This window comes from Epinephelus lanceolatus, chromosome 10 (genome assembly GCF_041903045.1).
Source record: "Epinephelus lanceolatus isolate andai-2023 chromosome 10, ASM4190304v1, whole genome shotgun sequence".
In the NCBI taxonomy this organism is placed as follows: domain Eukaryota; kingdom Metazoa; phylum Chordata; class Actinopteri; order Perciformes; family Serranidae; genus Epinephelus; species Epinephelus lanceolatus.
The window spans coordinates 31298709-31427472 of NC_135743.1; the positions used below are offsets into that span (position 1 = coordinate 31298709).

Sequence of the window (128764 nt, forward strand, 5' to 3'; positions counted from 1 at the left end):
TATTTTTATAGTCTATGCTATCCACCAACCTTGGTTTTCCATGGATGTTGTTAAAAGAATAGTCTGACTTTTTCCGACATAATCTTTTTCTTGCAGAGAGGTGGAAGAGATAGTGATACCACTCTCATGGTTGTGTATTAAATGTTGAGCTAGCACCAGGAATTAGTGTAGCTAATGAGAGGAAACAGATAGTCTGGCTAGTTCCCGAGAGTCTTGTCGTCACCATGAAGTTGCCAGGTAGAGGGGCACAATCAGGAGAGGTGAACCAGGTAAATGTTTGCCCTCACCTCCCCTAAAGAATGGGAAAAAAGGGCCCCCGATGGCCACTCATATTGGCACAAATTCCAATGACAACTATAAAACCTCCCATAAAGCCACTACACAGTGCACCTCTTCTGCCCCAAAAACCCCTATGTGGGCCCAGAGAGTGAGAGAGAGCGCAAGAGAGAGTGTGTGTGTATGTGTGTGTTGGTGACGTGACAGTGAGGTTGCGGTGAGTATGAAGTTAAATGTAGAAGTGCAATGTAAGAACAGTTTAGACTATTTGTCAGTGAACGCCAACCCTCAATTGTTCTATGAATAGGACTGGTTGCACGTCCGTGTGACCACAGTTGTCCGCTGGCGTTCAATGCAGACAGGACTTGATGGACTTCTTTGCCTGGCGCCCCCCAGGGTCTATGATCGCCACTGCAGGTGCAGAAGTTTTGGGCACATAGATAGTTACACAACATAATTCCTTCTAAAGGAAATAGCTGTAATTCCTAAAATGTTGAACTATGACTTTAAAGCCAGCTGTTTTCATTAGTTACCAGAATACCAAACCAAACTGATTTAAAGATTGTTTTATTTTCTTTTGGTTAGCCATGATACTTTTACTCTTTGAAAAGTGTCTGACTGTTTTTACATAGTATAACTGTCAACAACTGAACTGAACACCAGAGACTTTTCTGCTGACTCAATGTCCCTGCTCCATGTTCCAGCATTTAATGTTTAACAGTCCAACATAAGATAAGTTTAACAGTCCAACAAAAGAGATTACTTGAATGGGAATCAGTCGGATCTTTTTATAAAATGCCTAAGAAGTCAGATGATCTATGTTTTAATTCCTCTAAGAAACAAAACAGAAATTGTAGAGCCAAGAATCTACTTCACTCCCTTATGTTGTTGTCATAGATTTTCTGAGGCAAGATCAGATCAAATGAAGGCTTATCTAGGAGTATAAGGTGTATTAAATGTCTCTACATTGAACATGTTTGTCACAGGGAAGAAATAGAACATTCTGTAATGCACTGTGAAACATCTAATTTATGCTGATCAAAATATTATCATTTGTTCCTCTAGCAAAAAGAAAGAGGCTTCTGAACTGATTGATGGCTCACAGCGGAGCGGAGATCTTATTCTTTCTTTCATTCGAAAGCTCCCACATTTTTGCAGAGTGCTCCATCTCCTCCATCTTTATTTCTGTTGGCAGGCTGGTCTCATTCTCCCTGAACATCTTTCCTCTCTCACAAGGAGGCTCATTGTCCGTAGAGGAGAAGGTTGGTTTATGGTCCATACAGAGACAAGTGGCAGAAGCACATTCCATAACTTATTGGGACCCCGAAATCCCATCACTCCACAACTGCCATGGTGTGTTTGCACTATTTGACTGCTGGGGTCAATTCACTTTAAATCCAGTCTGTACGAAGTGTAAACAGAAGCCGTTCTTTATGTTCTTGAGATGTTTTCACTTTAATCTCAAATTTCCAAACATAATCATATTCTTGTAAAACCAACATAATAATTGCAACCATGGCACCCATTTCTATTGTGCCAAAGCCAAATACTGAAGAAAAAACACTTCCAAAATTAAATGGAGGTAAATAGACATCCTTGTCACTTCTGTCATTGTGTCTTACTGAAGCATCCTCCATTCATTATGTCTGTGTGGTTCTGGCGTTACTTTCTCTCCATCTGGCTTCCCTTAGTTTCTCCTCTTGTCCTGTCTGTTTTGTCATTTGAGTCTGTGCAGGAGTCTGTAGTTCTTCTGAGTCAGGCCTTCTGGGAAATAGAGTCCTGAAGGCTCTAATCCTTTCAAATTAAACTGCAGCTTTATTTTGTATGTGCCTGTGTGTATTTGTGTGTTTGAGCAGTGACTAGATGACAGTGTTTCATGGCCTGCTATGATAAAAACAGAAAAGTAATAAAGCCTTGTAAAATAAATGAGTGATCATATGTCAAGTAAATGCACACAATGTGCCGCTAGCTTCTGGCCAAACTCATCCATCCTTTGTTGGGGTGATGTTGACGCAGTGTTGAAATATACAGGAGCAACATTATTATATCAGAAGCAGGCTACCCTGCACAATGTCAGAAACAGTGGTACGCATCCACCAAGGGGTGCTTCAGTGATACACTGAACAATGTTTGGTACGGTTTGTAATATGATAATTTACAAATGCAATAAAAGCTAAGCCAAAATGTCAAAATAAGTAGTTTGACTTTCTAGGGTGACTGGGGGTCTTTTATTTTTTCCCAGTTGTTTTTTGTCAGCCTTCCTTTTCCAATGTATTTAATGGCTGCATAGATAGTTATGTCAGAAAGGTGGAGTTTCCCATATGCAGAGGACAACTCACTGTCTCTGTATCAAGATTTTATTAATGTATACATTGGTTGCTCACATCAGAAGTTCTGCTAAGGTTTAAATGGAGGTACTATACTGTATGTAGGCTATTATTTTCACATGTTGTGGGAAGACTGTTGCATTTTTCAAGAGGAGGGTTTAAAGAAAACATTAATAGCCCTGAGGAGGGTGAAGCATAAGGTTCTGCAATAATTTTGGCAGAAAAACTAAAGGCAAGCAGTAATACAAGAGATTGTACCTTCAGGTATAGAATCACTGTCAGACTTTACACAATAAGACTAGTCTTTCACTTTTCATGAAGGAAGGCAGACTGCAGCGTCATCTCACTTCTCGGCCAAAACATTGCACTTGAATGTGAGAGGAAATGTTTCTCCACAGCAGTCTGTATTCGTCATTTGAAAAGAGAAATCAGAAGACTGACAGGACAGATTCAAGACGCTAGTTAGCCAGTTTGCACATTGAAAGAACAAAGGATATTTAACGTGTGCTGGTGAACAATAAGACAAACAATTATGAAATATATCTGCTAAAAAGCTCAGTGACTAATAAGATAATCTTAATATAACAAGTTTGTTTCATTTTCACTCCCTCTTAACTTTTTTTTATTTTTTGCTTGCTTTCCACACTTCTGTTTCCCGTTTTGTATTCACCAAAGGGCTCTGCTGACCCCAACACTGATTCAACATTCTGAATAGGCCAAAAAACAGTCAACAAGGGCCGACTAGTGCCAATGGTGCGGAACGCTCACTGACGGCTCAACATTGATTAACAGTTGACCATTGGCTGGGTGTGTCAGGGTCCTTAGGTCAAGGAGCCGAGGATCAAACAGCCAAACTTGAGATTAAACACAATATCCCCTCCATCAACGAGAACTCATTTAACATGAATACAATGTAAGCATGAATCACTGAAGTGAGACAAAGTGGCAATTCAGTCTGATTGCCAGGAACAAATGCATTACATGACCAGTACGTTACAATCTTAGCTGTTTTTTTGAAAGTATGTGAAACAAATATACAGCGGAGGCAGAGAATCTACCATCTTTCCTCTCATTGTCATTGCTATTCAGATGATTTGTAAGATCACATTTTGTATAGCCTATGGGGGTTGTTGTCTCCTTTTTTCAGCCAGAGTTGTTCCTCTATAGGAAAGCCCAGTGTGCTCTGACCTCCGCCCTGACCACAAAACCCTGCAGTAGCTGCCTGGGTAAACTGCTCGTGGAAGTGGCAACAAATCCGTGGCACCCAAATTCCACAGGGCGTATCCTGTGCTTCCAGCTCACTGCTGCTAGTTTGGTATAGATCCTTCCTCTCACATACAGTATGCATCATCTACTGCATCTCCCCAGAGCAAAGTGAGCTTTGCAAAGTAAACAGACTGAACCGACAAGAACACCAGGTCAAATCTTTGGCAGCTGCCAACTTTCTCAGGATTATAAAATGCTGATCGTCTTGAATTTCCCAATCTTGCACGACCTTGACTTGTGCAAAGACATCTTGCATTTTGCACCATGTCTGCTTTGGTGGGCTACTGTAGCATGAATCTGACCCTCTGGCTCTTTGAATTATGAGTTGACTGGAGTAACTCCAGGTACAAATGTATTTCCTTGTCTGTGTGTATCTTCTCAACTTTTTTTGTTTCTGTCAGACAACTGCGCATTACATTGCTGATGCAGCAGTTTGACATTTCAAATAAATCTTGGTCTTTAGCTCCTTTATGATGTCATTGCCTTTCATGTTGACTGATAATTTATGTGAGACCCTTTAAGTGTATCTTTGCCAGCTTTCGTATTGCCTTTTTGATGCTAGAGGAAAAATATATGAATGTAGACGGAGGGACGTTTAAAGCAATTCACCAGTGCATGAGTACCTGAACTTTCTGACATTTGTCTTTTTGCCTGTAACTTAATATTTTTTTGGAAGATTAATGTTGTGTAATCACAACCTGGCTGCAACCTTGTGATATACTACGGTGCACTTGTAGAAGGTTCTCAGAGCATTTGGTGATATAGTGATACAACTTAGAGCCTGCAGAGCCACAACACTCCCAGCTGCACATTCCCACCAATTTTATATTAAATCACCAACTCTGAAATCAGATACTGCACTAACCTGAACCTTTCTTACCTGCTGGCACAGTATCTTGACCAAACAAATCCCTTCAGTCTGTGTCCATGACAAATCTATCTCATACACACAGGAATCTGGACTGGCTAAAGAGCAAAAGGCTTGAAGCCAGGTTAACAGTCTGATACTGAAGAAATGTAACCTCTCCACAGGGACAAAGACAATTGATCCACAACTAAACTTCGAGTGTTATTGGTCCTGTAAAATGACCAATAAAGCAGAGTGAGGAACGCTCAAAATTCCTAAGTCACTCAGAATGTGCAGACTGTCCTGTATGTTAAATTTCCAACCACACTCCTGTGACTGATGCCCCTTTTCCATTTGAGCCACTGCCAGCTAACAATCCTGCGCACATTATAAAAAAAACAAAACATTAGGCTGAGATGCCCATGGCAATTCTGTTCTATACTTGAAAACGAGAGATTCTGATTTGCTCCCCTGGCCACAAGCTTTTAGCACAAATAAACTCTGGGAGAAACTGGGACACAGGCCTTACACTTTTAAGCTAAACAATATGGTCAGATCTTCAGGAGATTTCACTCACAATTTGGCTTGTTTAAACACCTCTTCTGTAGTCAGGGTTCATAAAAACACTTATTTCAGGTTCACATCCTGTAGTTTAGTAACCGTGCTATTTTTAGGATGATTCAGAATAGGTAAATAATGCGCATTTCTCATGCTAGGAGGCAATGAATACAAGAGTTTGCTGTTGTTATGCTTAGAATATGTAAAGTAGTTGACGCTGAGGCACAAGAGTGCAAGGTTTAAAAACAAAATGACTGCAGAACTCTTGAAGGGAATTGTGGAGTAAAACCTGCTGCAGAGTATCAATCTTCCAACAGGGCACTGACCCCAAAACACGCAGCCAAGGTCGAGGCAGAGCCCAAACCTCAGCTGAACTGAGAATGTAGACAAGGCCTTGACAATTTCATTTTGCTCATTTTTCCCATTCGGTGAGATGGAGCTGGAGCAATTTAGTGCAGCAAGAAAAGATTGGGCAGAAATTACTGTGTCCAGATGTGCAAAGCTGAGATTATTCAACACAGGCTCACAGCTGTAATTGCTACCAAAGGGCCCTACCAATTTTCTCATCATATTCAGATAGAAGAATATTTTGGCTGAAGTGTTTATGCTACTGCTTTACTCTGCATCACATTGTCTATGACAGCTCATCACAAACCTTCTGCTGTCAAAGAACAACTATAACTGTCACACTTTGTACTTCATGCTCACAAAATGTAAGTCCTAAATTTTTTATGTTAAAAATGGATCAAATTACTGTGTGTGCTAGCAACAGCACTGCTTTAAGTGATAAACCTAAAATATTCAGCAGTTTCCCTCAGTTCCTCTGACCCTTTGACTGTCTTTTAGCTCATTGTTTTGGTTTTTCAGACCACAAATCTATTCTCATCAACCTTGTATGCAGCAGCAGGTAGCAAAGCCACAGTCACACAAACTTAGATGGTAGCTAGGAAAATGTTGTGCCAAGCACATTATGTTTTCTATGAACACAACGAGGAAATGTTGCCAATGAATGTATTGTAACACTTGACCATAGAAATTAAAGGCTGAGTCCCAATTAAATGGCCAGTCTCTTTCACTAGCCTGGTGTGGCTACACATTTTGACAAATAAAGGCATGTGTCAGTTAGACACCTGTTTGGTTGCCAGGCAGTTCATTTTTATACAAGTTCTTTGGATATATGCAACTGGATTGTTGACTACCCACCCACACTAGTTAGCTGTTTAGACTGCACATACAAATATAAATGTTAAAACTGTCATCAATTTTGAGATGCTACACATCGTTAGCTCGGTTCATTTTATTTTACTAAAACAATGAGCACCAGAGAAGACTGTAATTCATTCAGATTTACCGTCTTGAGGAAAAGTCAAGCAGTGCCTCCCTCCCTCTGTAGTTGTCATAAAGTTACATATTGCAAGGGTCCACTGACCAAAAGAATCAAAAGTGTTTTTCATAAAAATTAATCCAAGTTATGAATATTGTTTTCACAGGATAAAGTGGTGTTTAAAGCCTAATTTTTACACGTTATTTTCATAGTGGTTCAAATAAAGATCATATTTCTCATCTGTGCTGAGCATCAGTTTTATGAAACAGGAATTAAAGGCCTGTCCCATAAAGACACCTGTCCCAAATATAAGCCTGTTGAGTTAATTGATTTAGGCAAATAATAGCCCAGGCTACTAAATGAAGTTTTTCGGTACCTGTAAATACTGTACATATTAGCAAAATGTTCAGTGACAAAGTATTTCAGTTGTATTCAGCCAAAATAAGTAATTTTACAGTACAGTATCCATGTACATATTATAACTCTAACTGTATAAATATTAATTGTTTGATGTTTGATTTGTCTTTTTTTTAATTCAACATTTAACTGAACCCCTAACCTTAACCAAAGTCTTTGTGATTATGTTTTAAAGATATAACCAAAATCATGAGCTATCCCTGACCTTTGTTGAAATTCTGATGTCAAGGTCCTGCACTTTGTACACCCAAACCATCTTCTTCCAAAACCTGTGTAGTACATTAATGTGGTGCTTTGTTACCTGAAATCGTCTCCGAACATAATCCAGGCAGCAATTATGTTGCCACAATGAAGACAGTAGTTTAGTAACATACAAACAGAATTTCGAGAAGACAGTGTTGCAGGAACTGGTGGAGACCAAAACATAACTACAAGGAGAATGAATACTGGAATTACATTTATAATTACATTTATTTGTATGTGTTCCCACTGTTGGTCTAAAATGTATGAGGACTGGTTGGTTAAGGATTGCAAAGCTGGATCGTTTTAGGAGACTTAATAATTCTCTTCATTGACATACAGGACAGTTTATCACTAGCACCAAACCATGGCTTACATCTGAGCAATGAGTTCAGTTGCTGTACTACCTTTTATTGTCTTCTGGAAGACGGCTTCTCTCAGTGTTGCTATATTGAACAGTGAGTTACTTTGACATTGTTGATTGCGCCTTGTCCTTTTTATATTGGCTCCAGACCAGTACCAGTCAAAGGATATATATTTTACAGGTCTGTGCGAGCAGGGTTGCATTGTAGCCGAAAGCTGACAGTATTGAAGAGTGAGATTCATACGGAACATATTGTTGTTGTTATGAGTGGTGGAGGCTGTCCAGCTGCCTACAGAGCAAGAAATGTACAGGATCATATGGTCAAAAACCACAGCGTTGTTACTCCTAACAGTTAAAACCAACATCTCTCTCCCTCTTTTCCTCTCTCCCTCTCTCTCTTACTCACACAAGACAAATCTAGCACATAAACAAATGGATGCACACAAGGACACCCAGCAGGCACACTCACAAATCAACCCCACTCGCTCACATGCACGCACAATTAATGCTGGTATAAATCAACTGCCCAATTTTTTGTTGGAGCGCGGAACAATTTTTTCCGAAATTCCACAAAATGATCTGCAGTAATTTATGGTGTGTTTTCCACCGAGGGGAGTGATACCGGGTTCTGGGCTGTAAACGTTGCTCTGCCATGTTTATTTTCATTTCATTTTGTTCTGCCTCTACTAACACTTTACCTTGGTGATTTAAGGAGGCTAAGAGTGGTTTTGGAATACAACCAGCTGGCGGTCTTTGCCTGTGTGTGTGTGTGTGTGTGTGTGTGTGTGTGTGTGTGCGTGCGTGCGTGTGTGTTTGTGAGAGAGAGAGAGAGAGAGAGCGCTTGTGTGAGTCTGCATGTGCACGTCTTCTAAAGTATTAAGCTATCGAATCCTCTACTGCTCCACTCCTTCACTCTATTCTGCAGTGTGTTAAGAAGGAGGGATGGAGCAGCTTCACCTGTTGCACACTGTGCACCTGTCACCTCAACATGTGCTGTTTAAAGGAGCTGTATATGACATTCAGAGCATTTCTGTGATTCAGAGTTTGAGGGAGGATTGTCTGCACACAGCTCTCAACATGGAGGTGGCTGAGCCAGTGGCTAGCAGCTAACGGTGCTAACAGTGTGAACAGTGCTAACAATGGCAGCAGTGCTGACATAGGTAAGGGTGTCAACAATGGGGGGAACCTGATGGTGGGTGGTACAGTTCTATGGTGATGCCATGGGCCAGTGGGATACACACACACAGGTACTCACATGCATTAATAACCACGCACAGCTGAAAAGTCTACCACAATAAAGAACAGAGAAGCTCGGATTTTAACACACACAGAGGTAACATGTCTTCACTGTCTGCTCAGGACGCTATTACTCCACCATAGTTTTATATAGCAAGTAGATGTTTGCTGCTACATTAATGTTCTGAATATCATATGCAGTTCCTTTCATTTAAATAAAATCATTGAAATTTTCTTAAATTTTCTTGATAACATTTATCCAACATATTCATATTTTTCCATGAAGAGTAAATCCACTGTTATGATGTCACTCACAGACCATTTCTTGTGGTTGCTGCTAGATGAATTGTTTCTCTACTGAAAGTAATAGAATATGCTGCATAAGCTGCATGTGCTATGCAGTGCTGTATATTTTTATCAGATACAAGAAGCTCTGCTAATGCGATTTTGCCACTTTTTATTGCTGCTTTTTGTTATTAAAACTTGTCATGTATTATTTTCTTTTTTAAAAGTTGCATACATGCAACCATTGCCATTGGTTGCATGTATGCCTGTTCATGTGTGTGTACTGTATGTCTACAATTATACCAAATAATGCATCTAATATAATGTCTAAGTGTGAAAATATAAGAAAATATATGCAAGGAGCGTTCTCCATTCTTTGCTTTTATTATCATAATAATGACTTGGTGTGACAAGGTGTAAGTCTGTCTCTCAAGACTTCCTGACTCCCTTACTCTGTTGATGGCATTCAACCCCAAGCCCAATGGCTCCTACTAAAGATGTTATACCTTAAAAGTTCTCACAAATGTATACCTTAATCTTTTATAAGGGCTCAGTAATTTCACTAAACAGGGGGGCACTGCAGTTTTTAGCAAACATTACTTAAATAGGAGGAAATAGTAGTTTTGTTGGGGACTATTTAGAGTGGCGGATTAATACACATTTGGTGCTCTAATGATTATATATGGCAGCAGGATGGTGTATGGGGGATTGACACGAAAATAACAATGCCCATATTCATCCTAAGATACCATACCAACACTGTCTCCTAGAAATTACAATTGTATATTACTACATTGCTAAAATGTTGAAGACAAAGTTTCATTGAGTTAATAAAAGACTTGATTTTGTATTGTGCTAGAATCGCAGTGAGATGGTGAGGTTAGATAACGGGCATAGTAAGTGCAGGACTGTGACACCAGAATCCTAGATTCCCATCCAGTCTCCTGTCTGTGGTTAGGTTTTAGGCATGTTAATGTTATGTTATCCTAATAAAAAATGTAAATCATTCGGCACTACTTTTTCCACAAAAACGTATTTGCAGTTTTAAATAAGTTGCATATATATATATGTGTAATTTTTAGGGGACAGGGCTGTTCTTTAGTGCAACAATGTGGCTCATCAATGTGTTTTTAATCATTTTTGAACAATGGAGCTCCACGGCAAAGAGACGTTTTGTTCGCAGACAATATTTGTTGTCTAGGTCTACGTATTGTCGCATTCATTTCATTCAGTATGAAAAATATAGGTTGTCACACTTATCCTTTAATTAAAAAGACAAACTTATGTGGGTAACTTATGATTAATGACTGAAATGTTAAGCTTCATATTCTGTAATAAGCTGTGCTGTAAATATAAAGATGACATGGCTGACTTAAAGTCCACTCAGAGCCAAAACACATAATTTGAAAGACTTTTTCTTGGTTCAACAGGTAGAAGAAAGAGTTCATTAATCTCACACACACTGTGCGCCGCCAGCTGCCACTCAGTCAGTCAGTAATAGTCGCTCATCAGTCAGCCAGTCAATCCTTCATTCTGTCAGCCATTTTAGGCCACTTGTCAGCACCCAACTAGCCCATCAGCTAGCCAGTTGACCAAACAATCGAGAAAAACAAAAAAACAGCCAACTGGCTGGTCATTCAAATCAGATCCCATCATGCCGTTTAAGACTAGTTTTCCTCAAGGAAATCTGATTAAGCACGAAATAAAATGCGAGAGAAACAGGAGGCCGCATGAACCATGTGTGGAGCATACACGCACGTAAAAATGAATGAAGGAAGATATGTATCTGTGTATGACTGTGTGTGTGTGCAGGCAGATCCTGGAGTTATTTTCTGTAATACCCCCAGTTTCATTTCAGGTTTGGTTTGGGTCCAGGTGGTTGGCTTTAATGTAGTCCAGATGGGAGACGCAGAGTGGAGAGTGGCCAGATTTTTTCCAGAGTTTCGGTCGAACCAGGGCTTTGCTAATAAAAGCAGAGGAGATTTTCACAGTTCCGCAGACAAAACCTCGCATTCTAATTCTCGAGGGGGAACGGAGAGGGAGCGAGACCGCAATGTTATACTTTGTTTTTATTAAAGGGGGTGATTGACAGCTTGGAGGGAATTTTCCAGCATTAAACTAGGGGTCTTATTGGAGAGGACAGAGCAGAGAGCACAGGGACCTGGCGAAGCAAAGCAACGCTCTGGCAAGCTGCTACTGACTGAAGGCTTGGCTGCTCCTCTTATTCTCTTTCTAACCATCTACTTTTTCTCTCTAGTCTATCTATTACTGAGGAAGATTGCTGCATTCTGTACCTGCTCCTCCTCCTCTTCCCACCCTCCTCTTGACTTCCTCTGTTTTCTTGTTTTAGTTATTTCACATTTTCCTGTTTTCATCTTTTTGCCTTTTGGATTTCTTTTCTTGTGCCTAATAAGTGTGTCAAGGGTGTTTTCACTCTGGGAAGGGCAGCACGTGTTCATTGTTGGATGTGTATATGCCTGCTTAGAGGCTAATAAAACCTAAAGTGCCTCCTGATTCACAGAGCCTGTAAAAGGATGAAACACTTGCAGCACTCGCAGCCCTGTGTGTGCGTGTGCCTTCATACATGCACCACAGGCACCTCAGGGTGTGTCTCAACCTCCATCTATCTCAATATCCGTCTATCACCAGCCCAGATCAAGACGAAAAGTCTACGCAGGTCACCCAGTGTTTCTCAGAGCTGACAATTTAATGCAGGAAAGGAGAAAGAGCTCCACATCACCTGCAGTTACCAGATATATTCTGGTTTCTTTTGGTTGCTAATATTTCATGCGTCTCCATTGATTGTCAGCTGGCGGTCACTGAGCCTGTACTTGGTTAAAGTCTGGCTCTGTTTTTCATCCCTGACAGCACAGAGCTGTTATGTCAAATGTAAATCTCTTTAGCACTGTATGATATTCCAGCTATTCTCAAAATAGCTTTGGTGCCTTCCACTTTTCAGCAGATGAGTTTGATTAGTGATTAGAAATTTGTGTTTTTCAAGGTTTGCGTCCCTAAATCCAGTTTTAGAAAACTGCACAATTATTCAGCTGTATCTGGACTGGGCCTGGCTCTGGTTTGGTTCAGGATCAAAATTGGTGCCCTCTAGTTTCCCCTTTCAAATCTGAACATATGGGACCCCTGTCCAGATTGCACATGTGAAGCCATGGCAATAGCACAGCAGCCAGTGTCAACATCACCGGCCTAAGAATGAAAGTTTATGCAATTAATCATTGGCCCATAATGTGAATTAGTGCTTATTTTTCTTCCATTTCCTGTTTCTTCAGCGTTTTCCTGCCAATTTCCTTATGCTACCATTGTCCCCCTTTTCTGACTCTCCACTTTGGCCAGACTGTACATCCAAAAAAGGACATTGAAGTAATTATTGCCCTTGTGTAAAAGCCTAGAGCCAGAAAACTACATACAAAAAGCTAAAAACACCAACAGTATCTAAAGCATTCAATTTTGAGTATGGTGATGACTTAAGCTGTCTGTGCTCTGCTCAGTCTTTAGCTGTCAAGCTGGCTGCCACATGCCACATATCTAGTTTACCATATTATCATGCTAATGTTTGCTTATTAGCACTAAACAAAACCATTTTTAAAAAACATTTAAGGCAAATTTAATTATTGATCTGATAACAGCACTGAAGGAATTACCAAATTAAGTGGCAATCCATCCAAAACTTGTTGAGATATGTAGTCCAGACAAAGTGGTGGACTGACTGCAGGACCAACCTTTCCATCCTCAGAGCTACGCTGCTAGTGTGGTTAAAGCACCCAACCTCCACCCCAGCTTCCACCTGTAGGCTCTGAGTTTACTTTCCCATAGATGGAAAGTTAGTATCGTCACACTCCACTCCCTGCTGTGGTGTTTATGTGGGGAGCGACAAAGTCAGAGCCGAGTCAGTATATCAGTGCTGTTTATATTCTGTTGTATATCTGTATAGTCCGCTGTCTATAATTCACATAATAATCATAAGAGTTTTCAGCTGCTCCAACAATAGTGGCAAACTTCAACTCTGGGAAAAAAACACTGATTGTAAAAGTGACGTCAGCTAAAATAACACTGCCTACCTAACAAAAGTAGGCTAACGTTACACTGTCTCGGGGCTGTGGTGGTCCCACAGAATAAATACTCCATTCAACTAACTTTGGCGTTATTGTGAAATATAACATCAGCTGCTCTAACTATGGCAGTGACTACAAAGCAAACATCTATTTTACTATAATCAATTTTTAAAATATCATCTGAGTTTATTATCTGTGTCAACTATTCATGTAAGTTACTACGAGCAATCACGCCTGCATTCAGCTGAAAGTCACCAGTTAATGCTTATATTTTTTTGTGAAAATTTGTCATCAGTTAGCTGAGGTCATTCAGAAAATCAACAACCTTTGCTGTCGTCACTGTCAGCAGGTAGCAGCAGACACTGTGATTTTCCACCGCAGTAGTGACGGCACTGCAAGATGGTGGAACACACAAAGCAGTTGCTATATTTATGTTTAGAATAAATAGTAAATCAATAATCTAAGAATCAACAGATTAATTAATAATGAACATTTGTTGCAGCCCTAAAAGGTTTAATTAATCATGCATTTATAAAATAAAAAGTACAGGACACCTATTGTCCTTTGAATCCTTGCAGTTTTGGTCTCTTGTTCATTGTCTCCTGTTCATAAGGGCATATTTTTCAGACAGACATTAATACTGAGTCCAGACAGTCACTGTAAACTACTAGTAAGAATACTTCTTAATAAAAGGGGAAAACCAGAGGAATAACAATGGAGGAGCACAATGGGAAAACAATCATTGGCTCTCGAAAGAACATCAGCTTTCGATACCTGGCCAGATCACACTTAACCACAAGCTTCAGTGCACTCAAAGCTGCCTGCCAAGTGGAGCTGAAGACAAACAACTTGCCTTTTATATTCAGGATATGTTCAGGGGACCAAACATTATGCAAGGCTTACAACATTTCAGATGATGAGAAACTGGAGATGTTTCTCTGAGCCACAAAGGTGTTTGTCCTTATTACGCTCTGCTGCTTTTAGTGATTTCCAGTCCAGTGTCCTGCTGTCATTGTCAAGTGTTTTTGTGATCATGTGTGATCGGGTGGCTGAATATAATTGATGATCACACAAGTGGTGTGCACAATACAGGAATAAACACATGCATGGTTGCATGTTTGGAGTCAACCATATGTACTAGTCGGGGAAAGATACACACGTACGCACACAGTCATAGGCAATCATAGGGGCTTCCATGGTGGTATCCTCATGAGCAGGAAATGTCTTTTTAACAACCAATTAAAGGTGAGCCAGGCTACTAGCTTACAAGAGGAATGTTTACACAGAGGAGCTCTCTGAAGGAGAGAAAGGGGGAGAAAGATTCATCGTGGGGGAGAGAAGGGAGAGATAGGAAGAGAGAGGAGGTAGGAAGAATACTGAGCTGAACGAGGTATGGTCCAGGATCTGGCACTTTCACAGGTGTGCACAACAGGGGGTTTGAGGAGGAAGGAGTTTGTGTACATGTGCATAAGTGTGTATGTGTGTGTAGGAGTGTGTGCAGGAGTGTGTGGAGCTGCCAAACTGGCCACCTGTCTTTCCCTCGTTGTAGTTTTAGTGTTTCCTTTCATCCGGCCCTCAGCAGCACAGCTCCCACTTGGAGCAGTTAGTCTCCTGCCGTGTGCGACTGTGTGTGTGAGCGTGTGTGTGTGTGTGTTTGCGTAGCTCAGGTCCCAGTTGGGTTAGAAAGACTAATGTTCCTAAAGGTGCATTTCGCTCTTTCCTCCACGTTTTTTATATCTTTGTTCTTTATGTTTTATTGAGACAGTTCGAGTGGAGGCAGGAAGTTGGCCAACAGGCCTACGGAGCAGGAGAGGACACCAGAGGAAACTTCTGCTCCAATGTCAACAGGAGGTCACGCTTCAGGAAAAGCACTGCTACCTATCCATCTTTAATTAATAGACCTTATTCAGCTGGGTGCCATCTGAGCACAAAAACATGGATGAGTTGGAAAAAAAACAGGAAGTGCTCCTGTCTCCTCCACTGATTCTCATGTTATGACAGTTGAAAAATGTACACTGACTCTTTTATGCTTTTGAGAGTAAGTCCAAGAACCTGTCTTCTTTGAAAAAAAAAAGATGTTTAATACTTATTTATAAAAACTGTGGTGGTTACTAAAAACAAGTTTTTTTGAGCCAAGAAATACACAAGCTTTCCAATTAGTTTCCTACTCACAAGTTAGTGAATTTAAATTGGATGATGGGGTTAAAACCAGTTTCCTATAAAGCCAGTTAGTTAGCAGGAGTTAACATTTTCCGAATTGATTGTATTGGCATTACAAGTCATAAAACATGGTGCTACAGTGGTTAGCACTGCCCCTTCATAGCAAGAGGGTTCCAGATTCAAACTGGCCGTTTGACTGGGGCCCTTCTGTGTGGAGTTTGCATGTTCCCCTGCCCCCCAGCTCTCTCCATCTTTTTGCCACAGTATAAAGACATGCAGGGTAGGTTAATTGGTGACTTTATTAGGTGTGAATATGACTGTGAATGGTTGTCTGTCTCTATGTGTATACCCTGTGATCATCTGGCGACCTGTCCAGGGTGTACACCCCCTCTTGCCCAATGTCAGCTGGGATATGCACATGGCTAATAATTATGCACAATGGTGTCATCGGACCTTCCTACAATGGCAAAGCCATGACCCACCCTACAGTGCTTTTGATTGCGGATTGCCTTTGCCATCTTGGGCTAGCGTAACTATAACCCCTTACCCTAGGCTGTCGAATCTTGCTGGCATCATGTCACTTTCCATGCAGCAGTGATGTTACGATGGTAGTGGGGTATTTATCCCTTGAGATAAAAAAAGAAGTTATTAGTGTTTCTTCATGGACTTACATGAGCAATTGTCAGATCAGAGGTCTGATGTTTGGAGCAGTCGAGTGGTGTAGCTGGTAGGTTACTGGATGTCGAAAGCGACAGCCATATATATATACACACAGATGCTCCCAATCAACCGGGGAAAGACGGTGTGAGACATAAGGAGGCAGGGCCGACAGATTGCAGGCCATCTTTGTAATTGCTGCGAGAGTGTGCATTTTCAGAGTATCAGGTCTTTGGAGTGATGGGGGTTTGTTTTCAAGATAGCAGGCTGTTGGAAAAATGTGAATTTTTGTCCAGTGGTACATTTCGCAATGATGGGCTTGAGAACAATAGCATGGCACTCAGTCAATGCTATCCAGCAAAGAATAAACAAGAGGTGTTGAAACAACATCTAATATAGCATCAAAATGATAAAGAGGGTGCTGAATCTACAAGGACAAGAGGATGAATGTTACACTGTAATGCTATCACTTTGGGGAAATCAATTCAGCAGTTTGTGGGCACCTCGACACCAAACAGCAGCTGCTAGCTGAACCTCTAACTGACCACTAGCCACAACAACAGCTTGTAACTTCAGTTTCTACAGCTTTATTTACTTGATGCCCTTCATTGAAGGAAGTAATCGAGATACACCACTTTTAATATACTGTGCTTAGTGTACCTTCTTTTAATTCAATTCATATGTATTTAGAAATGTTATCCCAGATGCCTGCCTGGCTCCATATTATCCATTCGCATTGACTGGACAGTTTCTGAGGAGGCTCAATATGCAGAGTGACGGATAGAGTAAAGATGGGAAACAGAGAACATGACCTGCATTTATTTATAAAGGTACAGTGAAAAATCAAGTTACCTTTAGAGATGTATGGTCATAATCCTACTAAGGTTCACATGTGCAACAGGAAAATTATTGTTATTGTTGAGCTCACCAGAGATGTGTATCTTTTTTTTTCATGAGTGATTAAAATGGGTCACAAGTTTGTGTTTTCCATTTTTAGGCCTCCACTACTTACTGCCAGTTTTCCTTTATACTCTAAATATGTTTAATTTCTCCAACACGTCTTCAGGCTACATCCGACAGCCCCTCTGGCACTCGTACCACCTAAGACTCAACAGGCAGCTTTTTATTACTTCAGCTATCAGTATTCACATGCCAGATTTCCATGGGGGCATCTTCGTCAGAGACCATTATATTGATAATTTGAGCCAGTTGATCGTCCAACCTCCGGTTCACCTTGGTCCAAAACCGCCCACTTAAATACACCACAGCAGTCTGCCCTCTCAGCTGATCTGTTTTCATCAATGTAAAATACAGAGATCATTAGACAGTTAAGCTATATCACAGATCCTTCTGCTTAGTGCAAGCATGTGCACGCATGTGAGTGTGTGACTGCACACGCATGCATACGTCCATCTATTTGTGCATATGTAAGTTCATTGGCGTATGAGTGTGCAAATGGTCATCTGCGTGTGTGCTAAATTGTGAGTGTGTAGGCGTAGGGGGAACCTGATCTGGTCTGTGTGGGAGGAACCAGTTCCTTTTTCCCCCCACTCTGCTGCTCAGACAGACGGCCTGCTAGAGAGATCAGACTCTCAGACTAACTGGACCAGAAGTCATTAGGACACACTAGACACACACCGCTTTTTTCAAAGCTATTGCTTCCTTTTAAAAAACCTTCCGCAGTAAGATTATCTACGTCTCATCGGCTCATAATAGTACTAAGATCTTTTAAACAAGACACACTGCGCTTTTCAAACCTTTGTCTCAGGAACCAGCGAGCAGCAGGGACCACTTACACTCAAACTGTGCCCTGAGATTTAGTCTTTTGTTTCCCTGTGTTACGTGCAGGGAGGAAAAAACCTGCTCTGGCACTTGAATTTAAAGGGCATTTCAAGCATAATATGCCAGAACTGCATTTTGTCTTTGGTATAAGCGATTCTCCAGGAAGGATTTTGCAACAATCTTTAGTTCATTATTTGGCTGCCATTCTTCTTCTTCTTCTTGCGAGACTTCATAAAGCACGCTATCAACTATGAAACTATATTTTTTCAGTCTTTCTTTGGTCCCAAATTTAAATCTACACCTTATCCCCTTCGTCACCTTTTTGAGTCATTTCATTAAAGTGAGTGTCCTTTACATGACATCACTCTTTGGAAAAGCCAGACACATTAACTCTAAAACCAACTGTGCAAGTGTCGGGTGCTGTTTATAGTTTTGAGGGTGTTTGTGAGATTACACACGCTATAAATCAGCTTTGTTTTTCAGGGCAGCTTCCACTAAAAACTGTGTTTTGGCAGTACGATCAAGTGACATTTGAATTTTTGTTGGTTGTTTTTCTTCACCGGGCACTTGTCACTTTGTAGGAAAAAGCTCCATAACTGGCACCTTGGTCGCAGAAACAGCTTGTTAGCATTGTTAAAAAATAATTTGGAAACACCAAACCGGTGCAGTACAGGGGTTAGCCTCCATTAAAAGAACGGCTCATTTACATTTCACTTAATGGTGGAAAATGGCATGAGAAACACGGCTGTTATGTGGTTTTAAAATGCTGAACTAGGACATTGTAGACTGGGTACAGACGACATTAATATATTCCAACTCTTTTAAGGCATTTTGGTAATAAAACCTATTATAACTAGTAGAGGAATCCTAGAAACGTACCAGCATGTCTTTCACATGATGCAACATTTTCAGGTAACCACAACTTTGGTTTCCCTGGAACTGGATTTTGCAAGTTTTGCAGCAGAACCAATGAGGCATAGACACACTGCATCTACTATTTTGCTGTCGTTAAACAGGTGATCATGACCCATAAAAAAACAGAGCACATGGCCCTTGCAGAATATCACACCTCACGGTCTCGGAAAAGTGTATGGCACAGGGAGAGAGAAGCTATAATGAAAAAAGTGACAATTTAAAAAAAGGAAGGGTAACATTCCACATTGCTAATGCCCTGATCATTTTCCATAAAGGCAAAGGAAAGAGTGCGACAGAGGAGCGAAGGATGGAAATTGTGAAAAAGGTAGTGAGAAAAGGGAAGAGGACAAGAAAAAGGAAGGAAGATTAGATAGATACATAGATAAAAAGAAAAAACGAGGTAAGGAGAGGCTAAGTGGTGCGTGGCTAAACACGCTGGAAAGCCATCACCAGCCAGACTCTGGCCAGTGGCACTCCAGGGAAAAGAGAGGAAGAGCAGAGGAGGAGAGGAGGAGAAAAGAGCATGTGGAAAGGTAAAGAAGAGGACAGCGAGGGGACACGGGCAGATGTCCAGGCAGCCATACCTGCAGATTCAATTCTGCTCCCCCCCTTTTTTTCTCTTCCACTCTCTTCTCCTCGCCTTTCGTCCGCTCCTCAAACCCCTCTTGTCCGCCTCATCTTCTAACCCTGTCTCTCTCTGTCTGCTCTGATCTTGGTGCCCCAGAAGAGAAGAAAGACAGCAAGAAAGAGGGAGTGTGTGAGAGAAGAGACAGCGAGACAGCCAAAAGTAAAATTAGGAATTAGGCTGATGTGAGCTACAGGTGTAGTCGCTATGGAACTTCCACTTATGCTCGCTGTGCTGCTTCTTTAGTGAAGGAATTTATTTCAAAATTATCTCTCCCTGAGCTGCCTGAATGAGCCAAAGTACCACCATTTGAATAGTTTCACAGTGGAAACTTTTATCATGTTTATTGGTTGGAACTGAGAAGGAAGAAGGATCTGAGAGGACGACTCGCTCAAAATACCACCAACATATGAATGAAATTTACCCCCAGATATACAAACAATTTATTGGTCATCTTGAGTTATTTTCCAGCATTAGGACATTTTCAGAGATGATTATTAGAAATAACCAATACAACTTAAGTTCCAGCATGTTTTTTGTGGGGTATTTTTTTTCCGTAATACCATAAATTGTGTCAATAGCCAATGTTTTGTACTTTTATACATTATTTGTCATCAATGTCAATGCCGGTTAAATAACATAGTTTCATTATATAATGCTATGTCACATAAATATACATTTATATTTCAGTTTACACATTAATAACACACAGCTTTCGATGAGTACAAATTTGTCTTTCATAGGTTCTGTGTGTTTTTCGATCATGTGCCAGAAGTTCCTTAGACTCAAAGAGTCACTGAGTCTTTGAACAATACAGTAAAAAGTCTCATATTAATGTTGTTGAAAGGTTCATCATGGTCTTGATAAGCGTCTGAAAGCCCTTTAAAAGTACTGTTAAACTTCTCAGAAGTGTTTCAAACATATTTGAAAACACCCTAAAAAGAACAAAAAGTTCTTGTAAAGTGATATAAAAGGTAAGAAAAAAAAGAAATGCTTGGTTAAGTTCCTTGAAAAGTCCTGGAAGTGCTAAAGAAGTCCTTCAAAAGTCTTTGAAATGCATCACAAGTCTGGCAAGTCTTCACGTTGCAGTAACTGTGAGATCACTGACAGCACTGTCAGAGTGACGAGCATTTCATCCATGTGGTTGTGTCCTCATTGTTAACTTCTGATGGCCGTCTTCCTGTCTCTGTCTTTGTTCTGCAAGAGAGAGAAACAACATCTCACATTATCAAGGATTCAACACTGAAATCAATCTAAAGGAACAGAACAGCTTAGCATAGCTTAGCACAGCATAGACAGCGGAACAGGGTTCCTCACATCTACCATTTCAAAGTTTCAGACTTTTTAAGACTCCTTGGTAGGTTTTTCAGACCATATTTAACATCTGAGTATAAATAGTAATATGTTCATCATGTAAATCGCTTTAAAAATTAACTGTTAACATGTATGTGACACCCTGACCATGTTAATTGCCATGAGATCGTAGCTACAGGTACTGTAGCTCACACAAATCAATTGACACTAAACTCAGACCAGTTCATCACTGCCTAAAGAGGACACAAACTAACCTGTGCTACCTATACTTAAATGATTCTCTCTTAATATATTGAATAAATAATATCATACTATTCTTTCTCCCATAATTATTTGTCTCTTTAATAAATAAGGACCATAAATTAGTTGAAAAAGGTTAAATGATTTCATTTTCATGGCGTCTGCACAGCTTTTTTTTCTCTTTCCAGTGGTGTAGTACTGTAGAATGTAGACATTCGGGGTATGTCCAGCCATAAAGGTTTCCTTACGCAGAAAAGATAGTCCCTGTACTTTTCTGATAACTACATCACTGCATAGATCATTATTTGGTCAAAGACATTTTCTTTTGAACTAATTGGGTCACGATGTCTGAACATGGTACAGTTGTAAGGTACTTTGAGCAGAGCTGTTTTACAGGCTCTGAAATACAGGTGTTGAAGCTGGTCTGTGTAGGAGTATGCGTTCAGTCACACGCCATAGTTTTTGCCTTGCATTCGACGACATCAAGCTCGCTCTGGCCCACATGCTCCCACACAGTGGTTCACACTTTGGCTGCACTGCTTGGATAATTAATTTACTTTTTAGAAATTCAGAAATTTCATATTTTGCAAAACAGAATTGTGACAGCAGTCTGGACACACAACTAATTTTCCATATTTCAACTTTTTCCGTATTTATCCAGACCTGGAAATTACTACAATTAAATTTCATACTTTCCAAAACTTCTATGGGAACCCTGCAATAGACAGAGGGGAACAGCTAGCTGCACATAAAGAGAAGGTCAGTTTCATTTTGACCTGCCAATATTGAGACATTTCCATCATCTGTTAGTTTGTGTTATTGTGAAACTTTGGTGTTTTAAAGTTTTACTTCAGATTCACTAGAGTCACATAATAACAAGTCCAAAGGAAGACTAGAGACTCATTCATGTGCTTCAACACACAACAAAAACAGCACGAGCAAACTAACTGATTGAGGCAGCGGTAGACCAGAAGTTCCTGTGTTCTGTGAGGTAAAATGACTGTTTTTGTGGCTTTAAAGAGAATGGTACAGCAGCTTCAGTTCCTCATTGGAAAGGGCTGTCTTAAGGCTCTTTTCTTGGTGGCTATAATAAGTTTTGCTTCTGCCCCCGTCTACAGCAGTACATTGCTTAGCTTCCTGCCTGCTACTCCAAACTGGGGGCGCTCTGACTGCCATCTACTGTAAGTAATACACTATGGATAAGTACCTCATACAACCCCATTTAAAATAAAATCTTAACTATTGCTTTAACATGTGTAGGACTGCTGTTTGATATCTTCATAGTGTCATGAAATGGCAATCCAGGAAAAAGTGTTGCATATTGTGGAAATAGATACTGTTTTACTGCAATCACTGGCATAGAGCTGTACTGTATGTACTTTACCAGCGTTCATAAAGTAAATCAAGCCTGACTGCATGCAGTAAACTCACACAAACACATTCTGTACAGTAGCATACATGCTGTACATTAATTGTGGTAGTAGCTGATTTTATTGCAGACTGAAGAGTGACATCATGAGCTGATGCATGACAGCCCTGCACGATGATATGTTTCTCATTTATCTGTGGTATCAGAACAGAGAGGCCTTGATTTCCTGGCTGGTGAGGAGACTTTCTCTATCTGGCCAGGAAAATAACATCACATTTTCCCTCCTCCACCTAACCTCTGCTCCACTCACTTCTCAGGCTCAAGCTGCAGTCAAGGGATTTAATCGAACACACCGCTGAGTGATATGCAACACACGTCACTCCCGTCTCACTAATTACTTTCAGGGCTGATGCTTGATTAACTCGTGGCTGGAAAACTATCTGAGGCTGTTATACCTTAATTTGGGGTCAACTTTCATATGTAAAAGAAATCCTCTCTATGTTCTTTTTGTAAGTGAAAACTTAATTTCATACGGTGGTTCTGGGGGAAAATTTTCACAGCAGCTTTTCTGCACTCCTGTCCTCTCCTGACTTTTATTTCCCCTTCTCATATCGTTTCGACTAACCCTCTCGGCCACCCCCTCTCGCCTTCCTCCCATCAGCCGAACACCTGTTACAAATTTCCTCTCAGACCGTGCACAAGGTGTAGGTGTTTGGAAAAATCTGCTTGACTGACATCAACAAAGGTGGGTAGGTGTTTGGAAGGATATCAGGCGGTAATGAGAGTGAGATCATAGGATTTGGACAGGAATTGGTCCTCCCACTGATTGAGGTGAGTGTGAGGAGACACAGGAACTATTATTGTCAATTCTTCCTCCAGCTGGAGCAGGAGGTCATTAATAGATTGCCATCATCATAGATGTGAACTATTACCATTTGTTTTTCATGTATGCAGGTACACTTCTTTTGGATGCATTTATAACCAGCTGCTTGTTATGAAGATTTCATTTTGTGTCTCATTTTGTTGTTTGGTGGTGTTTTATTGTTTATTTTCGGGGCTGTTCCTGGGTGCTGTGGCCCTCTGTTGAGAAATACTTCTGAAACAACAGTCCCGAAGATAGTATATTAGATATTAATAGTAGTCTTAAATCATTAAAGGGTCATTGGAGGTTTACCTACACCCTCTTTTGCACCAGTGGTCAATCATTATTCACCAAGGAATCTATCATCATAGCTGACCCAGAGAACCAGAATTTATTGCAGCCACAAGACTTGTTACCAATTAGGTTGTGTGTAAACTTAGAATTTATTATCAATATATCAAAAGTTTCATACTGAGCGTACCTTCAAAATAATTCAATCATAATGTATTTTATTTGTTCATAGCAACTGAAGCATTATTACACAGTTTTATAGTTATGAATATGCACTCACATGACATGACTTAAGGTAGAGAAAGATGGTAATCTTGGTTAAATTCAGGCACAAAAACACGTTTACTTTAGCAACATTTGACTGAAATCACATTCTTTTCCTAAACTTAAAAATTCTTTGTTGCCTGATACTGCATGACAAATACATAGTAAATAACTGTCATTTCTAGGGGACAGGACTGTATATAATGTACTCAAATTATCCCACCATGCATTACAAGAAGAAGGGAACACTCAGTGGTCACTAACGAAGACATTAAACCATCCTTCACAGACCAGGGAAAAAAAGGTGCACTTGGATGGATGGAATTGTCTCTACGACTTTTGAAAATGTTTCACATGCAGCCTGGAAATGTGGCTTTGCTGTTTTTGTGCTTTCTACTAACAAAAACTATAAAACCAACAGCTGGATGAGACAAGTGCAGCCGTGCTCTCTGGTGTTTGCTGGAAGGCGCTGTGGAAAATTGGAGGCATTTATCGGTGGAAATTAAAGTACTCAAGGCAGGTTGGAGAAAGCGGGTGCGTGAAATAATCTCACTCAAAAACTGCGCATGACAACTGGATGATTCACCAAATTACATCAATTACTGTGGAATCAGCAAGAGTCAGCTCACTGAGCGCTAGGCAATACAGCTTAGGAATCCCAGCTGGAATTGGTGGAGGCGGTTCAGCTGCAGTCGAACTGGTTCAGTCAAAACAGGAGGAGGGGGGCTTTGAGACTGGCCTGGTAGTCAAAACAATCTCCTGAAGACTAATAGGGCATGGTCGGATGACATCTCTGCTCTCTCTCTCTCTCATACACACACACACACACACAGACATACCACTGACATCCCAGGGGGGTGATTTGTCCAACACTAATATGATTACCTGATGATGTTTACTTTAGATACGATATGATGGTATTAACACACTGGAACAATATTGTTGTTAAATCAAGGTGAAAGGAGTCTGTCTTAACTTTAATATGAAGACAGTGAACACTCTCTTCACGGCATCTTATCAACTTAAATTCAAACTTTAACAATGTTTTTCCGAAACTCAATCCGGGCTGTTCCTTTACCTATAACTGCAGATTTTCCATGCACTCTCTCACTCTTTTTTTCCTGTGTTAAGCCATTCTGTCAAATACAAACATCTAATTTAGTTTCTGGCTGCATGAAGAGAGGGATGACTGGTTGGAAAAAATAATTCCACTTGGGTACAGGCCCGACAATCGTATAAGAAGATTGGTATTCAACCATGAAATGAAAACTGGTAATATCCCTTTAGTTTATCGAGTGAAAGTATGTGAATATGTGTCAGTTCCCTGGAGTGTCCAGTAGAAGCTGTAATTAAATGATCATCGATTAGAGGGTCAGAGCCATGCATTAAAAAAGTGCAATAAATAGCACATCAGACTTTTAAATTAAGCTAACTAACACACCAAATAAGCCGCAGTCTGCCATTATGTGGCTTGGATGCATCAGACACGTACTTCATACTGACTGTGGTTTGCTAATAAGCATCCTGATGGCTTCTGAAAAACACTAGGTTTATCTTAGAGCGCCTAATCAGATGTAATTCGCACCAGCCGGCCACACATGCATTTAATTGTTCCCACATTTTAATAATCTGTTGTAATGGCTCCAGAACAAGCCCAACTTCATTTTCACCACTCTCAGATGACTTCATTCTGCTACATTATGCATCAACTAGCACTTTATCATCTGTGCTACGATGGGCACCCTGCAACAGCCAATATGTCATTAGCTTCAGTAGATATTGTTTTAAGAAACTGCACAATTCACACTGCCAATTTCTGCTTTTCTCTGTGTTCTAGATTTATTTTAGATTTGCTCCCTGCCTGTCTCAGATTTCTGTAGTTTTGCTTTAATTTGCTCTGTGAGCAGCCCTTCCCCTGAAGACCAAATGACAACAGAATGATAGTTTTGCTAATAGATTTTGTTAGTTATCTGACACGACTTCTTCTGTTGGTGTTAAATTAGGGTTTAACTGCTTCCATCTGGGCTGAAAATACAGACAGGTCCATGCATGACAGCACAATCATGCACAAAGCTCACACACACACACACACCGAACGTGGGCAAGAATATATTTGAAAATTGCCTGCAGTATATTAGCTACCTTCGATGCACCTCATTAGCATAGCTTTAAATGAGAGGCAAGCAGGCAGAGCTCCCGCTCATGAGGCGCAAAGCATTAACTCCAAGTCAACACCAGCATTATCAGTAAATGAGGGTAATTTAGTTTTCATCTATGACCTCGAAACGTCGACTTCATGCACACAAGTGACGTAATGCCTTTTTCCAGTGAAAACAGACTAATAACCAAATGACTGTAAAAACCGCAGTCATTAGCTTGCTTCTGCACATGTCCTATTCATGCGTTTAAGCTCTCTTAAGGTGCACGGTTCATTTGATCTCTATAAAGAAGCAAAGTGTAGTTTCGGTGCAGTCGAAAACCAACTGTCCAAACTGGAGGATAAATAGCTAAGTTGATTATCCCGCTGAGTCGTTGGCTATTTCTCTGCCTCTCTTTCTCCTTCTCCATCTCTGTTTCCACAACTTCCTGCACACCATTAGTTTAGAAAGTGTTGAAAGCACAGTCGTGATCCAGCCCTCCTTAAGTGAGTAATCATATATGAGTTTTTTTTGGGGGTGTCTAGAAAGAAGCAATGAACTGCCGTCTGGCTGAAAAGAAACTGAAGAGGTCGAATGAAATGCTTTTGATAAAAGTCTCTGAGTGTGGTGCACTGTACGCACGTGTGTCAGTGTGTCTATGGCCGTGCATGTATGGAAGTGTGTATTTGTGTCATATGTGTGGGTGTGAGTGTGTGTGTAGGCAGCGAGGGCGTTTCACAGAGCGCGGTTTCCAGGCTTCTTTAACATCACCATCAAAGCCCAACGTCAATGTGTTTCTAATAGCAGCAGCTGAATTAAACACTGGCTGTACAGGCCTCAGCAGAGGATAAATCATTTACAGAACAATTAGCTCATTTGTTGCTCCGCTCTGCACTGCCAATGACTTCCAGACACAGAGAGCCAGCCAGTGTGTGTGTGTGTGTGTGTGTGTGTCTAATGTATTTGTACATGGACGTAAAAATCTCACTCTATGTCACTCACATCTCTCTCAAAGTAACAAACTCAGATAAATACAGACTAACTTCTTCTCTCTCTCAACCACTCACACACACACACACACACACACACACACACACACACACACACACACACTTTCATTTCATTTACCCTCTCACACACATTCTCACACGTACACACACTAACACACAAGTACAGATAAGTCAGTTTCCAGTTGCATGGTGCAGTTTTAGTGCCACTGTCTCTCCATACGCCCAGCTTTCCAGCCACTCACAGAAATCATCACATATAAAAGTTTTACTGCGGCCCAGATGTAAATTAGAGCTGTTCGTGATATTAGGAGCTGTATTCATCATTTGTTATGTTTGCCGTTTTACTAAATTTACACATTTCTTTTTAATTTCCAAAGAATTTCCAAATAAATAAGATTTCTTCAAGCTGGAATTAAACCAGGGTTGTGCCTTAAAATGCTTGTAAACTCCACTAAGTGTGACCATCTCAAAGGAACAATGGTCTATTTACAGCAACCACACTATAAGTATCATAGTAGTTATATTTTTGCCGGGTTTTTATTTTGTTTCCAAACCTATAAAGTCTCTTTTAATTCGTCAAACGAGCTTCTTTAAATTTTTAAATATTGGAAAATGTTTGGACTTGACATATCCAGCTTAGAAGGAAAAAGTTCAGCATGATTGCTGTTACTGGCAGATGGATCGCCATTTCTGTTTACATTTGCTATTGAATTGAATTGACCCTCTCACTGTTTCGGGCCAAAAGAAATAAGCTACAGTTGCGGAGGAAGCTGTAAAAATGCTTCAAGCGTCACAGCCTAAAGACAACAAAGCAGACAGATTAACATGTTTGAATAAAGCTTTCTGTTTTTGTTTTGTATGAAAGTATGGCTGAATAAACACTGTCTCAGTATAATTCAGTAGCCTTATACTGATACTCGTGTGCTGCCTTCACCTATAGCACAAATAAATGTGCATTTAAGTAGCACTGCAGATGCTCAACTGGATTTTAAGGACATTAAATGTGACATCAAGCAGATATACTGCAGATAGTAACGCCACGATGATTAAAAAAGCTGTAATCGTGCAGGTTTCCTGCTGGAGGTTGAGTCCAGGCACCTGACAGTTGCACTGATCAGCAGAAGCAGAGAGGCCTAGCACAGGATATCTGCATCAATCAACCAGACAGCGCAGGGATTTGAGCTGCCCTTTGCTCACCTCAATCCTCCATCCTCAGCTCTGTACATCTCATTTACAGATGTAGCCATCAGGAGCGTCCCATGTCTTTTGCTGCATCTATCAAAGGCACCAGTATGTGAAGGCTGCACTCCGGTTTGTCCCTAACCCTGACCTACCCCAGAACAGGCTTTTGATTTTTTTTTTTTTTTTATTAATCAAAATTTGTCAGGATGTACGTACACACCCATGGAATAATTTGGGATCTGATCAAAAGAAAGTGAGTGGAAATGTCCCACAGAGTTTGGCTCTTTACCTGTGTTTAGCTTTATAGATTTGCACTATTATTCACCACACTGAGCAACAACATATTCAAAGGGTCACACTAAAAAAAGAAATACAACAACTAGTCGTGCTTTAGGTTGACACTAAGGAGGATTTCACAGTACTCCAACTGCCTCTAAACATCTCAACTGTCCAAAGAAAACCATGAATCTCAAAATTTGGTGATTTCTAAACTGTTCAAATAAACTTAAGGATGAGGTGTTTACTTGTTTGTGGGTTGAAAAAAAATCTCCAACTTCTTGAGCTTAATAAACCATGAAAAAGCCTTTAGATTAGCTAGAAAAAATAGGGCTTTAACTAATCATCTAGTTTATAAAATAAAATTTAAAAAGGTAAAAATGATGCTCACAATGTCCCAGATTCCAAAGTGATGTCCACAAATTGCTTCATTTGTCCAACCAACAGTCCAAAACCTGAGGACTCTTCATTTACTATTATACATGACAAAGAAAAGCAACAACTTCTCAGATTTAAGAAGCTGGAACCAGAAAATGTGACTGCTTGCTTGAAAAATGAGTGATAATCATTTATCAGAATAGTTGGCGATTAATTTTCTAATTAACTTATCGTTGCAGCTCTCGTCACAAAGCTGATAACAGATACATGGTTTCCACAGGGCAGCATCAGTGAGGAGTTTTAATAATTTTCAATCTCAGCATCTCTATTTCTTTCTGTAAAATCTATAAAGAATGAATCATATATCCTTCACCTGTATTCAATTAAATCTCTCTGGATCATGTGCTCAAAGTCACACAGATAATTAAATCACATTAGTATTCCACTGAATATGTAACGTGCAGTATTTAGCCCTCTCAGTGCAGTAGTCATTACTAACAAGACTGTTTGTTTTGAAACCGTTATACTGTATACACACATAATAAGAGGAAATGAGCGTATACTTTTCTCACTCTCACCCTCTCCCACATTGGAAATAAGCATAATTGAAGCAGCTGGTCTAAGCAGACCTGACAGCTGTGATGAACCTCAATGACCATAAAAACATACAAAGAGAGCACTCAGGACACAAAGTCTCATTTTACCTTCACAATCGTTTCCTCTCTGTAATCACCAGCACTGACTCTGCCCTTTAGCCCACTTAAACACACTGTATAGCCACTTTTCCAAGGAAAATGAAATTCTCTCAGGTTCTGCCAATCAGAGTTAACCATTCATTTGCCAGGTGAGCCTGTTGTGCTCGTCCTGAAAAGGATAAATCTGGTGATATTCTGGATTTTTCTATTATTTATAACAAATCCTGTGAAAAGAATCAAAGTTTTGTGTGTGTACTGAAAACCTGATTTAAAGTAATTATTTCTGGCTGTCCAAAAATGATAAAACAGTCACACCGCTGCCCTAGGTGACATGTTCCTTCATTATAATAAATATAGTCACTGTAGTTTATTTTAAGTCAGTCCCATGGTTGCCGTTCTGCTGCTGCAAACGCTAACTACCAAACCAAATATGTATTAATCCGCTGCCAAAAACAGTCCCCAACCAGCCAAAGAGCTACAGTACTCGGCTGTTTAATTAATTTACAAAACCATTTTCAAAATTAAAGGTGGAGTCTACAAAAAAAAGAGTTGATATTAAAACTCACCGCCCAACAAATACACCCCTCCCATCAGTGCTCCGTCAGAAACTCCAGCAATATCTCAGATGCTGTTTACTTTTCATTACTGTCATGGTGTGTCTCTGTTACTCGTGGGTGAAGACGCGAAAGAGGGAGAGTAATCAGCTTAGCGGTGTGTGACTCGGTGAGAGACACTTATTTGTTTCCTATTGACAGTGCCAGGACTGTGTGTGAACACTGTGTGCACACAAAACGGAGAGCTAGTGGACCGTGAGGAGATGTTCGTTGAAAAATAGTGTATTGGATTAGAATTGCAGACTGTACCTTTAAACTACGTATTTGTCATCTGAATCCAGCCGGGTGAATTATTTCATGTGATACAGTTTATGACAGTGACATCTTTTCACTCTTTTTGCACAATCCATATCTAATGTAAGTTAAAACTAAAAGTCCTTCCCTAACTCGTCATGTCTTTCCTTATTTGTGATTGGTGTAGACTACGTCAGGATTATCAGTCTAGAGATTATCAAGAGATATTGACTCTCACCTGGGTTCACCCTCTCAGTGGACTACATGAAAACAGTAAACGTGTGTGTGGCATACACAGAGTAGTGAACTGCTACTGAGCTAATGTGAAACAGCATAATGTGACTGACATCAAGTAATATAGACTGTGTCAAAGTGTCTACAGTTGAAGGTTTTGACATGTGAAAGTTTCCAAATTGTTTTCTACACAGCATGCATTTACAGGTCAGTCATGCATCTGCAGCAGTGAGTTGACAGCAGCAGATAGTATTACACAGCTCCTACTGACAGCTCTGACCTCCACCAGGCTGATCGATATGCAGGGAGCTGAGGGAGAGGAGGGGGAACGAGAGAAGTCGAAGAGGAATAAGTGAAACAGAATGAGAAGGACAAAAGGAATAAAAATGGAAAACTCAGGGAGGACAAACAGAGCAAAAAGAAAAAAGGAGACAGAGAGCAAGACTGATTTCAGGCTAGTTATCTCGCAGCCGAGGGTGTCTGGGTTTCAGACACTGAGGACGTCTAGGCTTTCACTCACAAAGGTTCAGAGGGGAGGCAGCAGGGAGGGGGAGACGCACACTGCTGAGACTCAGGTTATCCCCCAGCGAAAGGGTCTCTGGGTTTAGACACTGAGGAGGGTATTAGCTTTCACACACTGCTGGGGTAACGGGGGAGTCTGCCAGATGTCAGCTCCTTACCCATAAATCCTCCTAAATGGGCAGCGGCTAGGTTAGAGGGGGAAAGCTGAGTGGACGTCACCTCTCTATCATCTTCTGCACAGACCGGTGGTGTTTGATGAAGTCGGAGCTGCGGTCATGTACAATTGATTACAGTCAGCTGATAGAAAATTCTTCATTCCCTGTTATTTGTCACCAGACTGACGACTGTGTTATGCTGAGAGTGTTCTTCATTATTTCTATTTCCTGTGTTGAATCAATCAAATGTGAGTTGAACTTGAAGTTCTTCTGCATCTCTATTAAGGTGTAGACTGAGGTGGGAGGAAGTGTGGTAGAAACTCTAATCTGAAATGCTATTTGTGACACTGAAATAAGGAATCTGACTGAGTGTAGCTTTTATATAAATAATTGTGATATTCTTGTTAATTTGTTTTGTGCTGTCTCCCTGAATTAAATATATTCCTGAATTATTAAGCTGTGTGTAAACATATGACCAAGTACAATAAAGAGCTAGTTAAACATACTTGTGACAGTTTTTCATCCTGTGATATCCATACTCGGTGGAACAAAGTCATTTCCAGTTATGAGTCTTTGTATATCAGGTCAGTTCCTCAGTAGTTATGATTAAAACTGAGGCTGACGTCAATACATTCTTGAAATTATACACATGGTTTTGGATGGATTTCATGGGCTCCTGGTCATAAATCTTACTTGCTGCATGAATACCCTTGTAAACTTTCAAATTCGTATTTAAAAAAAAAAAGAAAAAAAACACCTCAGCTGGGATTTTATGCAACGGTCATGCACATCTTGTCAGTTAAGCTTAAAAAGGCTGCGTGCTCTCAGCCCTATTTTACCCCATTTGAGAGAAAAACAATAACTTCCATCACTAACTGTAGCATCTCGCAAGTTTCAGAAAGGACCTTCAACTTTCAAGCCACCTGCTCAAGTTAAATGAACCCCCAACAGAACAATAATACACAGTCCTTCACCCCAAAAGAGGACTTTAAAGAGGTTCGGCTTTAAATGTCCCTCAGGGCCAATCGGGTTTACAGGCACAGTCACTGATCTCAGGTCAGCTTTAAACACCAAACTGACCCTAAAGCACTGCACAGTTTCCCAAAACAAGCCACACTTTACAGTATCATCAGCTTTCTCTCATCTCAGCTAAATCTGAGCTTTTTCTATTTTTAATTTTGGAAAAAAAGCATTTTTGTTTGTAGCATTTGGAAAGTGGCTTGAAATGTTGTATATTATTTTTGTATTATTTATTGTAGATGTTTAGGTCACACAGAGATAATCAGAAGCTGCACAGATTTTCTTTCATATCAGTCAGTATTAAGTGGCGTTTTAAAATAGCCAATAACAAATTTCTTACTGTATACAGCATTTTTGTTTTATTTGATTTTGCTTTTTTATTTCCTGTTGATTTATCATTTTCGTCTGCTTACCATTTTCCTCTGGTTACTGAGGCAGAAAGTACAGATGTGCTTTGGCTGAGCTGATTGGTCGGATCCTCGGTTGGGGGAGGAGTTGACGTGGAAGAACGGTGGTGAGGGAGCGTGGCACGGCTGTCCGTCATGAAGCCCCTCGCCCAGGAGCAAGACGTTCCCCAGGTGACTGATGTAGCTGCTGGCCAAACGTAGCGTCTCGATCTTTGACAGCTTTCTAATCATCAAATCAGAGAGAGATTTCAGGTATTAACTAAAGCATGTTATTTAAAATGCACAATAATCCTAAAAAGAAGGATCATGCACTGTCACAACATTGTTGCACTTTTATTGTATTTCAAAATAAGGTGCAACATATTTATAGAACATACAGACAGTATTGCCAGATGTTGAATATGTGAGTGGACACTTCCCGGGCTCTGACTCTGTGACACATCTTTTACAGGAAATATCCACTCATAATACACAATCCACAGTGTTGCCTCAGTTAGATTACAGGCCTGTCACAAAATCAATTTAATTGTGATTAAATGTGCATGTTATCCAGAGCTACATCAGGAACGACTCACTTTGGTTCCCAGACGGAAAAAATGTAGTCCTAACATATTTTGGAAGATATTTGTACATCATGAAAATGTCCTGACACAGTGTGACTCATGTTGCTCAGTACCTGTCTGCAGGCTCGGTGGGGATGAGCGTGCGCAGCGCTGTGAACGCTGTGTTGACAGAATTGGTGCGATCTCTCTCCCGCGCGTTGGCTGCGGTCCTCTGGCGACCCTCCCCAGGGATAGGGGACCCCTGGGGGACGAGCCTCCCCATCATGCCCCCTACATCTACCCCTCCACCCCCTCCTGTCCCACACAGCTTCCTCTTCCTGTTCACCTTGATGTGAAAGGCAGATGGCGAAGAGGAGGACAGGCGGAAGTTAGAGGAGTTGGTGTTACGCTCCTCAGAGCCTGACCCCTCGCTCCCGTTCTCATCATCATCTTCAGAAAGGAGGGCGATATCGCCGTACAAGAAGCGGCCTGCTGGAGGCGCAGTGCGCAGCATAGCAAATGTCATCTTCACTGTAACAACGCTTTGTCAGCTGCTGGTCAATCCACGTGAGGCTTCCACTTGTTGAGGTTCAACTTTTGCAAGTTTGTTGAAGCTAATTTTCTGTTGATGTTGGTGCCCACCCCTTAGATTGTTACTTGGCCCCCAACTGCTGCTCTTTGCAAAACCTGTTCAACCAGGTGAGTCAGATGTCGCCCTTATGATGCAGGGTTAGTCCTTTGTCAGTGGTCAAGAGCAGCTTGACCTCAGAGCTGCAGTGATTTCTCTCTTCGTCTATACAAAAGCACTTAACATCCCAAAGGTCACTTCTTCTTTCTGTTAGTCCTTTGTAAAAAGCCAAATTTAAAATGACATGCTGAAGTCAAATAGTTGTTGATTCTGTCCTCTTTTCCTTCTCTAAACCTCTTTCTAGGTCCTTTGTTTCTACATTTGTCTGTTTCAATCCCCACAGCAGAAACTACTCCCAGTCTGTGGCAGCAGTTTGACTCTCTCTTGCTCTCTGTTGGTCTCTCACTCTCTTAGCCTCTCTCCACGTCCTTCTCTCTCCCTGCCTCTTTGCTCCACGTGTGCCTGCTGTCTGAGTGTTTCCGTCTGCCCCTGGTCTTATAGCCTGTGGGAGGGCCGGAGGACTCCTCCGCTCCTCCCTCTGAGCGGTGAAGGTCCCTTGGCTGCTGTCTAGAAGCAGGCCAGAGAGACCGGAGGCAAGAGGCAAACCATCAGCAGGAGTTTGTTTTGGCTGCACGCTGGTTTGTTTCAAGGGAAATCCACCCTAAAACAGAACTCGCATCACCCTCATGTGCTGGGTGACTTTGGTGACCTTAGTGACCATGGAGGCATCTCAAACACATATTTCTTCCAATATGAATATTATATTTTCAATATCTTGGATGGTGATTTAAAATGTAAAAGAAACAGGTAAAATGTTGCCATCTGAGAGGAGTAACAGAGCCATGACATGGGACAGAGTGATCGAATATCAGTTGTCTCAGACTGATTCTAAATCTGTATAAAAGTATTTTTTTATACAGTTGCTGCAAAGACCTTCCCAAACTCTGTTGGAGGCCGATTCTTCACATAACTGAGAACTCTTTCTTCCACGCTGGGTGACTCGTTCATTTTCTGGACTTTCCTCTGACAGAGTGTGGAAATTCTTTGACAATGAAGTTTTGACAGAGCACAAAACAAATTCTGAACGCTACTCAGTCTGCAATTGCAGCGTGTAATCGCGATCATGTGCCCGCTCGTTTCTAGGTTTGCTCTCTCAATTTTCTCCAGCTGTTTTTGCAGCTTCGGAGCATTTCAGATCGCAAGAGGTCACTTGCTAACCATTTTTGACTAGTAAAGCTGCAGCAGGACACACCCACATCTGGATGGCAGGGTCGTGTTTTTTCAGAGTTAAAGTCTGCATAATCCAAATGATCCCCTTACTGCCTCCCTAAATTATTCATACCGGTATGTTGAGGTGCCTATTCTGAAAATTCTGTTAATTTGAATGTAGCCACAGCCTATTATATTTCATCATCATTATAAATAATAATAATTGAATTAATCACATTGCTTGAAAATTATATCATTTGCCAACTGAATGTGATTTTAATCGTTTAGTAGCAACATATTTTGATTTTCAAAGCTCAAATTGAGAAGGTGACAGGTGACTATTTTTAGTCTGTGTTCTTGAGCGCTTGAGGAGTCAGACTGTATAAAGTCAGTATAATCAGCTTTGATCATTACAAGTGTGAGAATCTCTACTGCTGGATCAAATGCAGCAACACAATTCCTCCTGCATACTCAAATCATTCGTTCAGATTCTGTCCTCCCTCGCGTACACATCTAATTCTGCTCCTACGCTCAAAGGTTGACCTACAGACTGAGAAGCACTTAAATTTGTTTTGTGCTCTCTCCATTCTTTTGTTGTAAATATACTTCCAGAACAAAGCAGGCTACCAGCAACAGCAAGAGGTAAGTCTGGGACTTGGGTTTGCACAAACGGATGTTTTGTTAAGCCACTTTCTTGACAGCAAGAAGCTGAGAAGCTTGAGTGGTGAAGTAAGAGTTTGCCTTTCTCCCTGGGTCTTCTTTTCTTCCCTCAGCTTCCCCGTCTGTGCCGTGTTTGTCCCTGGACAGCAGGCTGGGAGGCAGGCAGCCGCAGCGCTGGACAGCTCAGGCTGGGCTCGTGGTTGAAGCCGGGAAATGGGTTTATTCAGCCATGGCCAAAGCCTTTCATCTGTTCAAGCTGCGACGCTGGAGGGTCTGTTAGGAGTTTGCTCTCAAGGGATTCAGATTTTTGGGTGGAGTGTTTTTGTGATGAAGGGGAGGCTCAGGGGGTTATAGTAGGGGAGCTGCTACTTTACTCACTTACACTCCCTTTAACAATCTGTCTTCCTCTGGAAGAGGAGAAAAAATGAGAATAGACAGCAAAGGGAGCAAACAGAGGGGGGAATAAAGACACCAGTGGGAGAAAACAAAGACAGAACAAAATGAAAGAGATTCATCTCCTTAGCTACAGATACAAATTAATCAATGTGTATGCAGGCGTAGAGGTGTAGTTTGGAAAATCAAGTTCACACATAGAATTTACTGAAGCTTTTACACAGCCTTCATCAAACTCTAATCTGCTTTTCCTACTTAAAATCTTTGGGGTTTTATTAGCCATGATCATGCAACTTAACTCTTATTTCCAAGGAACTGGCTGACCTTTAAATTTTGTTTCCTGCTTCAACTGTGCAGCGGTTAAAGGTTGACAACCTATGTAAAACTCAACTATGAAGTCTATAATCCTCAGTAGTGCATTATTGAAAACTCTAAACCCAACTGCCATTGCTGGTATGCCTCTTTTGTGTAGATTGGCAACCGTAAGCCGCTGCTGAAAACTAATAGCACAATGAATAATCTGTCAGAGTTACACAATGTTAAAGTCAGCACTCATCACTCTCTCTTTTTCTTCTCTTCTGTCCATACTTTCTCTCCTTCCCTCTTCTCTGTATCTATCTCTACCCTTCAATCACAGTCATAGTGTTTATCCTGTGGTATTGACTGTATGAAGTGGGGCCAGTGCTGGTTGCAGTGGTGGATTACAGTACATACAGGAAGTGCTCTGAGCAGTCAGGATGGAAGAACACTGAATTTACCCCAGAATATAACAAGAAAAACCAGAGAGCATTAAGAGTTGTCAATCAGTTACCCCTCTAAAGGTGCAATCAAGCAACACAATGGCCAGAAAAAATGTTGGTACTGTACGTTTCTGCAAACCATGGATATGTTACAATTGTATCTATTATATGTAGTGAAAATGTTTAAACATTACATTTCTTTTTGCATCCATTTTCAGTTTTTGATGTTGTGACAACACTGTGGTGAAAGTATGGTTAGGTTAAGTCACAAAAAACATTTGGGAAAAGATCCCGTCTTGGCTTAAAGTACTTGATATTGTCAAAGCAAACACTGCTTAAAATGTGGCCCAATGTGTTGCCTTCAAAGTACCCAGTTGTTGTTGCTAAAATAGAAATGTCACGATGCATGGTAAAAAAAAAAAAAACACAGCAGGTCTTGAACGGTGGTCTTGCCTAGGTGTCACGCCATCCACCATCCCCTTCTTGTGATTAGAAACTCATCTCACACACTTGTAATTAGAACTACGTCACTTTGAAAACGTTGATATGATACGTACAAAATGTACAAATGAAGCTCAGGAAGACTTTCTTTTTGCTATATCCATTAACGATTCTCTTTCTATCCCACTCCCACTGCTTACTCCAATCAGCTGACTATGGGTGTTCCCTCTCCTAGTTAGCCAATCAAACTTTGCCATGATCTCCTTCAGCCATTCATGTTGCTACTGCCAAACTTTAAATCTGTTCTCCTCTCTGCTCCAGTCTGCTGTCATTTTAGGTTGAATCACCATGCCTTCCTCCACCCCATTCACCTCCAGTCACTTTATCCAGAGCTCAGGACGAGCTCATCAAAGTTCACTCCTCTTCACATCCAGATCCTCAGCTCCCTCTTCATCTCATCTCATCACCACCATCGCCATTGGGTCTAATCACCAAAGACTTTTCCCATTTCTCATACTTATTTACACATGTAAATAGATATTCTTTTCTCTCAGAGAAAGTCTCTCCTGATTGAAATGTAATGTTTTGCAGAAATGTATATTGCCAACACTTTCTTCTGGCGACTGAATCAAACAAGGCAACATTTGCAGGGTCAGCACTTCTGCTTGCATTATAGATCACTGTGTGGGCTAAGGTCTTGGAGTCGCTGTCTAGTTTTTGCACCGTCATGCTGGACATACAAATTTACAATAAATTTCCTCCACATAAAAACAGCAACTGTTGCAAAACTCATATGGACCAAAAATGCAATGGAAACAAAAGTCTTAAGTTTTATAGTTTGTTTTATAGTTTTCCTTTCTCCCCGAGTTCTCACTGGATACATCCGGTCACTGGATATCAAATGTGTTTGAAAACAGTTGCTTGGCTGTCAACTCTGAACATCTGAGATGCAGACTGGATCTACATTACATCATGTCACTCATGAAAGAGCTCTGCCTTCATGCAACCAGTGTCCCAGGTCCTGTGCAGTGACCTTTACTGTAGATCAAATTCCCGCACCTGCATGAGCTTCACCTCAGCGAGTGACCCAGATTCAACAGCCGATATAATTGCTGTTAGAGTTTTGTTGGTTTTGGAAATAACAAGATTCTAAATGACCGAAAAGATCAAAATCACCCAAAGAAAACAAACTTTGCTTTTCGAGAGCCAATGCAATCCAACAGCTCATTGCTCTTGCAAGGGAGAAAATCATGACAACATGTGGTAAACAATGGGGTTTGGTTCTGATTCCCTTTTGGATCTGCATCTTAGCATAATAGTCAGGATACTTAAGTTCTGAGCATGACTTTAATTTGTTATTTCTTACTGACAAAATCAGTGCAGTTCTTGAAATTATTCAAATTCAGTAAGAAAACATGAGACATCATCTAATGATATTCAGCTTTTAAGAGTAGAGAGTTAAAATACTGAATTGATTTGTTTTGTGCCACTTTTTATTTAGATCTCAGAAAAGTATTGAGACGATAAAACATGATTTATTATATTAAGATTCGTAAGATACTGGCTCCCAGTAGCAAAAATGGTAACAGTGTGTTCAACCCTGATTCCAAAAAAGTTGGGACTTTGTGTAAAACGTAAATAAAAACTGAATGCAATGATTTGTAAATCCTTTTTTAGCCATGTTCAACTGAATAAAGGCCAAAGACAAGATATCTAATGTTCAATGTCAAATCGGTGTTGTAGATCAATCCATCCGTTATCTGTAACCAAGTATCTTTAGAAGGACAGGTCAAGTCACCAGTGAGTCATGGGGCTGACACATGGAGAAAGACAATCATTCACTCTCACATTCACACCTGTGGTTAATATAGGGTCACCAATTGACCTAATTAACCCAACCTGCGTGTCGTTGGACTGTTTGGACCCTGAGAAAACCCACAATAACACAGGAAGAACATGCAATCTCCGCACAGCAGGGCCCAAGCCCCCAACTGCACATATGCTTATATTTTTGTGACTGCCCACCACACTCTGGAGGTGCATTTCCAAACCAGCTTCACTCACTGTGGTCCATCATTACATGCATTAGCATGATCTTCCTCTGATTTGCATGTCCCAGGAGTGCGTGGCTGGTCTAACACAGTATCCATTTCTCTCTGAATTGTTGCCCTCAGGCCAGAAAACATTTGACTGGGTATAATGTAGACTTTAAGTCTTTTCATATCACACATGGCTACATTTGCCAGAAGAATGTTGTATGAAAAAGGAAATAGCTACATTACAGCACAGTAATGGTGACATTTACATAAAACTACATAAAGTGTTGACCTATGTCCACAACACTGACTCTTATATAATCATGTTGAATGTGCCTCACTGGTTGTCAGTTACAGGTTATTGGACAAATTATAATGAAGCTTGTAGTTAAAATTATATTAGATATATATATTTGATTAACAATGTAGCTTCAGTTTTTACAGTGCATACCATGAGAAAAAAGCTCTATAGACAGATGCTATTATTTTGCTTGGAAGAGGCTTGTGATGATGATGAGGACACTGTCAGCTTTTACATTAAAGCCTTTCAACTGAACTTCTGCTCCAGGTGTAAATATTTCTTTAGGTTCCATGAATAACCACTTTTTCCATTACACATGCATTCACATTTCAAATTGATTTACTGAATATCTAATTAGGGTGGCACGGTAAGCACATCTCTCCACTATTAGCAAATTAAGGCAACATAAAAGGTTGCAAGAGTGGCATGGTGGTGTAGTGGTTGGCACTGTCGCCTCACAGCAAGAGGGCTTCTGGTTCGATTCCAGGAGGGAGCCCTTCTGTGCGGAGTTTGCATGTTCTCCCCGTGTCAGTGTGGGTTTTCTCTGGGTACTCCGGCTTCCTCCCACAGTCCAAAGACATGCAGATTGGGGATGTTAATTGATAACTCTAAATTGTCCGTAGGTGTGAATGTGAGCGTGAATGGTTGTCTGTCTCTATGTGTCAGCCCTGTGATAGTCTGGCAACCTGTCCAGGGTGTACCCTGCCTCTCGCTCAATGTCAGCTGGTATAGGCTCCAGCCCCCCGCAACCCCCCAACAGGATAGGTGGTTACGAAAATGGATGGATGGATGGAATATTTAATTATTTCCTACATTTATTGTGAAAATCTATTATATCTAATTTTTTCAATAATTTTAATTTCTGATATTTATTAATGCAGTTACATGTAAAATATCTGTTTAAAATCAGAGAAAAATTTGAGTTCTCCTTTAGGAAAGGTACATGAATAAATTGTATTTAAAATGTTGGTGTGGTCTTGCTTACTGTCTTACCTGGAGCTGAGTTAGATGGGAAACTGACTTCAGCTTCCAAGCAGTGCGCTCTGAGTACTTGCAGAGAGACCAGTTTCTGCCATGAGAGGAGAAATTCACCTTCCGGTTTCTCCAAAGTTGTCTGTTTTACGCATTGTCTTCATAGCTAGATTGCTAATATCTGCCTCTGGTAAGCTTACTTAGATTCAACTTGTTTTGTTCAGAGTTAAAGGTTGGGTAAAATGTGAAGATGATTAGACTCACAAGTCAGTCTTTACACGCTTTGCTTAACTAAAGACTGATGACTTTCTCCCTGATTTTGTGTTTAGATGGACGGATACAATTTCAGAGTTTAAAAAAACTCCCTACGTTGCAAAACCAATAGTAAATCCGCAGGGCGGTCCTTCAGTGGCTCGCTGAACTCTTGTGCTTGTAAACATAGTCCGACTAGAAACACGTGTAGCGGTACAAAATGGCTCAAGTCGCTGTAAGCCACAATCTTGTGGACTGAGCTCACGTTTGATAAAACGGAGTTAAATCTCTCGGCATCCATTTTCAAGCTCTCTGTGTGTTTGTTTCCTTGCGGACGAGAAAAGGGGGAGTGCACATTTCCGGGAGGGCGTGTCCTTTTCAAAAATGCAAGAGGCGTTGCTTTGTTGCCGGCCGTTTTCGCCGGTGTGTTAAACACACTTTAGAAAGTAGTGTCCCCAGACTATCAGAAGGCGGAGATCTCTGATTGTCTGGTGGCGAGACTAGAAGATGATAGGACCTCTGTAGTGTGCAGTCACGGAGGCTAATGTTAAGCTGACTGTGGATGGTCAGTAAATATTCTCAAAGTGTCAGCTGCTGCTTGTTCATAATGTCTAAAGGCTCATTTATACACCCTTTATGAAAATGGACACCTTTATTTCAAACACTGTAAATGTCACTGCCCTCATACTTCCATGTGCTTTATGATGGCATAGATACACCTGATAGATGGCACCAGAGGGCGGGGTAAAAAGCTTCTGACAACAAACGAGGCAACAGTGAAGGAGATCGTAATATTGTACCTGTAAAGGGCAGGTACAGTTTACAGTTGGTTTCCAGAGCTTTTTCACTGAAAACAGCTGCCTGCTGCAGCCAAAAACATCACTGTAAGACTGGACCAAACAGTAATGCATGCTGGAGAGCTAAGCAATGAACTGAGCTCCATAAAGCCTAGAGGAGTTGCAGATTCAGATAATAATTTGCTGTAGGTTCATCACCATGAGCCACCCCTTTCATATTTACATATTTGTTTCAAGTTGTCATTGTCATAAAATATTGTTTATAGCCGCTGTAAAGTAAATTGGGGGTTAGACCAAAGAGTAAATCATACCATGGGAATTTACACATTCATTCTGTTGGTCTGCTGTCATGTGTTCCAGGTTTTAAAGGTCTATTACTCAGTAGACACTCAGATCTCTTTCTATTTTGTACCTTTTCATGATGATGATCGCACAGTTTCATAGAATAACAATCACATTTGTGAATTCTTCAACTGAGTGGTGTTCTCCTTTAAGGACACAGCAGCAGCAGTGGCGGCAGCAGCACAGTAGTAGAGCACCATCTGATAGTCATTACCCCTCCCCTCTCCTCCCTCCCTCCTTTCTCCTCCTCTTCTCCTCCCGCTTGATACTCTTCTCTCAGCTCAGACGTATTATTCATTAGTCTGATGAAAAACACCCACCAACTTAGCCGGGCCCAACCTTGCTCACACACACACTAACGCAAAAACACATATACACCTACACACACACAGTCCCAACCCAGCTGAACCGCTCTGGCGCGGGTCAGGGACCTGTCAAAACTCGGAAGCAGGTCTGGACCTGATATGGTACCACAGAGCAGGCGTCTAGAGGGGGAGAGGGACTCCAAGGACCTGGGCTATTTATCGTAGTCCTTGGACGGTCGTTCTTAGCCTACGCTGAAAGTGATAGAAGGAGGGGAGAGGGGAAGAGCTTCTAGACTTGTTATGGTGCCACTAAGCAGACATCTGGAAGGGGTCATTACCAAAAGTAATTGTCTGAAAGAAGGACAGCAGGAAGAAGAGTAGGAAAAGGAAGAAAAGAAGGTGGGATGGTGGAAAACAGGAGGGAAAAGGAGATGGAGGCAGTGGCAGTGAGACAGAGGAAGAAAAGTAGGATGGAAAGGAAGGAAATGAAGGAGGGAGGGAAAGAAGACGAAGGGGAGAGAGTTGGCGGCGGCCTGCCAACGCTCCAGACTGCATGGTGTATTGCATGGGGAAAATGGTCGGAAGTGCTCGCCCCCCCGACTTGCACCCCCGCCAGCACCACCACCACCACCAGCCCCAATTTCAGCCTCATTCAGCCTCAGCTCCAGCCACACTCTACTGTGTTTCCCAAGAGAGCCAGACTCTACAGCTGGCCCTATTAAACCGAGAGAGGCAGAGAGACAGAAAAAAGACGGAGAAGGAAAGAGAGGTCACACAACTGGAAGACATCAGTTGAAACCGTGCTCGCTCTCTTAGTTTTTTCCGTTCATATCCCGTTTTATGATAGAGTTTCTCACAAACACGCTCACGGTGCACCGGGTTCAAACACATAGTAAAAAGCTATTGTTTGATTCGACATCCCTCAGAACGCTGTAAAACAATGAAACAAATGCTGGGAAATTAAAGTCTGTGTGACTTTTATCTCATTTGTCTGAGTGCGTCTGAAGGCTGTCGTCATACTTCTGAGCCCTGCTGCAGGAGGGTGTCTCTTCTAGTTTGTTTGAATCCTGCAGTATTTGTGAACACACTGGGGCAATAAAAGAAACTTTGAGGGATGGAGGTCTGGTTCCAATCCATTATCTGGTGTTCATTTGTAATTTGCTTCTTTTCTGCTGCAGCTTGTCTGAGTTTAACCTTGAAGGTTTTTTTTGTTGTTTTTTTTGCCACAGATGCTCTGTGCTCTAGAGTAACGCAATTACACGCATTCACACCTACACTGAATATTTCTACAAACAGCTGCTGGCCACTGATCTGCTCCACTGGGGCAGCTGAGGATGAAGTGCGTCACTCAAGGCCATCTCAACCTCCACATCAGGATAGTCAGGGAGACATTACAGTCACTTTTTGTCTGGGAATTTAAATCAGCAGCACACTTACAGCTAACACATGGTCGATCAGCAGTCTGTTTATCTGTTTTGTTTGGATGTGCTACAATATGCTAAGCATTTTGCCACTTTGTGTAGTAGTTTTCCCACTGTATGAGTAAGCCGTCTGCGAGGTAAAGCCAAAGCTCACAATTTATGTGCTCACACCGTGCAGTCCAATCGTTAAGCCACAACCTGACTGCTCACAATGTACATGTAAAATAGATAATAAAAGGGTCCGTCTACCTCTGTGGACTGTTCTGACTGCTGACAATTGTCAATAAAGATTGTTTGAAAGCTCCGGGGCTGCAAGCAGGTAGAAGTTTGCTTGCTAGCAGAGTTACTGTTTACAATAGAGCTTAAAAGTCCCTTCTGCTAAAACAGGTCACTCCAAGTTTATATTCCCTCTCTCAGTCTCTCTCACATATACACACTTTAACTGTGCACAAGCCTGATGATGGCTCACCAAAACATCAGTCATCAGAAATTCATCCAAATATCTAATGGCTGCTCCGGAGCAGTTGAGCAGACCATGATCAGTCCTCTTTCCCCCCTGTACACTGCACGACAAACAACTCCCGATGAAGCTAAAATTCAGTTGGACTCTAAAATGAGTCATATGACTCAAAAAATGGGTCTGAAACGTGGTCAAATCGTACTGTATATGCTCAGCTTAACTGTAAGCTGGGACAGTCTGGTTTAGGTGCAAATGCTGTGGAAAATTCTGACCAGGAATTTCACTTTAGCTATGGTCAGGCTGTACTGAGGATGTGATCACATGACCTATTAGACTGACTCCTTTACTTCTTCCAGATTGGAAGAAGTAAAGGAGGAAGTGAGGTGACACAGTATAAAGAGCAATCAAGCATCTGCATAGGAATGCGGTGGGTGGTAGACGAACACAGGACTTTTGCCCAGGAGACTGGGGTTTGTGTCCTGTGTGAAACCAAGTTCAGCACTTTCTCATCCCTAGTCATCACATATTGTCAGTGGCCTTTCACATCTACATCTTATGTAGTAGGTATCCTTCTGTATCTGCTCTAAATGTTCCAGGAAGTTGCTACCAACACCATGACGTCAACAAAAGCACATGGCTAGGTTTACAAAAAAGCATCATTGTTTGGCTCTACATTCATATGTGGCACAAACACCAGGCTCCCGGGTGAAAGTTTGCTGGACTCATCTACCTCCCCTCCCACACTCCCACAGGGACTTTCCAGCTTCTTATTCAATGTCGCAACTGGTAGCGATAGGTGCCATCCAGCTGCTTTAAGACCACCGTCTGACGACATGTTACGTCCAGCCACGTTACCTACTTACACCACCTAGCCGTGTATCATACAACCACAAAAGGTTGCTTTTGGCATCAGCTGTCTGATGCCTAAAACACTGACAAAGCGGTGGTATTTGACAACTTTGGAATGAGAATGAGCTGCAAAGTCAACATTCAGTTGTTTTGTACGTACCTAACATTACGTCACATTAAATACGTAACATGACAACACCCAACCATGTTTCTTTTCCTATACCTAACCAGTAGAGGCGCTAATTTAAAGTATCGTTCAAACCATGTGCATAACTTTTTGTAAAATATGATGTGAACTGTTGTATGAGCATGTGTTGTTGTGGTGTAGCTGAACATGTGTAGGCTTGAAGCTAAACCATAATGCACAAATATAAATCTTCCTTTATATTTCCTTATATATCCAAGCCCCATGATAATTTCTCATGTTGTATCTCGTGTATATCTCATTGTAAATTATGTTAACTTAATTATGTGCTAAGTGTACTCAAACCAGACTACACTCTGCTACCCTCGACATTTTTATTCCAGTGTAGGTGAAAGGTCTGGTTCATGTCAATGGATATAAAAAGAAAAAAAAATCAAGACACTGTTCACTTTTTTTGCAGCCAATCAGACTTCGAGCATGCTTAAACCTCTCTTCTCATGACTATTAGGCCTCTGTTTCCTGTTATATGAATGTTGGACGCAGTAAATGAATGGAGAGATTCTTAAAAAAGGGACTGGCTGGAGTTGACTGAGTGCCAGTCTGGAAGCACTGCTCGTCACCTGTAAGATATTTGCTTTGTTGCAGTATAAACAATTCTGAAAGCTCTGTGTAGCTTTAACATGAGCCATATCCTTGAGGGAAAAGGCTTTGTTACATCTAAATCAGTTCAGTACAGAACGTTGCAGCTGGCCTACAGTCCGTTCATGATGGAGACTAACTGATATTAAAAAATCTGAGCTCAAAAAAGGCCTCTCCAATCAGAGCAGCCTCCTTTTCAGCCACTCTGAGTTATTGACAACATAAAAGCAGCTCCCCAGACTCTGCCGTTAAAGACTGTGGCCGGTAGCAGCTCTACCTCTCTGTAACAGAGGAGTGGAGGAGCGGTAGTAGCAGACTAAAAGAAAAATCAGCTGTGATGTCATTGCCACAAATGAGGTGGCAGAACAATTTGACCACCTGACTCAGTCACCAGCTCACCTCTCTCTCTCTCTCTCTGTATTTTTAACTTTCTCTTTAACTCTCCCAGTCACTTTCTCACTCATTCCTTCTTCCCTCCAGCTGCCACCATCCCTGCCTACTGCTCGAGTATTTTTTTTCCCGGGCTATGTGTTTTTCCTGACTGGTTATATGAGCTTAGCCAGGCTGGCCTGCTCTGTTGTATCCTGGCTGCTTGACTGCAATCACTTCCAGAGCCACACTGTTTGCACTCACTCAGACAAACATGGAACTAAAAATAAAAGTTACTCAAATGCAATTCACCTCTGGTCTGTTTGAGAACCAAATAACTTATGTTAACAGGACTGACCATAAAACATCATTTAAAAGGTAACGATAAATAAAATTGTCCACACTATGGTTTTCCAAACTCTTAAGGCTCTGGTTGGCTCCACCACGTTCCATGGTGTAATGACTGGCTGCTTCAAATGCCAGGGAGCTCACATCACCAAAAGCAAGAGGGGGAAGGGGGGGACAAAAAGGGGGAGCAGAGAGAGTGACGGACAGATATGGTTAGGAGGTGGTATAGAGTCCACTGGCTAAAACTAAAAAGTCTGAAAACTACTAAACATTAATATATCATTACATAGAAATGTAACAAGTAAGCATCAGTTAAAGTGGGAGACCGGAAGAGTCTAAGGAAAATTAAAAATACTAAAACATCTGCTTGCTTGATGCTGTATTTGTTTTTGACCTATGGGCAAGAGGGCACCAGTGGCAAAGAACATCCTACTGACAAACTGATTCACTCGATCATAATGCTGTAAATAGTTACATTCCTAGCCGCAAAGGAGATGAACTGAAGTGTGAGGACCGTGTGCTGGACTATTTCTTTGCCCATAGCTGTGACTCCCTCAAGTCTTGTTGTTGCAGTGAGGAAGTGAAGCAACCGAGACTACCCTTGTAAGATTAGAAAAAGAAAAGATGACTTCATTGTCCTGAAAGAAACTTGTCTTTGACATATACAGTATCTACTTTTTAAAAACTAGAAAATAACAAAGTGTATACATACAGTGCATATACAGACTTTCACCAGTCCATATGCACAGGCGTCCACCAACCAACAAACAGTACACTACCCACTGTGTGACACACGCTAATAGTCAGAATAGTAAGAGTAAAGTAGCCTCATCAACCTGGACTCATCATAAAATGTACGTGTGTACAGTTAAGATAAAAAGCGGCATCATCAGGGCTTAGGGTCTGGCTAGCTTGCCCTTTGGTGCGCTGATGGACAGGGGGGCAAAGGCATCCTTAAAGCTGTTGAGCCTCCACTGAGGGACTCTGAAGCTTCTGCCTGAGGGATGAAGCTGGTAGTCAGGGTGGAAGACATGGCATGAAAGGGGTTTTGAGACGTATACTCGAAACCCCTTTCATGCCAAACTATTCCTTTAAAGGATAATTTTGCTATTTTTTCAACATACTTCATCTATCCAAATTTGGGGTAGTATGACCTAACACATGTTTTCTTATGGTGCTCTCTGTGTGTCTGGGGGCTGCTTCAAAATCAGCTGGTCTTTCGCAAACCAGTGACGTCAGTGGTGCTCAGAAGAACTACAAGCTATTTCAGCTTGCAATTCTAGTCTCCACCTCTGGGTACCCAGGGGGTGTTCTCGAGATGCGTCTAAAAACAAATCTTCCTTCTTGTCACGCATCGCAAACTACTGTAGCTCTGTGTCCACCAAAATGGCATCATCTATGAGTGCAGTGGCTGACTCAGGTATTCAGGTTGGGTATTTATTTGTGTGCTGGAGACTACAGTTGGACTATTGGACAAATATTTTGACAATTAGCTGAGATCATTGCCTTTTTTTTTTTTCGATGAATGACTGGGAGCTGCTGCTCCACGGTCAGCTGAGAGACAGTGGGGGAAATACAGCATGTAGAGCATTTCACATCTTATTCACATCTGAATTAAGGAATTATTTCAACTAAACCAGAGCTAGTCATTTTTGGGACAGTGGACTAACCAACCATGATGGTTTTCATGAGTTTTATTTGAGTTGAGTTTGAATGAAGTGTAGTGCTCAACATTCTGTTTCACTCTGGATTCGGTGCCACCCTAAACACTCTTAGTGTGCGGGAGTCCTCAGCATGACAGACAAACTCTTTCAGCCAATTAGTCTAACTAAACGTCTTCATCACCAATGGAGCTAGTTGATAAATCAAGCTTTTGCCAAATCCAGTCAGAAGAACAGTGAATGTCTTTTCATTCAAGAAACTGCAAACTCTTGTTCTTGTTTAATTGTCATTATTGACTTTATTTCTGAAATTACTGTGTTTACTCTACTAACATTAGAGTAAGTGCTTGTTGCTTCGGGGGCGCCATTACTGCTCTGCAAGCTGTGGCCTGCATTTTACTTTATCAGTTACAATGCAATCCCTGATTGGCTGCCTAAGTTGTCAACTATGGTGTGGGTCTCTGATTGGCCTTGATTGGATTTTAATTTCTAGAAAGTATTTAGAGCGGCAGCGAGTCCAGACTGATACAGAGAGCAAAACAGAATGTTGAGCTCACGCCATCAGGATGGTAAACAGGGCCAAGAGGGCAGATAATCATCAAGTGAGTGTTTTTGTCATCTAATGCTATGTTTTGGCAAACAAAGTAAATGTTTGTTGCTGATAAACTTTAGGGTTATAAAATTTGTCACTGAAAACACTATTGTTATTATATTTATGTGGGGGATTTTTTTCTATGTTTTAGTCAAACAGTGAAGTTATTTCAGATGCCTTTACTTTTTGTAGACAGAGCCATGTTCGTGATGCCCACCTCCACATGCTGGGCAGGTTTTGGCAGTATTTTGGAGCTGAGCATTAGGAGCTCGGGCGCAATGCATCCTTGTACATGTAGGCACTGAAATAACAGCTTTGCAAGAAGGAACTTAGAAAAACTCAGCTTTTTGGTCAATACAGCTCTCATTAGAGAAATTTATCGCTTCAACTAACTGCATTTACCATCAACACTAATAGTATATACACTTAAATTTGTGGTAAATTTCTCTTTAGGAGTAAAACATATTTGTCTCCCAGGGCAGTGGAGGATCTTTTGCCTGTTGTTTTTATGGGCAATGTTAGGGCCGAATACATGCCTGATTTCTGCGGCCTGAAATTAACTGTTGTCAGCGAAGGCATGCAGAAGGAACGCTCAAAAGAGAGAGGGATGTTGGCACACAGATTTTCCCAAGCATCTGTTTTTCAGGGCGTTATGGCTGTGCCCTAAGATAAACTAAGTTCAACTTTTGGAGCACAGCAATGCGTAACATATGCCAAGTGACAAGAAACAACCAATCACAGTCAGCATATATTGTAATGCAGGGCTACAGAGAGCTTTAGATCAGTCCCAAGGACAATATTTTAATTCACACTTAAAAAACAGCACCTGGAAGATCAGCTCTGAATTTGGGATTCTCTTAAGCCCCTTTTACCCATATATAGTCTATCCCTGAAATGTTCAGGAACATATCCTGTATGGGGTCATGTGTGAATGGGAACAGGGGTCTTTTGTCAGGGAAATCCGTACCACTAATTTGCCACTACAAGGCTTAGTAACATTTCAGGAAAAATGCTGGTTCAGCTGTGTTGTGAATGAAAGCAGTAACATTGCAGGGATAAGCATGTTAAAAGTTACGTTCGTCTGACAAAAGACGCTTTCATATGGAGTGAGCAAACCAGTCACAAGACTTTGCTGATGATATATTTGAATCATTCTTTTATTGTCCTTTTAAATGTACTGAATGCATGTTTCTGTTTCAAGCAGATCGTGAAAAAACATTGCTTGTCTCACAAACATTTTCCACCGCGTACATGTTCTGCGGCTTGCCGATGGGCCCAAGAGACAGGAGGAGAAAGAGAGTGCAGATGATTAATAGAGGCAGGCACTAAGTCCAGCCCTGCATTCCAATACCCATACTACCATACTATTTAGTATGCCAGAAAAAGAATTAGTGTGTCCCAATACATAGTATGTCAGATGCAGTATGCCAAAAGTACCAGGATGTTCTACTACATCCAGTCATATTTTGCAGTATGCATGTCAGCATGCTTCTTTGGCCATTCTGACCCACAATCCTTTGCGCAGCAGAAGTTACGTCGCACTGACTGAGCTGCGTGTACAACCAATGCCCACACTTCCTTTCATACATGGTTTATTTAATTTGAGATACTAAGACACTACATATTAGGACTGCAATGATCTGATTATATACTGTCACATATCATACAGTTTTGCAAGAACACAGTTACAACATTCAGCTTTATTGAGATTATAGTATAATCAATGTGACTACAATATAGAAGATTCTGGTGGTGTAAGTGTGGTATAAATAATGAATGAATATGACTAAATATGAATACACTATGGGCCAGGTATGAGCAGTATAGACTAGTAAATATATACGTAAATAGTAAAAGTCAAATACATATTAAGTAATGTAGTAAGAATGTGCAAGTGTGTTACACTACAAATAAAAGTAATGTGAATGTAAGGCTGCTTCACGTGCAGACAGAATATAGTGCCAGCAGCTGCATAGCTGTAAATATATTTAACAACAAACATCTGCCAGCAACAGAGAGCTGTGTGTGAAGGGGGTTAATATGCCTACTGGTGACTAGTTCAATAGACAGGTCACTAATAATAGGCTTGGAACTGTTTACATGAACACGTCAGTTTATTAGAAACAACAACTTACATTACCACATAACAGCAACAGAGCTCTCTGGCACCTCCGACGGTATGCACGACTCTGGCGAGCTCGACGAGAGGAGATTTGCTGCATCTCCGAAGTACAACAAAACAAAATATTCAAATGAGGTGCTATGGACAGCGGCGTAAGTGAGCAAGAGGGTCGGAGTTCAGGGAGCGATGTGATGGCGGATGTAGTGTGTCCCAATAGTATGCATACTGCATGCATACTGCATAGGCTACTACACTACATACTTTTTAAGGGCAGCTGCAGTACATACTAAAAGTATATAGTAGAAGTATGCGATTTGGAACGCAGGGCAGCTTTGGCCCATCTTCTTCTTCTTCTGTTGAGATTTATGGCAGTTGGCATTCTTGAGTTTTGCATTACTGCCATCTGCTGGACTGTCTTTTGCCCCATCTGCTCCAGCAATTCAATAGCATGTGTGAAAAGGCACAAGACAGAAATGTTCCTGAATGCAGGGCATGTGTAAATTGTGAAAATCACAAGTGATGCCTAAAATGTTATCCCCAGTAATTTACTGGGAACTATGTGTAAAAGAGGCTTCTGTCAACACTGAAAGCTTTCCAGTGCACTGGTTTTCAGACTTGTTTCTAAGTATCTCTGTTTTTCCCCAAAAGTTTCACCTTGGGAAAGATAAAGTGGAGCTAAAGTGGACAAAGAAATATTAAAGTACAAAAGCTGTTTTATTGTCAGGTCAAGTCCAAACATTTCATACTTCATTTTATGACTGCACTACTGTGGTGCAGCAGGAAAGCAGACGAGACCTTGAAGAGTGAAAAACAATCCGTCTTAAAAAGTATCACTTAAATTTTTTGCTGTCCTTCTCCAGTAGGTCAAAGGTCAGGGTAACCTACAGATTTACACCTGTTGAGCTGATACTGACTTTTTTGTCTCGCTTATTCCACCACATACACTGGAATACTGCACTATACATACACTGTATATTGAACAGCCATTTAATGAACCGTTCTTGTGTTGTATGTACATTTTATAGTATCTAAAAAGAAAGGAGAGAGACCACAGGAGGTGTGAGGGTAAAGATCAGTGGTATGTGGAGAATGGAAGAAGTGAGAAGAGTTCATTTGTTGAACTTGTTAAGGGAGGCTGAGGGTTGAAGTGAAAGCTGTGTGAAGTCAAACTTTTGTGTTAAGTGTGTGTGCGTGTGTGAGTGTGTATGTGTATGTGTATGTGTGTGTTTGATGTTACAGTCTTGTAAAGCAGCAGCTGGAGAGGGCTGTCCCCTGAGAACCACCACAGTCGGCTAGTAAACCACACGCGCGCGCACACACACACACGTGTGCACACACACACACACACACACAGATGCAGCCTTTAATAAAGCTATTGCTGGGGAAACAGACCAGACCCGGCCAATCTGAGGCTCTTTTAAGGCGAGAGTGACACGGTCACGCTTGCATTCATATAGATTCACGTCCCCCCAGCCAAAAAAAAATGACACAAGAACCTCATTACTCTGACTTTCAAACCAGCAGTTTCCTAATCAGACGATAGAAAAAATATGGCCGATAAGTGACGGATATATTGAAATGAAAGTCTCTTTACTTTTGTAGGCAATCATAAGTATTTTGTCTGCATATGGTTCTACTGTAAAACTGTAAATGTACTGTAAAACTGCCCCGTCCAGATGTGGAGTTAGTAATAAGCCACAGCAGGGGGGGACACCTAGTGAGTGCTATGAAGTCAGTAGCTCAGTGAAACTCATTAGAAAAGTAGAACACCTGGAAGACCCTGTGAAAAACCAGACTGAGGTACATTTTTATACGTATATATTATATATTTTGTACTTTGTGGCTCTGTCCATGTATCAAAGTTAAGTTAACCCAGGGAAACAGACTGATAATAGCATATTAAAAAGAGAGCTTTTTTTTAAGCTGTTCATTCACTTGAGAAAATAAGAGACAGGTGCAAGGGCTCAGGCAACAAGTTTTTTTCTGTTTATGGCAAGTCTCTGTTTAGACAAACATTAGCTGCAGACAGAGCCCTGAATTAGTCTGCACCGCAAGAATCTCCATATTTAAGGAAACCACTGTTCTTTGCACATTCACATGTCATCAAATGTCTTTTTTTCCTTGATTGTAGGAATTATATTGGATGACATCATGCTGCAGCTGACTGGGAGCAAACACTCCTATTTTAGAGCTGTGGATCATTTCCAGGGAGATGATATAACACAGTCCAGATGAGCCCCTCCAAGGATTGTCTCATTATCACACACGCCGCAGCTGCACGACCACTGTGGATATGAGTGAGTGTGTTTATGTGTGTGTGTGTGTGTGTGTGTGCGTGCGTGCGTGTGTGCGTGCGTGCGTGCATGTGTGTCTGCATGCAGGCAGACTGTGCATACGCATGTGTGTGTGTCTTTGTGACCATTTAAACTCAGCTTGCAGTCAATTACCAGAAAATGACTTGTGTGGACCATTTTCCCTTGAAAAAAAAAAACTAATTACAGGGTTTGGTTTAAGGTTAGGATTGGGGTTGGGATTGCAGGAAAGTCCTGGACTGAGCTTGTTCCATGTGGACGACGTGAAACCAGGGGCGTAGCCAGAGGGCGGCCAGGGTGGGACTCAACACCATCCAAATCTGATTGCTCCCCCTTTTGTACCACCCTAAAGTTTGTAGTATATCTTTGGATATTTTGGGCTTCCAAATTAAAAGATTGCTTAGTTGTAGGTCACTAGGGTAACCTCTCTAACAGTAAGGGTGCTCTCAGGCCTAGAGTTGTCTTGCTTTGGTCCCTGTCAGGGACTAACTTTGTTACAAAGTTGCATAATTGCCTAGAGTTGGTTTGTGTTCTCTCCACAAACAAACCGCACCAGAGTTTTGTTTGTAACCAGACCGAGAGCACCACTTCAAGAAGGTCTTGGTCCAGTTGTTTTGGTGTGCACCTGAGTGTGATTGCTGTTTTCACACATGCCCAAACGAATTACAATTAGGGGGCAAATGAACTTGAGTTTGATTGAACCGAACCGAACAGGGCAGGTTTTTTTTTTAAATATTTAACAGCCTAGTCCATAGTAAATATTCCCGGCTCAGTCACCAGAGGAAAATGTTGCAAATGTTGCAAACCATGAATATATTAAATTTGCACATTTCATATGTATCTTATCAACCTTTCCAAATTGATACAAGCTAACTTTGTCATCTGGGGTTGAGGGGAGAGTGGATATTATGACACCTACACCTGCCCAGCTTCAGACCACTGTGCGAGACCAACAAACAACAAAGCAGGTTTTGATTCAGCAAGTCAGTGCTGTGTTTCCAATGGCTATTTAGGAACCAAAGTTGAGCCAAACTGAGACATTGCTGCTTTCCTGCTGAGATAAGTGGCAGCGAAAGCAGTTATTTTTTTTTTATCGAGATGTTGCTTTTCTTGCTCAGATAGAGTCTATGAAAAATGGTTGTTTTTTGTCGAGACATCACGGCTTATCCTTCTGGGATAGTGGCATAACAAGCAATTGTTTTTTACTGTTACATGTCTAATTTTTCTGTTGGGATAGTGGAACAAAAGGCATTTTTTTGTTTTGTGTTTTTTATTGAGACATTGCTGCTTTTCCTGCTGGAATTTTGCCCCCCCCCCCCAAAAAAAAAAAAAAACTGGTATTTTGAGCCAAAACATGATCTTTTTCCAACCTTGCCAAGTGGTTTTGGTGCCTAAACCTAACCACACATTAACCACAGTGTTGTTGAAATAAAACATTTCAACAATGAGCTCTCAAGTCAAACAGTTAATTTGCTCTCTCACACTGAAAATCAGTTTGTTTTGTAGCTTTGTGGACAAATGAGCATGTAACACTCAGGCAGTGGTAAAAACCTGTGAGGCCCTTAAGAGGCTTTTGATCACAGGTGTATTCACTGTTATGTGAGAATCACACCTTTGTGACGTTAATGTCACACCTTCATGAAGCTTATACCCATGGTTTGCAAAAAAACATACAATGCCAACATTTTCTCATGCGATTGAGTTGATGTTTTGGCACCAACAACTAAAGTCTGGAAACTTTCCAGAGTTACATCTACTCTTCTTTGACCAAATCCCACAAAAATGGAACAACATAAGCTTCACAAAGGTGTGATTCTTTACATTACACTGAATACAACTGTGATCAAAAGCCTCTTAAGGGCCTCACAGGGTTTAAACATTGTCTGCGTGTTACATAGTCATTTGTCCCCAAAGCTACAAAACAAACAATGATTTTCAATGTGAGACAGCCAATTAACTGTTTGTCTTGAGAGTTCATTTTGTGGTGGTGATAATGTTTTTAATGCCTAACATAGACAGTATTTCCCAGAAAATAAACTTGGCACCAAATAAAACCCAGAGCAATTGTTACTGAAGCATTTAGTGGGTGTTTTGGCCGTTTTGGTTCAAATGAAGAATGTAAATAGCAAAAAGCCATTTGGTAATTCAACAAAAATGCTGTTCATAACATTTCACTCACTATAGTTACATTGTTGAGTGAGCTGCTGATGTTCAGTGACAAGGCTGAGCAACAAAGCAAGTGAACACTAATAACAGGAAGACTAACTCTGTGAACAATTTGTGTCTTTCTTTTTACCCGTACGATAGCAAACTTATTCAAGATTGGTTTATTTTATTCTATTTGCTGCATTTCTTTCTGTCTCCCAGAGATTACAGCATTGTAAATCATTTCCTTCATGTTTTTATCTTTCAGCTGCATCTGCCAAACTGGATGTGTCTGTAATTCAAAACGTAAGTCATCACTTTTTAACATCCTAGATTCTGCAGTTTAAGGACACACTTGCTCTCAGGTTTATAATAACTTTATTTACTTACAGAGTTCATTGAGGGTTGTTGTCTCTGTAGTTCCTGACACCCTAAAGCCTTACTATTACACTGTTAACCGTCTGTCTTTGCAGAGATTTTATTTTATTATAAACAGCAGTATGACATTTTTTGAATTGGCAGTGGAAGACAAAACTGCAGTTTCAAGACATTTGTTTTCAACATTTGCCAAATGATACATTATAACTTTAAAATTATATATAACATACTAACCTAACGACAATAAATAAAACCTGGACATCCTCAGATGTAAAAAGTGGGATGAAGAGGAGGAGGAGGAGGAGGAGGAGAAGGAGGAGGTAATAGAGGGAGGGTTTCCGACAGTAGCCCAGACCTGACAGGTTCCCTCATATCCGACTTCATTCAGTCCCATACAGGGACTCTACACATGGTAAAACCATCAAAGGCACACACACACACACACACACACACACACACACACACACACACACACAGACTCCCACACACCGTCTCTCTCATACACATACAGAAAACACACATGTTCTCTCTCAGTCTCATTCAGGAAATGACTTTTACTCATATTTGAGAACACAAGAAATAAAGACAGACAGACAGATTGAGAGTCATTTGGCTCTCAGCAGAAAGTCCGTGCCACTGAATGAAATGTGGACAGTAGAGATGAACAAGGTGTGCTCTTCTTTTCCTCACATTTATAATCTGTGAACCCCAAAGCAGTGATTCTGCACGGCTCCACAAGAGCTACTCTGTGACATATTTCTGTGTGTAGCTGCTGCTTGTAGGCGATTAGCACTTTCCAATGAAGCACCTGGTTTGTAAATTAATTTTTTTACATTCTCCTAAAACAGTTCTCCTAAAACAGTTCAACATACTCAACAAACAAAATGTTGATATTATTGACTCATCTTTCCGAATAATCAACATAATTACAACCTTTTTGAATGTTTTCTGCTAACATTATGACATCTGGTTATGGTTAAACAAATGAAACATGGTTAATAGTGAGGGAGAATTAATTAATTAATTAATTAATTAATTAGTTTGGGAAAGTTAGAGAGTTAGATGGAAAGATCTACTCTCATATCTGTGCAGTAAATGTGAAGCTAGCACCAGCAGCTGGTTAGCTTAGCTTAGCATAAAGACTGCAATGAGGAAACAACTAGCCTGGCTCTTTGCAACAGTAACAAAATCCATGTCCCAGCACATGTAAAGTTCACTTATTTACATGTTATGACTTGTTTGTTTAATTCATACTTGAACTAACATGTAAACACATCACATTGTGGTTTTCCATGGGATTATGTGCCAGATTAGTTCTTGGTTTCCTGGTTCTGCATGAGTTTTGTTAACCTAGTCTTTTTACACTGAGTAGTTCTTGTTAAATTAAATGCGTCTTTTCTCAGCAATCAGTCAGCAATCTGGCCAAATAGATCCTTAATACTTTATGGTCCTATACTGATTACCATAACACTTCGTGAGCAAGTCAGTAAGTCCACTAAATATCAATGAATCATTATCCAACTAGCTCAGGAAAAAGGTTCTGTTCATATGTTTGGTAAAAGAGGAACCAATCTTCAGAATTTAAATTAGCACGTTAAATAACACACATCCTACAACTCTTAACCCCACCACCAAGGTAACTGAATCAGAATCACCTTTATTGGCCAAGTATGAGTTCACATACTTGACTCCGGATTTTTGCGATGCTCTCAATGTACTTACACAGAAACAGACACAACAGCTAGAAACAAAAACAAAAAAGCTGGACAGATAGAGGTAAGGATAGAAAAGACTTATGTACACAAATAGAGAAAACAGCTGTAGATGTATAAATATTATATAAATATACATCAAAAGCACCCAAATAAAATAAAAACTAAATGTCTATATCAAGTCAAGTGTTCTGAAAGTTGTAAACTACAGTATACAAATAGCGCAAAGACATAGAGACTAATGGACTGACATGGATCAAAACATGTGCATGTGTGTCTATAAACTGTACACAGTGCATGTAGGATTTAAAGTGACAGTGACAGATGACTTGTACTTATTTAAAAAAAAAAATGATACATAAAAACGGTATTGTATTCTATACTGGGAGCAATGGATGTTTTTGGTATTACAAGGTAACTGGCTGAGTGATTACTGACATACAGTGTAGTCACACACCACAAAAAACCTTAATTATGATTGATTAACAGCTTTAAATGCAGATTAGATGTAGAATTCTCCTGATTTTCAGAGTAAAAGTTTCACTGCTTTCTTTTGTTTTAGCCCCAGTGTTAGCTTCAAATCCTCAAACTGCCTCTCAGCACACATCTGATGTTTTGGTATCCACACAAGAGCTGTAGCTTTAAAACCAGGTGTATTCATCATCATTCACATCAGCTTTAATTCTAAAACAAAAAACCTGGCATTAATCAACCTAACAAAAAGTTAAAACATCTATGTATTCTTACATCACTAACCAAAAATGTTTCCTTAACTCATCTAGCCTGGTTAACTGAGAACTTGATCCTAGTCAGCTCAGCTGGACGAGGCTCAAAAAAAGATGTAATTTTGTCTGCTGCCACTAGACGGGGTGAGAGACGGGGGGAGCCAAACGCCTGCCCATAATAACCACCAGACATGACTCATTCAGCGTGGAATACCACAGCAGCCACAGACAGGTCTCTGGCAGACAAGGAGCAGAAATCCGACCCTGCAGAAGAGTTTGTGAATGGGACAGGAATGAGCAAAACCAGGGTAAATTTAATAGAGCTCCAATAGGTTTCAAAGATTTAAGAGTTTTAGAAATTCATCAAGTGTTTGGTTTGGCTCATTTATAAAAGTCAAGTGTCTAAATGGCTAAATACTGTGTGTTTTATTGATAAGGTGTATCAGTTTAACAAAGAAGAAACCCCTTCTTTCTCTCTCTCAGTTTCTTGTTATTGCTTTTATTTAATTCCCCATCGGTTCAATGATTCTCTTGGCAACAATCCCTCTCATCAAGTCATCATGTGGAGCTACTAAAAGACAGCACAGGAACAACATATCACCTTGTCAGATATGATTGTAGCTCTGATCATCGTCATTCTTGCCCAGACTTCCCCCGCAGAGAGCACCACTCAATTTGAAGACTAACACATGTTGGACAGTCGGATCATTATTTGCTTTTATGGAGTCTGTCCAAGGCTGGAGGGCCTGGAGAGCCATGAGTCTAATCTGTGGGCATAAGGAATAACATAGAAATAACATATTGTACAACTTAAAGTATGGCGGGGGAGCAAACTGTGAGCGGTCACATTACATGAAAACAGCAGGCAGGAAGTGTTTTGCAACAGCGGAAAATCTTCAGGTCCAGTCTGACCACCAGACGGTCACACTTCATCTGGCCTGGAGGCTGCGGTCAGTGGATGGATACCTTCCCTACCGTAAGGGTTGGATACGCTGTCATACATTTGTCTGTTGCTCCCTCTCACACTTTTTTCCATCTCTCTTACACTTTCTCCTGCGACAAACCCATCCCCCTCTTTATAGACTTTCTTCCTTTCGTTTCCTCTCAACTTCCTGTGCTTCACTTGCTTCATCTCCCGTCTCTCCTTTCTTTCTTTCCAACCTTAGCAACCTTACCTCATCGTGTTTTTGTCTCTTTTTTCCCCCCTCATCTAGCTTCCCCTTCAAACTTTCTCATTCCTCCTTCTCTCACCCTCTTTCTCTCTCTGTTTGTGGTCAGTCACACTTAATCTAGCTCCATCCATCTGTTTCTCTTCATTCGTTTAGTCCGCTCTGCTTTCGATTACGATTACATCAGGCTTTGACCTATTAGTGTGCTGTGATCCTTTTGAAGTCATTCTGTGGTTACAGGTTAAGCTCAAAGCCCACCACTCTTCTTACTCAACATAATACAGACAGTATTTGGAGGGGGAAGGTTCTTAAAACTTTTCAGCCAGGGACCAAAATGACTTTTTTTTTTCCTGGGATCCAGGGTCATTAAATCATGCAAACTTTTCCTGTCATGTCGAGACCCACTGGAGGAGGGCCTGCGACCCATTTTAGGTCCCAACCCATAATCCAACCTAGCAATCTGTGAACTGGAATATATTGATCATTTAACTTCACATCCTGAGGATTTTGATTATATTTTGAAGGTAACTCTCCCAACCAGAGAATTTCTGTTCCTTATTAGGGTTGCTGTTCAAAGTCGACTTCAAATTCCCCACTAAACATGATGCAGACCTCTTGAACAAAATTATATTTTCTTAGAGGGCGTCCTGATTGCCTTATGGTTAAGAGGCATGCCACATTACCACAACATCTATGGTTTTGATTCCTGCAGAGGACCTGTGTAACATTTCATACCACCCTCTCTTTTCCCTTTATCCTCACTGTAAAATCTGACAAGTTGATCCAGACCATTTTCACTCCCAAGTCATCAAATACAGCAGCTTTGTCAGTGGACACTTATGCACAGAGACACCATTTGTGGTGATATGATATGCATCGTGCAGCTGCTGTTTCTGATGCCACAGGCAACTACCACTGTATTAAGAGTGAAAAAGTTTACATGAACAAACTCCGGACTTTCACCCAGACACCTGCTGTTCATTTTCCTGTGAAACCAAAACTCACTTTCTCTGTTTTTTGTTTGTTTTTGTTTTTTTCATAACATACATGTAGTGTGCTAGGATGTGAAACATACTACGTTAGTGACGCATTACGCTAGTGACATTACATGACGTTAGTACCAACCGTAGTTATTTTAAGCCAAACCATTTTTTTTTCTGAATCTATCCACATGCTTTTCTTGCCCAAACCAAAGGCAGTAAAGCTAACATTTAAGTGTTTTACTTACGTTGTAAGTTTACTTTGAAAAAGACTGTATGCATTTAATGAGCAGTAACTGGAGCATGCTTCATTTCTTCTGGACTATTATTGTAAGGCAGCAATACTGGTGTAGCTCCTGAGTCCAAGAAAAATTTCCCTACGGGCACGATAAAGTATATTGTATTGTATTATACTGTATCATATTATATGGTACAATTCTTGTGAAAAAAGAAACGTATTTTGAAAAGATACAATGCATGTAACAAGTGTAAATTGACACACTGTCACTGAACATTCAAAACAGACGCAGGAGGGTACCTGGTGTGTCACATCTTGACACATAGGTCCACTGAAAAAGTGGCAGTAATTGTAAGTAGGGATGACAACGTGTTACAGCGTACCTTTAAATTTTTTTTTACAAAAATCTAGAAAAGCAATTGCCTTGAAAAGGTAAGTTAATATAACTATCAGTCTTGATTTATGTTTGCTTTATATCTGTATGAAGTAAACATAACTTAAAACTAATAGTTATATTTACTTTTTTTACTTTTACCTTTTAGATAAGATACCTTTAGAAGATAAATTGTTATTGTTATTATGAAAAAAAAAAACTCAACTGAGTTTTAGTTTCACATGGGAAACAAACAACAGACTTCCAGGTGAAAGTCCAGAGTTTGTTTATACAGACTTTTTTACTCTTCAGAAATGTGGTAGTTGCCCGCGGCGCCAGAAACAGTCGCTGCCCGATGCATATCATACCAGTTCAAAGCGTGCCTCACAAGATCAACTTGTAATATTTTACAGTTTACTGGTCTGACTAGTGAATAAAAGCAGAAATGTCCAAAAGCGTAATCCTAAATTTTAAAAATCTTTCTTAAGGGTCTGCATAAGGAACTTATTGAGCATTAACCCAATACTCTTAATACTCCTGTAGTCCAAAGGCCTGCGGATCCTCAGTTCTAGCCGGATATAAATCGGATGTATTTCCATGCTTCCTAACAGCAGCACTGATCCCTTATACTGCCCCCCTCCATCATCTTTGATCAGTTGGCTAATAAGTGAAACGTCAACGTTCATTTCCAGATGTATATCAAGATATCGTCTTTGAAACCTTAAAGTTGACTCTCCCTTCCTTCCCTGACTTGGATGACTGTGAATAGAGATTGACTGAAAAGTTAAACTGTACATCATCATTACTCCTGGGTCAAAGCTGGGCTAAGTAGCCAATTGGCCGAGTCGTGACGCTAAACTGACATCTATTGGCCAAGTTGTGGCAGGGTGGGATGTTAAAGTCATTTAGACTCATCAGGCTAAGTGGACACAGTTGACTGAGAGGTCTCGAACCTCCCCGCGTCTGGTTGTGGGTAGTTCTCTGTGCCAGCAATTCTCAATTAGAGCAGTGGATGAGAGGACATCTGGGCCGCTGAGTCTCTGCTTGACTTATGTATATTAGTGTACGCCAACAGGCCTGAATTCATTTTACAAATGAACCATACATGTTTGTCTTTTCAACAATCAATCAATCACGATGGTCAGAGTCAGCTCCAACATTGTGACAGTGTCAGAGAGTGAAGACTGACTTTTACAGTGCAATAAAATTTGATCAAAGAATATTCTCTATGTCTATTAATCAGGATGAATATTTAGTTAATCCTGCACTCATGGATACTTTTCTATGAACAATGGGTCTAATGGTGGTGTTTAAATCAAAAGGTGTTGCCCACAGAGAAGTAAAACATGTCTCTGCAGTTCCCCTCAGCCCTGTGGAGCATTTCAGCATCTTTAAGCGCGTCCCTGTTTTGATTCACTGTCACCGTCCCATCAGTGTCTTTTCCAACCACAGCAGGCAGCTGCTCTCAGCAAAAAACCTCTGATACGCACTTCGTATTGGTAGATTTGAAAGGTGCTACATTAATAAAGTTATTATTGTTATAAACCAACTGTATACTACAGACTTTTTTGGAGCAAACAGTTCTACATTATATGCTGAAGTGATGTTAGCCAGCTGGCGGTTGGTATAGCTTCATCACTGACAAGTCAAAATTACGCTGTCTTTCCTCTGTCTCTGTAGACTTCACTGTTGGTCCGTTTGTTTTCCTCCCTTGTTTTTGTTACAGACTTGTGTTTCATCAGCGTCACTCCAGGTTCCTCTTGTGCTGAGATGGTACGCTGAAATAGGAGCTGCAAAAGTCCCTCAAAATGGCGTCCTAAGACCTACGCTCATTCCCAGTCCTTGTGGTGCGGACACAGTGAAAGGGGGAGGTTGTTAGAACGATGAAAATGTTCCTCTGGTCCAAAAACGTCTTTCAGTTTGTGCCCAGCACGAAACAATAAGGCAACTAACTAGCATTTAAAGACCCAGATATTTTTTCTCTTACGTTGGTGGACACAAGAATAATACTGTTTGTAGTACATGTTTACAGCTTTTTTTGTTTTGAACATTGCTTTTAAGCATTTATTTCAGGAAATACACTTGCTGAGAGCTGGATAAGAACACACATTGACCTCCTGGAGTTTCATTGGTGCCACAAGGTTACTAGGAAACCTGCAAAAACTCCTCAAAGTCAAGTTACAAAATAGTCCCTTAATGACATTCAGTTAAAAGAGACAATTGTGAAAGTGACATGATCACATGGATGTCACATTTTAACACAAAATAGGAAACCAGACTCATCACATCACTGACCTTAAAAAACTGTTTTAGAAGGAGAAGTGGAAAAATTGAAAATAGAAAGAGTTGAAAGTTTCAACGATGTAATAAAGGACAATAGCTAAAGTAACTTCCTCTTCCTCATCCTTCTTCGTCTGCCCCTTCCACTCCTCCCATCTCCTACCACCCGATTCTGATCACCATGCAACTCTCATCATCGCTCTAAAACCTCACCTCCATCGCGCATCCCTCAGACCCTGTTTTGTCTGACTGCCTGAGGTGAATGAAGATAGTTTAAGAGGTGAGTGCTTCACATTTAATCAGCCGGATGGTGTTTTTATCATGATAAATGTTTACTTCACCTCTTTGTCTCCCCGTGCTTTTCTCCTTCTCCGGTGACATTTTAGAGCTCGTGTCAGCGGAGATGTTGGCAGGTGTGTTAGTTCTGGGCACCATCCTTACAGCTTTACCAGGTAAGAACAAAAAAACACAAATACATCAGAAATCACCTTTGCTGTCATCATATGTTGTAAGTCCTGAGGTGAAAAACTGAGCAAGGTTTTAAATAATATTCTCATTACCTAGAAGGACAAGAGATGAACTGGCTCCTTAATTGTCAGATATTTGTATTGTATTCCAGATATATCATAAATATGTTACACATGCTTTCAAACAAGCGACAACAGTTGAAAAATGAATGAATGGCTCATAGGATCCATTATGCACCTAATGTCCCGCAGCCAGGTGCCCTTGCCTTTACGCTCAAGTTATTTATAAGTATTGATTGCCTTTTGTGCAAGGTAGTCAGCCAGGCAGGCAGTTAGCAGCACAGGATGACACCATGGCTGCACATCATGGCTCATTTTCACTGCTCCAGTTTTATGTGTCACTCTGTGAGCTGATCAGAGCTGTGGTTTAACAAGTCTCTCTCTGAGGAGCCACATTGAAGGAAAACTTTTACTTGTTGGCAGGTGAAATTTACAGCTCTTTTAGTCTACAAGTATGTATTCCCCAAACCTTTGGTAGCTTATTTTATATGGCAAGAATTTTTTGGTGGATGTGACAGCCAGTAGGTGCTTATTTATTTGGAACCCTGAACTGGTGCTTTAAAAAGTAGGACGATGAAAAGTGTAGAGACGTAGAGACGCTCCTCATCTATCAGTTTAATGTGCTTTGCATAAGTCTTTAGGTATGCATGCAATGTGTATGTTTTAGTTTGCCTCCTTTAAATTGTGCATTGGTGTATGTGTAGTTGTTATATTTGCATATCTTGCTGTTCATGATTTTGTATTTTTCCTGCAGGTATCCAAAGCAGGTGGAGTGTGTCTTTTTCTCGGAGGGAGATCTGTGTGTGGGCAGGAACAACTGTCACTCTGCCCTGCCGTTATGACTACCCATCAGGTATCAAATCCATGTGCAAACTGTCTCTATTCAATGTTGTCTTTTTCAATTTTTGCATTTCAAAAATATAGTTTTTACCTTCACCCCACCATTTTTCCTATTTGTAACTATAGATCTTTTATTTATCTATTCAGTTAGATTACTTATGTTTTTCCTTTTCCTATCTTAGTTAAGTTCACTTTGGAGAGTCTGTGGTTTCCAGGGCTGATATTATCAGTTATCAGCACTGTAACAATAAGTTTGATGTAATGTAAAGGATATCTGCTGTTCTACATGCAGTTTTATAATATTTTCAAATATCTATAATGATTAAAAAAGCCATAAAATGTCCAGGTTTCACACAATTAAGCTGAGCTCAAAAGCCTTATTATGCTACATTTCTCCTTTGTGATCTTTTTGTGGTTTCTTTAACTCCACAGGTCACACTGTGAGGCGGGTCATGTGGTTCCGTGTGTCTGCAGAGGGTCGCAGGGAGTTCACTTACCACACTGACCCAAATGAGATCAGCCTGTCGTACCGTGGACGCGCTCGGTATGAGATACATACAGTAACTTCTGAAAGCTGACATGCTGTCAATGTGAAATAACGCGTAAATGAAATGACAAATGAATCGTGGGTTCTAGCTACATCGGGGGCAGCTACTCCAGCTGTTCAGTCCAGATTCGAGCTGTTAAGCTGAGTGATGCGGGCCAGTACCACTTCAGGTTTGAGACAGACCAACCGCTGGGGAGATGGACTTCCCCCAACACCATCACTCTGGATGTAACAGGTAGGTTCATACAAACGAAAGTTGCTGTTACATCTCAGCTGTGACAAAGATGTTTTGAGTCCTGCACTGGACTCATCCAGCTTGTGTTTTTGTGCATGTGTGAATGTCTGTGTGTGTTTCAGACCTCCAGGTCCAGGTGCATCCAGCAAGGCCCGCCAACATGTTTGGCCTAGGAGAGACTGTGTTTGTAGGCTGCCAGGCCAGAGGATGTGCTGCTCCAGGAAGGAGCCTTGCTCTGTACAGGTGTGTTATTGTACATGTGAGTGTATTGTTGATCACCCAGTCAGTGGTTCAGAGCTATGTTGTAGTTAATATTTAACACTGCAGATATACAATGCCCTGCACACAGGAACGGACTTAACCTCGGGTCCTATGAGAAATGGATGATTATCAACCGCTTTGACCAACAGCATACTGGAGCGTACACCTGTCGACCAATCCCACCACAGAATGTACAGTCACCGTCCCTCTCGCTGGCTCTCGGATGTGAGTAAACAAGCCTCCCATCCCTGGTCATGTCTAAACATGCTTTCAGGGGGAGCATCTGAAACTAGCTGCATACAAGTGTTGCTCTGATTGTCTGTTTTATTTCTGGGACACAACCAAGATGTAACTCTGGGGCTGAAAAATGTAGCAAACACCTTAGTACTAAAAACTGCAGTTCCACTAAATGCCACTTGAGGCAGGCTGAGTCAACCCCCAGAGACAACCATGTTGAAATGCCCAACTTTACAGCAGAGATAAACATGTTTATAGCTTGGTACAAAAACAGTTTTGTTATCTATAGCTAATTTCCACCTTCATGTCAACTGACGGGGTTTGAATTTTAATATAACTCATCTGTTTAAATGTTTTTAAGGCTTAAATTTGTGCATTATTTGCAGCATGGCCGCCTTGAGTGACAGGTGGGTGCTGTCCATAGACAACTTGCTGCCATGGGGACAACATTGGTTTAGTAGTGTAACCATGGCGTAAACTCAGATTCACAGAGAATAGGCGTAGCCGTAGCTGTTGCTATTTCAGTGTGTTTTCACTTCATGAAAATTAACTCTAACGTTTTGGACACCTAAAAAAAGTCTTGTTTTGTGTTTAGTTGAGCTTTAAGACCCTCTGGAGTTGGATGTTAAGTTTTTTTGTTAAGTATATTTTGTTTTAATAGGTTACAGTTTTTGCTAGCAAAAAAATAGCATAGCATTGTCACAGTGATTCATAGCTGTAAATGCACCATAACACCCTCTCATCCAAATATGGTCACTTCTGGCTTCTCAAAAATCCAAGATGGCACTAGCTAAAATGCCAGACTCAAGGCTTTAAAACGGGAGTCTACAAACCAATGGGTGACTTCATGGTGGCTACGTCTGTTATTTAATACAGCCTATGGACACAACACATAAACACAAGGAAAACTCTGTCATGGCAAAATTTATCATGGACTGTATGCACCTGCTATTGGCCTTGATAAATGTTATATTACTGAAACAAATTACATATAGTGCAAACTGTATTTACATTTTGCATTACTTCATCTTCACTCTCCTTTTTTCTGTCTTCTTTATCCCCATTTCCATCTTATGTACTGTATCCTCCTTCTCCTCCAGATGGTCCCCGCTCCACCTCCATCACAGTCTTCCCAGTTGGAGAGGTGTCAGAGGGGGCGTCGGTCACTCTCACCTGCAGTAGTGATGCAGCTCCACCTGTAGAGAGCTTTGCATGGTTCAAAGGTACAGGACAGGATGCTGCTGTTGTGTATTCGACAATATACAAAATATGATGTCAGTACATTCACTGGCTGTGTCGTGGGTATGAACTCACTGGTTGATGCTGTAATGTGAATTGTGTCCCGCAGTTGGACAAGTAAAGGCCCTTTCATGATTTGTTGTAGCAGAGTAGGATCAAGTTTTCTGTGGACACTTATGAACTGCCGATATCCTGGAAGTTTTAAGGAAAACGTTGTATTTCATACTCTTCAGATGATGCTCCTCATGTGAATTCATGTGTGCACAAATCTGATTGTCTTTATCTGCTCTCCAGACATGGAGAGTGGCAGCATCCCAGACAGTTTTAGGCCTCAGCTCCGCCTGTCCCAACTCAAATACACAGACAGAGGAGAGTACTTCTGTGTAGCACGTAACTCACTGGGAACAGATCGCTCCAAACCACTTCTACTCAATGTCACCTGTAAGTTTGTTGAATGTTTGCATTGTCACCAAAGGCAGGGCTGAGTGTCTTTGCCCCTCTGCAAACACTTTAATTTTGACCCTTTGTAAACCAGTATGAAGTCTGCGTTAATGTTTCTATTTTAGGTTCTGTTGTGAAAATTTGTCAGAGGTTAGTCTTGGTTAAACTGATGAGGCAACAACTCTATTTTAAACTATAGTCATAATGGTAATCTTCTGTCATATGGACTCAGTAGGAAGTGATACTAACTCAAACTGCTGATTCTACTTTCACTTTGTTTTTAAGGATATGCATCAAAATGCAGTGCAGTCATGGATTAATCGATTAGTCACTTGACAGAAAATTAATCTGCAACTATTTTTCAAGCAGAAATGTCAAACATTCAGTGGCTCCACCTACACTGATTTGAGGATTGGCTTCTGTTCTTTGTTAAATATGATAATAAACTTTTAACTGTAGCTTGATAATATTATACTGTGTCTGCACCCGTTTACATGGCTACTTTCCTTCATAGCTGAAACTAAAAGGTCCACAGGTTGTGTCTGTATGTGATATCTCCTAGTTTTGTTCACCTAAAGGCAATAATGGTGGCTTGGACTTAATTCAAATAAAACATGAACATGACAGTAACGATGCTCCTGTTTTTCACTCTGCCCACGTAGACTCTCCAAAGAACACACGGGTGCTAGTGAGTCCTCCAGCCGACATCAGAGAAGGCTCATCTGTAAACCTGAGCTGTGTCAGCCACGCCAACCCTCCTGCCAGCAGGTACAGTATGACAATTATTTATCCTCCAGATTCATCAGTTTCCTCAAACTAATACATGATAACGATGTTCTTCTTCTTATCATGGTCCTTAATGGCGTTTTTTTGTCATTTATCGTTCTTCAGTCACTGAAATGTCTTTTTCTATCTGATTTCTTAACTTTTGTTATTTAGACTTTAGAAATAAGGACTGGGCAATATGGACAAAACCATTTCAATATTGATTAATATTCACCTAACTCCAGTATTATATGATCTAATAATCAAGGACCAAAGATTATACCATTGCAAAATGCCCAGTCCTATAATCATTTTCATCATCATCGTCATCATCTTCACCATCCTTTCTCCTGCAGGTATGCTTGGTATCGTATCATAGGTGAGCAGGTGTTGGCTAAAGGAACCTTCCAGAACATGACGTTCCCCTCAGTGCGCGCTCACCTTGCTGGTCAGTACTACTGCACAGCGTGGAACCAGTTAGGATACCAAACCTCCCCTGTTGCTACACTCACTATACTCTGTAAGTAATGAGTGAGTTGTTTGTATGTGTGTGACATGTTTGGGAGTCTTCTGGATTAAGATCATTTTTTGTCAGGGCTCAGTTTGTCTGTTTGTTATAAATACTGATATTTATCTGAGGACTTCCTGCTCAGTGACAGTGTTGAAAAGGTGCTATGATATGCCCACTCTTCTCGATACATCGATATCTCTGCGTTTTCTTTTTATCTATAAAGTTTCTCTCGGTCTTTCCAGTCACGTCCTTTAAGTCTCCACTTGCTATTCCTTTTGTAGAACATAACAAGGCAGAAACATTTCTTAACCTTCTGCATCTATATTTCTGTTCCTCTCTCCAGATCCTCCCAAGAACACCTCAGTCCTGGCTCGTCCCTCCAGTGTGGTGGATGCTGGCCGACCTTTGACCTTGACCTGCAGCAGTCAGGCCAATCCGGCAGTGGACAACTTCACATGGCACCGCTTAACTCTGGACGGGGGCTCTGTACAATGTTAGCATCGTAAAAATGTGGTTCCACTCAAGGTTAACATTACAAAATCATCATTACCTAACCATAACCTGTGGTAAATGCCTGTAATCAGTAAGCTGTCATGCTGTGTGTGTGCCTCTGGACTGTCTGTCGCTTTGTATCCTCTGAACAGTAAGTGGATCTTCTCCCTGTCTGTGCTCCGTACAGCGTGGGGCAGTAAGTCTGGTCCTGTCTTCACCTTCTCAGAGGTTGGCCCCAGAGAGAGCGGCCAATACTATTGTGAGGCCAGGAATAGAATCGGAGCCCACAGCTCTCCTGTCCTCACTGTGCGAGTTAGAGGTAAATAATCATTCAGGCATGGACACTTCTTTATCTTTGGCTTGTCTGTCTGTGTGTTTCAGCAGAACAAAAAGACATCAATTTGTGTTTGTTAGTGCAGTTCTGAAGTGAAATATCAGATGGATTGCCTTGACATTTTGTGCACACATCTCCAGAGGAGATCTGTGTGTGGGCAGGGACCTTCAAATGACTTTCACTCCAGTGCCACTGTTATGTTCACATTTATGGTTTTGAGCGAAATGTGTATATAGTGCATAGTGATGACTAATGTGACGGGCACCACACTGATAAAATGAAGAAAATAAAATGAAATTTAGATAACAGTTAATGATTTCCACAATGGTACATACAACACAGTCATTTTGTTGCTTTATCTGCATGACAGACGATTTATTCGTTCATCTTCATGAGCAAAAATAATTAATCTTAGTGTTGAGTTTTGAGTTTAATGTTATACTGCTACTGTTTATTGACATTGAATATACTGGAGGCCATGCCCACCATGGCCACATGACTACCCACACTCCCAACTCCTTTGTCCTGAATTCCACCCAGTCTCATCCAGTCACCCTTAGGGCTGAGCAATATATTGATATTATATTGATATCATGATATGAGTCTAGATATTGTCTTAGATTTTGGACATTGTAATATTATGTGTTGTCTTTTCTTGGTTTTAAAGGCTGCAAAACAGTAAAGTGATGTAATTTTTAGATGTTATCAGACTGTTCTAGCTGCCCTATTAAAGCACCAATAATAAACCCTGCAATATTGTCACAATATCAATATGAAGGTAATATCATGATATTTAATTTTCTCCATATTGCCCAGCCCTAGTCAGCCTTTATTGGAAGGATCGCTATGATATTTAGTACAAACATTTCACCCTCTGTATGAATTGAAATAATTTTGGTGATCCTTTAACTTTAACATCAAGTCACACTTTTAATTTGTCCAGTACTTGTGGTCGTATATACATGGTACACATTACACTTGCTAAACATCAGCATGTTGGCATTGTCATTGTGTTGGCATGCTGATGTGAGCATTTAGCTCAAACTGTGCCTAAATACATCCTAAATACAGCCTCACAGAGCCACTGCCAAGGCTGGACTGTTGTAAAGTATATACTCCCTGTACACTAGATTTTTTTCTCTGAAAAAATCTTCCATATATTTAGTACACCAGCAAGAAATGCTTCGCACTGTGTGCTTCATGCTGTGAGCTCTTTAATATCATAGCAACCTTTGAGACAAAAAAAATTTACACTGGGATTTTTTTTAATGTGGAGATTTACTTGAGTTGATAAGGTGTCAGAGTTACATTCACACTCAGTCTAAAGGCCTTTAGTGGTTCATCTCTCAACTGTCCCCTGACATTCCCCTGCGTGTACTATAGTGTGCACTGTAGTGGCTGTGTATGTTCTGAGTCATCGTACTTGTTGTCACTTCAAGGAGTGAAATGGAAAAGATGAGGTGTCTCTGATAAGCTTAGTGAAACACCCCTGGCACATTATTACATCTATGTTTCTGATTATCTCAGACAATGACCCAGAAAAAGACAGTGTCTCTGAGATTATAGCAGAAGGGATGTTGGAAAGGTTTGTGTGTTTGACATTATGAGCGATAAAACCTCCCTGTCACTATCGCAGCATGAGGTCTGGGCTCTAGTCGTCTTTGTGTACGGTTTCATGGTTTCTGACTGTTTTTCTATGAGTCACGGTGAGTCATGTAAAGCCCTCTCACTATGAGCGGAGAGGAAGGAGTGATGAGGTGTTGTGGAAAACTACTATTTGAGTCTAGACAGCTGAAGAAGTGGAGTTGGGTTTGGAAATCTGAACTGGAAACACAAGTCTCAAGTCTAGACGCCTGCAAGATGATGCACGGCTCTTTCCTCTGTTCCCCACTTTCACTGTTTCTATTTTTATATCTGCTGAGCTTCTATTTTTATTCATTGCATGTTAGCCCTCATTTCTTCTCCTTTCTTCTTGTATCTAGTCATGTTGATAACCTCTATTATCCTCCTGCTGGCAGGTCGTCTTAAGGTCATTGCCTTGGCGTCAGCGGTGGGGGTGTCTGCTGGACTCATCACTCTCACAGTGGCCATTATGATCAGGTGACAGGAAGTACACTGCTATTTACTCACTGATAGATGAGCTATTTCTGTACTCTTCGACGTGATTTAAAAAAATCACTTGCAGTTTTTATTTTGTTTTTAGGATGACTGGACAATAATTATTTGTCCGCTGTAGCTTTTTTGTTTGTTTTTTTGAGTTCATCAGTTTATCACGAGGTTGATCTTCAAACAGCCAGTCTCATGGTTTATTTGCATTACTTCTGTGGTAGAAGTCATCACTTGCTTATAGTTTGATGATACTGTCCCCGTGTTTTCACAGTAAGAACATGCACAGAGTGGACATGGAGTCAGTAGAAGTAGCAAACAAGGTACAGAACTTATTCTTTTATTTTCAATTTGTCTTAAATTGATTCAAGATTTTTGTTTTTTTTTTACCCTGTGGCTGACAGTTTAAAGACATGCTCAGATACTCAGAAAATCCAAAAGTCAGTCAGGATATGTTTCTGTGTTAAAGACTGTTAAAGAAATGCTTCAGCCACAAAACCGAGCATAGCGTTAGTTCAGACAGGACCAAATGTCAAGCTTAGCTCACATCCCAGCTACATCAGCTGTTCTCAAACAGCCCAGTCAACTGATAGAGCAGCTGATTGATGAAAGGTAGTCAGCTGATAGATCACATGATTCCTTTCTATGCAACCAATTGGCGAATCACAGGGCACCCTATTTAAACTGCTCTGGCCTGCCTACTGTTGCTGCTTCCTCTGCAAGCTGCTTTGCTTTGCTTTGCTGCTCCACCCTAGCTCCTCCTTTTCATGCTGTGTGGCTTATCAGTGTCATTTCTGTTTGTCATTGATGCTTGCTCTGTTCTGTTTTCGGGGGAGTCTTTGCATGCGTTGGCCCGAGGAGAGGCTGAGAGGCCCCAGAACAGAGCCATACCGCAAGACATAATACTGCAAAAGGAAATAAAGTTTTCTTTGACTAAAGTGGTCATGACTGATATCAATTACTCGCCCTGTGTTACAGTGGATTTGTGAAGAAAACTTTGTTTTTCTCACATGCCACCATGGAGAACAAAGAATCTAAAAGTAGAGAAAAATCGTGATGAGCTGAAGTACTTGGGGGCCACATTTAGCAACAGCAAAACTGTATCAAAACATGTGTTTACAGACTTTCGCATGACTCCTGCAGTATAATCCAAGTCTCATTTATCCAGTTGTATGCTCTGTACTTCCCAAACACATGCATTTTCACTAAAACCTTACAATTTCAAACACGTCTGCATAAACAATCTCACGCATGGACGGTAAACATGGCTGGGTAAGCACATGCGTTAGAACTCTGCTCCATGAAATGCACAAGCTCAGTTTAAAGACACATGCTTGCCCAGTTACTCCTATGTAGAAGTGTTTTACATGAGGACATGTCTGGATAAATGAGACTTGGATTATACTGCACAAGTTGTGTGAGAGTTTGTAAATGGATGTTTTGTTATAGTTGCTGTTAAATGCAGACCCCCTTTATTCCAATTCATAAAGAATTTTCTCCCTTTTTCTCCATTCCGTCATTCATCGTTGAGGCATGGGAGAAAAACAAAGTTGCCTTCACAAATTTAACAAAAAAGTAGTTGATAGACTAAAGATTTTTTGTGGATGAGGTATTTCGTTAATTAAAAACGACCCTCAGTTTTATTCTTCGTCTTGTTCTGTGTGTGTGTGTGTGTGTGTGTGTGTGTGTGTGTGCGTGCGTGTGTGTGTCCAGCGTCCGTCAGTGACAGCTGACACCATGTTCTATGAGTCAGCCCAACAGATCTTTCCAGTGAGAAAGGGCAAGATGTCTGACATACCGGTACGCAGCTCAGTGCACAATTTAAGAGTCTCATATAACTCCAGAAAAGAAATACAGAATGTAACAATCTGAATTTTGTCTGTATGTGCATGCGCAGGAGGAGCCAGAGGACTTGAGTGACGGCGCCCATCCTGCCATTGTTCCCCTGAAAGATGCCCCACCAATCACAGAAGTTGAAACTCACAGCCCCGCCCCCAACTACATCACTGTCCACTACTCCAAGAGGTGCAGGTACACACCGTCTTGCTCTGTCTCTGTCACTTCTCTTGTCCTTTAAAGATATCCCTCTCTCTCTCTCTCTCTCTCTCTGTCTCTTTGACTTACCCTCTGTCTCCTTCTTTCCTCCTTCACTATGTCATTTACACCATCTGTCTGCCTGCGGAGCTGTTGACCACAGCAGCAATCTACTGTTTCATGTCTTGCATTTTATTTTACAACCACACTGGCCCCTCTTGCCTTTCTTCTTTATCTTCCTGTCATCGCCTTCTCTCTAGTCTCCTTACTCCTTCGGCTCCTTGTTTTTTCCTCTGTTTCCTCTCTCTGCCTTCTGTGATATCCAACACCTTCCTCGAGTTTATGAGAGGACAATAAATTTCTCATCCCAGTTTTGGACATTAAAAACATTTTAATGCTTCTGGAGCAAAATGAAGACCTGCTTTTATGGTTTGATCTGAGGCAGATGTCCACATGAACTCACATGGTTGCTGTTTGTTGTTGCTTCAGTGTGGACCAGGTGCAGGTCCACAACATGCCACTGGGTGGTGACAAAAAGCCGAAGGATTCCACCAAAGTTGTTTACACTTTACTGCAGCAGTCTCACCACTGACCCAGAGAAAAAGACCAACTGGGTATGACACCTTACAACTCTCAGTGCTGTCATTGACAAACCTCAGAGGCACACTTTTGCCAAGTTAAGTTTTGCTGTTTTGTGTATTTTTTTTTACTTGAAATAGTCCCTACATTAGATAATACACATGGGAAAATATGAGTACTATGATCAACACACATACAGTGGGGCGCTCAGAATATAGAATATATAGAACTGATTATAACTTAGCAAAGTTGTGCCCCTGAAAGAAAAAAAAGCCACACAAAGGATAAAAAAAGTTGAATGTAAACAGCTAAAAGAAATGTATTTTGTCCTGTTCAAAGTTTACTCATGTTTCTGCTCGTTTTTGTCCTTTCTTATCATCTTCCTCAGCTGAACGACACATCAGCTTCCTGCACACTTTCCATCCATTCACATTGTAGGTCAGGAAACAACTCGAAGTAAACTCTGACGATGCCTTACGCTGTTCTGGGTCAGACATGTCGTCATAGATCCTCCATCATTCACCAGACCACAACACGTGCTGACTGGGAGTTCAGCTCCTGACCTCTGTTGCATGTCCTCCCCTTTTTTTTCTATGCATCTTTCCACTGTATGCTACCTGATGAAGCAGAAATGTTTCAAAACACTAACAAAAAAGTAACGTTCACACTGTTTGTTGCTTGTATTCATATCCACATACAGGCTCTATCTACTGTTGCTCTTTTGTTGATGGCTCACACTGAGATACAAGTAAATGTAGATGACACAGTGTGACTGGTTGATACAGCATCATTGGCATCCATTTAAAATGAGATAGTCATATGTATTCAATGGTCTCCAATAAAAATGACGCTCAAAGACATATCAGTCAAAGAAGCCCGTAAAAAAGTATTTGACATCCACACAGAATATACACTATTTGACACATTAATTTCTACACTGTATTCATCTATGTCCTCAATCCAACAGGCTTATTGTGATTGCTGATGCTGCCATATTTATTGAGTTGATACAGCTGCTTGTTTCCATCTTTTTTATGTGGTGTAAGTAAAGCCAGCAATAATGCAGCATTACATGTTGTAGTTTGTTACAATGAAAAAAAATAAAACAAACAAATTCTCGTAGCCTAAATGTATGTTGCGAATTTTGCAGCTCACAAATAATTAACAGCACTGAATAAGAAAATTGTTGAGAGTAAGAAAAGTGTAATCAACATTTCAATTAGAAGGATACAATGTATGACTTTGGATGAATTTCATGAAAACCTTTTTTTTTTGTCACAGAAGTGACAGATGTTTCATGACTAGCATCACACAATCATTCAAATCAACCAGACCTATGCCAAGTTAACACAAGAGCTTCTTTCCTTTCAGTAAAAGTGACTTACAGTACCTGTTATCTGTTTTGGTATGTTGAAAAATAAGACTTGAGTCATGACAGTGAGCCATGTTTGGTGATTTAACATATATTGCTAAGAAAAATAAATACAGTTGCAATAAAGACGTGTTATCAAATACATCAGCATGCAACTTCTTTTTATTCTGTTAAATCCACAGCACAATACTAACTTGAGTGTCAAATTTCTCCAGCTTCCTGTTTGTTCTTGTCTGTCCTCCATGTTTTTCTAATATATAACTGATAGTGGAATATTATTTGACCAGTTAATCATGGAAATAAATGTATTGCAAAGAGGCTGATCTCACAAAAAATATTACTTTATTGTTTGATTAACTATTTTGTCCCAGCAATTACAGATGTGGGGCAGTGGATTACACTGTTTTACCAACAGGGACGTAAACATAGGCAGTGCAGGTGGTGCGGTTGCACTGGGGCCTGTGAGGTGCAGGGGCCCATAGAGAGAGTGGGCCCTCCAGCAGTGTGTTTGGTGGAGAATGGGCCCCTCATGAGAGACTATCACCTTCGAAATATCCTTGTGAGATGAACTCTCATTAAATTAACCAAGGTGCCATTTGCTTTATACGCCCTTAAAAAAAGCAAGCCCATCATCCGTCTTGTTTTGTGTTTTTTTTCTTTTGTTTTTTTAAATAGTAAAATCTATAACAAAATTATAAACATATTCTACATAAAATATAAATAAACTTTTAAAATTATTAAATTGAATGAATGAAGTCTTATTGTCTTTGGTATTTTCTTTTGTCACATACAGATATGACATGATGATTGCTCTAAAATGTATGTCGGTGTTGCCCAATGTCATGTCTCTGTTCGATCATGTGACGAATGCCCATCCTGATAGCGTGCACTGGGGCCCGTCATAATAGCGTGCAGTGGGACCCATTGTAACCACATTACGCCACTTTTTACCAACATATTTCAACAATGACGATGATCAGCTCAAGCGGGTGTTGCTGCATTATTGGTCATTTGTCCTTTCAATTACATTATCTTGCACTGCAGACATTACAAAATGAGGGGAAATTAAAAATCATCACTATCTTTAGACAGGTTTGAAATGATACTGACTGGGATTCAGTCTTCAAACCTGCTGGTTAAACCTGAAATTAAGAACAACCACAGGATGACTCTGCCGAATCTACTTGAAAACTTCAGCCTTTGTCTTGCATTACGTATCACTCAGCATCACAAAAACATGAACTTTTCTTTTCTGGAATTTTACTATCTGACTGATGTGGTGCAGAGAAAATGTTTGGTGCAATGAATGTGACTCTATCTTGTCCTTATTTTGACATTTCCTATGTGAAGCTGCAGTGGAAATATCTGGGTGGGGTAATGTGCAATGTTAACTAATGACAAAACAATTTGTATAGTCCAGTATGTACTAGCCATGATAGTTCATGATGTGATGATAATAGGGGAAAAACTGATGTTGATAGCTCCCAGCAATTTAATTTATAGGAGAAAAGTTTTCACCTTTGTCAGACATAGTCAAAGAAACACTGTATCTGTTTAAAAGTGCTGGTCATCAATCAGACACAGTCATATTAGTTACCTGTTTCTTACAGTAACCCAGCAGTGATTTGCGTTGCTTCCATCGGGTGCACAGTCCAGTAACACCACCGTGTGGACAAAGATAGGTCATGTTTGCCCTGACAGTGTGAGACCAGCTGTTTCTGACATGTCAGCCACACAGAGAACGTTTACTGTAGTGATCTCCATTCCCTCTTTGCCGGATTGAAAATGGTTTATAAACTTCTGTAGATCATGTAGCAGTCCCAGTATGTTTTTCTTGACTTTATTTCCTGTATTTTGTTGATATTTACTGTAATACATCAATTTATGGCAGAAATGTCTTCATGCAGTAGGTGTCAATTCAAAATATCAAAATACAACTCAGAAAAGCTCTCAGGTATCCTGTATTGTTTCAAATATAAATCAACTTTTCCTCATTTAATGTTACAGCTGCTGAGTCAGCACACATGTAGGCATGATTTACTCCCCAGACCTCTTTTGTGTCTGTAGGTGGTCCCTATTCAAATGAATGAATGATTAATACATAAACCCTTGTACTTTAAAAGCTCATATGTGTTTAGGCAAGATTTCTGTTCAAAACTTCCTGCACATTCAACACATATCCCACATATGTGTGTTCCCTGTGAAGCTAACACATTGTGAGACTGTTCTTTCTTCTCTCGTTAAAGACATGTGACATCAGTTTGTTTTCTGCCACTCCAGCACATCTACTTTGCCCTTTACTAGACAAAAGACAGGGATGTGTCATTAGTAAAATTACACAGTTTGGGTGTGCAAAAGGTGGACACCCAGCAGATAAAGGTCCTTTCAATATAGAAAACATAATCAGTTGAAAACAAAAAGGGCAACATCTTGTGTCCTTGCAGCACAACTCTGATAAAGCTGAGTCAGTCAAGTTTATAAGTTTGTTAAAGGCCTTCACTGTTAGCAATTTTCCCTCCTGGCCTGGTTGAAATTAATATTTATTTTCATATAAAAGTTTATTCTTGACCAAAATAATAAAATTTTCCATTTACTAGCTTTCTGCAGAGCTTTCAATTTCATTCCATGGTCTAACTCAACAGAAAGGAGCTTAGTGCAATTCTGCCCATTCACAGGAGGTTATGATCGTCCCCTCATTCGCCATGCCACATGATGATAACTGAGCAAAATCCTTCCACTAAGCAAGGCTGTGAGATAGGTTTAAAACTCCAGAAAAAAAGCTAGCAAGTTAAAAGTTATTTTTTGTCAAATGCATGTTCTTTTGACTTCAAACTTTATTTTACTCTCCCAGGGACATTCAGCCCTGAAGGAGCTCAACACCAAAATCCTGCAGTGGTCCAAGGAACAATTGACACATCAGAGGACAGAAAATAAAACCATCTAGCCATTGCATTTGCAGTGGTTCATTGCACCATCACTATAGTTGACTATCAATTGCACATGGCAGTATAATATATCTAATGCACCTCAATTAACTTTAAACATGTCCTCTTGACACCAGTGGGACATTTGGAGACACGGTGGGAGAAACTGCAGGTGCTATTTTGCACGGTCCCAGCTGTGCTCTGTTGGATACCAAGCGTACTGTGTTGCCTGCTGTGTCTTGGCAGTGTGGCCTACTGTATAACCAATGGATCTATTGTCCCGTGCTTGTTTCCCCACATCCCAGGTACCTTTTACACCTGTGTGTGTTCAAATTCAGATCATATTATGTGAGGCTTTCTATCTTTATATAATCAGCATGCAGAACATGATGATGACATGATGGGAGGAAGCAGGGAGGGGACACCCTGCCACTTCTGCTTTTCATTCCACAAAATCATCTTCAGGAATGTACGAAGCAATAGTCAGCTGGCTGTAGTTGGTGAGTACTATGAACTTTGAGAAACACAGTTTCTTTTTTGACTTTGTTCTCTGCTGTAAACAGGCTGTACAGTGACCTGTGTCCTGTGTCATGATGTTGCAGGTTGATCTCAACAATGGAAAGTTTGATTCTGATTATTCTGGTGATAATGCCAGGTAAGGAAACACATTTTTTTAATTAATTCTTGGAAAAATGGTAACTGTGATCAAACTCTTAAAACAATCAATACATTTCATACATGACTGTATCTTTTTTGTTTTCACCCAAAGGCGTGTGGAGTGGAAACTGGAAAGTGACCTACACAGACCAGTGCGCTTTGAAAGGGACATCAGCTGTAATCAAGTGCGAGTATGACTATCCTTTTGGTCATATTGTCACTTCTGTCGCCTGGTCTAAAGCCCTGTATTTTTCCGGCAAATGGAGGCAGGTTTACCTCACAGGACTCCCTTCGCCCCCAGACCACTTTAAATATGTGGGCAACACCTGGGGTGACTGTAGTCTGAGGATCAACGATGTACAACACAATGATGAAGGACATTACTTTTTTCATTTTGCAACAACACTCGACAGATGGAGAAGTAAAACATCTGCTCGTCTGTCCGTAAGAGGTAATGACTGAATAATGGGGGGAATAAAATTCATCAATTAAAACGTACCAAAAAAATTAATCAGCTTCTGTTTCTGAATCAGAGTTGACTACTGTTGTGCAGCCAAGCACTGTGACAGAGGGAGATAAAGTCAGTCTGACATGTGTGTCGGGTTGTCCTACACCTGTAAACATTGTCTGGTTCAGAGATGGACAACATGTACCAAATCCAGTCTTTCAAGCTGGGAGAGAGGATGCTGGGAGGTACCACTGTGCTGTCCAGGGACAAGAGGCAGCCAGCTCTGCCTCTGTGGCTCTAAATGTTCAGTGTAAGTAGAAAATAACAAGCAAATTTCAAAGCTTAAGTTGTTATGCAACGTTTCTGTGTCTCTGTTTTTACAAAGCCTTTAAGTCAACCTTCATATCTCCTTACCATTCATCCTCAATTAGTATCTTTGCATTTTTGTCCTCATGCAGTGACACATTCACCTTTTAAACCCAAGCATCACCCTCAAAACTTCATTGTGATTCACTGATATCTGTGCGACTAAACATCTCTCAATCAGATGCTCCCAGTAATGTCACACTGTTAATGAGTCCATCGGTCGTCAAAGGAAGCTCGGTGACTTTCACCTGCAGCAGTGATGCCAACCCACCTGTGACACAAAGTGGATACCGCCTGTATAAAGACGGACATTTCATCAGCTCAGGACAGAATCACACCATCTCTGACATCCAGCCGAGCCACAGTGGACTGTACTACTGTCAAGCCTGGAATAACATCAGCAGGAGGGGCACCAGCCTGATTAACTCTACTGAGGTTCACCTCGACGTCCAGTGTAAGTATACTGACATGTCACACTCAAAAGTCTCATTTCAAATGTATGTCTGTTACAGAAAGTGCATTGTTGTGGATAGAGGCACGCAGTTTAGACACACATGGGTTACTGTGCTCTAAAGCTGCATTAAAGAGGTGTCAAAAATTCACCCTGGACAGTAGGAGAGTGTCAGTCAAGTGACAGTTGAAAGCATGAAACTGGCAATTACCATATGTCACAACTTCCTCTCAGTTTTATTATTGCTCCAGTTTGGCCGTCTGACTATCTGTCTGTCTGTCAGATGTGTCAAAAAGTGAAAGGTGTAAGGACAGAGGAAGTGTTGATAAAATGTTCTTACAAAGGTTAAAGCTATACTGTGTGGGATTTTCCTCAAAAATAATGCATAACTTATACAGATGTAATCCCTCTAAATCATCACATTTGACCCACTAGTGATGTGTGGTGATGTATTTTTCTGCTGAGACTCTGCCCTCTGCCGGAAAAAATTCAGGCAAATTTGTACTGTATATAATGCAAATCATTTTTTCCTCTTTTAGTTCTTCAGTTCTCCTCACATTTATCCCCCAGGCTGGGAACCACTGCTCTAGTAGATTATCTTTTTGACATAGCGATAGTACTATAGAATAAAACTGGTATCATGTTCAGTGTCTGTTCTTTTTCAGACCGCCCAGAGAACATTACCATTTCAATGGACCCGCCATATGCTGTTGAGGGCAGCAGTGTAAATCTGACCTGCCACAGTGCTGCTAACCCTGCAACAGACAACTACACCTGGTACAGGAGTACTTCTTCCAGTTCCAGCTCCATGGTCTATGTGAGCTCAGGACAGGTGCTGTCTCTCCCCTCTGTGGAGGCGTCCCACACTGGACTCTACCTCTGCCAGGCCAGGAACACAGTGGGGGAAAACAACTCAACTGAGTGGCTGCTTGCCATGGAAGAAAAGACACATGGTTTGTGTCATATTTATCTCTCAACGCTGCTTTGTTTCTCAAGAAATGTCATCTGCAGAGTGCTTGATTTCCACTCCACTAACAGTAATCTAACCACACAGGCAGCTGGTCCCTCCCAATCGTAGCTGGCATTGGAGTCTCTCTTTTGCTGACACTTGTGTTGGCTCTTCTTTTGCTCTGGTGAGTCAATGAATGATGGAGGGAGGGAGTGTGACTGAATGACTCATGTCATTATTAATGTTAGCCTTCTCATTTTCCACATGTTGTATAACTTTTTTGATGTGATTTTGTCACAGCTGCATGCAGGTCAGCATGTGCCATGTGTGTCATCTTAATTTCCATTTTGTTGCCACTTTCATACGTGCCATTGTGCTCAGGTATATTAATAATATATTGAATATGTTGCTTGTTTTGTTAAAGTTAGAGCCATGTTTTGTGTTTTAACATATTGAATGATGATCTCTAATAATAAGGGAAACGTTTAGCGTTAGTATCTATTCAAAAAGCCTAGTATAGATACAGAATTCCATTTATTTTTCACTGACTGTAGTTGCAAAGACATATACTGTGAGTTATGATGGTTGCTCTTTTTTTCATACACTGACAGTTTTCTTCAGCTCACCTCTAATAAGGTGAAAAATGGATGGTCAGTGAAAATGTGTGCACTAAGCAGCAGTTTATAGAAGTTTAAAGCTGCTGGGTTTCCCATTATTACAGAACCACTTCTCTAAAACGTGACAGCGAAGATTGAGCAACAATTAAGAATGTTCTTTTTTTAGTGGACGAACATTGATGCTTTTTTTCCCCATATTTACTGATTTACTTTGGTTTTTGTTGTCTTGGTAGGCTGAAACAGAGGACCCATGCAGAGAAAAAAGTGAGTATGTCCCATATAAGTCATTAAATCTCTCAGTAATCTGATTAAATCTCATGATTTAGTGTCATACAAGGATTCTGGGGGGATTTTAAGTTCCCTCTCAAAGTCACAACTAGTAGACATAAAGGCCTTTAAATGAGGATATAAACTATCATAATGGCACTTTCGGTATTTAGCAAGAGTCCCAACAATAAGTTCAAGAAGTAAGATATCTCAGTTTCCTGTGGTGTTTCCTCATTATGAAATTTTGTTCCTAACCTGAACTTCTTATTTTGCTTATGCAACATCAGAAGGTTTAGTGGAGACAAAGCACATGCTGACAAGTTTCCAGTCGGCATCTACAGTGAAACAGTAAACCATAAATGGATCATTTACATTTAGCAGAAAATTTAATCAGAGTTGTCGTGTCTGCTCCAGCAGCCTGTGTATGACTTCAGGCTCAGTGGGAGAGGCTCGAGCTCTTCAGCTTCTGAAGATCTATCTAACAGGATTTATGCCAACATCCACGTGTCGCCATCTTCTCCACCTGTTATTGCTGTTCCGGACGTCACACCCCATTCACAGAGGAAGTCACGCCATGGACATGATGTAAATATGCTGCACAAACATTAATGTTCAATGTAACACTTCCACTCACAACAATCAGATTTTGAATGAAGTCGTTTCTCTCCTCTCCCCTCAGGCCTCCTCGGCTTATGAAGATGAGGTCACCTACTCAACAGTGACCATTACACCCAGAAACCCACATCGCACATACAACAGCAGATCAGCGCATGACTCCAGGTAGGTTAACTGTCCAAAAGCTGACCTGATCACAGCACTATAATGTCACTGCACCTTATTATTCACTGTCAAGCCTGTAGTCACCTGTTACTGTGCAGTCTTAAATAACAAAGTGACTAAAGAAGGAATGAAGAATACAGTATGTTTTTTTAAAAAAAGAAAAACTAAAACTCCCTTTTTTGATAAGTAGGACTGTAACATTTTATAATAACTGACTGGAGTCATGAGTGCATATTCCCTCCTCACCAAAGAAATGTTTGACCGGCCACTAAAAATAATCTTTTGAAATTAGTGCACTTTTTTCCAATCATTTTGCACCACTAAGAACACATTTGTATCACTTGCATCTTTGCACAGACTTAATATGTAATTACACCACCTCTGAAACACACTGAATCACTTTTAGTCTGAAAACAGCATACAACTCTAAGAAATAAAAAAAATTGCTAAGAGTATGACTGGAATTATTATTTATTCATGTTTTCTGTCATTTTTTTATCTGCCAACTTTTCAGATGTTCAGTCTAAATATGTAATCTGGTTTAACATATCAGAATCCACCTTAAAACCCCAACATGTGAAACATATGTGAATAATCTCAGAATGCAAACTTCTCATCAGGTCATTAAAACCCACATATGAAATTCTCTCTATGGCGACAGGCCTCATGCTGCGCAGTTTACTCTGTTCAGTATTATAAGGGTTAATGAATGAAAATATTGCTTGACTGAAGCATCTGTATGTAGTGACTGTATCAGCATATTCAAAGGCTACAGTTAGGTTAAAAATTCACAAAAATTATAATTTCCTCCTCAGGTCCAAATCTGGAGAGAATGACAGCTCTGTGATCTACGCTTCACTCGCTTAATCTGGCTGAGTTTGACTGAAACCTTTTGCTCCTTTGAAGTAGTTTCATCATTATCAAGAAACCTGTGTTGTCTTGTCATGTGGCATGTTACTCTGAAGATAAGTTACGAAGAGTTCAGAGGTCAGTCTCTTAGGGGGGTTGAATAGAGCTATATGTGCAATACTCTAAATACAACCCTGCTTTCACAAGGGTTCAATTTTTTTATTTATAGTCATTTATACTCCAGTGTTTGCAAGGCTTTTTGTTTTTTCTAGTTTGTAAAAACTAACGTGATGAGTGTGCACCTCATCATGTTAGTTGATGAGGTGGTTGTACTACTAAGTGAATAGGCAGGTTAGCGTGGAGGAAGTGGGTATACTCTCCTATATATTGCAATGGCTTTTTGGCTGATAGGTGGGTATATTATAAATGGCCAGAAAAAGAAGTGGGCATACCCCGTATACCTGCGTATACCCTCCACTACACCACTGGTGCTAAGGTATAATTAATCTTTACTGCAGTCTGTACAGTTAATACTTAAGATTTATTACAAAATAAATAAATGTTATGTTATTACACTATGATTATGGGCAAGTTGTTTTTATTTGAATACAATACTCGTTGCAACAGTTTGCATTTTACAATATTTATGTCTCTTGCACACATCATGATTGCTATAAATGTACAAACATTAACACTTTTTCAAAAGTGGAAATATGGTTTGGGACTTTATGAATGGGTGAGGGTACATTATATTTAGGCAAGAGCTAGAAATCAGTGCCAGAAAGGGTTTAAGTGTGTTCACATCTTATCCTTCCTATAGGCCAGGTAAAGGATACAGATTCAGTGATACCTACCGTAGTAGAACTTTACATTAGATTTTTGATGATGTATGTTGACGTCTGTATTGTAAATACTGTTAAACATTCTGTGCTCATCAGAAGAGTGCTGTCATCTTTGTGCCGACGCATACCTTAAAGGTGATCTATGTAACATTCAGAGCGTTAATATAGCAGCAAGCAACTATTTGCTTTGTAAAGATAGAGCAGAGTAATGGCACCCTGAGCAGAAAATGTCGTCACGTTCCCCCTGTGTGTGACATGTTAATGCTTATGTGTATCCCACTGGCTAGTGCATCACCGCTGCTTTGCACTGTGCTCATATGGCTGTTACCAGTAATACCAGGATGTATTATGTAGCGCCCATCCACTGGTTCCCCGTGGCTGACACCGTTAGCTCTGTCAGTACCATAGCTGTTGTTTAGTGCTGTTTGTGGAGATACCACTGTTAGCTGCTGGCCAGCTCAGCCACCTCCATGCTGGGGACCATGTGCACTTAAATTAAACACTCTCAATTTTGTACAGCGCCCCTTTAAAATTTATAACTTGCAGACTGGGTCGAAACCCTTCTCTTTTACAGTCCAGTATAGTCTTGAGAGCTTTAATACAGTGACAAATGATTATATAAATATGTATAGCTGTCCCTTTGTGTCTAGACACAACGGTAATCTGAACCATACAAGTGAGCAAGTAACGATCCCAAACTTAGCATACTGCTGAAATAGTTTATTGTGGTTTATGTTAAATATGACTGTGGGAACAGAGGGGAAGTTTTAGTATATAATACTATACAGTGGTCATGGCTGAGTATAAACAGTCCTGCTAGTTAATAGGATGAGACATCATTAGCATTTCAAATTTGGTAATCAATACATGCTGCAGTAAAAGAAACATTTTCTGAGAACATGACTTGGGTTGTTATTGCACTCTTGGCTTTAAGATCTGTGGATCATGAAAACATCTGTACCATGTCTCAAATACACATCTACATAAACAAGACACTGACTAATATTTACAAGACATTGACAAAATACTGATTTCAATATATGCATCATCTTCACCAGTTCATGAGGGAATTTTAAGAAGACAGACCTTGCATGAATGATTATTTTTCAAACAACAGTCAGGCTACTGCATAAAAAAAAGACATAACATGTATCATACAAGTACGTTGTGAGAGTTTAATTATAAAATGAGATGCTTACCGTGTGACGTTTGATGTGCACTGTGATTTTACAAAATAAAGCTCACCAGGGAACGTTTCAGTTATCTATTAGCATCACTTATAAATTACTGACATTTTAGATCTCTACTTGTTTCTGTCTGTCCGCCCTCATCTTCAAGTTGCACAAAGTAAAAGTACTAAAAGAGTTGAGTTTGCATAAGATCTTTACTGATCATTATTACACTGCACTCACTGTGGCCTGCTGTGCTCACTGGCAGCAGGAAGTCCGTCACTGAAGAAAGTGACTCATGTAGAACATGATAAAACCTCTACATGAGGAAGTCTCTTATTGTTTGAATCCTTGTAATTACATTTAGGATTTTTAAGGGTACAGTTCACTCCAAAATCCAAAATACACATTTTTCCTCTTACCTGTAGCTTTGTATCAATCTGCTATCTTAAATCCAGTATCATTATTCTAATATTATTTGACTTTTGGCTTTTATCAGCAGTTAACTTCATAACAACAAAGTTAGTCAACTTCTGTGACTCTTTGCTCCGTCTGTCTATCTCTGCAGACATACAGAGTATCTATTAACATGGATGCAGTTGGTGGACATTTAACATGTGGAAAGTTCGAGAAGAAAAAAATCTAGGTAAGAAGGAGAATCTGGAAGCTGTGATATGAGGGCAACGTCACAACATTTCATTCCCTCGTCCAATAGTCCTTGTTGACATCGTCAGAGTCTTTTAATATTGTCTTCCAAGAGTAGAAAAAGTGGAAACATGGGAGCAGGAGCCTCATGTCCGGGCCATTTTGTGAAGCCCTGGTGAGCTCTGATAGTTCTGCAAGGGACACATGAGAGCAGAAATGAGTAAACACCCATCTGTTATGTCAAAAAAAAAAAAATACATAGATGTAGATGACTAAAACACCAATTTTGTATGCAACTCAAACATCCTTACTCTGAGCATTACCATTTGTGTATTTGGTCATGGTACAACACTTTATTGAGACATTTTGTTTCCTTAATCTGGCAATTACGTGTTTTGTGTGTGTGTGTATCAAGAAAAATTTGCTTTGCCTCTACTGATCATTCTGTTTTCAATGCTGTACATAAATATGTTGTGATGCGAAATGCTTTGACGTTTAAAAGACTACAGCTTAACACACCAAATGATATTTTTGTTCATGAGAATGAGGCCACATGTGTTTGCATATGAAAGTGTGGGAGTGTTGTTAGTAAGTGGTTTACAGATGGCCTTAATGCCAGCAAGTTATGGTTCTGTTCTGTAGTTTTTGGCAGTCAGTTCATTTAGTATTAGAAGCACAGGTATAATAGAATAAAGTGTCCAGTCACTCACCCTCATGGCCGTAGATATCCAGGGCAGAAATCGGGACACTCTGGTGTAGACGCCAGGTTTCTTGGCCATGGCACAGCCTATTCCCCAGCTCACCACTCCCACCAGACGATACCGCCTGGTCTTTGACAGGCAGTCTTCTACCACAAAAGGACCGCCGCTGTCTCCCTGAAACCACAGATGATTACAGCAGTTCACACACACATTATAACTACCCATTTCAGGCAAGCATGAACAGAAATTCAAGTAAATAGGAATGCAATAACATATCAGTCAACCCAGTATAGGCATTGGGCACACACAGGCATTCAGATTATATGCAGAAAAACAAGCATCAAATTAAATAAAGTTTCATATGAGAACATATTAGAGAATGCAGTTCACTTATTAAAAACCCAAACACACCAGAACGCATACACACAGGCACACTCTGACCTGGCAGGCATCAGTGCCTCCTTTCTCATAACCAGCACAGAACATGCTGGTGGTGATCTGATTGTCGTAGTAATCAGGAGCATTACAGACAGCATCGCTGATGATGGGGACGTTTGCTTCCTGGAGAACCTCTGCTTGAATACCTGCGAGTGAGAAATAACAAAAACATTAAAAACTTGGCACCAACTGCCAGACGGACCAATGGACGAACAAACCGAAAACATGATGCAAACAGTGTCATCCAACATCAAAAAACATTGTAAAGCTGTAGTGAAATGCCGACTCACCATAGTAATCTACGTTTCCCCAGCCTGTCACTGTTCCCATCTGTCCGTCTATCAGTCTTTGACCATATGCTGGCAGGCAAATAGGCTGGATATATTCTATACACAAGGACACAAGCATAGGTATTAAGATATTAGTAGACATGTGTACATAGTAATACTTCACCATCAAACACACAGTCATCCAAACCATTGCAACACCTGTCAGGACAGGGTCCCTAATCAGGGATTCAAACACTTAAATACTCTAAACATGTTAAGTAGCACTTAAGATTAATAAGTTCCAGTTTATTATATCCTTGCATTCAGTCTTCCCATGAAAGTTGGAGATTCAAATCATCATTTGAAGGCCCCTCAGTCAACTGAGATTGTTTAAGTTGAGCAGTTGTTTCTTTGTTGTTCACTTATCAGTGAGCTTTGCAGTGTACTTCGGGAGACGTTTTGGCCCCAAGATTTTGCTACACAGTAAGCGCTCTTGAGTTTTACGCTGCTCTTTGGTAGAGGCAACAGTGGACACGATGTAGTGGCCCAGAGGAGGAGAAACTTTGCACAGTAAGGCTCTGACATAACGTTATCTTGGTGAACGTGGTGAATTTACAGCTCACAGAAACATACTACCATACAGTCTCTTGCTTTTGTTTGATATCTAGTGTTGGTAAGAAGAAAAAAAAATCCTATCTGTCATTTGCGCGTTAGTTTACTACATTGCATGATTGCAGCTGTCACACTCAACATCCCGCTGAACCCCATTCAAACTCTCAAACTCTATATGGAATAAAAAAGAAACGAATCATCAAAAATACATATTGAACAACCAAATCTGATTCAACTGACATAATTCTGTATTGTGGACTGCCCTGGTCTTTGTAAATGGATGCCTGGAGTAGTCACTGGCCAAGAAACACCATTCATCAACACCATATACAGTAATAATGAACTGAAACTGTAGATTTTTGTCAGTTCAGTATATTTCTAGGTTCTTATTCCCATTTCTATGTAATATCTTTTCAATTATTATCATCTGTACACAGGATAAAAGAGATCAAGTCTCACTGAATCATGCTGTCGAAGTCAAGGGTTAATTAATGAACAAAACATGTATGAAACAGGTAACTTAAAGTAATAATACAGGAGATTAAAGCTATTAACCGCATGATTTTCTATTACTCTATAAACAAAACTGAAACAGTGCATTGTACAGAGAGCCATTTGACTTAGACTATCCTTTGCTTGTGTTATTTTCACTCCAGTGGACCTCATGTTGTGGTTGTAATTACAAAGGCCAAACACTAGATGTCAGACACGATACACTGAAACATTCCTTTTAGAGTTTCTTCTTCAAGTGTCTTCTGTTGCATAATAGGACACAATAACTTTAGCTAAAAACTGTTTTCAGTATGACTGTGAAACAAGTTTCACTTACCTTTCAGAAACTTGAGCCACTGTGTTCTTCCTCTATGTCTCTATCTCGTCATCATTTTGTTTTCTTTTTTGGACAGATGTAATGGTAATACAGTGTATCTGCACTGAGATATTTGTCATTTGTCTACAACCCGTTAAGTATGTTGATATAGTTTGATTTAGTTGCTGGACTGTTAAAAATGTGCAGAGCTGTGGCATACACTGTAACCTCTTTCTCTCTCAAACCAACAGTATAATGCCTGTGTAAATCACACTTATACTTCTCCTCATCCTCTGGCATGCATCAACACTGACAGTAACATAACTGACAGACGGACAACACTTTTATTAACAACTGCAACTGTCTCATCATCAACATGTGAATATTTAACTGGAGGAGTCTTTATAAGAAAGCATCAGACACAGGACATAGGGGTGGTTACATCCTGTTCAGTGCTGATATATAACTATGTTGAATAAAAGAACTTTTGTCCTGCTGACTCAAATCTTGGAAACAGGAAACCTAAACGAGGCGAATGACCATAATGACTAACTCTCTGTGTCCCCCTGGTCCTCTCTATGTCTTTGTCCTCATCTCTAATCACTGTCATTATTTAATCAAATAATCAGGTGATTATTTGTGTATGGCGTTGTGTGCGACCTACCGTTGAAAGTGAGGGGGTGGGTGAGGGCCAGAACAGCAATATCCCTGCTGTTGTCATCAATGCTAGCATCTACAAAGGGCAGGTAGCTGCTGTGGTAAACAATGGTGTTCACCTCCGCCACGTTGGCATTGACTGGTTTACTATAGATGGAGCCCAGCAGCACACGCCAGCGATTGACAGTTCGATACCGCCTAGCATGAAATAAAAAAAGAATAATCCAATTAGTCTACCACATGCTTAAAAACAAAACCTGATTTCTGTAAAAATCCAGGCTTGATTACTCACTCTCGAAAGCAGTGAGCTGCTGAGACAATCCAGCGGTTTGAGATGATGGCTCCTCCACACTGATGAACTCCATCATACTCTAATCTGACCTGCCAAGGCCAACTGCCCTGCCTGGCATCCACACCTCCAACTATGCGGTCTGCTGCGAAACTACGCCTGCCACAGTCTGCCAAGGAGACAGAAGAGAGAGTTTCCTGTCTTGGTAAACTGTAGGTGAAAGATTTAAACATATATAGAAACAGAGAAAGACAGGGTATGCAAGAATGAGAATGGGTGAGTGAAAGAACAGAAAACCAGTGCCATAAAAACCTAAAAAGACCAGATCAGACCAAAGATTCACGGTGAGACAAAACAGTTTACAAATGTTGCAGGGAAAAAGTTGCAGTGGCGTGAACGGACAGAAGCCATTTCTACCTGAAAAGCTGAAAGTTTGAACTGAAATACAGAGTCGCTGCTGTGGAGGCATTAAGCCGTCTTGTCTAGTTGCATTGGTGTAAACCACAGACAGTAAACTATATAGACTCACTGGTGTAAACTGGCAGGTTTTCAGAACGTTGCAGACAGGTGCATTGCTTGTGACAAGAAGCGTTGCAAGTTTCAACTTGTCTCGTTGCGAATCTTTGGTCTGAGCAGGGTTTAAAGGTGTACTATGCAAATCTGTCGGTCACTGATTGTAAACACACTCGCCAGTGAAAATTAAGACAATCCCAGATTCTCTCTGGTTTGGTGTTTCACCTTGCTATGTTTCTGGTTTTTCAACACTGTATGTCTTGGATGCCTGCTGCTTACAGTCTGGCACCTGGTCACTACCTTTTCATAAAGCCACAACCTCACCTGAGCACTGGGGGGATACACACCCATAAACATCCCGGAGACAGAAGAGAAGAGGAACATACAAAGGGCCCACACACTTCTAGCGGGTCATAAGTGATGACTGAGAGGGATTACCTCTGTATGAGTCTATACATTGTTTTTTTTTTTAGGAAAATCCTGCATAGTATATCTTCATTTGAATGTTAGTTAAGCAGAAAGATGGACAGAAACACTGACAGACACGCTGGCAGGCTGAAGAGTAAGAAACATATATAACAAGGTGTATGGCCCAGCATGTGTTGAAAGATGAGCGGTGGGTCTACGGTATCTGAATATAAAGTGTGCCAGTGTGTCAAACAGAAGGAGTGCAGATCTGAGCTTACATCTTACCTTGACACAACAGTGTGAGAACCTCCCTGCTCTCACAGTCACTGAAACAAAGACAGACAAAGTTAGTAACAGCCTGACAGAGGAAAAGAAACCATCCAAACAGCAGTGCTCTCTGTGTTAACCGAGTAGATGAGTGAAAGAAAAGGCAGCAAGACCAACAGAGAAGACAGTGTGGTTGAAGGTTAGACTGCTGTGAGACAGGTGCAGGATCAAACAGGCAGGTGTTTGTTACCATGGGAACAATGAGTCTTTGATTTTCTTGCTGTAGCTGAGCTCCTGCTGTCTGACACAGAAGAACTCTCCGCCATCTCCACTGGCCTCTGGCACAGATGTCACTGAGTAATTCACCACACTAAAACAAACACACACACCTCAGTCCTGTATCACACAATGCACAAAAACACCAAGATATAACTGTAAAAATATCTCACCTGATAAAGCCAACTTCTTCACAGCTTATGCTAGCTAGCAGCTCATTGGCTGGGGAGGAACACACCTGGCGCCACCTCTTGTGGGTCGAGTCAAATACCCGGAGACGCTGGTCAGCAGAATTTACCTGGACTGCAGGGAATGACATAGGGATACTTTTAAAACAAGCTGGATACAATACAATAGCATGCACTTCTGCTTATCTGTAATGTATATTTTCATTTTCTCACTGTGATGATGATTGATGTTATTTTTAATGAGCCCAGAGATATTTACCTGCTTCTATCCTGCTCCTGTTCAGCAACATGTGGCACACAAACATATCTTCCCCTTGCCTGTTTGTGCATTAAACCTCTGAGCTGAGTCTGTTTTGATTGGCAGCGAAGCTACTTTTGTTTTTAGCTACTGTAGAACCTTTTTAAAAATGTAATTGTCTTATATTTGTTTTTCACTCAGGTAACTACAGCATAGGGCTGCTCTGTTGTTGCAAAAAATGTTATCAAGATTATTTTGGTCAATATTGAGATCACAATTATTAATCACAATAACTCACTGAATCTGGAAAAATAATGCATTTATTGCACATTAAAAATGAACTTCTCTTTTTGGATTTTGTTGAACTTTAAATATAATTTGATTGAAAAAAAATTATATAAAAAAAGAGAGAAATAATATCAAAAATAGGCCTATACAAAAATAAACATACTGCAAGACTTGACTTGGAGACACCCTGAGCTGTTGGCAAAAGAGCTGTGGACTGCTCTTACTCTGAGCAGCATGCATGAATGAATTAGAAAACAATATATTGGAATATATTCCTAGCTTTTCCCCTGATGGTCGCTGAATTTGTTGCTAGTCTCTTTTTAGAAATAAAGTTACTGTGAGAAGAAAAGTTGCTAAATGTAGTAAGAAAGTAGGTAAGTTGGCAACAGTAAGCACACCGCTGTAAAGACAAGGCTGAGCTGGATTTATTACAAGACAAAAACAAATCAAATGCGGCATAGTAGTCGCTTCATCTTGATTATCTTATTATACCATAGGAATAATAATAAAACTTTGTTTTATAGCATTTTTCATGCAAAGTGCTTTACAAAAATTTCAATGTCTATGTTAAACTTAGTGTTTTATTTCTGCGAACAAACCAACAGGACCAAGCACATACTGTTTCCCCCTTGTGGAAATAAAAAAGATATGTAATTCAAGTTCAGGTAGCATTTTTCTTAATATAATAATCAGAAGTTACAGCTCCTCTGTAGACATTAAGACTACAAATGTGTCCCTGTGATATCTAATGTTAAGTATAGCTGTGCCTAAAATCTGGTAAAAGACTGGTAAATAGAAACCCATGAATGTGAAACCATCACCCTGTCCTCTTTGACTCACCATCATACAGTCCTGTGTCTTCCTCCATTGTGCAGTATGAAACTACAGAAGGGTGACAAAAACAGCAGTCACTAACAAATAATGAAAGACTGATCATCAGATTTTTGATCGTGAGCACTACACAATATAATCTACAAATCATATGTTCGGTGAAAATATGTGTATGTAAGTGTGTATGAGTAAAAGCATGTGGTCTGACCTACGGCCCAGACAGCTGCTCCAATGGCTCCCAAGGTCATCAGTGTCACACATACCCCAATCACACGGCAGGGGGTCAACACACAGGTCAGGGAGATTCCCCTGTTCCCTGCAGTCACACACACATATACATGAATGTACATACACTTATTTGACAGTATATATAAACAGAGACACAAACATGAACTGCCATATTATGCACATGCAGCAAACACAGGTGGCTGAAGAAGACTTAGGTGATGAAATCAAAACAACAAATAGTATAACAGTAAACTAAAGTTAACTGTGTTGCTGCTGACAAATATATGTACGTACAAATATTTGACAAAATAATACATGGCAGAAGTTGAGACTAGTATTTAATCTGGGCTCTTTTTTGGATAACTAAGCCACCCTACAACAAACATCAGCAAAATGACTGGTATCAGCTCACTGTCCCACGTGAAGGGGCATGCTGCACATTTCCTGGCACAGAATGAAAAGTACAAATGACACTGTTTCAATCAATAGTCTAAAGTCTAGCATTTCTCCACAAAGCAAGAACAAACTTTTAAACTAGGATATAGTGCCAAGTCTGCCCCGCGTGCACATACAATATGTGTGCGCACATGCATGCGGCTGTTGCTCTCAGCATGTCCCTCTCTGCCCCTGTTGCTGCTCTGAGCACAGTTTATCAATCTGACCCACAACTTAGAGTTAATACACATTTTCAGTGCAGACATATTATGAAATAAAAAAGCAAATATTATTGAATACACAAAGATCCTCTCTTCATGTGAGCTGTCAGCCTGCCAGGCACATATCTTATCATTAAACACAGCTCAACTCATTTCACTTCCCATTAACAACCATTTGCACAAACGGTCATCATCATCATCATCAGCAGCAGCAGCAGCAGCAGCAGCAGCGGCAGTTAGAGCAACAGTGCAGACAAAAGCAGGAGGCTAGGTTACATTTCTTGACACAGACACACACATCAATCTGTTGCTTTAATCTTTGTGACTCTTAATAAAAACTTCATGTGGCCACTAACCACCGTGCTATATTAATGGGAAAAAAAACCCAATAGGCCTTTTTCACAGAAGTCATTCTGCCTTGTCACAGATCGAGCTCATTATATTGATGAACATTCCACTTTAAAGGTCCTGCACACCCACACAGATGTTTGTCAATAATTATGGCTTATTACACTTCTGCTTATCAAATTAAAACAAATCTAATCAAATCAAACTACACTTTATTAATATAGTATCTTCCATACAATCATGCAGCCCAAAGTGTATGTGCTGTATTCAAAAGATTTTAACCACTTTATCTTGCCATCAGACAGCCCTTTCAAAAAGAGAATTGTAAGTGAATATCTTGACATTACAACAATAAGTGATAAAATATTTAAAATAAATAACATTTAAAAGAACAAATTCTTACAAATAAAAGTAGAAAATGCCAAGGACAAGATTTAAAAACAGGGGCAATAAATGTACCATTATGTTAAAGCCACGCTAAAAGCATGTCTTAAGGTTTCTTTTGAAGATGCTCAAGTAGACTTGAGCAGCAGTGGCTAAACACTGATTCCCCATGAATTTTTGTTGAAATCCTAGGGACAACCAGCATGCTAGCAGTAGAGGAACTGAGAGACCTACTAGGCAGGCACATATCTAAGAAACATGTCTGAGAGATAAGCTGGTGCCAGGCCATTTGGTGATTTCAAAACTACCGAAAACTAATCTTAAAATCAATTCTTAATCTGATAGGCAGCCAATGCAGTGACTCAAGAATAGGAGTTATATGTGTTCTCTGTCTCAGCTCTTTTGGGTAGACCAAAAAAGGCAGCATTACAATAGTCAAGCCTAGAGGTAACAAAGGTAACAATGCGTACGTTTTTCCGTGACAGCCTGAGAAATAACATATCTAATGTGCGATTCAAAGCTGAGGTCAGAGTGCAAGATAACCCCAAGGTTTAGACCTGCTCCGTGGTATGGAGAGCTAATGACTGAAGGTGTAGAGACAGTTGTTCTCTCTGGGCTTTTGCTCCAAATATTATGATATCAGTCTTGTCTTCATTCAGGAAGTTAACTGACATCCATACATTTATGTTGGCTGCTGAAGCTGGGTAAAGCTATTAGATTTATGTGTCATCACCAGTAAGTACGTTTTTTTAGCCTAACAGGTGCAACTTACAGGAGACTTTACCTTTTTTCACAGCAGACATTTTGACTTGTCAGGAATAACAAAGGTGTTGCTAATAACATGGCTGCATTAAATACTGTATAAGTATTCAAGTAAGCCATCACAGTGTGACGGTAAGCAAGCATGCACAACACCAGGCCCCTGAGCTATGGAAGCTGAAGGAAAAAAATATGGTGTCCCTGCTGAAAGGACAAACGTAACCTTAGGTTATGTACATTAATATTAGCTATTGACTGTAAAGTCTGTGTTTGATATTTTTGTTATAAAAGAGCAGGAAAACTGAGCTGCTATGGAAGTAAGTGGACTTTATGTTTATTACACTGCATGAGACACTCAGGAGTGTAATAGTAATACTTTCCATCAACGTGCCAGGAAACAACTGGAGATACTGTAAGTATATGAGTCTTCCTTTCTAATCAAAGAAAACACTCTACATGCCAAGTTTCCTTCCTGCCAAGGCCTACCTCCGACATGCTCTCAATCTTATTTTCTTTAAAAACAGTTGAAGGAAAGAAATCATATGTAAATGTACAAAGGAAAGTTGTTTTGTGCTCCTGGACAGTTTTTCAGGATAGTACCCACATCAGTTAGTGAAGAGGTATTTTTAATTTCCTCTTTAAAGGGGGCACAGCAATGCTGGGCTTGGTCAACATTTAACAAGTCATGCATGTGAGTCTTTAGGTTAATTTGTTAACACACGCAAACACACACTCCACTAATTGCTTGAGAGAGCCCACTTGCAACCTCTGGGAGTTGACTGCCACAACCCAGCACATCTCAGCTACTTGCCTTATACTCTACCAATAGCTACAGTCAGACATAAACACAGCCTCTGATTGGATCAACAAAGGCATCATGGACAGCAACAATAACTGTGTTCGACACAAAAAAACGGATTAATAATCACAGAGGACATTCAGTATCGGATTTAACTTTATGGACATATTTTACAAAGACACCGCAGTTCAAAGATGAATTACAAAGCTTCTGAAAGGGATGTAATCACTGAAACGGCACAACAGTTAGCAATAGCTTCTGGGCTAAAAAAAGTCTCTCTTGCATGCAGCCTTCCAGAGATATTTAATGTTATAAGGTTATGTCGTGGATGACATTGTTAACTTCAGAGTTAATTTCTAAAGTGTCTAAAGTGTGTTCTCATCAGTCCTGCTCAACAACACTCAGTGGTGAGACAGACTTGTACATGAAGCTCAGGTGGAAAAGCTCCACTTCAGTGATAACGTACTCAGTTTATTTTCAGATAATGTTTCAACTTATGTGACATTTATTTTTCATTGCGTGATCAGACAACTGCATGAGGCGTTCCACCTGCCAGAAGACAGAGTTTACGTACCATGTGCAAGCGTTAATGTTGAGCACTGGCAACTCTTGTATTTCATGTCATTGTTTTTTCTTCAAAATTATGCAGTTAGTTACTGGTTAATGGGTTAAGGGCTGTCAAAAGCATAATTACCTGAAACTGATATCCCTATGAGGCACTAACAGTTATCAACTCAAAGTTAGTTTTCTTTGTTTATGTGTAGACTCCTGAGTCTTGTGTCCCAAGCTGTGAAAGTAAACAACTACAGGAATGACAAGGAACCAGTGTTGTAGAGGACCACATACACTGTTTGGTCCCACTGTTGCCGAATTTCTATGTTGTTATCAAGAAACAGGATAGCTGTGTAGACCTACTAATCCACTGACCCTAACCTCCTTCTAAGCTATCTCCTCACATCTGCTCCCTCTCTCTACACTGCAACCTCCCCCTGGCCAACTCTACCTGCACCTTGTCTGCATCTGCCTCTGTACCCATCTCTCTTCTTCCTCTTCCCCCCTCTTTGTGCCTCCTGTCTGCTCCTCCTCCTCTTCGGTACCTGTCCTCCTTTCCCCCTTACTTCCTCAGACTTGCAAACATTCAGTCAGCATGATAATGATGTTATTGTTTCTTGGATTGAAAAAAAAATGTGATTTATAACTGACCCAAAGGTCAGAGAGCGACAAGGAGAACTGAAGCAGAAAAATGTGAGCGAGAAAAAGGAGTGAAGACAATGAGTATCTGATAAATGCCAATGGACATGTTATCTGAGGGACATCCCAGGCTCCTGTTCATTCTTTCAGATTGTGTTTTCCAGGAAATACCCCAACATTTCCTCAAGTCCAGCACATACACACCTACACTAGTGCTGCCCACCACCCTTGTTCACAGACTCTGTTCTTCTTCTTTCTTTCCTGATCTCTTCCCCCTAACACAGCACTCTTCCCAATTAAATTGCAGGGCAGAACAAGCACTCTATTGTGTCCACCTCTACCTGAGACCACCCTCTACCGTGTGTATGCGTGTCTGCATGTGTGTGTCATGAGTCAGGGTTCTTCTGAAATCACTCTGGTATTATGTGAAGGTGAGTACTGCAATAGTAAAAGTTGGTAGACAGTTGTGAGTGCAGTTCACTGAATGTTGTCAAATAAGCTGTATTATAATAACATGAATACTGTAGAGCTTTCGCATTATGTTTTAAGATTAAAACAGGGTTCACCAATGCAAGTCAGAATTGTGAAACTGGATTGGACAGTGAGTGTGTTATTGTATTTTATACAACAGTTAGTTCTGACCGAGTAATTTGATTGGACGAGAGGCATTCCATGAGTGCTGATATAAAGTACATCACTTGGACATGTAACAGTAAAATCACTCCGCTCACAGGTGTTATAAATATAAATACAATTGTTAATTAACCAACTGTCACACCCGCTACATTGACGCAAACTGACACTATAGCATTACACCAAGAAGGTGGATATTATTATTACTGATGCGGATGAGATAGAGTAGAAGCTGAATTCGGCTGTGCCAACATCCAGGTTTGCCAACGTTTCATCAGCCCAACTGGACAAAGTTACGGCCTGCGGCCTCGTGCCTATGACCGAATCACAGACATGACGATATACAGTACAACATCACTCCATTGCTGAAGTAAGTATTGATGGAATGTTATACTAGTTAGTTGATGGCAACATTACTCTATCTACAATAGAGCTGCTGTGATAAATTAATAAATCAATGAGTTGTCAACTATTAGATTAATTGCTAACTAATATGATAATTGATTCCAGCTTCGTGATTGTGAATATTTTCTGGTTTTCTGTACATCTCTCTGACAGTAAACTGAATGTCTTTGAGTTGTGGACAAAACAATACATTGGAGGACATCATCTTTGGCTTTTGGAAACACAAATAGTCATGTTTTCTTACAGCCTATTCATTTAAAAACCAATAGCAATTTGACAACTTGACCAAAAGATGTGATCAACTGAGAAACACTTATACTTTCTTCAAAATTGTAAACAACAAACTTACTTATGCTCAATTTATGCACAGTAAAATATGCATTTTCAACAGATGGTATATAATACGGTACACAATACATCACTGTTTTTGTTGTCCACCAGGAATATTTCACAACCTGTGGTGAACATTTAGGGCTTCCACAGCGTGACTGGGTAGTCTGTTGTTATGGTTTGTTGCTAAGGTGGTAAATAATGTTGGCACGAGAGGTACGAATTAGTCATCACGTTCTGTTTCTGGTCCATCCACACAAACACACTGTATATACATACATTTTATTCTGGGTTATTTCTGTCCTCAACCATGAGTCACATGACCAGACAGAAACAGTAGGATGGAAAAGGTTCACTGTGTCATGACTCACTCACTGGGATGTTGGGAGGGATACCCTTAACTTTGCACGCATCACGCCCTCCCCCTCTAGCAACACACTGTTGGGTGAAGCAAAGCAGCTGTGTACCAGATGAGATATGTGGACACTTCCTCCCCTCACCAACATTGAGAGAAAAAATGCACAAAATGCACAGACAACACATTCCACATTACGCAAAACAATCCCTTTGTTGGATAAATCAGCCAAGTTTTCTACTAAATGATAAGTTAATCTGTAATTTAAGATACAAAAGAAATAACACATCATATGGTATTTTTCTCATATGAAAGCTTTTTAGTTTCAGAAGTTTCAAAAATGCTACTGACAAATTGTAACTGTTTGTCTTTGAAAAACTTATAAACAGAAAAGGGTTTCTCAGAAGTCATGGCTAGAAGCAGTAGAAGTCTATTTCCCTGTGGTGAACCCTCTGGCACTCTTCTTTTTCAGTGTTGGTCATATAGGTTTATCAGACAAATCAATCCAAACTCAAGGTCTGTAAAACCGAATCACAATGTTTGTTTACAGTAACTTCTGGGTAAAAACGTTCTGTGTCACGTAGATAAATCGAAACAGCACTGACTAAACACTGCCTCAGGTGGTCCATTTTTGGCCACCTACAAAAAGGCCCACCTGAAAAAACCAACATCAGTTAAGGGTATGTGCTACATTTTAAAGATTTTCACCGCTTTACCTTACCATCAGACAGCCCTTTCCCACAGAGAACTGACGCCATTCTCTCTCAGCCACCAAACTCCAATGACAAAAGCAGTAATTTTTCTTCGCAAAGCACAGGAGTTGGAGTTGGGGTGGTGCATTGGTACAGTGGTTAACATTGCTGTCTCACATCAAGAGGGTTCCTGGTTCTAACCTGGGGAGGGGGATTCGAACCCTGGGGTGGGGGAGCTCCTCCGTGTGAAGCTTGTTCTCCCCATTTCAGGGTGGGTTTTCTCTGGGTACTCTAGCATCCTCCCACAGTCCAAAGACATGCAGGTTGATTGGTGACTCTAAATTGGCTGTGAATGTGAACAGTTGTCTGTCTCTATGTGTCAGCCCTGTGATAGTCTGGTGACCTGTCCAGGGTGTACCCCACCTCCCACCCAGTGTCTGCTGGGATAGGCTCCAGCCCCCTCGCAACCCCCTAAAAGGATAAGCGGACACAGAAAATGAATTAACAAATGAAGTTGCTGGTCTACCTGGTCAACTTGGTCTACCTCGATTGGTTAGTTTGTAGGGTACAGCGGCGAAAATAACAATATAGCATTCACTTAAACTGATATTTCTTTTTTGGGGGTGGCTAAAATTTGGTTTATCAAAGACACTAGCAAAGCAGCACAGTACATAAAATTAGCACAGCAGAAACCTCAGATAGGTAAGACCACCATGTTTTACTATATATCTTACAGTTATGGCTGAAATTGACTAAAGAAGTAAACGCAGTAAAAGTCTGCTGATTTCACATATCGCCACAATTAAATTAATGACCGGTTGTCTATCCAGGAGTAATTGTTGTTGATTGTTGTTGACGCCATGATGATTTTAAGCTTTTTTTCACAGTTTGCCCTGTTGTCATGAAGATGGGTCTGACATGCAAGCAAGTAACTGCTTTAATTTCATTAATATCACTTTTATGGCCTCTTGTTTGTGCTAAAAATTTGTCATGAAAGTTAATTTTTGACCTTGAAAACAGAAGCCGATGTGCATGTACCATGTTTTGTTGTTTTACATATTAGGTTTATGTCTATCAGGTCTCTTGACCCACTCCACACCTCACTGCATAGTCAGCATCTGGTGAATGATCCTTTGTCCTCTTAAAGGCACTGACATTTGGACTGTAGGAAATTAGTGTCAAACCAGGACAATCAGATTTTCAGACTTTGAATACGAAAAGGAGTTAAAAGGACTTCAAACTGAATACTCAAGAATCTTTCCTTCCTGAGTAGACTGATGTGAATCTCAATGTGGTAAGAGTGGTGTAAAGCAAAGATAACAGTATAAAAGCAGAGGAAAACCTCGCACACACAGAGATGAAGACAAAACAGCAGCTCTGACTCATACTTGTAGTGGTTGTCATGGCAGAAAAGTAAAAATAAACACAACCATACTGTGCCGTAAATATTAGTTAGATTAGAAATACACCCTGCCCTGTGTGATGGGACTGTTTATGTGTGATCATGCATATCCGTCTCTGTACGTGCTCACATGTGTGTCACGCTTAAGGTAAACACAGCTTGTTTCTGAAAACAGATGATGTCCCACCTAATCTGAGCACAGACTCACACAAAATAAGCCACACCATATGTGCCCCTCCTTGGCGAGACTGTGTTTCTCTTGTAATTACACACACCAAGACGCCGCCTAATTCATTGCATCTGGGTGAACTCCCTTCAGTCAGAAACTACAAAACCAAACGTTAAGCTGAACATGTACAGACACAGAGCGTAAGTTACAGCACAGCAAGGACACCAAGAAAACCTGTTAATGACAACAGCAGAAGACAAAGAGATGATGTCAGTCTTCAACTAAAACTTGATGGGAGACTACTGGCTTCATCGTACTGGCACTCAACTTGTCCCAACGTAAGGTAGGTGTGCTGTTGTCTGGCGGGGTTATGGGTAAAAACATATAAAAGGTGAATTTATTGTCTCTATAAAGTGGCCAGCATTTGAGTTACACAGTTCACACTGACAGGAGTGCTTTCTAGCAACAGTAAAATAGAGCAAGTAATCTTATCTTTACTTCCATAACAGCATCATATAATAATTCGCAGTAAAGTCATTAGGAGCCATAAGGCTGCATATCTGTCCAACACCTCCAACACAGCATTATAGCTCATGCAACGTAACAGGACAGATGTGGATTCTCTGGTTTCCTTTTAAATGTGGTGTTTACTAATGGCGATGTGTTTGCTGGAGGTAGGAGAGCTTCATATTGACAGCAGCGTTGGTACAGTGAGTTTGTTTATGACTGCCAGCAAGGGCATAGGTTTCATTTCAACATTTTTGGGGGGACACAGGGTCTTCAGGCAGAAAAAAACTGAGCATCAGAGACTTAATTTCCTGCATTCTGTTAAATGTAATGCATCGATTTGAGCCTTTTCTGCATCAATTTATGGTGTAAATGTCTTCAAATTTGTCAAACTAGAAGTCCTCTGCTGCTGTCATGTGGGGGTGAGGGGCAAATGCAAATGTTCTAAATGTTGTGAATATTAAGTGAGATGTGACCCCCTCCCCCTCTGAATCTATTTGCTGCAAGTACATGTAATTTGGTTAAAGCACAGTCCCAGTTATCAACATTGTGTAACTGGGTTGGAAATCTTATTGGATGAAACAAATATGTTAACCAATCCACTCATATGTTTTCCAAGCTGAAAGACAAACTTCAAAAATACAGCCAGAGATCATCGGAGAGAGACAGCCAGTCAGCTCTGAACAAACCAGTTAATGGTTAACTGTCAAGTGGACTGATGTCTGGTCCCAAATACAGAAAACAGGCAACATGAGCTGCAGCATGACCAGCACAGCATTTTAATCTGTGTGTGTGTGTGTGTGTGTGTGTACATGTGTGTGTGTGTGTGTGTAGAAGAGGGGTGAAGAATGAGCACAAGAACAACAGTGTATGTAACATGTGCACTCACCCATCTTCCCCTCTGTCACAACTTTCTCAGCATACATCTGGATACAGTAGGAAGCAGACAGCAACAATAGAGAACGATGTATCTCTTTCCTTCCTTCCTTCCTTCCTTCCTTTCTTCCCTTCCTCCTAGTCTCCTTGACTCCTCAGGGCAGGTGGTCTGAGCCCTTGGCAGTCACTTTTGCCTGGTAATATAATATTGAGGATCTTAAGTGAAAAACAAACACAATATTGGAGGTAAAATGTACATTTGTTTCAATAAACATCTGTCAAAAAGCTAACCAGATAGGGGTGGGGGGGTGGGGGGGGGGGGGGGGGGGGAGAGAGATCACAATATTTTGCATGAGGATACTGTATCAATACACGGACATCAAGTACTAATTTCTAGTTACAAAAAGTATTAATATTGCAAATGCAAACCAAGCTTTTGAAGTGAGATGAACAGACTGAAAACCTAATGCTATTTGATAAAAATATGTTGATAAAATTTTCCTTTGCAGACAATTTGCATTTAAAAAAAGATAATATATTGCAATATATCGCAATATATGGTATCGCAATACTCGATACTGCGATAATATTGTATCGTGACTTGAGTATCATGAGAGTATCATATCCATATTGTGGGGCCTCTGGTGATTCATATCCCTGAGTTAGACAGACTTATAAAATATAAAGCTTGAAAAGTTATTAAGTTTAGGTCTGCTACATACTATAACACTAATTCATAATACTACACATACTCACTATAACAAATAATATTGCTTAAATTTTTGATCGATATGCTCTGAAGTACAAACAGGTTACATCACAGGTTTGTTTCAAAGCAGTTGTTTTCGCTTTGTGTTTCGTTAATTCACACACACACACACACAGACACACACACACACACAAAGACCCACCCATCCAGATCACCACATCTACTAACAAGCTCTCATAGTGTAATGTAATATTTCTGAGATAAAGAAACTTACAGTGAAAACACAATTGTATTAAGTCTATGTAATAAATTATTTTTGTAGTAACAGTATTCACTGTCCTCCAAACAGGAGGTCACAGACATACATGTATGACACCACTGGGAGCAAATGGTCACAGAGGCATTATTATAGGGAGTTAAAGTGTATCTATAAAAGCTATATAAAACTTTAACTCCTATTGTATATCAATAAGCAGTGCAATTTACAGGCAACAATATTTTAAACGCCTGTAAAATCAATATAAGTTAGACTGCAGAGGTCTTAAGATGGAGATGGTTGAACAGGCTTAACAGATTAATGAGCATTAAAAAGGTTCAGCACGATAAACTGTAATGGTGACGTAAATAAAATTATATAAACTGGCTACTTTATATTTAATTTCAAACAGCTACTAAAAACCTAGTGTTCATAGCCTAGAGCCAGGTAAACTTTAAACATTTAATGGTACTAAATTAAGCAGCTAGCTCGCTAACAGTGTCTTTTCAGAGTCAGCATGAAACTACAGGACTGAAACAAGTGACTCACCTGTCTTTTCTTGCAGCAGGTGGATTACTGGCCTCCGTTAGTGACAAATATCTTTCTTTAGTCCGCTTTAAAGAATAATAAAAGGCCCAAAAACACTTCAGCCTCGAAGACAGGCGACAATACTCTTTAAACGCCAGCACAGATAAATCCCAGTTTGCAGTAAATCCTTTTTGCTCTCTTCACAGGTTACTGACCCCAGAGAAAGAAGAAGGGGAAAAAAAGAGCAGCAAAGTTTCCAGCGACTGTTTCTATCAGCCAAAACCACCGACGCCCGCTTCTAACAGAAAAGAGAGAAACATTTGGAAGACTGGACTAATTGAGACAAAGTGTAGTGAAAGTTTATCCCAACTTTTGTCGGTTAGTGTGGTGGTCCTGTGTGCGGTCAGCTGCGCAGACGAGAGGGGCGCGAGTGACGTCAGCTTACGTTACTGAGTGGACAAACAGGGCGCGAGAGCTCTCAGGCTGTCTGAGCATGCAGACCTGCTGCAGGTGTACACACTGTCCTATACTGTGTTAGTAGTTATATTCATATACAACTCAACAGGGACTTTACTGATTTGCTGTTTTGGTTTTTACTTTTAGCAAGTGTGAGTCATCATCATGTCTCTGTTGGTACAACTGAGCCAGTAAACACATACAGTAACCCTCAACACTCTCACACACATACAGTATCTATGTACAGTAGGTTCCCTTTGCTGACATGAAAACCTAGTGATCACTCTAGTTCCTCATTGGCAGAGAAAATAAAAAGGAAGCTGGACAATGTGACCAGTAAGTCTTTGTATTTAAGGAAGACAAAAAGCCACATCACTGACTTTAGAGAGGGTAGACTGGATCACAGAGTCACAGAGTGAGGGGAGAAGGAGACAGGAGGTAATAGAAGGAGTAAGGCCAGGAGACAACAACAAAACAAGCAACAACTACAGCAGGAAGAAGAACATGGGTGGACGAGTGGCACAGAGCTGCTGGCTGCTGCTCACACTCTCTGTGGAAGGTAAGACCCACATTTAGCATTGTGAAGAAGGTATTCGTCCTGAGTTTCAACACTGACTGAACAGAATTAACTGGAAGTGTGAAGTGACATTAATGTGGCATAAAATTAATCTGTAAAATAAAATTATAACAATTTTTTGGAAAAAAAAATACCCCATTGTAATGTAACTTGGTGGTTATGATATAGTAACTTGCTATATTACGTTTCTCTCAGGTATTCTTGCAGGTGATTGGTCAGTTCATCTCCCCTCGGGTCCTATCTGTGCTGTGACTGGTTCCTCTGTTGTTCTCCCTTGTTCCTATGACTACCCCCAAAGTTCTAATGAAACCGAGAAAGAAGGACGGCTCTCTGCTCAGGTTATTCAATAAAGAAGGCATTGTTAGCAGTTCCCATATATCCTGCAGTAACTGGACGACTTCCTCTGCCAGGACTCAGATCTGGAATCAGGGTGAATAGAAATGTGCAGCTACGGGGGGGGATGGGGGGTGATTGAGGATAACTGCATTCAACTATTTTAATCTTGCGCTTGATATTTGGGAAGATTTTTTTTAACATAAAGTCAGCCTAAACACAGCATCTGCTATTTTACAGTATACTTTATCCCTTGTTCAAAAGCTCCTTGTTTTTTATTTTTAGCTACTCTGTTTATTTTTCTCTATTAGGGTGGAGGAGGAGGACAGTACAAAGTTTTGTCTGAAATGTGGTGTCTCGAAGACAGTCGTTGCCTCACATCAAGGTATTGTTTAAAACGCACAGAAACTCATAGCACAGGGTTTAAACAAAGTATCTAAGTCTATCTGTCTGTCTGTCTGTCTCAGATACGTCTTCCACAGTGATGGTATCTTCCCAGATCCATCCTACCAGAACAGGGTGGAGTACCTGGGACAACCCGGAACCAGAAACTGTTCTCTGAGGATTTCTGATCTGAGGCAATCGGACAGCGGAGCGTATGTGTTTTACCTCATCACCAGCCACCCGACAGAGAAGATGCCAGAGCAGAGCGGTGTACAGCTGCTGGTGGCAGGTGGGAATATTTCATTTACTCCTAACACTACAACTGATCATAATCAACATGGTCAGCACCACCATAATCATAACCGTCAACATCCTTCATCATCATCCAGAAAAGCATGATCATCACCACGATCATAGGAAATTATATAACAGTGATATAAAGTTCAAAACAGCATCATCACATCACATTACAGCCATTTTTTCCATCATGGTGATTTTTTTAATAGGGAGCAGATTTCCATCAATGTGCCTTGATTTTCATCCATAGTTCACATTCATCTCAAGGTCTTAAAAAAAGGTTGTTTCAAACCTGTTTGCACGGACCAGCCCCAGTACACAAACCACAAAGTCCTTATGTTTGTCCTTCCTCTATTTTGTGACTGTTTAAATCCATCTTTTTGTCTCATGGCACACTGTCTTACTGCCTGTCTGTCTTCATACCTGTCTGCCCGGGAGTAACTGCCCTGTTACAATGACAGCGTTGAGTGGAAGCTGGTAATTGTTCAAGAAACAACCATAAAACTAAGAATATTATGTAAAGTGTTGATGTTTAGCACCAGTACTTGAATTGCACTTCCTTATGCAACTCTGTGTCTGAAGGCTTGTGCTGTTTATGAGAAGTAGAAGTGAAACTGACCACTGACAGCATATAAATAATGTATAAACTCAGCCTGACATAAAAACCTGTTCCATGTCAACTAACAGTTTTGATTCTGATGACAAACATGTAGGGACAGACTGTGAACTTGCTGAACTTAAAGAAGAGGGGATTTAGTGTAATTTAAGGTATTAGAGCGTAGGTGGGTGGTGTTGGGAAGTGTTGGTGTTGCTCCACCAGAGAGTTATTCTTGAAAAGTTATTGAGAAACGTCTGTGTGAAGTCACACTCTTGTTGTTTTCTTGTTTTTGTCTCTGTTGCCACACTGTGTCATGCTTTGAGATTAAACACAGAGAAGTTCTGGCAATCTGTAGGATGAACAAAACAATAAATAACACTAGAATCCAGCAGAGTTTTTTGCGAGATCTCGCAAAACTTTCCTTTAAGTAATGTACTTCCAGGTCAGTTTGGCCCATAGAGACTGCAAACAAACGCAACAATGGAGCACATTCACCCATGGGAGAGGCTCATAGAGTTTTATTTTGACATTGGCCTCAAATATAAAGACATTAAATCAGTGCTCACGAGTAAACACGGTTTTCATGTAAGTGAGAGACATCTGAAGTGACTACTTAACGCAAGAGGACACTTTCGTCGAAAAACATTCTGTGACTTGGCAGTCCTGATTGAATTCATTAGCAACCAAATACAGTACTCTGGACAGCTTCACGGTTACCGGTGGATGTTTGCTAAATGCAGAGAACATGGACTACGAGTGAGGAAAGAGGATGTGCGCTTGGTGTTGAAGGAGCCGTGTTTACTCGCGAGCATTGATTTAATGTCTTTATATTTTACGGAAGCGCATTGCATTCACTGGATAAAAAAAAATTAGACACTTTTAGACAATTAGACAATTATGAGAAAAGATCTCGTAATTATGAGATCAGGATCTCATAATTACAAGATAAGGATCTCGTAAGATCTCGCAAAACATTTGCAATATCTTGCAAAGCTTTTGCGAGATCTCGCAAAACTTTCCTTAAAGTAATGTACTTCCAGGTCAGTTTGGCCCATAGAGACTGCAAACAAACGCAACAATGGAGCACATTCACCCATGGGAGAGGCTCATAGAGTTTTATTTTGACATTGGCCTCAAATATAAAGACATTAAATCAGTGCTCACGAGTAAACACGGTTTTCATGTAAGTGAGAGACATCTGAAGTGACTACTTAACGCAAGAGGACACTTTCGTCGAAAAACATTCTGTGACTTGGCAGTCCTGATTGAATTCATTAGCAACCAAATACAGTACTCTGGACAGCTTCACGGTTACCGGTGGATGTTTGCTAAATGCAGAGAACATGGACTACGAGTGAGGAAAGAGGATGTGCGCTTGGTGTTGAAGGAGCCGTGTTTACTCGCGAGCATTGATTTAATGTCTTTATATTTTACGGAAGCGCATTGCATTCACTGGATAAAAAAAAATTAGACACTTTTAGACAATTAGACAATTATGAGAAAAGATCTCGTAATTATGAGATCAGGATCTCATAATTACAAGATAAGGATCTCGTAAGATCTCGCAAAACATTTGCAATATCTTGCAAAGCTTTTGCGAGATCTCGCAAAACTTTCCTTAAAGTAATGTACTTCCAGGTCAGTTTGGCCCATAGAGACTGCAAACAAACGCAACAATGGAGTGCATTCACCCATGGGAGAGGCTCATAGAGTTTTAATTTGAGATTGGTCACACACACACACACACACACACACACACACACAAAAGCTTTTGCGAGATCTTGCAAATGTTTTGCGAGATCTCGCAAAGGTACTTTTTTTTTTTTAACCATCTATTTTTTTTTTCCCTTCCATGTCCCTTTAGGGGCTCGGTAGCCACTGAATGTTTAGAGGAAGAAAAAAATCATTACTGGAAAAACATTTTCCAGTAATAGCAACACCTTTTAGCGTAATGTTAAAGGGAAACTTCAGTATTTTTAAACCTGGACCCTATTTTCCAATGTTTTTCTGTCTTAGTGACTATCCATCCATCCATCCATCCATCCATCCATTTTCATAACCGCTTATCCTCTTGAGGGTCACGGGGGAGCTGGAGCCTATCCCAGCTGACATTGGGCGGGAGGCAGGGTACACCCTGGACAGGTCGCCAAACTATCACAGGGCTGACACATAGAGACAGACAACCATTCACACTCACATTCACACCTACGGTTAATTTAGAGTCACCAATTAACCAGCATGTCTTTGGACTGTGGGAACTGTGGGAACCAGGAACCCTCTTGCTGTGAGGCGACAGTGCTAACCACTACACCATGCCATCTGTCTTAGTGACTAATGGAGACAAAAAAATTTAAATTTGTCCATTACTGAGAGACACAGCTGCAACTGCAGTAGCAAAACAGGCTGCAATGTAATCTGTGCACCTTCAATTTACGTCCACCAAAAGTGTTTGTTTTTGCCACTGATAAGCTCAGACTGTTATTATAGTGTCCAACATCAATATGGAAAAGACCCTACAGGCAAATTAAACATTTTTCCATCTCTTTTACTGGTCTGTTTGTTATTGTGGCCAAGTCTTGCTCAAGGAGAAGTCTCGTTCTGCAGTCTCGTGAGATGTGACTTGTTGCAAGAAAAACAATAGTAGATACATTAGTGAAGGTTGGAGAGAGGAGTGCCAGGAATAGGTTATTGTACTGGTGTACAGAAAGTGCAGCTTTGTTTTTTGTTTTTTTTTTTATCTAAAAGATTGTCATTGTCATGAGACTTTTCCATGACAGAGACTTGGTTACACACTGTAACAAATAGACCAGATCAGCGAAAGGTAGAGAAAATTCTTTCATTTCTCTATAGATTTGTTTCTATAATGTTTCCAAACACTTATAATAACAGTCTGAACCTGTCAGTGGCAAAAACAAGCACTTTCATTCATGGATATACTTTGACAGTGCGAAATTGCCCGTGGAGAATATACTGCAGCCTGTTTCACTGCTGCAGCTGCAGCAGTCTCTCTCAGTACTGGACCGATTCTAATAACTGTTGTTCTTATTGGTCACTTAGACACAAAAACATGTGAGAATAGGGTCCAGGTTAAAAATACCAGTGTTGGGGCGTCAGTGGCTTAGTGGTAGAGCAGGCGCCCCATGTACAAGGCTGTTGCCGCAGCGGCCCGGGTTCGAGTCCAGCCTGTGGCCCTTTGCTGCATGTCATCCCCTCTCTCTCCCCCTTTCACACTTAACTGTCCTGTCCATTAAAGGCAAAAAATATCTTTAAAAAATACCAGTGTTTTCCTCGAGGCTTGGACAGGACAGAGTTTATTATTTTATGGTCAACTAGACCCCACAGAAGTCACATCCTGAATGTGTTTGTTTTACTGAGAATATGTGGACCATTCTTATAATTAAACATACACACAGTGGGTTTTTAAAAGGCACATACAAATATCTTTTAGAAGCATACAGAAATGAGTAAAATGCAGCAGTTTAACTTTGTTTTTTCCACTACAATTGGGTTTTTGTGTTTTGTAGAGGAAAAAATGCCTTTGGAGTAAAATCTGAATCAAAATATACATAATAAAGCAAGTGAATGAATTCAACAGTAAAAAATATTAAAAATAATAAAATAATCTTTAAAATTATCTGGTGGGTGGTTGGACTTTTGACCTCAGTATTTCTAAAATCCTAGCCAAGGCCCTGAACAGAGAGTGTTCCACAGTTTTTGGTCACAGATCACTCACACACACTTTCCCTCTTTCCTGACAATTGTTTTCTCCAGACTCCTCCAGTGCAGTCACAGTGTCAGCGAGTCCGTCCAGTGACATCACACAGGGTGAAGCCTTACGTCTGGCCTGCTGCAGCCCTGCTGCCAGTCCACAGGCTCGTTTCAGATGGTACAAGAGCACAAGCACCAGCCCGAGACATGCTGGACAGGTGTGGAACATCAGTGACGTTACATCTGATTACTCTGGCAGCTACTACTGTGAGATACAGACTGGAGATAATGTGCAGAAGTCAGCAATGCTGCCCATTGACGTAGAGTGTAAGTGAAGTTAAATCCTGATTTAAATTCACATTATCATTATTATTATAAATGAGTCGTTTAACTATTGCTGCGCTGAACATAAGTTAAGCAGGGTGTTTCTGAGTGTTTCAACAGAGGATTTCTTCATAAGCTGGATGAAGAAACTTCCCTGCACAGTTTCAAAACTGCAGTTAAACTTTGGTTTGATGAATGAGTGAAAAGCAGTCAGTGTTTTGACAGAATTTCACATGACTTGAAGTCAGGTGTAACTGACCTGTAATCTTTTTCCTGTTTAGACTCTCCTCGAAACACAGCTGTCTCCATCTCTTCTCATGAAGTGGTACAGGACGGACATCCTGTAACTCTGACCTGCAGCAGTGATGCCAACCCGCCTGTCCACACATATACCTGGTACCAGGGTGCAGCATGTCTCCCTACAGCAGACAAAAGCTTTTATCCAGCAAGAATATCCCCGGCTAGACCCACAGGAAGTGGCCTGACACTGCCACACAGCAGTTCCAGCATCACCACTGAGCAATGTGGGCAGCACTGCTGTGTGGCACGTAACAGACATGGATCACAGACTCACAGCGTCACACTCGCAGGTCCCAAAGGTAGGAGATGTACTCAGCACCAGGATGTTCTTGGTCCAAGGTCTAGCCATACACATGCATATTGTATTAAAGAGTGCTGCCTGAGACATTTGTGCTGGCTCTGATCCCTTTTCTGTCCCCGTCTGACTCTTCAGGAGACAAATCGTTGATCATTGGACTGATTGTTGGGGCTGTACTGGTTATTATGGCCATAGTGGCCATTGTCATAGCAAGGTGAGCTCTTTGCTTCTCTTACTGCCGATCAGTATTACTACATTGTCATTGTTTCTTGTTATATTTTCATCAGCATTTCAGCATCAGGAATTTTAAGAGATACCATTGGATTGGTGGATATTATAGTAAAAATAATGGATTTAAAACAAACAAACAGACATAAATCAAGCACCATAGTCACTGCTTCAGTACCCAGTGTGTAATACACAGCCCAACAAGAAGTAATACAGTGTCTGAAACCACTGGATGCATCATTCATAACACTGTGCATTCACATGGTTGACTAACTATATATTAATAATCCAATCTAGATGTGACTATAATGTGTAACTATGTGTAACTGATGCCCATAGTAGTGTGAATAATATCCAACGATCTTCAGTGTTTGGGTTACATAAAGTGTTACATGAATAAATGATTTATTATATTTCAAGAAAAACAATCAAGGAAATTAGCTTATACTATGAACAATTATCCTAAAAAAAGTAATCACATACAGAAGTAATCCCTCTTAATCATCACTTATGACCCATTAGAAGTGTGTAGCAGTGTATTTTTCTGCAGAAACTCTGCCCACTGCCTATGTTTTCTGATTTTCTTCTTATTTTGCTGTGATTGGGACTTTCCTGGGCTCAGTGCTCAGGTAAGTTTGGGGCTTTAAAGAAAAATGTAGCAATTAGGTGCCAGACTACAAGCAACAGGCATCCAAGAGACATAGTGCTACAAAAAATGTATATATAGGAAGGTGAAACGCTAAAGGAGAATGAATCTAGGGTTGTATTTTACTCTTAACGTCACTGGTGGGCATGTTAATACTATACAATACTGCATGGTATATTTTTAATAATGTAGATGCCAGTGATTTTTGATGAGTTATTTGTCTGTCCTTTCAGGAGCCGGAAGCCATCCAGACAGCAGTCGTATGTCCTCACCGAGACAACTGCTACAGCACCTTAAGGTCTCAGCAAGTCTGGGACAAACACCCTACAACCACCAAAAGCATAAGACACCTTTTTTATTTAATTACAGGAACTCCCTTGGACACTTGTATGTTACCTCCACGCCTCATATTGCCATGTAAACCTCTTTAACACAAGCACAGCCGCCTTCAAACCAGCATCAATATCACATGCTGTAGCACAGTTTGGCCTGCTTGAGGCCATGACTGAAATCATGTACACAGAATAAAAACAAGTCTGTTGATAGCGGCAATCACTCATACAGTGTGCGACAACCTGAAGATCATATGATGAGACTTTGCTGAACATTTAAGCATGCAGGACACAATTCTGAAACGTTTACTCCCTGGATTTCAATGCACTGAGCTCAACGAAGATGGGCTTTAAAGACTCAATGCTTAATCAGAAAACCAACAGAACTGAGGAGAAACTGTCTTTACTCTGTGGGCTGATGATCTCATCATTGGTTCCATTTGTTTAAGTGCAATTGTGCTGCTGTCAGGATTCAACCAAGCGATCTTCAAGAAAAGAATATTTATTAAAACAAGAAAATAGACTCTGTTGCCTCTTCTAATGACCAAAATCCTAGTTTGTGTTCTAGTAGGTTGAACTGCTGCAAGGGCAGATGTAAATTTGAATACATCCTCCATGGTTAATAACATATGAAGACCACATCCAGAGTTATTGTAAGGACTTGGATTTTAACAACACGCCACAGAGTGCACCCAGTACTGTGTAAGCAATGTCCAGAAACAGCTGGTACCGAGAGCCTGTTAGTGATGATGATGAGCCTGAAGATGATGATGCAAAATATGGACATAATGATCCAATTAAACGCTGTTGGCAGTGAGGACTGGGTCACATCTGTGTGGTTTTGAGTAAACTCTCCAGTGTGATAAGGCTCTAACAGATACTGACCAGAGCCTGAGGATGAAAACCAGGCGGACAGTGACTCTGACACCCGGACATTCATTTACAAAATGTTCTTTGATATCAACTCTTCATCTCATTAGTCTATTTTTAGAATTTTGCTTTAGTCTGATTTGTTATATTGGAGTGAGCTGAGCAAAGGGGTGCAAATGTTCTCTATTTTTAAAATGCTAATTAAGTAAACAAGGAAGTACAGTGCTTCATTTCCCAAATATTTAAAGAGACAGTGTCACATAATGTATGTGCATATCACTTGTTGTTTTCTTTGGCTGTGTTTACTGTTTAACATTTCTGTGATGTGTTAAAGCTGGAGTAAGCAGTTTTTATGTAGTTTGTTTTTTTGGTGTCTTTGGGCAAAAAAAAATCATTAAAAACTTTGAGTATATTGTAATTTAAGTGAATTGAGAGAAAACTAGACCTCTGCACTTCCTCTTGGCTCTGTTGTCAGGCTTTAGAAAATCTAGCCTTTGACAGGAGCCTTTGGCCAATCCCAGATCATTTCAGAGAGAGGGCGTTCCTATTGGCTGTTCTACAAATGCAGATGCAAAAAAAGGTGCAAATTGGTGCCTAAAAATTCTCCAGAGTGCAAGGAATTAAGAGTTTGACACTCAGAATTTTCTGAGTGCGGACCCCCAAACCCACCTTTCATGAGTTCCCCCCCCAGTGTTGAAAGAACCCCTACACCCTTGCCGCTATACAACAGCATCACAATTAAAATTAAAATTGGGATGACTGAAAGAGATGATTAATAAGCTACTTGTACAGATTACTATATGAAGCATATGTATATGCCTGTGCTCATCTGGTGGGAGAGGCTTAGGACAAAGAGGGCAAAGCTGCAGGAAGACAGCGTGTTTTCAAAATCTGGCTTTTTTTTTTTTCCTTTCCAGAAAACTGCCTACCCCAGCTTTAATGAGAAATAAGGTAGCTAGCAGTGCACATATTATAAAGACATTAATTCAAACATATATTCAGAACTTCTCATTTTAAAGCTGTTTTATGTGTATGTCATCTGGGATTTGTTTTACATGCATTTAGTACTGTATACTGAAGAGTAATACCAAGATTTACAAAGTGTGTGATAGCTTAGATTGAATAAAAAGCTTTTTTAACTTTACATTTTCCAGCACTTCACTGCTTAAAAAGAAAACTGCCTTGGAAACATGTTAATAACACATTCTTTAATAAAAGGATGAAAAATAATTAGAAAAGTTGTCAATCAGGAGGTCATGACAAGAAAGCCTTACAAAAACATAATCTATACAGGTATTACAGCAGAAAATTTGAAATGCTTGTTCTTGTGCAGGTGTGAAATGTGTTAACAGGTGTCACTAGTTTTCACCACGAGGTACACAATAAGATAATTAAATAGTGATCGATCGCTGATTATTACCACACTGACCAGAGTGCTGTCATCTGTGTGAGGCATACGTTGATCAGTAAACAGTGTGAAACAAACGTAAAAATGCATTGACTCTATAAAAGCTGTACTGTTGGTGTTGTTTTAATATCATAAAATCTTAAACCTTTAACCTCAATTCTTACTGTACTATGCTAATAACATTTGCAACATTTATTAAGTTTGGAAGAACATAATGTACATGAGTATTTTAAACACAAGGGGGCAGTATATCCTGGTTTGACCACAATGATCCTGAATACAGCCTGTTGAACCCATACTGAGCAACTCCACTGACACATAATCAGCAACAACACTTTCATGAGGAAATAGCTTGATGTAGTTACATTTGCAAGGTTGTGATTATTTAATTGATGAAATAAACATGAGTGATGTTTCTTGATAATGTTACAAACCATAACCCTTCTGTCTCCAGTGTCAGGAGAGGGAGTGAACGTTTACACAGACAGGAGTCAGTGAGGGGTGTTGCTGCATTTTTCATGCTGACAAACTTGCTGTTCAACTGTGTTTTTGGTGGAGCTCCGAACAGCAACAAACCACAGGCATTCTCAAGTCATGTACGGAGTGTAATGAAATGTCATCAGGCTCAGGCGGAGGCAATCTGCAGACATTTCCTTCTGTGTAACTTTGTTTTTGATTTTGGTCATGACGATGTATTCATAATCATTGCTGCTCTCCTGAAACATAACAGGGTAACATTTAGACATTTTGTGTTAAACTGTCGTCCATTTTATTTAAACAGAACCTGGTCCTTCTTACCTTTTCATCCACAACATTATTACATTTCTTCCTGCTATAACAATGAAAAAGAAAAGCATGTATGAACTATTTAACCTTTCATGACAATCGTACTATGAAATGTCACAGCACAGGAGTGTTATAAAAAAAGTTCTCTTACCATGTCAAGATCATTACAATTGTAGCAACACGGTGATTAAGACTGTACTAACAAGGGAAATGACATGGATACCTGTTGGTAGAGGTAGAAAAAACTATGTAAGAAATTAAACTTAAATTAAGATTTTTAATTATACTTCAGCAAATACATATTTTAAACAATGTAGTTGATATTTTTTTAAATTTCATATCACCGCATTTTAACAAGTAGTTTTGGATCTAACTCAAGATATATAATTGCATATGTGACCAATAAAATTTGTGTCCCTCAAATTCTGCCAGTCAGGCTAGTTTGCAACATTAGAGCTGTTATTCCTTATTAGATGAGCTGTTGACATATAAGTACAATCCCTGAACAGGCTGTAAGTGTATCAATAATCTATCTGCTTATCTTACCTGCATGCTCACTGTCTGTATTTCCCACTATTACTGCTTCTGACAGTGGATGCAGCAGCACCTCGGTTGAGTTGTTTCCCCCCACTGTGTTCCTGGCCTGGCAGAGGTAGAGTCCAGTGTAGGACACCTCCACAGAGGGGAGAGACAGCACCTGTCCTGAGCCCACATACAGCATGGACCTGAAACTGGAAGCAGTACCCCTGTACCAGGTGTAGCTGTCTGCTGCAGGGTTAGCAGCACTGCGGCAAGTCAGGTCCACACTGGTGCCTACTGTCAGGTTCGCAGGATAGCTCATCTCAACAGATACATTCATTGGGGGATCTGTGGTAAAAACACAGCTACTGTGCTGTTATATAAATTCACTAAGAGGCTGTATTTTTTTGTACAAGTTTTAAAAAATAATCATGGCTGATTCTGACCATTTATAGAAAAAATATAATTATCAAAGTGTATTTTACTCAAAAAAGTAAAGACATTTTGGAAAATATGCTTTCTCCCTTTCTCAGTGAGAATTACATGAGAAGACTGATGGGCCTGCCTCTCTCATGGTTGTAAGGTAAATACAAAGCTACCATCAGTAGTGGTTTAGTGGTTTGAAAAAATGCAGCAAATGTGCCTTTTGCATGCCCCTATTGTAGATAGAAGATAATAAAGTGCCCTACAGGGTGCCTTTTCAGCAGAGAAAATGAGATGCAGTGCCCTCTAGGGTGCCTTAAAATTAGCTACCAAGCATCACCTACTGGTTTGCAGTTTGCCACTTTGACGCCTCAAGTTTAGCATTTTTTCCGTCACCATCTTGGTTTTTTGGAGCCAGAAGTGACCAGTGTTCTGACCAAGAATCAGAGGACACTATTGGCAGACAGTCTGCCACTCAAAGCGACCATGCCCTCATTTATTTGTAATTTTAAGCCTTAATACAATATAAATGAGTGAGTTATATAAAAATTTCCCCCCGAGCAGTTGTCATGAACGAGGAAATTAGTTTGAGAGAGTGAAACCGTTTTTTTGTACCAGGCTATAAACATGATTATTTCTGCTGTAAAGTTGGGCATTTTAACATGGGGGTCTATGGGGGATTGTCTGTCCTCTTGAGCGGCCTCAAGTGGCCATTCAAAGAACTGCAGTTTTTGGCACTTGGGTTGGCTTCTTTTTTTCAGCCCCAGAGGTTGCTGCTTGGAGAAAACGTGATGAGCCTGAGTTCACCACTGATAAACAGTAGTAAGTATTTACCCAAAATGTAAAACTATTCCTCTAGGCACATGCACCACACAGTGAAATACCAGTGTCTCAACAGTGTCATAGTAAAACATACTTACACTGAACATCCAGAGACACAGGGTCAGACATCACTGACTCCTGTCCTTCAAAAGCACATACATAATTGCCAGCATCCTCTGCTTTAGCCTCAAACTCTGGTTTGGTTACTGGACTCCCATCTTTGAACCAGACTATGTTGGAAAGTTGGCAGGATGTTCTGCACTCAAGGGTCACTTTGTCTCCTGCTCTCACTGGGTCAGGGTGCACTCTGGCACTCAGCTCTGGACAACAATAAAGAAACAGAGAGCATGAGATTAGAAAAAGCTAAGAACAGTAAACATGAATAGTAACACTCCATGTAGAATAACTGTACCTGTGACAGTCAGGTGCACTGATGTTTTACTCCGCCTTCCAAATAACTCTGTATCAAACTTGAAGTAGTAATGTCCAGTGTCGTTAATCTGCAGGTCATGAATTGCCAGGCTGCAGTTGTGCTGTAGATCACCAATATATTCAGAACGATTCTGATATGAAGGAAGTTCTGAGAGCGCAACACGTTTCCAGCTGCCATTTTTTGATGCCCCTTTGAACCATGCAATCGATTTAACAGTTTCCGAATCTGGGTAGGTGTACGAGCACCCAAGCTTTACTGATGATCCCTTTAAGGCACAAGTGTTTGGGTTTTCAAAAGGCACGGACCAACCAACACCCGTAGTTCCTGCAGAGAGACCATGATGTCAATTTATATGTTAAATTATTACTGTTTGTGCAGGGTTAAAAAAAGAATCAGAGGAAAAGGAGACATACTGCTCTGCAACAAATTTTCTTTAACTTTAGGATGGAACATGAATTAAAGGGAGTGAATTTATCAGAAAAGTGAAGACCATACATTTGTTTTCAGATGTGAAGAAGGTACAATAAAATTATGGGTTCTTAAAAGATAAAAAAAACAAACAAAAAAAACTGAATTTACAAGAAAATTTCCAGAAAATTCAGGCCAAACAGCCAAGTTATAAATGAACTAACCACACTTTATTGGCCCTTGTGGAAAACAAGCTTTAAACACAAAATTAAACACAGACCAAAATATTTTTTTCTGCAAGTTCTCTGCTGCCCCTGAAGCTTGAAATTGAGGTTCTAATTTTTGCAAAGTTTCTGGTCATTGGAAGAGGAGAAAGATTTTAATGAGCACATCAAAAAATGTAACTTTGTGAGGAGGGTGTCGGCCATATCCCCCGTGAAAAAAACATTTTTAATTAAAATAAATAACCCCCAATAACATGGGGTTGGCTATTACTTTAACTTTTGCTTGCGAGCTTGTTTAGAAACAGTAACCGAGAGTCCTGCATATACAGTGCCTATACCTTTAACAGATCATTTCATATGTATTCAACAACATAACAAAGTGCAATAAAAACAAAATGGACAGGTTATATAAAAGTAAATTAGATGATTCAGAATTATAAAGTAGTCTAGTTATGGAGGGAAGCAAAAACAAGTGACTTAATTTATGCATTTTAAAGAATAACACTTAAACGTAAATTGAAGAATTATCTCTCCTTACCTGACATCAGGATCAGAAGCACCAGCACTGCGATCATCTTCTCCATCAATGAGAAACACAAGATTTTGGTATGGATGTGAGTTTTAGAGATTTGATGAGCTCTCTCAGGGGGCATGGCAGCAAGCAGCATGGATCAGGAGGTGGAGGATGAGAGGAAATGAGTAAACTAAGCACTTCTGGGAATAAAATGAGAAGTTGTGAACGAGTGATGTTGGACTGGGCTGACAGAGAAAAAACATGTTCAAACGGGCAGGAAATACACTCCCAAGTGAAAAGAAAATTTGTGTCACAATGACACAATGAATGAATAGATTAAATATTGTAGCTCTTTTAGGAAGTGCCTTGAGACTGGGCTGGATATACAAACTTACATCTGAAACATGAGCATGACACCCCATGACTGTATATTATATTTGAGTGCAGGATGAGTCATGGATGGTAAAATAATATGTTACTGGGAAGTTAGATATATTTAAAAATAAAATATAATCTTTTTTTAAAAAGTACATGCAGTTTGTGGTACAGTTATTGTAGGAAGGATATGACTGTGGGCAAAAGACAGTTGATAACTTCACAAAAAAGAAGAAATGAGTCATTTTTAAATGGGGAAGTTGTGGCTGAAACTTCATTTCCATCTCACATCACTTTATGTACTGTCTGCATGCATTGTTACTTATATACATACATATACAGTACAGGCCAAAAGTTTGGACACACCTTCTCATTCAATGCGTTTTCTTTATTTTCATGACTATTTACATTGTAGATTCTCACTGAAGGCATCAAAACTATGAATGAACACATGTGGAGTTATGTACTTAACAAAAAAAGGTGAAATAACTGAAAACATGTTTTATATTCTAGTTTCTTCAAAATAGCCACCCTTTGCTCTGATTACTGCTTTGCACACTCTTGGCATTCTCTCCATGAGCTTCAAGAGGTAGTCACCTGAAATGGTTTCCACTTCACAGGTGTGCCTTATCAGGGTTAATTAGTGGAATTTCTTGCTTTATCAATGGGGTTGGGACCATCAGTTGTGTTGTGCAGAAGTCAGGTTAATACACAGCCGACAGCCCTATTGGACAACTGTTAAAATTCATATTATGGCAAGAACCAATCAGCTAACTAAAGAAAAACGAGTGGCCATCATTACTTTAAGAAATGAAGGTCAGTCAGTCCGGAAAATTGCAAAAACTTTAAATGTGTCCCCAAGTGGAGTCGCAAAAACCATCAAGCGCTACAACGAAACTGGCACACATGAGGACCGACCCAGGAAAGGAAGACCAAGAGTCACCTCTGCTTCTGAGGATAAGTTCATCCGAGTCACCAGCCTCAGAAATGGCAAGTTAACAGCAGCTCAGATCAGAGACCAGATGAATGCCACACAGAGTTCTAGCAGCAGACCCATCTCTAGAACAACTGTTAAGAGGAGACTGCGCCAATCAGGCCTTCATGGTCAAATAGCTGCTAGGAAACCACTGCTAAGGAGAGGCAACAAGCAGAAGAGATTTGTTTGGGCCAAGAAACACAAGGAATGGACATTAGACCAGTGGAAATCTGTGCTTTGGTCTGATGAGTCCAAATTTGAGATCTTTGGTTCCAACCGCCGTGTCTTTGTGAGACGCAGAAAAGGTGAACGGATGGATTCCACATGCCTGGTTCCCACTGTGAAGCATGGAGGAGGAGGTGTGATGGTGTGGGGGTGTTTTGCTGGTGACACTGTTGGGGATTTATTCAAAATTGAAGGCACACTGAACCAGCATGGCTACCACAGCATCCTGCAGCGACATGCCATCCCATCCGGTTTGCGTTTAGTTGGACGATCATTTATTTTTCAACAGGACAGTGACCCCAAACACACCTCCAGGCTGTGTAAGGGCTATTTGACCAAGAAGGAGAGTGATGGAGTGCTGCGGCAGATGACCTGGCCTCCACAGTCACCGGACCTGAACCCAATCGAGATGGTTTGGGGTGAGCTGGACCGCAGAGTGAAGGCAAAGGAGCCAACAAGTGCTAAACACCTCTGGGAACTCCTTCAAGACTGTTGGAAAACCATTTCAGGTGACTACCTCTTGAAGCTCATGGAGAGAATGCCAAGAGTGTGCAAAGCAGTAATCAGAGCAAAGGGTGGCTATTTTGAAGAAACTAGAATATAAAACATGTTTTCAGTTATTTCACCTTTTTTGTTAAGTACATAACTCCACATGTGTTCATTCATAGTTTTGATGCCTTCAGTGAGAATCTACAATGTAAATAGTCATGAAAATAAAGAAAACGCATTGAATGAGAAGGTGTGTCCAAACTTTTGGCCTGTACTGTATATATATATATATACACACATACATACATACATATATACATATATATATATATATATATATATATATATATTCTATTATCATTATTTCTTTTTTCTAGATCACATCAAAAGCTAGAAAAACAAGGCAGGTGTTTTACACAAAGGTCTTTTAAAGGGCAGCTACAGTCTACTGCTTCAACAGGGAGAACGGCTGCCTCTGAAACACACCCACACTTTAACAGCACTGAGATGTTATCACTACTTCAGTCTGGTGGCTTGTTTCACTATTGTTTTGCACTTTTGTGACGTCAGTCAGCCAGTCTTTGATCCAGACTAACTGAAATATGTCAGAAACTACTGGATAGTTTTATTGGTGTACAGTTACCAGAAGTGTGCATACATGGTTCTGGTTGTGAGTGTATTTTTAGTGCTGTGTCTGTACCAGGAGGTTATGGGAAGCAGAGGCTGGCTCTGTCTCAGGTGTTTATGTTGCAGACATTCTTCTGTTTTCTTTCCCGACAGTGTCTTAACGCCTTGGACTCTTAGCTGTTCCTCTACTGTTTTCACAGTCCTTTACCAGCTCAAACTGTTTTATGTTCACATTGTTCTGCATCTAGACATGTTGCTTATCTTTTGTTTTCAAGGAAATCTGCTGCATAGGATGACGAGTGTATATTATATTGAACTATTTCTGACATGTTGCTCTGGTCACGTAAATAAATAATATGACCATGTGTTTCATATGCTGGGATAGATGAAGTCCTTGTAATGACACTTATATCTGTGTCTTGACACCAAGAGGTATCGTAAATCATATAAAAATATGCAAAACTGTAATTTAATTATTCCTACAATTTTGTTCTAAATAAAAATATGAAGGTATGCAAAAATTGCTGCAAATTGCTCACTGATAGGTCAACCTAAAAGTCACCATGTACTGTGTTTCATGAGGCAGCTGGGTAACTAGCATGCTGATGCTAACCAGCTTCACTTGACCCAGCAGCTGAGTAGCAAGAAACGGGAACTTTGCTTGGTCTTGAGGAGCTGCAGTGTTTATTTCTGGACAAAGTGAAGCCTGTGCTGTACATACTAACACTTTACAACTTAACTGTTAATTTCCTCTCTGCTCTGATCTATCTCGCTCAGCTGCACACCATGCATGCACCCACTAAGCACTGAAATCTGCGTAGTGGGAATGAGGAAAGACAAGAGAGTCTGTCTGCATGTTCTGCAGTATTTGCTCAGTTTGCTGTCACATCGTTCGACCACAAATTTGCAAAAACAACGATGAAATGAAAGTTCAGTCACAAAACTATGTTGTTTATATTTTTTTGTGCATTTTTAAGTGAATATATGGAAATCCTGGAGCTCTCTTAGTGGGTATATGGCTTACAACTGTGTATCACAGAGACTTTACTGGATGGATTGCCATGAAATTTTGTACTCATATAGCCTAGTCATGATGCCCTGAGGAGGATCCACTTACTTTTCCTTGAGCGTACCAAATAACTCAGTTTTCAAATATTCAGTGAAATAGACATCTACTAGTTGGGACTGGCACAAGTTTGTATAGACATTCATGACTCCTACGCGTTGCAGTCTGATAACTTCGGTGATGCCCTGACTCTTAGTCTAGCGTGACCTTTTGTAGTTTTCGGCAAAATGTCTCTGGACAACTGGTGGATACATTAAGGTGAAATTTCCTGCATATATTCAAGGGTCCTACTACAGGATGAAATCTAATAACTTTAACGAGCTCCCAACTTTCTGTCTGTGATCTGCAAAAGTATTTAACCTCCCACCAGCATTAGCTGTACTGTGTGCTAGTTAGCAAAAGTTAGCATGGTAACACGCTCAACTAAGATGGTGAACCTGCTAAACAAACCAGCTACGCATCAGCACGTTGAGCATGTTAGAAAGCTGATGGTAGCATTTAGCTCAAAGCATCGTTGTGCCTGATGAAAGTTCAGCCTCACAGAACAGCTAGCATGGACTCTTACTGTGCTTTCTAGTACACATACCACTATACTATTTAGTCTGCCAGGAGAAAGATTTAGTGTGCAACCAATACACAGTATGCTATAAAATACCAGGCTGTCTGTTCTACTGCATCCGGTTGCATTTTGCAGTATGTAAGTCAGCATGGTTTACTGGCTGCTCAGAACAGCCAGTAAAGCCGTTAACGCTCTGCATGGCAAACGGTATGTCACATCGACTGAACCGCAAACAGATGACAGCTGACTGACAGCTCATTAACAGCTGTCAGAAGCCACAATGATGGATGACAGCACATTCAAGTGACTGATGACCAGCCAAATAGTAATAATGGCAATATTACTTAAATAAACAAAATAATAGGGACGCACCGAATATTAGGTAACCGAATATATTCGGCCGAATATTGCAAAAAAACACACACATTCGGTATTTGGTGGAATAAGTTAAAAGCAAGGCCGAATAATAGTGGCGTGTTTTGATAACGCAATCAAACAGCGTGCCTTGACGGGCGGAATAAAATGTCGGCAGTGTGGCGAACTGCCCGTCACGGCACTCGCATTTGCAACTAAAAATAGTTTTGAGCGAGCAAAGCAGCCTACAGATTTCAACCACCAGCAGAAAGGCGAATCCCACCGATTGTGGGTTGAACGGGGGTCACAGACACAGACAGTAATGTATTCCTGTCAAATACGGCGGCCATAGGCTTACCGCGACGGAGAAGTCGGCTCCAATAATATCCTCTTCTTGGTGTCATGACTGCCCAAAAGTACCTGAACAGCCGAGCCAGCCGAACACAGGTATGTGATGTGTCTGAGGAGAAACGAGCCGTTCACGGCCCACAAACCTCACCGCACTTTAGGGACTGTTCATTACTTATGAAGGGACTTGTCAGGGGAGGAGGGAGGCTGGTTGATTCTTATTTTTTATTTATTTTTTTTTATTTTGATCCCCCCCCTATGTTCATCACTTATTTATGCTGTTTTTGAAGTATGAATAAGTCAGTAATTAATTTATTCCATTGAAATATCATTGATGTATTATAGAAAAGTGATTTATCTTTTTATAAATGACAAAAGGCACATCTGCCTCATTTTCGCTGTGGTATCGTGATACTACTCAGAACCATGATATTTTCACTGGTATCGTACAGTGGGTCCCAATTTTGGTACCGTGACAACACTAATCTGGAGGTGGTTCATCTGCAAAAACTAATGAAAAACTAAACAACAATATTCGGTATTCGGTACTCGGTATTCGGCCAAGCGTTTAATATTATTCGGCTTCAGCTTCGGCCACAAATTTTCATTTTGGTGCATCCCTACAAAATAATCACAAAGATTACCGGCAACAAAAGGACATAAATATGAAAATTAGTATGCCAGAGAAATATACATATTACAATATAAATACTACAATTCTACAATACTACAAATACTACAATATGAATTTCCAATGTATATGGTTATAACCTAAAAATTAAAACTACATTCATTGCAAAGTAACACCAGCAGAGCTCTCCAGATGGATGCCATCTCTGGTGAAGCTTGGCAAATGGTTTACAGAAGCTATTGTCTCAATGTCTAATAATAAACACCACGCTACAATTAAATGGTAAATGGCATTCCAATGAGAACAAGTTTAAGCAGGTGGTGAAAAGTGATTCAGTATCTGCTGTGATGGCAGCCGGTTAACCTGCATTTCCTTCAGACAGGAGGAACTTATTTGAAAATAAAATTGTGTTACCCAAATATTCTAAGCTCTTTCTGTAAAAGACAAAAAAGTAAGGGTGTTTGTGTGTGTGAGACAGAGAGAGATAAAGTAAATGAGGAAGCTGAAAAGTCTTGCATTATTAGGTCTGATGTTACTCCCAGCAGCTATTATTGGCTCAGGCCTGGCAGGCCTGCTCAACCAGTTTGCTTCTATAGATCCATCTTGTAAATCAGGAACATGTCCATGTTCCTTCAGGTGCCTTGTCGGTCTCAACTTCCTACCTGGTTAGAGTGGGAGGATGGAGTGAGACAGAGAGAGGTGAAGAGAGAGTCAGCATTGTGTGTGGGGACACGTAGGCTACAGTTCTGGTCAGTGTTTACTGAGACACAGGCAGTAGATATATGTCAGAGTTTACAGTTTAGAGGAGGTGTCATCTGAGAAGTTAATTTCAACTATAAGCAAGATTTATTTTGAAAAGAGCTGCGTGAAAATCTTGAAATAAGGAAGCTGCCTGCTGGGGAATTTCCAGTTCATTTTGCGGTCAGTGTTAATAATCTCCTAGTCTTTCTTTTCATTTCAAGAAGCTTTTTTTATGTTTCACTTTATTTCTCATATTTACAAAAAACCTTTTCAGATTTGGGGACAAAAGAATCATGATTATGGGTGACAGATGTATAAAAGTGATTTAAATAACTGCATGTGCAAAACTAATAACTGCGGATAACAAAACCTCAGTCAACACAATGGCAAGTGTTTATAAGACAGCTGCTTTGAAACATAAAATTCAACATTTTTAATTTGTCTGCATCTATAAATGTCATCGTTATTTATTCCTAAATCACAAGGTTGATGCTTTGAATCAGTAGAGGTTTCTAAAAATTAAGGTAGAGTTTCTGAATTCCTTAATAAATGCTAAAAAGGGATCAAACCATAGCTCAGGCCAAATATCTCATGTAACTAATGATAAAATTCCTGGTTTAAAATATTTCTATAGCTCTTTCTCAAATCAGTTTGATGGGTCCTAAAATATATAGTAGTTATACATTGTATCTGTATCTAAAATCATTATAGTGCAAAATACCATTTGACTGATTTTCTGCCTTGAGGTTATAGTGATCACCATAAATCTTTTACATTCATTCACATCACATTTAACATGAAGGAAAACACAAGGACTCTTGTAATACTAAATGTATAACGTATTCCTTTATTGCTGAATGAAAAGTGAAGTTGCATTGTCCAAACATTTGCAGATTAGTGTATGGAATAAGAAAGACTGAGTGAAGAAAACAATGGAGCAGAAGAGAAAAGGAGAGATGAGAAAGCAGAAGAAGGTTTCTCAAAATTTCTTGTTGCTGCTGGCTGTGCTCCAAATCACCGCACCCTCCTCAGGTAACTAACCACCTGCAGGGTTTCAAAGTGTAAGATTGATTTAAGTCGTAGTTAAAGTGTCCAGTTCTAACTCACATACAATTCAATACATTCTAAAATGAAAACATCCACAGACCTCACCCTGGTTAATGTTTTACAATCTGAAAGAAAGAAAATCTTCCAAGGAAACACGTTTCGAGTCATTAGAATATTCAAATGTTTATGAGGGCGGTGAAGGTATTTTGTTTCAGGTATGCTTACGTTAGATGCAGGCAGCATTCACTTCCTGTAAACAGCACACAACAAAGATGGGTGGATATTTGTTTTTTTATAGAACAACATCTCAACAAATACCTCAGTGATGATGTGCACAGTACATTGTGCCAAATCAGACTCCATGCTGTGTGATCAGTTTGGTTGCTGTTGCACTGTACATTTCTTGTGGGGGTTTGGTTCCATAACTGGTTTCCTACATTTCCCATCATGCCTGCTCATGTAGTATCAACAAAAAGATCCATAGCAGTCTAAACAAATTGTATTTCAATGCTTTCTGATGCGAACAGGTTTAAGATTTTAACAGACTGAAGTGACTTAGCTGTAGGGGAGACTGAGGGCAACTGTGACATCGCAAATTGTTAAATTTTTACAATTATTAGTGATTTTATCCGATCATTTCAACTTTATACTCTGTCCTCCTTATTTCCCTCTCATAAACACTCACATTGTCATCCCTGTTTAAGCTCAAAACACTACCAGTACCACCACCACCTCCACCACCTCTATCACCACCAGCACTTCAGCACCGAACCCTGCAGTTCTCAGTTACCGCACACGCCCACGTAACATCAAAGTGGCTGTGGGAGAACCTGCAGTGTTTCTCTGTGGAGTGCCCAGAGCTTCTTCAAATGTCACATTCACCTTCTACGGGAGTCACCACAACTACACCCTCAGATGCCCCTCGGGCCACATGGAAGACATCCCCCAGGTGAGGTGGTCGCCGTCTGACTCTGTATTTACTCTCATGTCATCCTCACTTTCCACTCCCCTTCCCCTCAGCAGCACTGTCTCACTGTAAGATTTCAAAAGTTATTAATGTTGTTTAACATGTTCTGTTAAAACAACTACAAGGGACTTTTATTTTGTGTTGATTTTGGCACCCCCTGTGGACAAAAGTGGTAGCACCATGTTGTAAATATCTTGATCTGGCTAAAGATGCAGCTTACTATTATCTACCTTTCAGCTTCATACAATCTTTATGCATGCTGATCAGCCTGCTCATTATCACAGAAAGCCTTGGGGTGCTTGATTTACTCGACAAATGCAGCTACCTATAGCTGCATTAAACTAATGTTAGCCAAAGCATTAGCCAGCTTTGTTTTATCAAGCAACATGAATTCATAATTTGATGTAAAACCACATCTGCCAGTGGATTTCATGAATAAAACAGACAAAACAGGATGGGATATGAATCTTTTCAAATCTGCTGTTTCGCCTGTGCTCTATCACTGTTCCTTTAAGCTTTTTTTTTTGTTCTTTGGTTAATTCTTTTATTTTTCTCTTTGCTGATCCTGCTCGAGTATCAGCCAATACCACAAAACATAACGTCAAAGATGACAAGAAAATATCTTCCTCTTCTTTAAACTTGTTAAAAACTCTTTGTAGTTGCTTTAAGAGTCAAATCTTTGTCTCTCAAGAGGGGTCTGAGCATTTCCCAGCTCACACCATGTTTATATTCATTTAAATCTCTTATTCTTTCCTGTTCCCTCATCTGAACCCCTCTTCCTTCCTGTCTCTGTCACCTGTCTCTCTCCTCAGGCTCTCTATGGAAGTTGTGATGTGAAGAATGGAGAGTTATTGGCTATTTGGACCCTCAAGGGAACTTCTTTCTCCGAC

The 128764-nt window shown here is 40.4% G+C and overlaps 7 protein-coding genes across 11 annotated transcripts in view; 4 read left to right on the plus strand and 3 right to left on the minus strand.

The window, feature by feature from the left end:
- Positions 1-19765: 19765 nt before the first annotated feature.
- LOC117265651 (basic helix-loop-helix transcription factor scleraxis-like) lies at positions 19766-34177 on the minus strand. Its single transcript, XM_033640249.2, has 3 exons — positions 33228-34177; positions 32558-32774; positions 19766-20543 (listed from the first exon to the last, which is right to left on the minus strand). The coding sequence occupies exons 1-3, from the start codon at positions 33617-33619 to the stop codon at positions 20505-20507; spliced, it is 648 nt and encodes a 215-aa protein (XP_033496140.1). The 5' UTR covers positions 33620-34177; the 3' UTR covers positions 19766-20504.
- A 29057-nt stretch (positions 34178-63234) lies between these two features.
- Positions 63235-75751, plus strand: LOC117266341 (B-cell receptor CD22). Of its 2 annotated transcripts, none has more exons than XM_033641482.2 (19): positions 63235-63367; positions 63474-63539; positions 64369-64467; positions 64887-64998; positions 65091-65236; positions 65359-65479; positions 65586-65722; positions 66835-66957; positions 67268-67414; positions 68077-68182; positions 68536-68699; positions 69034-69183; positions 69370-69501; positions 71535-71616; positions 71897-71945; positions 73336-73422; positions 73520-73653; positions 74146-74270; positions 74624-75751. In XM_033641482.2, exons 2-18 carry the CDS (start codon positions 63491-63493, stop codon positions 74246-74248), a joined length of 1941 nt encoding a protein of 646 aa, XP_033497373.1. In that variant the 5' UTR covers positions 63235-63367; positions 63474-63490; the 3' UTR covers positions 74249-74270; positions 74624-75751. The 2 variants fall into 2 exon arrangements, with proteins under 2 accessions (XP_033497373.1, XP_033497375.1); XM_033641484.2 differs by having other exon boundaries at positions 73520-73647.
- A 3233-nt stretch (positions 75752-78984) lies between these two features.
- Positions 78985-84496, plus strand: LOC117266517 (B-cell receptor CD22-like). Of its 2 annotated transcripts, none has more exons than XM_033641764.2 (11): positions 78985-79031; positions 79134-79186; positions 79301-79639; positions 79722-79946; positions 80184-80456; positions 81119-81406; positions 81508-81586; positions 82253-82283; positions 82701-82871; positions 82966-83066; positions 83882-84496. In XM_033641764.2, the coding sequence occupies exons 2-11, from the start codon at positions 79147-79149 to the stop codon at positions 83931-83933; spliced, it is 1599 nt and encodes a 532-aa protein (XP_033497655.1). In that variant the 5' UTR covers positions 78985-79031; positions 79134-79146; the 3' UTR covers positions 83934-84496. The 2 variants fall into 2 exon arrangements, with proteins under 2 accessions (XP_033497655.1, XP_078028065.1); XM_078171939.1 differs by having other exon boundaries at positions 82704-82871.
- Positions 84497-85458: 962 nt separating this feature from the next.
- On the minus strand, positions 85459-105184 carry hpn (hepsin). 2 transcript variants are annotated; one of them, XM_033641765.2, is made up of 13 exons: positions 104603-105184; positions 103102-103282; positions 93563-93670; positions 93364-93405; positions 91983-92112; positions 91784-91903; positions 91552-91592; positions 90349-90514; positions 90064-90254; positions 88001-88096; positions 87714-87856; positions 87282-87446; positions 85459-86762 (listed from the first exon to the last, which is right to left on the minus strand). In XM_033641765.2, exons 2-13 carry the CDS (start codon positions 103136-103138, stop codon positions 86718-86720), a joined length of 1284 nt encoding a protein of 427 aa, XP_033497656.1. In that variant the 5' UTR covers positions 103139-103282; positions 104603-105184; the 3' UTR covers positions 85459-86717. The 2 variants fall into 2 exon arrangements, with proteins under 2 accessions (XP_033497656.1, XP_033497657.1); XM_033641766.2 differs by having other exon boundaries at positions 103102-103304.
- A 105-nt stretch (positions 105185-105289) lies between these two features.
- LOC117265518 (sialic acid-binding Ig-like lectin 13) lies at positions 105290-115076 on the plus strand. 2 transcript variants are annotated; one of them, XM_033640054.2, is made up of 8 exons: positions 105290-105596; positions 105810-105952; positions 106259-106332; positions 106415-106620; positions 110998-111261; positions 111540-111857; positions 111992-112070; positions 112964-115076. In XM_033640054.2, the coding sequence occupies exons 1-8, from the start codon at positions 105542-105544 to the stop codon at positions 113025-113027; spliced, it is 1203 nt and encodes a 400-aa protein (XP_033495945.2). In that variant the 5' UTR covers positions 105290-105541; the 3' UTR covers positions 113028-115076. The 2 variants fall into 2 exon arrangements, with proteins under 2 accessions (XP_033495945.2, XP_033495946.2); XM_033640055.2 differs by lacking the exon at positions 105290-105596 and having other exon boundaries at positions 105816-106044.
- A 43-nt stretch (positions 115077-115119) lies between these two features.
- Positions 115120-119660, minus strand: LOC117266140 (B-cell receptor CD22-like). Its single transcript, XM_078171940.1, has 7 exons — positions 119494-119660; positions 118303-118647; positions 117989-118210; positions 116673-116993; positions 116278-116349; positions 116139-116172; positions 115120-116056 (listed from the first exon to the last, which is right to left on the minus strand). The coding sequence occupies exons 1-5, from the start codon at positions 119621-119623 to the stop codon at positions 116291-116293; spliced, it is 1077 nt and encodes a 358-aa protein (XP_078028066.1). The 5' UTR covers positions 119624-119660; the 3' UTR covers positions 115120-116056; positions 116139-116172; positions 116278-116290.
- Positions 119661-125776: 6116 nt separating this feature from the next.
- LOC117265631 (uncharacterized) overlaps positions 125777-128764 on the plus strand; it is a 4937-nt gene continuing 1949 nt past the window's right edge. Inside the window, exons 1-4 of the mRNA XM_033640220.2 lie at positions 125777-126040; positions 126754-126892; positions 127612-127856; positions 128687-128764. The exon at positions 128687-128764 is cut by the window's right edge and continues 70 nt beyond it. Of these exons, the coding sequence (XP_033496111.2) occupies positions 126793-126892; positions 127612-127856; positions 128687-128764 (423 nt within the window). The 5' untranslated portion in view covers positions 125777-126040; positions 126754-126792. The remainder of the gene's footprint in view (positions 126041-126753; positions 126893-127611; positions 127857-128686) is intronic.

What these genes read in the sequence shown, in the direction of transcription:
- LOC117265518 (XM_033640054.2), top strand. Translation starts at nt 105,542, where the DNA reads ATGGGTGGACGAGTGGCACAGAGCTGCTGGCTGCTGCTCACACTCTCT. An exon ending in AGTCGTTGCCTCACATCAAG is followed by an intron (nt 106,333 to 106,414) that starts GTATTGTTTAAA and finishes TGTCTGTCTCAG; the next exon opens with ATACGTCTTCCACAGTGATG. An exon ending in GTGGCCATTGTCATAGCAAG is followed by an intron (nt 112,071 to 112,963) that starts GTGAGCTCTTTG and finishes CTGTCCTTTCAG; the next exon opens with GAGCCGGAAGCCATCCAGAC.
- hpn (XM_033641765.2), bottom strand. Translation starts at nt 103,138, where the DNA reads ATGTATGCTGAGAAAGTTGTGACAGAGGGGAAGATGG. An exon ending in AGACACAGGACTGTATGATG is followed by an intron (nt 92,113 to 93,363) that starts GTGAGTCAAAGA and finishes CATTCCCTGCAG; the next exon opens with TCCAGGTAAATTCTGCTGAC. An exon ending in GCAGCTCACTGCTTTCGAGA is followed by an intron (nt 90,255 to 90,348) that starts GTGAGTAATCAA and finishes ATTTCATGCTAG; the next exon opens with GCGGTATCGAACTGTCAATC.
- LOC117266517 (XM_033641764.2), top strand. Translation starts at nt 79,147, where the DNA reads ATGGAAAGTTTGATTCTGATTATTCTGGTGATAATGCCAG. An exon ending in GGACCCATGCAGAGAAAAAA is followed by an intron (nt 82,284 to 82,700) that starts GTGAGTATGTCC and finishes TGTCTGCTCCAG; the next exon opens with CAGCCTGTGTATGACTTCAG. An exon ending in AGATCAGCGCATGACTCCAG is followed by an intron (nt 83,067 to 83,881) that starts GTAGGTTAACTG and finishes TTTCCTCCTCAG; the next exon opens with GTCCAAATCTGGAGAGAATG.
- LOC117266140 (XM_078171940.1), bottom strand. Translation starts at nt 119,623, where the DNA reads ATGCTGCTTGCTGCCATGCCCCCTGAGAGAGCTCATCAAATCTCTAAA. An exon ending in TGTGTCTCTGGATGTTCAGT is followed by an intron (nt 116,994 to 117,988) that starts GTAAGTATGTTT and finishes TTTTTACCACAG; the next exon opens with ATCCCCCAATGAATGTATCT. An exon ending in TACAGACAGTGAGCATGCAG is followed by an intron (nt 116,350 to 116,672) that starts GTAAGATAAGCA and finishes CTCTACCAACAG; the next exon opens with GTATCCATGTCATTTCCCTT.
- LOC117266341 (XM_033641482.2), top strand. Translation starts at nt 63,491, where the DNA reads ATGTTGGCAGGTGTGTTAGTTCTGGGCACCATCCTTACAGCTTTACCA. An exon ending in GGACGGGGGCTCTGTACAAT is followed by an intron (nt 69,184 to 69,369) that starts GTTAGCATCGTA and finishes TGCTCCGTACAG; the next exon opens with CGTGGGGCAGTAAGTCTGGT. An exon ending in CCTCACTGTGCGAGTTAGAG is followed by an intron (nt 69,502 to 71,534) that starts GTAAATAATCAT and finishes TCCTGCTGGCAG; the next exon opens with GTCGTCTTAAGGTCATTGCC.
- LOC117265651 (XM_033640249.2), bottom strand. Translation starts at nt 33,619, where the DNA reads ATGACATTTGCTATGCTGCGCACTGCGCCTCCAGCAGGCCGCTTCTTG. An exon ending in CCCACCGAGCCTGCAGACAG is followed by an intron (nt 32,775 to 33,227) that starts GTACTGAGCAAC and finishes TTTGATGATTAG; the next exon opens with AAAGCTGTCAAAGATCGAGA. An exon ending in TCAGTAACCAGAGGAAAATG is followed by an intron (nt 20,544 to 32,557) that starts GTAAGCAGACGA and finishes TCTCTCTTGCAG; the next exon opens with AACAAAGACAGAGACAGGAA.